Source organism: Nomascus leucogenys, chromosome 19 (genome assembly GCF_006542625.1).
Source record: "Nomascus leucogenys isolate Asia chromosome 19, Asia_NLE_v1, whole genome shotgun sequence".
Classification (NCBI taxonomy): Eukaryota; Metazoa; Chordata; class Mammalia; order Primates; family Hylobatidae; genus Nomascus; species Nomascus leucogenys.
In genome coordinates, this window is record NC_044399.1 from 25,558,845 (window position 1) to 25,680,740 (window position 121,896).

The 121,896-nt window shown below is 42.1% G+C and overlaps 2 protein-coding genes, 1 non-coding gene and 1 pseudogene across 3 annotated transcripts; 3 read left to right on the forward strand and 1 right to left on the reverse strand.

Annotated features, from left to right (window-relative positions):
• The first annotated feature begins 5,474 nt into the window (after positions 1 to 5,474).
• RAB10 (RAB10, member RAS oncogene family) lies at positions 5,475 to 101,753 on the forward strand. Its single transcript, XM_003270600.4, has 6 exons — positions 5,475 to 6,263; positions 62,089 to 62,149; positions 73,465 to 73,603; positions 91,182 to 91,271; positions 91,884 to 91,985; positions 99,259 to 101,753. The coding sequence occupies exons 1-6, from the start codon at positions 6,137 to 6,139 to the stop codon at positions 99,340 to 99,342; spliced, it is 603 nt and encodes a 200-aa protein (XP_003270648.1). The 5' UTR covers positions 5,475 to 6,136; the 3' UTR covers positions 99,343 to 101,753.
• On the forward strand, positions 13,932 to 14,038 carry LOC115831682. The gene has a single exon (XR_004027189.1). It is a non-coding gene; the product is annotated as a U6 spliceosomal RNA (small nuclear RNA).
• A 2,965-nt stretch (positions 101,754 to 104,718) lies between the features above and the next one.
• LOC100596332 (epithelial membrane protein 2-like) lies at positions 104,719 to 107,981 on the reverse strand. Its single transcript, XM_030799361.1, has 2 exons — positions 107,060 to 107,981; positions 104,719 to 105,111 (listed from the first exon to the last, which is right to left on the reverse strand). The coding sequence occupies exons 1-2, from the start codon at positions 107,249 to 107,251 to the stop codon at positions 104,731 to 104,733; spliced, it is 573 nt and encodes a 190-aa protein (XP_030655221.1). The 5' UTR covers positions 107,252 to 107,981; the 3' UTR covers positions 104,719 to 104,730.
• A 7,140-nt stretch (positions 107,982 to 115,121) lies between these two features.
• On the forward strand, positions 115,122 to 116,638 carry LOC100596664 (annotated as a pseudogene).
• Positions 116,639 to 121,896: the final 5,258 nt, after the last annotated feature.

A 121,896-nucleotide genomic window follows, 5' to 3' on the forward strand; every position in this document is an offset into this window, starting at 1 on the left:
CTACAACCTCCACTTCCCGGGTTCAAGCGATTCTCCTGCCTCAGCCTCCTGAGTAGCTGGGACTACAGACACACGCCACTACGCCCAGCTAATTTTTGTATTTTTAGTAGAGACAGGGTTTCACCATGTTGACAAGGATGGTCTCGATCTCTTGACCTTGTGATCCACCCACCTCAGCTTCCCAAAGTGCTGGGATTACAGGCGTGAGCCACTGTGCCCAGCCTATTTATTTTTTTGATAGTGTCTCACTCTGTTGCTCAGGCTGTAGTGCAGTGACAGGATCACGGCTCACTGCAACCTTGGGCTCCCAGGCTCAAGCAATCCTCCCACCTCAGACTTCTGAGCAGCTGGGATCACAGGAACTCACCACCATGTCAGGCTAATTTTTTCTTGCTTTTTTTAGAGATGGGGCTTCACCATGTTGCCTAGGCTGGTCTGGAACTCCTAGACTCAAGCTGTCTGCCTACCTTGGCCTCCTAAAGTGCTGGGATTACAAGCATGAGCCTCTGCACCTGGCCTGGACTACACTTTTTGATGTTGTTGTTGAGACGGAGTCTCGCTCTGTCACTCAGCCTGGAGTGCAGTGGTGCGATCTCGACTCACTGCAACCTCGGCCTCCCAGGCTCAAGCGAGTCTCCTGCCTCAGCCTCCCAAGTAGCTGGAATTATAGGTACCTGCCACCATGCTCGGCTAATTTTTGTATTTTTAGTAGAGACAGGGTTTCACCAAGTTGGCCAGGCTGGTCTCAAACTCCTAAATTCAAGTGATCCACCCGCCTGGGCCTCTCAAAGTGCTGGGATTACAGGCATGAGCCACTGCACCTGGCCTCTGGACTACATTCTTTATAGAGCAATTTTGAAAAAAGTGTAACCCCTAAACTAGCAGTAGATTGGCATTTTCTTTCACTGTTTCCACTTCTATGAAATATTTCTTCATAACTCTAGGTTTATCCTTTAGGCCTGTGTAGATCCCCATTTTACTCTTTTTTTCTAGAGTCAGAGATCTTCCATACCTTGATCACTTCTGCTTGCTTCACTGGCAGATACAGCTTGATGCTTAGGCCTCACTCCAGCAAAACCTTTAATTAACTTTAGAGAATCCAAATGCTAAGTACTGGCCGAGCCTCTCAATCCTCCCAATTCTCACCTTGAGGTAATATGATATCCTGTGGAGGTTTTCTTCTCTTTTTCCTTGCCCGGATAGTCCAGGCTGTGCACTAACAGTGTGACCTCTGGGAAGGCCCTAACTTCTCTGAATCTTAGACTCCTCATCTGTGAGTTACGTGCAGGGGTCGAATTATGATTTAAAAGATATGGTGGGGCATGTTGGCTCACACTTGTAATCCCAGCACTTTGGGAGGCCAAGGCTGGTGGATTGTTTGAGCCCAGGAGTTCAAGACCAGCCTGGGCAACATGGCAAAACCCCGTCTCCACAAAAAATATAAAAATTAGCTGGGCATAATGGTGCACATCCGTAGTCTCAAGTACTCAGGAGGCTGAAGTGGGAGGACTGCTTGAGCCCGAGAGGCTGAGGCTGCAGTGAGCCATGATCGTTCCACTGCACTGCAGCTTGGGAGACAGAGTGAGACCCTGCCTCAAAAAAAAAAAAAAAAAAAGAAAAGGTATGCTCCTGGCCGGGCACAGTGGCTCACGCCTGTAATTCCAGCACTTTGGGAGGCCGAGGCAGGCAGATCACTTGAGGTCAGGAGTTCAAGACTATCCTGGTCAGGCACGGTGGCTCACGCTCTAGTTTAGGGCTTATGCTTTTTCCAAAATTGCTCTATAAAGAATGTAGTCCAGGGGCTGGGCGCGGTGGCTCATTCCTGTAATCCCAGCACTTTGGGAGGCTGAGGAGGGCAGATCACTTGAGGTCAGGGGTCTAAGAGCAGCCTTGCCAACATGGTGAAACCCCGTCTCTACTAAAAATACAAAACTTAGCCAGGCGTGGTGGCGGCGCCTGTAATACCAGCTTCTTGGGAGGCTGAGGCAGGAGTTTCACTTGAACCCAGGAGGCAGAAGTTGCAGTGAACCGAGATTGTGCCATTGCACTCCAGTCTGGGTGAAAGAGTGAGATTCTATCTCAAAAAAAAAAAAGTGTATGATCCATAATTTGTTAATAAATCTAATAATTCCTAAAGTTTCAGAATATGAGTTCATGGGGAAGGGTTTCTATGTGATAAAGTTGTTGGTTACAGGATAAAAAATAAAGTGAAAAAATCTTTTTTACTGATATATATTTGTACATATTAATGGAAGCACATGTGATATTTTGATACATGCATACTGTGTGTAATGATCAAATCATTACAAACGAGGTTATCCATCACTTCAAACATTTATCATTTGTGTTGGGTTTTTCAAATTTTTCAACTGTCCATTATCCCCAAAATTTATGTAGTGCTATTACTCTCCAAATTAGGCATTTTTTTTTTTTTTTGAGATGGAGTCTTGCTCTGTCACCAGGCTGGAATGCAGTGGTGCAATCTTGGCTCACTGCAACCTCCGACTCCCTGGTTTAAGCGATTCTCCTGCCTCAGCCTCCCGAGTAGCTGGGACTACAGGTGTGTGCCACCATGCTCAGCTGATTTTTGTATTTTTAGTAGAGATGGGGTTTCACCATGTTGGCCAAGATGGTTTCGATCTCTTGACCTCAAATGATCCACCCACCTCGGTCTCCCAAAGTGCTGGGATTACAGGTGAGAGCCACTAGGCCCAGCCCAAATTAGGCCTTCTACAGGAAAAAATCTTGGCTGGGCCTGTTGGCTCATACCTGTAATCCCAGCACCTTAGGAAGCCAAGGTGGGAGGATCACTTGAGGCCAGGAGGTTGAGGTTGCAGTGAGGCCTCCACACTCCAGTCTGGGAAACAAGCAAGACCCTGTCTCAAAAACAAACAAAACCTCTAACACTTCATTTTTTCACAGATGGAGTCCCCTCTGTTGTCCAGATTGGTCTCAATCTCCTGGGGTCAAGCAATCCTCCTTCCTCAGCCTCCTAAATAGCTGGGACTACAGGTTCAGTCACTGTGCCCAGCTTAAAAACTTTCAAGACTTTTAAAATACTTTGTAACATTGGGGCTTGAGTTAATCTAATTTATTTTGAAAGGAATAATCAAGGTAACAAGATTTTCCTTCTGACTCTGAATTGATAACACACCTGTGCTGCACTGACCATCACTACTCACCTTGTGATTTGCATAGCAAGTCTATTTTAGAATTGTTATTATCATAAGGCATTCCCGACTAGAGTCGGAATGATTCATAGAGGATAAGAAGGTTTAAGTGAGGCCACGCGCAGTGGCTCTCACCTGTAATCCCAGCAGTTTGGGAGGCTGAGGCGGGTGGATCATCTGAGGTCAGGTGTTCGAGACCAGCCTGGCCAACATGGTGAAACCCCATCACTACTAAAAATATAAAAATTAGCCAGGCGTGGGCCAGGGGCGGTGGCTAACGCCTGTAATCCCTGCACTTTGGGAGGCCGAGGCGGGCGGATCACGAGGTCAGGAGATCCAGACCATCCTGGCTAACACGGTGAAACCGCGTCTCTACTAAAAATACAAAAAATTAGCCAGGCGAGGTGGCGGGCGCCTATAGTCCCAGCTACTCCGGAGGCTGAGGCAGGAGAATGGCGTGAACCCCCGGGGGCGGAGCCTGCAGTGAGCCGAAATCGCACCACTGCACTCCAGCCTGGGCGACAGCGAGATTCCGTCTCAAGGAAAAAAAAAAAAAATTAGCCAGGCGTGGTGGTGCGAGCCTGTAATCCCAGCTACCAAGGAGGCTGAGGCAGGAGAATCACTTCAACCCGGAAGGCGGACGTTGCAGTGAGCCGAGATTGTGCCACTGCACTCCAGCATGGGTGATAGAGTGAGACTCTGTCTCAAAAAAAAAAAAAAGTTTAAGTGACACGACTAGGAGCAATTGGAGAAAACAACTGAAGAGAAAGCTGTATTAGTGAAGACAAGTATCTTCGGTAAGGACGCTTTAGGGGTGGTTGGGAAGAAAGGAAAAATGTTAAGACTGAAACATAAGACGGAAATGTAAGACGGAATTGCCCGAAAGTCTAACTTTAATTACATATCAAATACACATTTTGGTGATTTGGCGATCGTGGGGTGGTGTGTGTGAAAATGTAGTTTTTACTTCTCTATCCCTGTTTCTTGCTTTCCACATACTTCAGCGTTTTCCACTTTATCAGGTTGAACCAGCTCACCAGGTTCAACTCCTGTGCCATCACACCTAGGTGTGCTTGAGGGATGGATGTCCCTGAGAATGGAAGGTCAGCAGCATGAATATTGCAACTACAGAAGAGTAGGAGAGAAAAAGGGTGGCGTAAACAGGACTGATGAGAGAGAACAGAAGGTAAAGCAAATGCAAAGAAGCCGGGCGCGGGGGCTAACGCCTGTAATCCCAGCAGTCTGGGAGGCCGGGTCAGGCGGGTCACTTGTCAGGAGTTCGACACCAGCCTGACCAACAGGGTGAAACCCCGTCTCTACTAAATACAAAAAATTAGCCAGGCGTGGTAGCATATGCCTGTAATCCCAGCTACTTGGGAGGCTGAGGCAGGAGAATCACTTGAACCCAGGAAGTGGAGGTTGCAGTGAGCCGAGATTGATTGTGCCATTGCACTCTAGCCTGGGCAACAAGAGCGAAACTCCATCTCAAAAAAAAAAAAAAAAAAAAAGAAAAAAGAAAAAGAAAATGCGAGGAAGCAGGCTGTGTCGGACTGGGAGTAGGCTTGACCACCTTTCAATTCTCAACCCAGTGGCACGACTGGCGGCAGGCAGAGGCCCCACCTCCTCTGCAGAGAGCTCTCGGCTTCTCCCGGATTCCTAAAGGACGGCAAAGGCCTGAAGCAGGTTCTCTGAGCACCGCACAGAACCTTCCATTTCGCGGGGAGGTTCTTCCTGCGCCCAGGTGTTCCTCAACCTTCCTCTCCTCGCCCAGGAAGAGGCTGTGAGGATTACATCATCCCAACCCGAGCAGCGTGGCCAGCTTTTCCATCTCAAACTCTTGCTCTTTAAGTCAATCCGGATGCAGCGATCATGTTTCCCCGTCAGGGCTGGCCCTGGAGAGGGGGCACGCCGGGAGGCGTCTCGTTCTAGCAAAGAGGCTATTAAATGACCTAGGGCGCGGCTTTTTCTCGCGTTTACGAGCTCCACCTACACGGGAACACATGGCCACCCAAGCCCGTCGCTGCGCCAAGACCTCCAGCTCAACACACCCGACAAGCGCTGTGCAGAGAAACCGCAGCGCAGTCCAGCGGGAGACCCCGGGAGGGGAAGGAGGTGCTGGACTCGGGAAGGGTGTCCCGGGGTGCGGTGGGCGGGGGGGGGGGGGCGTTGCGCCTGCGCAGTCGCCAGGCAGCTGCTCCCGCGGGGCGTGCTCGTAACGCCGCGCACCCTATCAGGCGGCCACAGGGAGCGCGCCCGCGGCCTCGCCCTTTCTCGCCCCTCCCTTCTCCCCTCTGGGTCCAGCCTCAGACTGAGGCTTGGAGACCCCAGCATTCCACTTGCCACTTCGGCGCGCCCCCATGCCCTCTTGTGCGCGTGCGCAGAGGCGGACCGCAAGGCTAGGGCGCGAGGGAAGGGCGGGCGTACGTCCTTGCGTGCGTCTCAGGCAGCGCGCACGCCGGCGTGAGAGGGCACGGGGGAAAGGTGGCTCTGGCCGGGGCGGCTCGGTTTCCTGGGGCTATGTAACTGAGCTCGTCGACTTGGGGGTCCTTCCTCGGTGCATTCGCCGCGTGCTAGCAGGGAGTTTCTGCTCGGGAGAGGGACTGTCCTTACGCCCGCCGCGCCTCCTCGACGGCAGAGCAGGCTTGCTCGCCCGTGGGAGCGTCCCGGCCGAGAAGCCCTGAGGGGGGAGGGGAGGCCATTTTGTCCCGACCGACTCCCCGGAACCGGGCGGAGCGGCTGGGAGAGGCTGCGGAGCCGCGGTCGCCGCCCTCGGAGGCACTGGACGCCGCCACTGTCGGGGCTTCCTCGAAGCTGTTTCGTAGGTCGCCCGCGCCCTCTCGAGCCTTCTTTTTTCCCACGCTTCCCCGGTCCTCCGGCCTGAGAACGCCCGAGTGAGGAGTTGGCCGTAGTGAGAGGGACCGATCCCTTGGGGCCGCCGGCGGCGAGAGCCCGAGCCGCTCCTCCCAATGGCGAAGAAGACGTACGACCTGCTTTTCAAGCTGCTCCTGATCGGGGATTCGGGAGTGGGGAAGACCTGCGTCCTTTTTCGTTTTTCGGATGATGCCTTCAATACTACCTTTATTTCCACCATAGGTAAGACCTGTGGGAGGACGGTGTACGGTCTCGGTAGCTGCATACCGTTTATTTTACTCCAGACATCTTGCTTCCCGTAATATACGCCTTTGTTTCAGTGATTCCGATTCCAAACGACAGATCCAAGTTTGAATCGGCAGCGAGCTTACTGGGGCGGGGTCTTCCCATGATTTCCATCCGGTCTTTGGCTTTCGAGTCTCCCACTATACTCAGTGCCTTCTGTTACAAAATATGCATCATTTAACCATGTTCCAGAACCTTATTTCTTCAGGCGTCTGGACTGGCTTTTTCCACATTTGCGTGGAATTAGTAGATGTGTGATATTTTTAAGGTGTTTATTTCAGTGGTTGCGATTGAAGCAGTACTAGCTATTTGGGAAAGGCCTGAATTTATACTTTGGGGCAAAGAGAAGATTCCATATGGTCATAACTTAGAGTAAACTTGAGGGTTTCTGAGAAGAATAATTAAGGTAAATTAGAAGGGAAAAGTGAGTTGCCCTCATTCACTAATCCACTGATGTGTCAAACAATCAGAGGCTCTTCACGCTTGGGGTGGGACTCTGGCATATTTGCCTCAGTGCTTTTCGAGACATCAACAGAAGCAGTAATCTGAGGGAGATGATCAGTTTCCGTCCTCAAACCCAACGGAGTGAAGTCAAGTTCTCTTTTCCATTTTATTTGACTCTAGTATTTACAGGAAACTATTTTGCCAGTCATAGCCCTATGGACTTATAATGCACTTTCACCATGTTTCAGAATTACTTAGTGTGGAAGTAAGAGCTAAAGAGTGACCTTTTTAATCGAATTTCCCGTTTAGGAAAGGAAAAGGGAAGGCTCTAGGAAAGTCCCTTTTGAATCTGGTGAGAAAATTTAAGTGGCATTGACGCTAATTGTGCTGTGTTAATTGTGAAACCCATCCGCTCCCCAATAAATTTCTTAAAAGACATATGGCTCTCAGCATTGTGGCGGTGCAGTTGAACCCATTTTTAAATGTAATTTTATATTGAGACGATTTTAAAAAGCAACTGCAGTCGTCTTTGAACTCTGGGAATTGTCAAAATTAAGCTGATTGGAAACAATTTATATAGCGTTACTGAAATATTTGGTTTGGGTTTTCTTTTGTGACAAATAGCTGCTTCATTCTCACAAAAGAAATTATACTGAAATTAAATTGGACGAGTGATTTTTAAATAGATTTTTATTTTGCTTACCTTTTTTGGGAGGCAAATTATCATAATCCTTATTTCCAGAATATATAGCTGTTTTCTTGGTCTGTCATAAATTTCATGAAACTTAGAGCTTGTTCTCTAACTTGTGGGTTAGAGAATACTAGCACTTAGCACTAGCACTTCCCTAGCACTGTTTGCTTTTAACACTCCACTTTTAGCTGTAGCTGGCTAGGGTTAGGTGATCAGATGGGTCAGCAAATATTTATTGAGCACCTAATGCTGGACACTGTTCTTAGGCACTGGGAATAAATGATGAACACAACAGACCCCTTGAGGAGCATTCCAGTGAGGTCAATCAATAGTGTGGAAGATGCTACAACAGTAAGCATAGGGAGGAAGAGTGGCTAGTCTAAATCGTGAGGAGTTTGAGTAGGCTTACATAGAGATGATACCTAAAATGAAGTCTGGGCCGGGCACGGTGGCTCATGCCTGTAATGCCAGCACTTTGGGAGGCCTTGGCGGGCGGATCACAAGGTTGGGAGTTCAAGACCAGCTTGGCCAATATGGTGAAACCCTGTTTTTACTAAAAATACAAGAATTAGGTGGGTGTAGTGGCAGGCGCCTGTAGTCCCAGCTACTCAGGAGGCTGAGGCAGGAGAATCGCTTGAACCTGGGAGGCGGAGGTTGCAGTGAGCTGAGATTGTGCCACTGCACTCCAGCCTGGGCAACAAAGCGAGACTCCATCTCAAAAAATAATAATAAATAAATGAAGTCTGAAGGACTAATAGGAATTGAGTCAGAGGGGTAGGATAGGGCCTTTCTGGAAAAGGGAGCGTAGAACAAATGTGTAGTAAGGTTGAGGATTTAATTCATGTGGTCAACTTTATTTATTTATTTTGAGACTGAGCCTCACTCTGTCGCTCAGGCTGGAGTGCAGTGGCGTGATCTCCGCACACTGCATCCTCTGCCTCAGGGGTTCAAGCAATTCTGCTTCAGCTTCCTGAGTAGCTGAGATTACAGGTGCCCACCACCACACCTGGCTAATTTCTGTATTTTTAGTAGAGACTGGGTTTCACCATGTTGGTCAGGCTGGTCTTGAACTCTTGACCTCAAGCAATCCACTGTCCCAGCCTCCCAAAGGGCTGGGATTACAGGCGTGAGCCACCATGCCCGGCTGTGTGGTCAACTTTAACCTATCTTTATGAACAGTGTGGAGAGTAGGAAGCAAAACATTAACTCTGTCTTCTCCAATCTTTTTGTAAAGGATGCATGCCCCCAAGTAAAATTCAATCCTGTAAGATAATGGTATAATCTTTTTGTAGTCCTTTTACTTGGGAAGATGTGATGATTTTGGATCAAGTCTGCTGGGTTGGAATCTTGTTTCCACAGGTTACTAGCTGTGCAACTTTGGCAGATTACTTAACCTCTGTTGGCTTCAGGCTCTTTAAAAGTGTTAAGGCTGGGCACGGTGGCTCACGCCTGTAATCCCAGCTCTTTGGGAGGCCGAGGCAGGCAGATCACCTGAGATCGGAAGTTCAAGACCAGCCTGATCAACATGGAGAAACTCCGTCTCTACTAAAAATACAAAAATTATCTGGGCGTGGTGGCGCATGCTTGTAATCCCAGTTACTCTGGAGGCTGAGGCAGGAGAATCGCTTGAACCTGGGAGACGGAGGTTGTGGTGAGCTGAGATCGCGCCATTGCACTCCAGCCTGGGCAACAAGAGTGAAACTCTGTCTCAAAAAAAAAGTGTCAATCATAGTATCTACCACATAGGGTAGTTGTGAGGATTTTAGGGGTTAGTGAGAGTAAAGCACTTCACATGGTGCCAGGGCCAGGCACTTTGTAGGAGCACAGTGCATATTAGCTATATATAGAATATGTGACTCTAATGCTGTGGAGGTGTGGCAGAACATGTTATTTTATGGATTGAACGTCCTGTACACCGTGGTACCCAAGTATTTGTTGGTGCTCCACTAAACAATTTTTTTTTTTTTTTTTTTTTTGAGACGAAGTTTCGTTCTTTTTGCCCAGGCTGGAGTGCAATGGGTTGATCTCGGCTCACTGCAACCTCAGCCTCCCAAGTAGCTGGGATTACAGACATATGCCACCACACCTGGCTAATTTTGTATTTTTAGTAGAGACAGGGTTTCACCATGTTGGCCAGGCTGATCTCGAACTCCTGACCTCAGGTAATCTGCCTGCCTCAGCCTCCCAAAGTGCTGGGATTACAGGCGGGAGCCACCACGCCCGCTCTCATTTTTTTTTTTTTTTGCGATGGAGTTTTGCTTTTGTTGCTCAGGCTAGAGTGTAGTGGCGCAGTCTCTGCTCACTGCAACCTCTGTCTCCCAGGTTCAAGCGATTCTCCTGCCTCAGCCTCCTGAGTAGCTGGGATTACAGGTGCACACCACCACGCCTGGCCAATTTAGTATTTTTAGTAGAGATGGTGTTTCATCATGTTGGTCAGGCTGCTCTTGAACTCCTGACCTCAGGTGATCCACCTGCCTCAGCCTCCCAAAGTGCTGGGATTACAGGCATGAGCCACCGCACCCAGCCTAGACTCTGACATTTTCATACTTTCAGATAAAAATGTTTTCAAATATAAGATGTTGAATAGTGTAAGTTGAGAAAATAAATGATTCTGAGTACAGCTTGAACACATTCATGTATTAGCTGTGTGCACAGGTTTAAAATACCATTGGGCCGGGCGTGGTGGCTCACGCCCATAATCCCAGCACTTTGGGAGGCTGAGGCAGGTGGATCACCTGAGGTCAGGAGTTCAAGAGCAGCCTGACCAACATGATGAAACACCATCTCTACTAAAAATACTAAATTGGCCAGGCGTGGTGGTGGGCGCCTGTAGTCCCAGCTGCTCGGGAGGCTGAGGCAGGGGAATGGCATGAACCCCGGAGGTGGCGGAGCTTGCAGTGAGCCGAGATCGTGCCACTGCACTTCAGCCTGGGCAACAGAGCGAGACTCCGTCTCAAAAAAAAAAAAAAGTCTGCCATTGCGTTTAGCCAGTGCCGTTCAAAAGAAATAATGTGAGTCACGTATTATTACTTTTAATAGCGACTTTTTTTTTTTTTTTTTTTTAAGATATGGAGTCTTGTTCTGTTGCCCAGACTGGAGTGCAGTCGTGCAGTCTTGGCTCACTGCAACCTCCGCCTCCTAGGTTCAAGCAATTCTACTGCCTCAGCCTCCTAAGTAGCTGGGATTATAGGCGTGTGCCACCATGCCCAACTAATTTTTGAATTTTTTAGTAGAGACAGGGTTTTACCATGTTGGCCAGGCTGGTCTTGAACTCCTGACCTCAGGTGATCCGCCCACCTTGGCCTTCCAAAATCCTGGGATTACAGGCATGAGCCACTGTACCTGGCCAAATAGTCACATTTTAAAAAGTAAAAAAAAATTTTTTTTTTGAGGTGGAGTATCACTCTGTTGCCCAGGCTGGAGTGTAGTGGCGCGATCTGGGCTCACTGCAGTCTCCGCCTCCCAGATTCAAGCAGTTCTTCCTGCCTCAGCCTCCCTAATAGCTGGGATTACAGGTACCCACTACCACGCCCAGCTACTTTTTTTTATATTTTTAGTAGAGATGCGGTTTTGCCGTGTTGGCCAGGCTGGCGAAGAACTCCTGACCGCAAGTGATCCACCCACCTCGGCCTCCCAAAGTTCTGGGATTACAGATGCGAGCCACCACACTTGACCTAAAAAGTAAATTTTAATAATATATTTTAACTCATATCTAGAATGTTATTTTATTGTGCAATCGAGATTTAAAAATTGTTGAGGGCAGGCTCAGTGGCTCACACCTGTAATCCCAGCAGTGTAAATGATAATGAAATTTTTGAGTAGTCACTTGATTGTTAAAACATCCTGAGGACTGGGCGTGGTGGCTCAAACCTGTAATCCCAGCAATTTGGGGGCTGAGTTGGGAAGTTCACTTGAGGTCAGGAGTTTGAGACCAGTCTGGGCAGCATAGACCCCCATCTCTGCAAAAACAAAAAATTAGCAGGACATGGTGGCATGTTCCTGTAGTTCTAGCTACAGGGGAGGCTGAGGTGGGAGGATCACTTGAGTCCAGGAGTTCAAGGGTGCAGTGAGCTTGGATCGCACCACTGCACTCCAGCCTGGGTGACGGAGTGAGACTGTGTGTGATGAAACAAAAACAGAAAACATCCAGAGGTTTGTATAGAAGTAGTTATCTTGCAGGTATTCAGAAGGACCTGACTGCCAAAATAAGGCAGGCCCTCATTATTTCAGGTGCAGTCATTTTAAGTTTCTTATTGGCTATTAGTTTTTTGAAGAAATAATTTTTATAGATTTATAGGATGGTATTCACAAAGACTACTGTATTTGAATGTTTCTATATATTTTCAGTTCTCATACATCCATATTAGAAATTATGTATTATATTTATGGTCAGATTTATTGGAGACTACTGCAAAAAACAAATTACTGGTATGTTACACTCAACCAATCTCAAAACAAATCCAAGGGCACCAGAATATAAGTTGCACAAGGGCAGAAATCTTAGTCTTTTTTTTTTTCCTCGTGTGCTAAACACCTGGAAGAGTACCTGCACTTAATGGGTGCACCATAAATAGTGAATGAAGGCAGGCAGGTAGGCAGACAGATGGTACAATCAGGATCCTCTTAATATGAATTGGGGGTAGTTTATTTAAAATTTTTCCTTTTTGGCCGGGCGCGGTGGCTCACGCCTGTAATCTCAGCACTTTGGGAGGCCGAGGCAGGCAGATCAGGAGGTCAGGAGATCAAGACCATCCTGGCTAACACAGTGAAACCCCGTCTCTACTAAAAATACAAAAAATTAGCCGGGCAAGGTGGTGGGCGCCTGTAGTCCCAGCTACTCGGGAGGCTGAGGCAGGAGAATGGCGTGAACCCCGGGGGGCGGAGCTTGCAGTGAACCGAGATCCTGCCACTGCACTCCAGCCTGGGCAACAGTGAGACTCCGTCTCAAAAAAAAAAAAAAAAAAAAAAAAAAAAATTTTTTTCCTTTTTACCTACTTTCTGATCATTATATGAAGGAGATTGGGATCGGACTTAACAAATATTAGCTGTGGCCGGGCGCAGTGGCTTATGCCTGTAATCCCAGCACTTTGGGAGGCCGATGCAGGTGGATCACCAGAGGTCAGGAGTTCGAGACCAGCCTGGCCAACATGGTGAAACCCCGCCTCTACTAAAAATACAAAAATTAGACAGGCATGGTGGTGTGTGCCTGTTGCCCCAGCTGCTTGGGAGGCTCTGAGGCAGGAGAATTGCATAAACCCGGGAGGTGGAGGTTGCAGTGAGCCGAGCTCTTGCCACTGCACTCCAGCCTGGGCGACGAGTGAGACTCTGACTCAAAAAAAAAAAAAAAAAAAAAAAAGAATGTTAGCTGGTTAGCTGTTTGGCTTAATAGGGCAAGACTGCTCTTAGAAATTGAAAGGTTGGGGCCGGGTACAGTGGCTCACACCTGTAATCCTAGCACTTTGGGAGGCCGAGGCGGGCAGATCACCTAAGGTCAGAGTTCGAGACCAGCCTGGCCAACATGGTGAAACCCTGTCTCTACCAAAAATACAAAATTAGCTGGGCGTGGTGGCGCATGCCTGTAATCTCAGCTACTCGAGAGGCTGAGGCAGGAGAATCGCTTGAACCAGGGAGGTGGAGGTTGCGGTGAGCCAAGATCGTGCCATTGTAATCCACCCTGGGCAACAAGAGCAAAACTGTCTCAAAAAAAAAGAAAAGAAAAAGAAATTGAAAGGTTGTTTGAAAAATTAGTCTTAAGAGAGTTACTACTTTTGGATGAGAAGATTTCAGTGGTTGATTTGACCATAACCATCTTGGTAGTATGAGCTCAGGAATGCATTACTTATTAGTGATGTGGGAATTACATGGACTTGTCCCCAAAGCACAAGCTTTTAGTGGGCTGCTTCTATACTGGCTGTGCTACCTTTTGGTGTCATTAATCTTTTCTCCACCACTAGGATTACTCCTTTTTTCACAGGGAATATTTTTCATTGGGAATTGGAGTCTCTGGGCTCCATGTAAGAAATCAAGTTGGTAAAGGCTCTTGTCCCTAAGAGAGGTATAATACATACATTTTGTTGTCAGGATGATTTTGCTAAGTTTTGGAAGAGTAGGTTGGTTCCACTAACCTGCATTTAAGAAATGATTGATTAGGCTGGGTGCTGTGGCTCACACCTGTATTTCCAATACTTTGGGAGGATGAGGCAGGAGGATAGCTTGATCTCAGGAGTTCGAGACCAGCCTGGGCAACTTAGCGAGACCCTGTCTCTACAAAAAAAAGCTTTTAAATAAAAAATTAGCTGGGTATGGTGGTGCACACCTGTAGTCCCAGCTACTCAAGAGGCTGAGATGGGAGGATCACTTGAGCCCAGGAGTTTGAAGCTGCAGTGAGCTATGATTGTACCATCTCACTCCAGCCTGGATGACAGAGTGAGATTCTATCTTAAACAAAAAAACCCAAAAGACCATCCAGAGTGCTTGTCTCGGTAGCATATATACTAAACTTGGAACGATACGGAGAAGATTAGTATGGTCCCTGCACAAGGATGACACGCAAATTTGTGAAATGTTTCATAATTACTATTTAAAAAAAAAACCTCTCTAGGTATGTCTCCAAAGAAGATAAACAGATGCCCAATAAACATATGGAAAGATGTTCAGCTATAGTGAGCTATAGTGAGCTATAGATCACTAATAATTAGGGAAATGCAAATCAAAACCACAGTGAGATGTTATTTTGCGACCATTTAGGATAGTTATAACAACAACAAAAGACAAAAACAAGTGATGAGGTTGTAGAGAAATTGGAACCTTGGTGCATTGCTGGTGGGAATGTGAAATGGTGCAGCCACGGTGAGAAACAATAGGGTGGTTTCTCAAAAAATTAGAAATGAAATTACCATATGATCTAGTGATCTCACTTGAAGTTATATCCAGGATAATTTAAATCAAAGATTCAAACAGGGCCAGGCAAGGTGGCTCATGCCTGTAAATCCCAGCACTTTAGGAGGCCAGATCACTTGGGCTCAGGAGTTCAAGACCAGCCTGGGCAACATGGTGAGATCCTGTCTCTACCAAGAAGCATCCCAAAATTAGTTGTACATGGTGGCGCATGCCTGTAGTACCAGCTGCTTGGGAGGCTGAGGTGAGAGGATCACTTGAACCCGGGAATCGGAGGTTGCAGTGAGCTGATAATCGTGCCACTGTACTCCAGCCTGGGTGACAGAGCAAGACCCTGTCTCAAAACAAAGAACAACAAAAAAGACTCAAACAGCTATTTGTGCACCAGCATTCATAGCAGCATTATTCACGATAGCTGAAAGGTGGAAACAACTCACATGTTCATCAGTGGATGAATGGATAAACAAAATGTGATATACACATAGAATGGAATATTATTCAGCCTTAAAAGGGAGGGAAATTCTAACATGCTACCACATGGACGCGCCTTGAAAATAGATTACTAAGTAAAATGAGTTGGACACAAAAGGACAAATAATGTGTGAGGTACCTATCGTAGACAAATTAGTGGAATAGTGGTTACTAGGGCCTGGGGGACAGAGTAATGGGGAGTTATTGCTTAATAATCACAGAGTTTTAGTTTGGGAGAATGAAAAGTTCCAGAGAGGAATAGTGATGACGGTTGTATAACAGTGTGAACTAATTTAATGCCACTGAATTGTACGCTTAAAAATGTTTGAAATGCATGAAAAGACAAATACTGTGTGATTTTATTTATATGAATATGAGGCTATCTAAAGTCAAATTCATAGAAACAGAAATAATGGTGATTACCAGGGGCTGGGGAAGAGGGAAATAGGAAGGTGTTTAATGAGTATAAAACAACGCATTACAGTTTTGCAAAATGAAAAGAAGGCTCTGGAGATCTGTTGCACAATGGTGTGATACAGTTAACACTGAACGGTACACATCAAAAATGGTTAAGATGGCAAATTTAATATTATGTTTTAGAAAATGGTTTAAATGGTAAATGTTTTAGATATATTTTTCCCACCGCTCAACAAAACCCAAAAAACTAACACTTGACCCAGCTCTCCAAAAGAGCATTTGATCACAGACAGCCCCTCCTGTTCCAGGTATTAGCTACTGTTAACCAGTGGTTGTGAATCAAGAGGATCCTTTATGGTACCTTCCCATGCTTTAATAGCACTGGTCTGTACTTTTCAGATGTTGAAGGCAGATTTGTCTTTTTGTTGTCTGTATTTACATAGACCTTCTTGGAATGTTAGAATCGTGGAATGTTAGTGCAGGAATGAACCCTTAAATGAATTTTCAAAGTGGGAAAACTGAGACCGGTGAGGTGAAGTAACTTCCAGAAGGCCAAAAGGCCACATGGCTAATTAGTTTTCTTTTTCTTTTTTCTTTTTTTTTTTTGAGACAGAGTTTCACTTTTGTTCCCGAGGCTGGAGTGCAGTTGCCTGATCTCGGCTCACTGCAGCCTCCACCTCCTGGGTTCAAATGATTCTCCTGCCTCAGCCTCCTGAGCAGCTGGGATTACAGGCCTGAGCCACCATGCCCGGCTAAATTTTGTATTTTTAGCAGAGACGGGGGTTTCGCCCTGTTGACCAGGCTGGTCTCAAACTCCTGACCTCAGGTGATCCACCCGCCTCGGCCTCCCAAAGTGCTGGGATTACAGGCGTGAGCCATTGCGCCCGGCCAGAAGTTTTTATTAGAATCCACAGCCAATCTTATTCATAGCCACATTGCTCATTCTGAGAATTTCATTGTTGTGTTTAAAAAAATCAATGATAGTTTTCCTGCTCATCAATTTCAATTCGAAAAGTAGAGTAGAGTTGCTGTGGTTTTGTTTTTGTTTTTTTTTGGAGGGGCAAGAATAGGTAAGTAACAAGTCTTAGAATAAAATATCAAGGATTTTGTTCGAGTTACTTGTTGTTTGCCAACTTAGAGCATAATAGAGAAGAGCCGATGATGTTAGGGATAATTATTTTCTTTTCAAGAATTGTGGCGTATAATGATGCACAAGCCCGGCAAATGAAATACTGGTATTCTTGTTTTGTTTGCAAAAGGGAGAGGCCAATAGGAGAAATACTGGCAATCTCTTTCAACTTTTCACAGTAGAAGGTTGCCCAGGCAGAGCTGTGGTAGCAGTTGTGAAGAACAGAGGAGTAGGAGCTTGCTGAGTGTTGATTTACAAGTAAGAGACCACTATTTAGCAAAAAATATAAATTGTATGATTAGCCGAAGAGATTTGCCTGGGAAAACTGTTTATTGAGATGGTTAAGTCATAAAGGAGGAGTTTCATTTTTATTTTATTTTATTTTTGTAGAGACAGGGTCTTGCTGTGTTGCCCAGGGCTCAAGCAGTAATCAAATTCCTGGACTCAAGATCAAATTCCTGGGCTCAAGCAGTCTTCCTGCCTCAGCCTCTAAAGCCACCAAGGCCAGCTTTTTAAAACTTTATTTTATATATAAAAAAAGAGTTTAAAGGAGTTACAAAGGATGTTGAGGTTAACAGGACATTATCTGAACCCAGAAGACTAAAAGTCTTGTAAAGGTCACAGAGATGGATCCTTCAAATAGATGAATAATTGAGGGTTTATGAAATTAGTTCATTAAATTTGGATTATAAGAAAAGGAATTTGAGGCCCGGTGCGGTGGCTCACGCCTGTAATCCCAGCACTTTGGGAGGTCAAGGCCGGCGGATCACCTGAGGTCAGGAGTTTGAGACCAGCCTGACCAACGTGGAGAAACCCCGTTTCTACTAAAAATACAAAAATTTGCCTGGTGGGCCTGGTGGCGCATGCATGTAGTCCCAGCTACTCGGGAGGCTGAGGCAGGAGAATCGCTTGAATCTAGGAGGCAGAGGTTGTGGTGAGCCGAGATCACGTCATTGCACTCCAGCCTAGGCAACAAGAGTGAAACTCCGTCTCAAAGAAAAAAAAGAAAAGGAATTTGAAAAATTGATTAGAATGAAATTTTAGTGAAGAAAACTCAGTCTTAAGGGAAATCCGAAATGAGAAAAACGTTTTTATTTGAAGACAGTGCAGTGTATTTTGGGTTGCAAGCATAAGTGATTGCTTGATGTTTATTCTTCTTTCCAGAGCTGAAAAATAGTATTTTTGAGGAAAACAGCAACTATTGATGGAATGCTACATTTCTTTTTTTTATTATTTATTATTTACTATTGATTAAAAAAAATTAATAGAGACGGGGTCTCGCCATGTTACCCAGGCTGGTTTCGAACTCCTGGGCTCAATCAGTACTCCTGCCTCAGCCTCCCAGAGTGCTGGGATTTATAGATGGGAGCCACCACGCCTGGCCTAGAATGCTGTGTTTCAAATATGACCCAGAAACAGAGCTTCCAAAGTTGTAAAACATTAGAAAATGGAAAAACCATTATTCTGGAGACCCAAAAAGTACATCATATCAAAATTAGAACGAAGGACAGTGTTGATTTGTTTCTTTCATATAATTAGCAATGCTTCTGTACAGACTTTTTTAAGTTGAAATTTTTATTAAGATAATTGTAATTTCTCATGCAGTTGTAAAAGATAATACAAAGGGATCTCTTGTATACTTTGCCCAGTTTCTCCCAATGGTAGCAGTTTTGGGAAACTTTTATAACATCACAACCATGATGTTGACATCTGGTGTAGTACACCAGCCTTATTAAAATTCCCCAGTTTTATTTTTATTCATTTGTGTGTATATTAAATTTGGTACAATTTTGTCACTCATGTAGGTCCATGTGTCCACCACCATAGTCAATATACAACAGTTCCAAGGAACAAGGACCCTTCATGTTCTTTTGTAATTATAGCCTCCTGATATTTCCACACTCCAAACCTTGGTAACTGAAACTGTCCTCCATTTCTAAAATTTTGTCATTTTACAAATGTTGTATAAATGGAATCATATAGAATGTAACCTTTTGGGATTGGCTCCCCCCCACCCCCCAACTCAGCATAATTCCCTGGAGATTAATCCAAGTTGTGTGTATCATTTTTTTGGTTGTTTTTTTTTTTTTTGAGACAGAGTCTTGCTCTGTCGCCTAGGCTGGAGTGCAATGGCACGATCTCGGCTCACTGCAACCTCTGCCTCTCAGGTTCAAGTGATTCTCCTTGCCTCAGCCTCCTGAGTAGCTGGGATTACAGGCGCCCACCACCATGCCCAGCTAATTTTTGTATTTTTAGTAGAGATGGTGTTTCACTACATTGGCCGGGCTGGTCTTGAACTCCTGACCTCAAGTGATCTGCCTCACCTGCCTCGGCCTCCCAAAGTGTTGGGATTACAGGCGTGAGCCACCATGCCTGGCCTGTTTTATTTATTTTTTTTGAGACAGAGTCTCACTTTGTTGCCCAGGCTGGAGTGCAGTGGCACAATCTTGGCTCACTGCAACTTCTGCCTCCTGCGTTCAAACGATTCTCCTGCCACAGCCTCCCAAGTAGCTGGGACTACAGGCGTGCACCACCACACCCAGCTAATTTTTTTGTATTTTTAGTGGAGGCGAGGTTTCACCGTGTTGACCAGACTGATCTTGAACTCCTGACCTCAGGTGATCTGCCGGCCTTGGCCTTGGCCTCCCAAAGTGTTGGGATTACAGGCGTGAGCCACCGTACCGGGCCCATTAGTTTTTTTTTTTTTCTTGTTGTGTTTTTTTTTTTTTTTTAATTGTTGAGTGGTATAGTTCATGGTATGTACCACAGTTTGTTTAATCTTCACCCATTGACCAACATCTGGGCTGATTCCAGTTTTTAGCTAATATGAATAAAGCTGCTAGGAATATTTTGTGTACAAGTTGTGTGATCATAAATTTGCTTTTCTTTGGAATAAACACCCAAAACTGCAATTGTTGGGTCACATAGTAATTGCATGTTTCGTTTAAAAGAAACTGCCAGACTGTTTCCAGAATGGCTATACCATTTTACACTCCCATCCTCAGCAGTGTATGAGTGCACTTTCTCTTCATCCTCACCAGCATTTGATAACGTTATCATACTATTTTGTACTTTAGTCATTCTGATAAGTGTGTAGTGATAATGTCATTGTGGTTTTTAATTTGCATTTTCCTGATTGCCAAAGGTGTTGAAAAGTCCTTTTATGTGCTTATTTGCCATCTTTGGAAAAATGTCTTCATGTGGTTGCCGATTTTCTAACTGGATTGTTTTTTAACTGTTGAGTTTTGAGAGTTCTTTGTACATTTAAAATTCTAGTTTGGACCAGGTGCAGTGGCTCATGCCTGTAATCCCAGCACTTTGGGAGGCTTAGATGGGTGAGTTGCTTGAGACTAGCTTGGGCAACATGGCAAAATCCTATCTCTACAAAAAAGAAAAAAGTTATCTGGATGTGGTGGTGTGCACCTGTAGTCCCATCTACCTGAGAGACTGAGATGGGAGGATCAGCTGAGGCCAGGGAGGTTGAGGCTGCAGTGAGCTGTGATCACTCCAGCCTGGGCGACAGTGAGACTCTATCTCAATAAAATAAAATAAAATTCTAGTCCTTTGTTGGATATGTGTGTGGTTTACAGATATTTTCTTCCAGTCTGTAGCTTGTCTTTTCATCCTCTTCACATGGGCTTTCACAGGGCAAACATTTGGAACTTTGATGCGGTCCAATTTATAAATCATGCTTTTGGACTTTGCTCACTTTTTGTGGATCATGCTTTTGGTATTTAGGAACTCTGTCCATCATAGATCCCAAATATTTTCTTTTGTGTTTTCCTAAAAGTTTTATAGTTTTATATTTTACATGTGACCCTATTTTGAGTTATTTTTGTATATGGTGGGGGTTTAGATTGAGGTCGACTTTTTTTTTTTTTTTTTTTTTTTTGCTTGTGGAAGGGATGTCTGATTGCTCCCGTACCATTTATTTAATATGAAGGCCTTTCCCCCTCACCTAATTTCATATAGTTAATCAGATGATGTAGATGTTCTCAAGATTTCAGAGATTCTGTATGACCTGACAGGAATGAAAATTGACTTAGTGGTTGACTCTTGCTGTAATTTACACTGCGCTTTCTGAAAGTTCTTTTTCCCTCTTTTTTTTTTTTTTTTTTTTTGAGATGGGTTTAGCTCTTGTTGCCCAGACTGGAGCGCAGTGGCACAATCTCTGCTCACTGCAACCTCCACCTTCTGGGTTCAAGCGATTCTCCTGCCTCAGCCTCCCAAGTAGCTGGGATTACAGGCACGCACCACCACGCCTGGCTAATTTTTATATTTTTAGTAGAGATGGGGTTTCACCATGTTGGCCAGGCTGGTTTCGAAATTCTGACCTCAGGTGATCCTCCTGCCTCAGCCTGGGATTACAGGCATAAGCCACTGTGCCTGGCCTAGATGAGAATTTTAACCTTTTATAATCTCATCCCACTCTCTGTTTCAGTTCTTTGTTAAATTGGTATGCAGTGGTTACATTACTATGCCTGTATAAATATTCCATTTAGTTAAGTAGCCTGTTATATTTCCTTTGTTCTGAAGTTAAAAATTCCTCTTTATTTGATTAATCTGCATCTTCCTATGTACTCCAGCAACCTCTCAAAATGAATTTCCACATAGCCAAACCACCAGATAATAATCTTTTGGTTTCTATTGTTTTCCTGGGCACCTCTCTACTAGATATTTTCTCTGTCCTGCTTCAATAATGGACTGGTTATTAATTATGCCTGGTTGCACAATTAATGCCTTGGGAATTTCCTAAGGGTCTCTCCAGTATGCGATACCCTGTTTTTTTGCAATACCTTTCTTTGTTGGTTTACTGCCTTTGAACATATCATCCTATCGTAGCTTTTTGCTAAAAGGGTACATGGTAAAGGAAATTTTTTGAGGCTTTCCATGTTTGACAAAGTCTGAATTCTTCCCTTTTCACTCAGTTGAGTGTTTGACAAGGCATAGAGTTCTAGGTTGAAAACAGTTTTCCCTTAGGACTTTGAAAACATTACTCCATTGTCTTCTAGTTGCTGACAGTTCTGATACCATTCTGATTCTTTATCCTTTATTTGTAGGATAATTATTTATAGTAGCCTAGTTTATCTCTGGAAGATTTCTGATTTTTTAAATTCTTAATAAAAAATTTCATAATTATGTACCTTGGTAGGTGGGTCTTTTTTATAAATCTGTTGTTGTGGGTACTTGGTGGGCCTTTCCAGGTCCTTCCAACTTTGTTAATTTGTTCTACTGCCTGGGAGATTTCTTTGACTTTATCTTTTTACCTTTATATTGAAGGTTTTCAGCTGTCGTATTTTTAATTTCTGGTAGTTTTTTCTTGTCTATTCCTTAAATTTTTTTTTTTTTTTTTTTGGAGACAGGGTTTCACTCTGTCACCCAGGTTTGTAAGGCCTGGCTGCCTTACTGCAGCCTCAACCTCCTGGGCCCAAGCAATCCTCCCACTTCAGCCTCCTGAGTGGTTGGGTCCACAGGTGCATACCACCACACCTGGCTAAGTTTTTCTCTTTTTTTTCTATACATGGGTCTCATTTTGTCTCCTGGGCTCAAGTGATTGTCCCACCTCAGCCTCCCAAAGTGCTGAGATTACAGGTGTGAGTCCTTGTGCCTGGTCCTTAAATTTTTTTGTTTGACTTTTCTTTTTAGAGACAGAGTCTTGCTCTGTCTCCCAGGCTAGAGTGTAGTGGCGTGATCAGGGCTCTCTGCAGCCTCAACCTCCCGGGCTCAAGTGATCTTCCTGGGTTCAAGTGATCTTCCCACCTCGGCCTCCTAAGTAGCTAGGACTACAGGCATGTGCCACTGCATCTGGTTAATTTTTAAATTTTTTGTGGAGACTGGGCCCCACTATGTTGTCCAGGCTGGTCTTACTTAACTCCTGGGCTCAATTGATCCTCCTACCTTGGCCTCCCAAAGTGCTGGGATTTTAAGTGTGAGCCACCATGCCTGGCATAAATTTGTTTTTTAAAATTCTTGTTTTTTGAATATACCATTTTCTCTTCTTGGAGGTTAGCTTATTTGATGTTTTCTTCTGTTTCTTACTTTCTCTTCCCTTCAAGTCCTCCCTTTTTGCCCCCTCCCCCTTGTTTTATTGTATATTTTATTTTGGAAGCCTTCCTCAAATGATTGTTTGTTTCAGGCTGCACATTCATAGTTAAGAATGAGTCATTAAAGGCCAGGTGCAGTGGCTCACGCCTGTAATCCCAGCACTTTGGGAGGCCAGGGTGGGCGGATCACGAGGTCAAGAGATCGAGACCATCCTGACCAACATGGTGAAACACCGTTTCCACTAAAAATACAAAAAAAAAAAAAAAAAAAAAAAATTAGCCGGATGTGGTGGTGAGCGCCTATAGTCCCAGCTACTCAGGAGGCTGAGGCAGGAGAGTCACTTGAAGCCAGGAGGCAGAGGTTGCAGTGAACCGAGATTGCACCACTGCACTCTAGCCTGAGTGACAAAGCGAGACTCTGTCTCAAAAAAAAAAAGAGTCATTAAGGCCAGGTGAGGTGGCTCACGCCTGTAATCCCAGCACTTTGGGAGGCTGAGGCAGGCAGATCAGGAGGTCAGGAGTTTGAGACCAGCCTGACCGACATGGTGAAACCCCGTCTCTACTAAAAATACAAAAATTAGCCGGGCATGGTGGCGTGCACCTGTAATCCCAGCTACTCAGGAGGCTGAGTCAGGAGAATCACTTGAACCCAGGAGGCGGAGGTTGCAGTGAGCCCAGATGGCACCACTGCACTCCAGTCTGGGCAACAGAGCGAGACACAGTCTCAAAAAAACAAAAAAAAGTCATTAAAAAGATGTTTGCAGCAGGACGTGGTGGATTATGCCTGTAATCCTAGCACTTTGGGAGGCTGAGACAGGAGGATTGTTTGAGCCCAGGAGTTTGAGACCAGCCTAGGCAACATAGGGAGACCCCCATCTTTACAAAAAATTAAAAAAAAAAAAAAAGTAGCTGATCATGGTGGTTCTTGCCCGTAGTCCCAGCTACTTGGGAGGCAGACGTAGGTAGATTGCTTGAGCCTGGGAGGTTGAGGCTGTAGAGACCTATGATCACGCCACTGTTCTCCAGCCTGGGCAACAGAGTGAGATGCATTCTCAAAGAAAAGATGTTTTCAAGGTCTGTAAACATGGGCAGGGCTTTTCACTGGTGGGCTCTGCTACAAGATGATGGAACCGTGAGCCTATTTTTTTTTTTTTTTTTTTTTCCACTGAGAGAGATTCCAAGCATTAATGTCTGTTGGTCTTGTTTCTAGAGAGAAAGACTCAGATCACCTGCCTCTAATGTAAGCTTGACTTCCTGCTTTCTTGAATCTGAGCAGCTAAAGGAACTTGGCTGGGCAGGTGTAGGGTTAACTTTAGTTTCATTGTACACATTTGTATTTAATCTTATTTTTTCAAATCTCCTATCTGTAGTCTCATTCCCATACTCCATTTAGCCTGGTGTTCCTGAGTGTATCTGTTGCAGATTTTCTAGAGAATGAGCCTTTAGACGCCTACTTGGTCTTGAGGGATGACAATATTGGTATGTGAGATGGAAGCTGTGTGTTGGGGTGTCCTTATATACAGCCCTCACCTTCTGCCTTGGTGTCTGATATCTGTTACTGCTAAACCCTCCCAAATGAATTGACTTGTTCCTCTTTGATGTCTTCAGTGGGCCTTGAAGTCATAAGCTTGTTTTCATCTACTGTGGTTACAGTTGCAATGTCTATTCATTGAAATGGAGGAAAAGTTTATATTTCTTGTTTTCTCTATGTTGGTGTGACTTTGGAGAGAAGGGGTTAGAAAGATCTCTCTGCTATCTCAACTGGAGGTTGAGGTAATTTTTGACTTCAAATGATTTTTGACTCCACTTTTTTAAAACTCGTAACGTGTAGTAGAGTTGGGGTGAATGATATTTTGCTATTGTTTTTGTAAATATCCAGTCCTCCTTCAAAATAATGAGATTTTTGTTATTTAGGATAGTGGAATGTATTGAATCCAAGTAGTTCCACCACTATCCAGATCAGTGACATTTAAGGGAGACAGCTTTAATTTAGATGTGTAATTCTTAGCTGATTTACTTGGGGGGAAATGGAGTATTTTTGCTTTTTGAACAAAGTAGAACTGTAGTCTTAAATTTCAATCTTATGCTCTTGATGGATACTATTTTATAGAATACTGAACAGCAAGTGATTCAGCAAATTCATAATCTATTAGAGGATTTCAGTGGGTCCTATATATCATAGCACTTGGCATTGAATAATAACTTATCATTCTTGATTTTTTGCTGGTTTGAAACCCGGTAAATATTTGTGCTTACAAAGTGGGAAGGAGTATTGTTCACCTACCTCTTTGTATATTCTTAGTCTTACATAAATGCTTTTGCTTTCCTTAAATTAGCTATTAATGGACAAGTGTATATTTCTTTTTTTTTTTATTTTTTTGAGACGGAGTCACTCTTTGTCACCCACGCTGGAGTACAATGGCACAGTCTCGGCTCACTGCAACCTCTGCCTCCCGGGTTCAAGCGATTCTCCTGCCTCAGCCTCCTGAGTAGCTGGGATTACGGGCGTGTGCCACTACGCCCAGCTAATTTTTGTATTTTTAGTAGAGACAGGGTTTCATCATGTTGGCCAGGCTGGTCTAGAACTCCTGACCTCGTGATCCGCCTGCCTCAGTCTCCCAACGTGCTGGGATTACAGGCGTGAGCCACCACACCCGGCTTCTTTTTCTTTTTCTTTTTTTTTTCTTCTTTTCTTTTTTTTTTTCCTGTTTTTTTTGAGCTGGAGTCTTGCTCTGTCGCCCAGGGTGAAGTGCAATGGCGTGATCTCGGCTCACTGCAACCTCTGCCTCCTGGGTTCAAGCAATTCTCCTTCCTCAGCCTCCCAAGTAGCTGGAATTACAGGCGCCCACCGCCACGCCCAGCTAATTTTTTTTGTATTTTTAGTAGAGACAGGGTTTCACCATGTTGACCAGGCTGGTCTCAAACTCCTGACCTCAGGTGATCCGCCCGTCTTGGCCTCCCAAAGTACTGGGATTACAGGCCTGAGCCACCACGCCCGGCCTAATGTTTGTATTTTTAGTAAAGATGGGGTTTCACCATGTTGGCCAGGCTGGTCTCAAACTCCTGACCTCAGGTGATCCACCTGCCTCAGCCTCCCAACGTGCTGGCATTATAGGCGTGAGCCACCACACCTGGCCAGATAGGTGTGTAATTCTAAAAAAATCTAGTAATTTCTTTTTGCATATTTTAGTGTGGGGATATATATTCCGCATAGTAAATAGGCAAGAGTGCTATGGAAGGTAAATATAATATCAGAATAGTTGTTCAAACATTAACTCTTTGTTTAACAGATTAAGCATTTTTAAAACTTTTTCATTATTTTGAAAAATTTCTAACCTACAGGAAAGTTTAGAACACTCATTATGGTGAATCCCCTTAGATCTTCCAGATTCACCAGTTGTCAGCATTTTGCTACATTTGTTTTTGTTTTTATATCTCTCAAGAGAGTTTATTTTGCTTGTGATGTAATGTCTGATTCAAGATAGATTAAATTAACCAAGTCTGATGGCACACACCTGTAGTCCCAGCTACTTGGGAGGCTGAGGTGGGAGGGTTGCTTGAGCTGAGATCACGTCACTGCACTGCAGCCTGGGTGACAGAGTGAGACCCTGCCTAAAAAAAAAAAAAAAAAAAAAAAGATTAAAGATCTGCATTTTGACATAAGCATAGTCTTTTTTTTTTTTTTTTTTTTTTTTTTTGAGACGGAGTCTCGCTCTGTCACCCAGGCTGGAGTGCAGTGGCGTGATCTCGGCTCACTGCAACCTCCACCTCCTGGGTTTTATGCCATTCTCCTGCCTCAGCCTCCTGAGTAGCTGGGACTACAGGCATGCACCACCTACGCCCGGCTAATTTTTTTTGTATTTTTAGTAGAGATGGGGTTTCACCGTGTTAGCCAGGATGGTCTCGAACTCCTGACCTTATGATCCGCCCGCCTCGGCCTCCCAAAGTGCTGGGATTACAGGCATGAGCCACCGCCCCTGGCGAGCATAGTCTTTTTTTACGAACTAGAAAATTAAGTTATAATCCCCTGTGTTTGCCAGTTATTGAAAAAAAAAAGTTGAGGCTTTTAATATGTTAGGCACCCTCTACTAAGCACTAGGGATGCAATGGTGAGTAGTATACAGTTGGTGGCTGCTCTTGTCTAGTTTCAATTCTAGTGGAGGATTCTTAGAAGTGCACTAAAATACCCCCCCCCCTTTTTTTTTTTTTTTTTTTTTTTTTTGAGACGGAGTCTTGCTCTGTCTCCCAGGCTGGAGTGTAGTGGCGCAATCTCGGCTCACTGCAAGCTCCGCCTCCCAGGTTCATGCCATTCTCCTGCCTCAGCCTCTCCGAGTAGCTGGGACTACAGGCGCCCGCCACCACGCCCGGCTAATTTTTTTTGTATTTTTAGTAGAGACGGGGTTTCAGCGTGGTCTCGATCTCCTGACCTCGTGATCCACCCGCCTCGGCCTCCCAAAGTGCTGGGATTACAAGCGTGAGCCACCGTGCCTGGCAATACCACTACTTTCTTATCATCTGAAGTTAGAATATGATTCTCAGTATCTTTGTTGCTCTTCTAAGACATTTTACATTGTGGGAAATACAGGCTTTATGCCTTTTAAGTCACTTTTTGTTTTTTGAGACAGTAGCTGGGATTACAGGCATGCGACACCATACTTGGCTAATTTTTATTTTTATTTTATTTTATTTTATTTTTTTGAGATTCTCACTCTTTCTCCCAGGCTGGAGAGCAGTGGTGTGATCTTGGCTCCCTGCAACCTCCGCCTCTCGGGTTCAAGCGATTCTCTTTCTTCAGCCTCCTGAGTAGCTGGGACTACAGGTGCGCACCACCGCGCCCAGCTAATTTTTTATATTTTTAGTAGAGATGGGGTTTCAACATGTTGTCCAGGCTGGTCTCGAACTCCTGACCTCAGGTGGTCCACCTGCCTCAGCCTTCCAAAGTCCTGGAATTACAGGTGTGAGCCACCCTGCCCGGCCTAATTTTTGTATTTGTAGTAGAGATGGGGTTTTGCAGTGTTGGCCAGGCTGGTCTCAAATTTCTGGCCTCAAGTGATCCACCTGCCTTGGTCTCCCAAATGCTGGGATTACAGGTGTGAGCCACCATGCACCTGGTCTGTGTTTTTCTGTTTTGTTTTCTTACCTTACATAGTTATTGTTGATGTACCTCCAGAAAGATGTAGAACTTTTTTTTTTTTTTTTTTTTTTTTGAGACAAGGTCTCACTCACCCAGGATGAGCACAGTGGCACAATCACAGCCCACTGCAGCCTCAAACTTCCAGGCTCAAGCAATCCTTCCATCTCAGCCTCCCAAGTAGCTGGGATGACAGGCACACACCACCACACCTGGATTAGTTTTTTTTAGTAGAGATGAGATCTCTCTATGTTGTCTAGGCTGGTCTCTAACACTTGAACTCAAGGGATCCTCCTGCCTCAGCCTCCCAAAGTGTTGGGATTACAGGCGTGAGCCACCATGTCTGGGCTTTCTTTTTCTCTTTTTTCCTTTTTTTGAGACGGAGTCTTGCTCTGTCGCCAGGCTAGAGTGCAGTGGCGTGATCTCGGCTCACTGCAGTCTGCGCCTCCCGGGTTCAGGCAATTCTCCTGCCTCAGCTTTCCCAGTAGCTAGAACTACAGGTGCGTGCCACCACACCCCTCTAATTTTTGTATTTTTAGTAGAGGCTGGGTTTCACCTTGTTGGCCAGTGTGGTCTCGATCTCCTGACCTCGTGATCCACCCACCTTGGCCTCCCAACGTGCTAGGATTACAGGTGTGAGTCACCGTGCCTGGCCCTTTGTTTTAAGATGTAGAATTTTAAACACTCAGTTTAGTAAGACTACATTTATCTAAAAATTAGTCTTCTATCAATCTCTGAGTACAATCCAGACTCAAACAAGATGTGTTTCCATGTATTCCCTAAATTATTTATTTTTCTTGAGACAGATCCTAGGTCTGTCACCCTGGCTGGAGTGCAGTGGTGTGATCATAACTCCCTGTAACCTTGAACTCTTGGGCTCAAGCAGTCTTACCCATTAGCCTCCTGAGTAGCTAGGACTACGGATGCATGCCACTACACCCAGCTAGATTTTTTTGTTTTTTGTAGAGGCAGAGTTTTGCAGTGTTGCCCAAGTTGGTCTCGAACTCCTGGCCTCAAGTGATCCTCTTGCCTCCTAAAGTGCTGGAATTACAGGTGTGAGCCACTGAGCCTGGCCCTAAAAACTGTGTGGTGCCAACTATGAAGGACTCTGTTTGATCTGACAATAAGCTTGTACTTTGCTGTATAGAGGCGTCGTGAATGGCAGCATTAGCTCTATGCTACGTATTTCTGGTACTGCCACTGGCTGGGCCGATTGGTGCCATTAACTTAGGGAATATGCAAGAAGGAGCAGATCTGAGAGGCATGATATTCCATGCTGTGACATGTGCTTGTAGGATATCTAAGTTAACGTGTCCAGTAGACATTTGTATGTTATGTCTGGGAGGTGAGGAGTGGAATCTAGTCTTGGAAATAAAACTACTTGAAGTCATAGTGGCTTCAATGAGCATGGAGTGAGAAGACCTCCAAAAGCTAAGGAAGCTGGGCATGGTGGTGGGTGCCTGTAGTCCCAGCTACTGGGAGACTGGAGGCAGGAGGATTACTTGTGCACAGGAATTCGAGATTGCATTGTGCACAATTGTGCCTATGAATAGCCATTGCACTCCAGCCTGGGCAACATAGACAGTCTCTAAAAAAAAAAAAATTAAAAAATAAAAACTGTAAGGAATACTAACATTTAAGGTATAGACAGGATAGGAATCCAGCCAAGAAATTAAGAAGCAGTGGCTAGAGTGGTTGGGGGGGATGGTGTAGAGAAAAAGAACATGGATTAGTTAAAATTTGTTTTGTCCCTTGTTTGACTAAAGGCAAGTTTCTTTCATTCATTCATTCATTCCTTCGAGTCGGGGTGTCACTCTTTCGCCCAGGCTGGAGTGCAATGGCGCGATCTCTGCTCACTGCAACCTCCACCTCCCGAGTTCAAGTGATTCTGTCACCTCTGCCTCCCCAGTAGCTGGGATTTACAGGCAGGCGCAAACACGCCCGGCTAATTTTTGTATTGTTAGTAGAGATGGGGTTTCACTATGTTGGTCAGTCTGGTTTCAAACTCCTGACCTCAAGGGATCCACCTGCCTTGGCCTCCCAAAGTGCTGGGATTACAGGCATGAGCCACCATGCCCGGCCTAAAGGCTAGTTTTAAAGTCTCTCCGAACTTCTCTTTTAGATAGGGGCTGATAACACCTACTTTGAAAAAATTGATTGAATTAAATGGAATGATGTGAAGTGTAGTACAGGGCCTCGACCATAGTAGATACTCAGATATTTGTTAAGAAGACTAAAAATCTTGGAGGTATCCTTGATGCCTCCTTCACTTCTATCTCACATTAGCAGATTCTTTTGGATTAACCTCCAGAATTTCCCTGCTTCTCATTATCTCCGCTGCTACCAGCCTGGTCCATGACACCATCATGTTGCCTGGATTATTGTAAGTTCTTAGCTGGTCTCCTTGCTTCCTTTCTTGTCCTCTACAACCCCTTCTTGACAAGGGCGCACCTATAATGATTCATTTAAAGTTGAATTCATATATGTCACTCTTCTACTCCTCTGCTTAGAACCTTTAGTGGCTTTCAATCTCAGAAAGAACATGTAAGGCTCAGTGTCCTTACATGATATCCTGATGCTTTTTTCTTTTCTTTTTTTTTAAATTGAGACAGGGTTTTGCTATGCTGCTCACTCTGGCCTGGAATTCCTGGGTGCAAGCAGTCCTCCCACCTCAGCCTCCTAAGTAGCTAGGATTACAGATGTACACCACTGTACTGTGCCCCGGCTAAATCTGATACCTTTTTGCTTTGAGTTTCAACTCCTAACTTAGATTGTTTGTTTTGTTTACCCTGCAACAATTCATCATCTTTGCTCTCTTTTGAACTTGCCAAGCACACTCCTGCCTCAGGACCTGTGCACTTGTTGTTCTCTGGCCGTAGCCACTCTGCCTAGGTACTTACTTGCATGGCATATTTTCTCATTTCTTCCAGGTTTCTGCTCAGATAGCATTTTATCAATGAAGTCCTCCCTTTCTATCCTATAATAAAATAGCAACAGCTTCCCTCTTCTAGTTCAGATCTACCATTCTGCTTACCTGACTTCTACACAGTAATTAATATGACTTCTGATTAAGTTTTACTTGTTAATTGGCCATCACCTTTAGAATCTGAACTGCTGAGGGCAGGGATGTCTGCTCACCTCTGTAGCTCCCTAGGACAATGCCTGTACATTCTCAAATATTTGAAAGACAAAAATGATTTAATATCTGTTTCTAGTGATCTCTAAATCATAGACCACATTTAACAGTTGTGTATCTTAAATACAGTTCCTTGTATATTGTAGGTGCTTTATAAAAGTTGATGTTGGAGTGTGAAGTATTATACTAATTGCTTGTTTGCTTTACCAGTTTGGAAATCTGTACTTGATCATTACAGTGGACTCTTTATTTAGGAGCCCCAACAAACTTAAAGTTGGAGATGCAGTATATTTTTGTTTTGCTAATGCATTCATTCATTCGAATGTTTGAATAGTCCAGTATGTGCTAGATATTGGGGATATGGCAGCAAAGTTCTTGCCTTATGAAATTTTATTCTAGTGGGAGAGACAGATGTATCAAATAATGTACTAGAATATAGCTTCTAACATTTAGTAGCATAAGCAAGCATACATTAGAGTAACCCTTAGTTTAGGGATTTTGTTTTTTTAACCAAAATGCAAAATTTGAGAAGCGCATGGTAAGTAAATATTTCAGAAATTTGTTGGAGTAAAAATTGTAAGTACTTTGGTATTAAAATTATAATTACTCAACAAATTAAAAATAGAATTACCATATAATCCAGCAATCCCACTTCCAGGTATATATCCCAAAGAACTGAAAGCAAGATTTTGAGATCTTTGCATACCCAGGTTTATAGCAGCACTATTCACAATAGCCAAGAGGTGGAGACAACTTAACTGTCCATTGGTGGTTATCAGGAGCTGGGGGAGGGAAGGGATGAAGGGGAGTTGTTTAACGGGTGTGGAGTTTCATTTCTGCAAGATGAAAAAGTTCTGGAGATACGTTTCACAACATTGAAAATTACTACTGAACTGTACACTTAAAAATTGTTAGTGGTAAATTTTAACAGCTTTGATGTGTTTTAAATTATGTGGTTTTTTTACCACAATACAAATATTAAAAGATTGTCATAACTAGGTTGGGATTGCATAGCATAGTTCAGGCCATACCATCATGGTCATGTTCTAAGAACACATAATAATAGCTAGAATTGGAGGTAGAGGCAGATTACTTATAATGCCAGTCTTTTAAAATCCTCCTTAATTGGCAAGAGTTTGAAGAAGCTTGTTTGGATTTAGAATTTGTGAATTCATGTGAATGCTGTGAATTCTGTAATATGGAGGGGGAAAGAGAAGGAAATTATTGAACAACTGCTGTGTGCCTGGCACTGTGTGAAGTGCTTTTATATATATTACTCTATTTCATTTTGTTCTCACAGTAGTTCTTTTTTGTTTGTTTTAAGACGGAGTCTCGCACTGTTGCCCAGGCTGGAGTGCAGTGTCATGATCTTGGCTCACTGCAAGCTCTGCCTCCTGGGTTCACGCCATTCTCCTGCCTCAGCCTCCCAAGTAGCTGGGACTACAGGCGCCCACCACCACGCCCGGCTAATTTTTTGTATTTTTAGTAGAGATGGGGTTTCACTGTGGTAGCCAGGTCTCGATCTCCTGACCTCGTGATCCGCCTGCCTCGGCCTCCCAAAGTGCTGGGATTATAGGCATGAGCCAACGTGCCCGGTCTGTTCTCACAGTAGTTCTCCGAGGAAAATCGTATATCCTTATTTCGCCAGTGAGAAAATTTTGGATTAGAAACATTAGGTAATTTATCAAAGGAGGTTATGTAGCTAATAGTAAGTGGTAGAACCAGAATTGCTAACCCAGGTCTGTCAGACTCCAGAAACTATTCTTTCCATCACATTATGCCAGAGAAGCTGGAAATAGATATTTTCCTTTAAAAAAGTAAAACTTATTAGTTACAAAAACACGACAATAAAAAATCTACTGGCCCGACTTAAATGTCTTGGAAGATGGCTACAGAGCTTCCATTTTGCTACTTGAAAAAAACTTCTTTGAAAAATAGCTTCTAAATGAGTGATTTCTTCAGCTACATATAATTTTGGGAGTGATTATAGACAGACTAGATGTAGTTTCTTTATATACAATAACTTGATTTGCTTCTTTAAAAATACACGTTGAAAGAGCTAATACTCAGTTGAAATTTTTTTTTTCCATTTATCTCTCTCTTTTTTTTTTGTTTTTTGTTTTTTGAGACAGGGTCTGGCTCTGTCACCTGGGCTGGATTGCAGTGGTGCCATCTCAGCTCACTGCAACCTCTGCCTCCCAGGCTCAAGCTATCCTCCCACCTCAGTGCCCCCAAGTAGCTTGGGCCACAGGTGCACACCACCAGGCCCGGCTAATTTTTTGTGATTTTTGTAGAGATGGGATTTTGCCATGTTGCCCAGGCTGGTGTTGAACTCCTGAGCTCAATTGATCTGCCCACCTGTGCCTCCCAAAGTGCTGGGATTACAGGTGTGAGCCACTGTGCCCAGCCCTGTTTTCTTTTGAGAGACAGGGTCTTGCCCTGTCACCCAGACTAGAGAACAGTGGTACAATAATAGGCCACCACAGCTGTGTTGGCTGCCCAAGTAGCTAATATTACAGGTGCATGCCACCATGCCTGGCTAATTAAAAACATTTTTTTTTTGGTAGAGACAGGGTCTTGTTAGGTTTCCCAGGCTGGTCTCGAACTCCTACCTTCCATTAATCCTCCTGCCTTGGCCTCCCAAAGGGCTGTGATTATAGGTGTGAGCCATTGTCCCCAGTCTTATTTTTCTTACTTAACGGTAATTTTAAGCAATCATCTCTCTTCACTTCGTATCTGCTCCCCCCCGCCCACCCCCCAGTGTTTTTGAGACAGAATGTCATGCTGTCACTCAGGCTGGAGTGCAGTGCTACGATTTCGGGTCACTGCAGCCTTGACCTCCTGGGCTCAAGTGCTCCTCCTGCCTCAGCCTCCCATGTAGCTGGCTAATTTTTTTTTATAGAGGCAGGGTCTCACTTTGTTGCCCAGGCTAAACATCATATGCTTTTAAAGGAAACTGCTGAAGCAGCAAAATCTCTTACCATGAACAGTTGATGGTTCTAGGAGCTTGCAGAAAAGGGGTGGAGTTGGAGTTTCTGTATGTGATGTCTTTTTTGGTTCAGAATAAATTTTTTTTGTGTGTGGTAAGTTATTATAGTAAGGATAATTTCCCATAATAGGCAATAATATATACATCTGCTTTTGTTGGAATTATATTTATTTAAAATTAAATTTTAAAAAGTACTGCCTGTTAGTTTAAAAACATAGTAATAGATTATATAGCATAGAAAGTATAAATACTATAATCCTTCATTGCAGTCCATCCTCTGCTCCATAGCCTTAGTGTAATTTTGGTAGCAATACTTTTTCCGACAGGTCTATGTATTATGATGCTTTTATTTGGAAGTGACAGCCCATCCCCTCCCCCCTAAACAAACAAAACTACAGAAGTGCTGCTGGCACGGTGGCTCATGCCTGTAATCCCAGCACTTTGGGAGACTGAGGCAGGCAGATTGTTTGAGGCCAGGAGTTTGAGACCAGCATGGTCAACCCGGCGAGACCCCAACTCTACTAAAAATACAAAAATAAGCTGGACATGGTGGTACATACTTGTAATCTCAGCTACTCGGGAGGCTGAGGCATGAGAATTGCTTGAACCACAGAGGCGGAGGTTGCAGTGAGCCGAGATCATGCCACTCCACTCCAGCCTGGGCAGTAGAGCAAGACTCTGTCTCAAAAAAAAAAAGAAAGAAAGAAAAAGGAAAAAAAAAAACCCTTCAAACTGGCTTAAACAACAGCAAAAAGTTTAAAGAACTTTAACCTTCGAAAGAATTGCCACTTCTAGGGTTAGTTTGTTGAGCAGCCTCAAGAATCTAAGTTATCTTGGCCAGGTGTGGTGGCTCATGCCTGTAATCTCAGCACTTTGGGAGGTTGCGGCGGGTGGATTATCCTATAATCCTGGCTACTCGGGAGGCTGAGGCAGGAGAATGGCTTGAATGCAGGAGGCAGGGGTTGCAGTGAGCCGACATCGCACCATTGCACTCCAGCCTGGGCAACAAGAGTGAAACTCCATCTCAAAAAAAAAAAACAAACCAAGAATCTAGTTCTCTTTAAAATCTAATGGTCAATCTATTAGACTGTCTTCCTCAGGCTAGCTTTCTTGTGTGTAGGTAGCCTTGGCAGTTGTAGACTCCAGTCATATTGGACAGATCATCTGGGAGAAGAGGGACCATCTCTTCCTTATGTCTCTTTTCCCTTTCAGCTTTTTGTTTTGAAAAGTTTCATACTTACTGATACTCTGGGAAAATTGTGCAATTGAACATATACCCTTCATGTAGATTTTCTCATTATTACCATTTTATTACATTTGCTCACTCACATTCTTTGTGTGATTTTTTTTTTTTTGCTAGACCATTTGAAAATTTGAAAAGTAAGCTACAGATGTTTTGACACTTCATCTCTAAATACTTTAGCATGTACCTCTTCAAAACAAGAACATCGTCTTACATAAGCACAATATCATTACATGCAAGAAGTTTAATATTAGTAAATAATATATACTTTATAATATTTATTCAAGCTTCCTCAGCTTTTTTGCATTTTGGGAAGTGGTGGTTCTGGTAAGATGTCTAGAGTTCAGTTCAGGATCATGCATTGAATTTAATTGCCTTGTCTCTTTATATTCCTTAATCTAGAACAGATCCAGTCATTACATTGACATTTTTGGATGAGTCTTAATAGAATGTTTCACAGTTTGTTTTCTCACCATTTTTTTGGAGAGACGAGTCTCACTCTGTCGCCCAGGCTGGAGTGCAGTGGCACGACCTCAGCTCGCTGCAACCTCTGCCTTCCAGGTTCAAATGAGTCTCCTGCTTCAGCTGCCCAAGTAGCTGGGACTACAGGTGTGTGCCACTATACCTAGCTAATTTTTCTAATTTTTATTAGATAATGGGATTTCAGTATGTGTTGGCTAGGTTGGTCTCGAACTCCTGACCTCAGCTGATCTGCCCGCCTTGGCGGTAATGTCTTTCTCAATTCATTGCAGTAGGAGCTGCTTAATGTCATTTTGTTCTATTTTTGGAGATATTAAATTTGAGCTTTTTGGTAGGATATAGCCTGCCATATTTCTTCATTGAAAGTGCTCTTCCCTTTTGTAATTAATAAATAATAATGAGGGTCAAATCTTGTGATAAAGCCAAAGATGTATAAGCATGGAAGCTTTTGCTTTGTGATTACAGACATTTATTTTTGCTTTAATGAATACAACTGTTTTTGAAAATAGTTTTTGTAGAGTGTTTGTTTTTGTATTTTGAGATGGGGTCTCACTCTGCCATCCAGGCTGGGATGCATCTCGGCTCACTGCAACCTCTACTTCTGGGCTCAAGCAATCCTCCCACCTCAGCCTCCTGAGTAGCTGGGACTGCAGGGGTGTGCCACCACGCCCGGCTAATTTTTTGGGGAAAAAATTTTTTTTTTTTTTCATTTTTTGTGGAGATGGCGTGCACACCATGTTGCCCAGGGTGGTCTCAAACTCCTGAGCTCAAGTGAACCGCTTGCTTTGGCCTCCCAAAGTGCTGGGGTTACAGTGCTGGGAGCCACTGTGCCCAGCCTGAAAATAGTTTTTAAATAGGTAAAAATGAACAAATTATTCAACAAATGAACAAATATTTCAACAAATTGTGTAATCATTTTAATACCCTCTTTCTCTTTCAAGAATGTTTCACTTTGGGCTGGGTGTGGTGGCTCATGCCTGTAATCCCAGCACTTTGGGAAGCTGAAGTGGGAGGATCTCTTGAAGCCAGGAGTCAGAGACCAGTGTAGTCAACCTAGCAAGACCCCTGTCTCCACACGTGTGCACACACTCACTGTCTTAGCTGGGTATGGTGGTGTGTACCTGTAGTCCCAGCCACTCAGGAGGCTGAGGCAGGAGGATCACTTTAGCCCAGGAGTTCGAGGCTGCAGTGAGCTCTGATCGCGCCACTGCAGGCTCTGTAGCCTGGGCGACAGAGCAAGACGCTGGCTCTTTAAAAGAGTGTTTCAGTTTGGATAATAAGTCACATGGTCATTCCAGCCATTAGGCATACTCAGTTTTTCATTGTGCCCACAGTGAGTATTCAATATGTTTATTGACTGACCGAACAGCAGTGCTTGTTAAAAACATGACCCTAAGAAGAAGGAAAAAAAAAAAAAAAAAAAAGTGACCCAGGTAGAATCATTCTTTGTGCATATTCATGTGCCTTTATTAGCTGTATCTCTATGTTCCTTGTGTTTTTCTGCATTGTTTTCTCCAGTATGGCTATATATATTTAATATAATTTTTTATAGCCCTCTAAGTTGTATTTTATGGTTGATAAGTTGGAAATCATCAACACTTTCATTTGTCACTTCCCTGTTTGCAAGCTTTTGTTTTCAACAACTACAATTTGCCAAAGACTTCAAAACCTGAAGGTTTTTTTTGTGTGTGTGGCACTTCAGTTTATTGACTACTTTGAGTATTTCCAGCTGATTAGAAAACATTTAATGATTTTAAAAAACATTCAACAAAAAATCAGAAGACTCATTTATAAAACTTGATACCATTGTAGGACACTTAAGTTGATTTATGAAGTAGTTCTTCAAAGGCTCAAACATTTCCAAAAATATCATTGATGACATGTAACAGAAATCACATGCTGTCATTTATATGTATTTAATATGTAAATCGTCATCTTGATCACAGATTTTATAGTTCAGTTACTATGTATATTTGTACATTTCCACATCTACAGCATATCTTTCAGTTGGTGAAATATTATAGTCTTTTTGCATATAGTTATGAGTAATGTATACTCCATAATCATTTCAAGTATATTTTTTGTTTTATCCTTTTTTTGTTTTAGCTTAGTGGGAATATTGTTTTTACCATGACAGTCTACTTAACCAATATTTGTATTCTCATCACTAAAACAAAAATTTTATCTTCAGTGTTACATGTTTTTAAACAATTCACAACATACACGGTAATATGAGATGTTTTACTTTGAACAGAGTTAACTTTCAAAAGTTTTATTTTGATTCCATGAATTGGATGAAAGAAATCAAGCAGTTAATGTGACGAGGGTTTTTCTATTGAAGAGGGCTTGTGATAGTGATAAACTTGCATCAGCTGTCTCTGGGAATTTCTGCTAGTGAAGCCAACATGAACAATTACTGATTTTTTTTTTCCAGTGGACAAGAAAACTTGGAATTGAAAAAAGAAAGATTAATTTAGAAGAATAGTCATTGGATCTAATTACGAGTTATGTTTCACAGAGTGTTTTGTAAAGGCATCTTTTACAGCTGCATATATTGTCATTTTCAGACACAATTTTACAATAACTGCTTATTGGCTTTGAATTAAATGTTGATTGTATTAGTCTGTTCTCATGCTGCTATGAAGAAATACCAGAGACTGGGTAATTTATAAAGAAAAGAGGTTTAATTGACTCACAGTTCCACATGGCTGGAGAGGCCTCAGGAAACTTACAGTCATGGTGGAAGGCAGGGCGGCAGGAGAGAGAATGAGAGACGAGCGAAGCCCCTTAAAAAACCATCAGATCTAGTGAGAACTTGCTATCATGAGAACTGCATAGAGGTAACCACCCCTGTGCTTCAATTACCTCCCACCGGGTCCTTCCCATGACACTTAGGGATTATGGGAACTACAGTTCAAGATGACATTTGGGTGGGGACACAGCAAAACCATACCATCAATTTTTTTTGTTGTTTTTTTTTTTTTTTTTTTTGGAGACAGAGTCTTGCTCTGTCACCCAAGCTGAAGTGCAGTGGCACGATCTCGGCTCACTGCAGCCTCCACCTCCCAGGTTCAAGTGATTCTTCTACCTCAGCCTCTTGATTAGCTGGGACTACAGGCACACGCCACCATGCCAGGCTAATTTTTGTATTTTAGTAGAGGTAGGGTTTCTCCATGTTGGCCAGGCTGGTCTCGAACTCCTGACCTCAAGTGATCCACCTGCCTCAGCCTCCCAAAGTGCTGGGATTATAGGTGTGAGCCACCATGCCGGTCTAATTTTTGTATTTTTTGTAGAGACGGGGTCCCCTATGTTGCCCAAGCAGGTCTCAAACTCCTGGGCTCAAGTGATCCTCCTGCCGTGACCTTCCGAAGTGCTGGGTTTACAAGTGTGGACCACCTCACCTAGCCAAATGTTGATGCTTCTTCAGATTTGCTGCTTGAAGTCACTGTTATCACTTTAAATATATACTTGAGTGCATTGCTATCTAAAGGGCTTATTTCAAAATACATAGATTAGTTGTAGATATACACTGTATAACAATGAAAAGGTCATTGTAGCAAAAGTTTTATACTGTATCTGCATACTCTATGAAAGGACCACTCATACACATTTCCCATGTATATATTTTTTCCATGTTTCCTACTGATCTCACTGACAGTATTTTGATGGCTTCTTGTTGGCTGAGGAACTGGCCATGGCACAGATGATGGGTGGGGGCAGCAGCCTCGAATATTCTCTTCCCAGCAACTGTCAAGACCTGAGGGAGGGAGTTAGCTGCCTGTTACCATACTTGATATTGACTTGGTGTCCTAAAAAGGAAAATGTCAGTTGTTTCGAATTTGTAAAGGGTTAAGAAAAGAGGCCGACTACCACTAGTCATCTTGTTAGATTTAATCATGTGTTAAAATGTGATAGCTGTTTAGAATGCACATCTCACATGACTACTGTGTAAGACCTTGTCAGAAGTTAGAAACACCAATTCAATGTCTGTGAAACCATCAATACTTATTTTAATGCAACTTTGTTAAAAATGTAAAGTCTAAGACACTAGATTTGTACACGATGTTTGGAAACACCAATCATAAATGAAGACTTAAAGTCAGACTTACGGTCACCATACTTGCAGCAGAGTTTGCTGGGGGGGTGATATATGTTCATCAGGTAAACAGAAAACGTCAAACCAGAGTAGTTCTCTAGTTAGTGAAATGAGAATAAACAGGTTATTAATTAATCTATTTCAGGGGATGGTCAGGTGGCCTAGAGAATGCTGTCCTGGGGAAATGACATTTATACTGCTATATGAGATATGATTAGAAGTTAGGTAGAAGTACATAATTCCAGGCAGAGGACGTGGGCACGAAAAGGTCCTTAGTAAAGGAGCTTTTTGAGTTCAAAGAACTGAAAGATGATCTGTGTTGCAAATGTGACTTGTGAGCCTAGCAGAAGCAATAGATGTTGAAGAGGTAGGTGTGAGCCAGATCGTGCAGAGCCTGGTAGTCCATGCTAAGGATTCCAATTCCATGGAAGGTTTGAGCAGGAATGTGACATGGTTAGATTCAATTTTTAAAAGATGGTTGGCCCAGAAAATGTGGGAAATGGATTGGAGTTGGAATTTTCTAATTAAAGGCTTATCAAAGATGTATTTAAACTCTTACTGTATATTATTTAATCTTTGAGAATTATGAGTGATTATATGTAAAATACCCATCAGTGACTGTGACAATGAGCCTTTAATTTTTTTTTTTTTTTGAGGTGATCTTTTTAGTGCCAAATACATCAGACAGAATCCTGAGCCAGGAGACAGAGTTCTAATCATAGTTAATTTGGTTTGTGAGCTTGAGCAAGTCATTTAAACTCTGAGCCTCTTTCTTTATCTGTAAATTGGGCATGTTTGAGAAACGTGTGCTTAACTTTAATTGTGTTAATCGCTTAACTCTGGTTAACATATGGGCTGAGTCTTGCTGAGTCATTTTCTCAGACGTTGTGGGCGAGGCTTAAAACCAGCTAAGCAAACTTAGTGACGACACATCTTGCCTCTTCTATAAAAGTCAGACGAAAGAGATGTTTCAAAAATGTTTCATTGTTTTCATGAAGATTATCTCTTCGTGGGGGAGAGAATACAGTACACGATAGCTCAGGAACTACTGATGCACTGCTTTCCATTTTAGTGGCAGTTTGAATTTAAGAATTTCTAGTTTGTCTTAAGCTTTTCTGTAATCTCTCACACATATGTATTCTTAATTTCAACTTATAATTTCTTTCTTAATGTCTAATATAGCCTCTTTGCCCTCTGAACAGCATTGAGATGCTTTGAAATTTTAATGCCCAAAAAGTTGGCTTTAGTAAGGTGGTTTTCATTTCTGCAGTAGAACCATGGTTGAGGCTAATGGTCCCATCAGCATTAGCAGGCCTTTGGCTAGTTGCACAGTAAACTGCATGTTTCCCACTAGTAAAAGAGATAACCCCAACAGTTTTAGGATTAGTGCTGAGTCGTAGTGTTCTTTGGGATTTACAGATTTTTGTTTTTCTATAATTTAAACTTTTTGAGACATATCTTGAGGATAATAGGGCATTTAAAAAAACTTCAACTGGCTGGGCTTGGTGGCTCACACCTGTAATCCCAGCACTTTGGGAGGATCACAAGGTCAGGAGTTTGAGACCAGCCTGGCCAATATGGTGAAACCCTGTCTCTACTAAAAATACAAAAATTAGCTGGGCATGGTGGTGGGCACCTGTAATCCCAGCAACTTGGGAGGCTGAGGCAGGAGAATCACTTGAACCCAGGAGGCAGAGGTTGCAGTGAGCCCAGATGGCACCACTGCACTCCAGTCTGGGTGACAGAGCGAGACTCTGCCCCCCGCCACCCCCCCCAAAAAAAAGAAAAAAGGAAAAAAAAGCAAATACTCAGATACTTTTTTGTTTTGAGATGGGGTCTCACTCTGTTGTCCCCGTTGGAGAGCAGTGGCATGATCTCATCTCACTGCAACCTCCACCTCTCAGGTTTAAGTGATTCTTCTGCCTCAGCCTCCCAAGTGGCTGGGACTACAGGCACGCGCCACCATGCCCCACTAATTTTTGTATTTTTAGTAGAGATGAGGTTTTGCCATGGTTGGCCAGGCTGCTCTCGAGCTCCTGACCTCAAGTGATCTGCCCTCCTCGGCTTCCCAAAGTGCTGGGATTACAGGCGTGAGCCATTGCGCCTGGCCTCAGATACTTTTGACAATAATCTTGGTTTGGGGGAGCTGTGTGTGTGTCAGTCTTAGATTTATATTCACTCTGCATTGTATTGAGCTACAATGGATGTGCAGCTACATGAATTCTTCTAGAGATCCTTGGACTTGAAGTTATGCGTCCTTGGCTTTATCACAGGATGTGGCCTTCTTGGCCTCAGTTTTTCAGAGTAGAGAATTTGCTTTTGGCTCTTCTAGGACGTGTGCAAATGAGAACTTGCTACAGGCAGATAGACTTGAGAGCTCAAAAGGAAATGGTGGGAAAAGACTAGATTAAACCAAGTAGTTGTGTGATTTGAGTGAAGTAGTATTAAATCTGGTTTTATCTGTTTTTCACCTGTTTTAAAACAGATAGGTACATTTTCACAGTCACTTAAAGTGACTATCTTTTTGAACCTCAAGGATTTTTTTATTCTTGGAATTGAGTTTTGTTTGTTTCATCATACTTAAAATAGTTTAAGAAAAATTTTGGAGTACTTCTGTTTTCTTTCCTGTGAATCTTGTACAATACTATGAAGAGAGCAAGCTACATAGGTAACTATTATCATTTTACAGGTAAGGAAGCAGAGTTTAATGACCTGCCCTTGATGATATGACAAATATATCAGAGCCAAGTCTTAAACATAGGGATGGAAAGCTTTGTAATTAGAAACATTTGGATTTGTCTTTTGGCTCCACCTAAATTTTCTTATCTGTTTAAAAAATGTCTTTTAAGATTATTGCAAGGAGCAAATGAATACATAATAGAAGCGTTCCATTGTATGGCATGTAAATTCTCACCAAATGTGGTTGTTTCTCAGTGGTTTTCAACATGTGGATCCCCACTGACCACCACCTAGGGAGTTTTTTTGACCAGAAGGTCAAAACTTTTCATAATAATTCTAAGACATTTGCCTTTTTCACCATGTTGATGCTTGTACTGATGATGCAGAAGCAATGGTATGTAAAATTGCTGACCTTAGCATGAATCAAGACAATGGAACCAAGCTGGACTAGTATAGTAGTCATTGTGTTTACCACCATGTACTCACAAGAGAAAACTAAAGTAATTTTCCTCAAGAATATCCTTGATGAAGTAGAATTAATTTTTATTACATCTTGACCTTTGAGCATATGTCTTTTTGGTGTATGATGAAATGGGAAGTAAATATAAAGCACTTCTACCTCATTTTGAGACATGATGGTTGTCTCAAGCAAAGGCACTTGTGAAATTGTTTGGATTGGCCACCATTTTTATAGAACATCATTTATCCTTGAAAGAACAACTGGCAAACTATGGTTATTCAGACTTGGGTCCTTGGCGGATACTGTCTTGAATGAATGAAGTGACAGTATTTGTTGCCACTGATAAAATTTATGCTTTTAAGATTGGAATTTTGGCCAGGCACGGTGGCCCACGCCTGTAATCCCAACACTTTGGGAGGCCAAGGCGGGCGGATCGCCTGAGGTCAGGAGTTCAAGACCAGCGTGGCCAACATGGTGAAACCCCATCTCTACTAAAAATACAAAAATTAGCCAGGCATGGTGGTGGGCACCTGTAATTCCAGCTACTTGGGAGGCTGAGACAGGAGAATTGCTTGAACCCAGGAGGTGGAGGTTGCGGTGAGCCGAGATGGCACCACTGCACTCCAGCCTGGGTGATAGAGCGAGACTTCATCTCAAAAAAAAAAAAAAAAAAAAGTTTGGAATTTTGAGCCAGTCAAGGTCACTCTTGCCTGTAATTCCAGCTACTCAGAGGCTGAAGCGGGAGGATTGTTTGAGCCTGGGAGTTTGAGCCTGAAGTGAGCTGTGATTACACTACTGCATTCCAGCCTGGGTGACAGAGCAAGACTCAGTCTCTTAAAAAAATAAATAAATAAAATAAATTTGGAAAACTTGTGTCTGCCGCTGTGAGTGTGACAGCTTTTCTGTACATACTCTCTTGATGACGTCCATGGTGATAATATTATTTTTTTCATATTGTATAATGAAATATGCCAACATTTGGAAGAACTGTGTTAATGAACTGTTAATTTCCAAATGACCAATACATGCTGTTATAAAATTGTGCACAGAGAAAAAGACCCATTCAGAGTGCAAAGTAACTGATGGATTTTAATATAATAGAACATGGCTGGGTGCAGTGGCTCACGCCTGTAATCCCAGCACTTTGGGAGGCTGAGGCGGGCGGATCACGAGGTCCAGAGATTGAGACCATCCTGGCCAACATGGTGAAACTGGTCTCTACTAAAAATACAAAAATTAGCTGGGCATGGTGGCACCCACCTGTATTCTCAGCTACTCGGGAGGCTGAGGCAGGAGAATCACTTGAACCCGGGAGGCGGGGGTTGCAGTGAGCTGAGATCAAATCACTGCACTCCAGCCTGGCGACAGAGTGAGACTCCATCTAAAAAATACATATATAATAATAATAATAATAATAATAAAAATAATAATAGAACATGAAAACACCATTGACAGGGTTTCAGATTCTACCTTGCAACTAATGTTTAAGAAATTACTACTTGTTCCTTGTGACTCATGCGAAAAAAGAAGAAAAAAAGAAATTGCTGAGCTTTGTAGTGTTGAAGAATAATATTTAGGATTATCTGAATAGGTTCTTAAAATACTCCTCCCTTTTCTAGCAACATATCTGTATGTAGCTAGATTTTCTTCATATACTTCATATTCTTTATATGCTTCATCAGCCAAAACAGCATATTACAACAAATTGAATGCAGAAGCAAGTATAATCCAGGTGTTATCTATTAAGCTAAACATTGAAGTTGCAGTTTTGTTTTGGAAAATATAGTAATTTTTAACAAAATGTCATATATGTTAACATGGATGGGGTTTATTTTAAATTGCATTAAATACTTAAATTTTTTTCTTAGTTTTAATTTCTAATATGGTAAATATGAATTTGTAGAACCTACACAAACGTTTGTTGAGATCCTCAGGAATTTGAGGAGTGTAAAGGAGTTCACAGAACGAAAAATTTGAGAAGCGGTGGTGTACTTCTTTCATTGCTTCTATGTAATAGATTTGATCCAAGTTTCAGTGATGAGATTTATCTCAAGCTTATCTCTAAGCTTGAGAGAGTAAGAGATTTGGTGTGTATTGGTAGTTAGTGTGCCATCAGAAAAACAGGAACCACTTCAGGTTTGATTTGGGAATAGTGTTTTTGATTTTAAAAGTAGAGAAGGATTTAATGCAGGAATTGTTTCAAAAGTGATGGAAGGGCTAGAGGAACAAATGGGAGAAGGGGTTATTAACCAGAGATCAGCAAACTGCTGTTTTATCTGGACTGGATCTCCCTGAACCTGTACTTGTTGCTGAGCTGCTAGAGGTATCCCTTTGCTGATTAAGCAACAACTGTTCTCCTTGCTACTACTGGTAAACTATTGGGCTATTGCCATTGTGCTGGGCTCCCCACCATTGTGTTGCCTATGAGCTCAAGCCACAGCCATTGACTATGTTGTAGCTGTTACCAGGATCAGATGGATTTTCCTTTTGTCCTACTTTTTAATTTTCTGCCAGTTCCTTTCATTGGCAGAACCTACCCAGAACTCAGCTTGTAAGGGAATCTGGGAAATGTAGTTTGTAGGCTTTCAGAGCTTGGCAGTATAGGTAAGAAAACAGAAGAGTAAGTACAGTGCTAAGAGCGTCAGATAGTTACAGTCGTCTATGAACACTGCATAAATAAGAAAGGACTTCACAGTTACCTTCCAATTCCTAATCTGGTTGCCATATTACACTGTAGTAAAGGGAGGAAAAAGTACAGAAGGGAATGATTCAAGCTCAAGTGTTATGAAGAAAACTAAAAATGGATGTAGATAAGATTTGATTGAATAGAAAGAATCAGAGGGTTTCTAGGCAGTTGATCAATATGAATAAAGGGAGATTACAGTGGGTACATTGATTACAGTTTAGAGGATGTTATATATTTTAGAGCAATGAGAAATCAGGTTCAATATGTAGACCAGAGGCAGTTTATGTGGAGTGCTGTGAAAAACTGGCAACGGAATTTGGACTTTGTCTAGTAGAAACGTCAGCAAGATTGACATGATGAAAGGCATCTTATATTAAGATCATCAGAATGATGAGAAAATGCAGGATGATACAGAAGAGGAGACAGTATCAGGAAGATTGCCTTGGAGGTCATTGGTAATCTGAGTTTGAGATGATGGTATGGTAGTGGAGAAAAGACCCTTACAAAGAGTATTTTGAATGAAACAAGATTTGAGAACTGTCTAGATTATAAATGGTGAAATGAGGGCAAATTAGAGATGACTTAAAATATTTTCAACTGCTTATCTCTAATCAAATTGTATAGTTGGGATTGGAAGCAAGTGATTGTGGAATTGAGGGCCTAGAAATGGTGAGAAATACACTTTTAAAGTATTTTATTTTTTTAATTTTAATTTTTTATTTTTTTGAAATGGAGTTTCACTCTTGTCGCTCAGGCTGGAGTGCAATGGCATGATCTTGGCTCACTGCAACCTCTGCCTCCTGTGTTCAAGCAATTCTCCTGCCTCAGCCTCCTGAGTAGCTGGGATTACAGGCATCTGCCACCACGCCCAGCTAACTTTTGTATTTTTAGTAGAGATGGGGTTTCACCATGTTAGCCAGGCTAGTCTCAAACTCCTGACCTCAGGTGATCCACCCGCCTTGGTCTCCCAAAGTGCTGGGATTACAGGCGTGAGCCACTGCGCCCGGCCTTTAAATGTTAAAAAAAGTGAGAAGGAGCGTTCATAGTTAAGAGCATGGGATCTGGAGTCGAACTCATGTCACTTATTAGCCTCGTGTGCCTGAATAAGTTACTTAACTTCTGCCTTCGTTTTTCTCATCTGTAACACTCTAAGAGCTGTTACGAGGATCGAATAAGTAAATGCTTGTAAAATGCTTGGAACATGTCTGGCATGTAGTAAGTACTATAAATGTTAATAAAACAAAAACAGTAATAAAAGCCAAGGACTTTTGGGAGGGATGAAAACTTGGGAAAGGTTGAAGTTCTTCTCTCACATTTCTTGGGAGTAGAGAATGAGATTAATTGGTAGCTCTTGGAGAGACTGGACAGGCTTCCTGGAGAGCAAAATACAAAAGATGCCAAGGTGAGATAAGTCGAAGGTAAAATATTGGTAAGGAATTGGAGAACATTGTGTTCAATTTTTCCTGATACCTTTCTGTCTCTTTTTTTCCCAGTCATACTTTCTTAGCAAATCATTGTACCCTAAATTCTTTAGTACCAAAAGTAGAGCTATTATTTCTTTCTCCAATAGGGAGAACAGTTCTTATCTCCTTCATTAAGTCATGTATTGCCTGATACTATTTGAAGATACTTTCCACCCACCTCCTCCCTCTTCTTTGTTGGAATGAACTGTTTTTGTGCTTTAACTGGAGGGGTCTTGAATGGATAAGCATAGGTTTAACTTGTTTAAGCAGGTGTTTTGTCTTTCTGATAAAAAAAAAAAAAGCTCAAGAACAGTTTGCTTGAAAGGTTTTACAAAATTTTTTAAAAGGAAAACATAAACCCTGAACTGAAAGCTAGAAGGGGAGAAGGAAGGAGGTAAACAAATCAGCAGGAATTTAAAATGGTTATGTTTTTTCTAATACAGAATAATCATGACCAAGGGACAAGTTGTCATGACATTATGTGGGGGGTAAGCATTATGCACTAATAAATGTGAACCAGTTAATCAACAAGTCTTGGATTCTGAGGATTGGATGGCCTTCAAGGATAATATCTGAATTCATTTTTTTTTTTTTTTTTTTTTTTGAGACGGAGTCTTGCTCTGTCGCCCAGGCCAGAGTGCAGTGGTGCTATCTCGGCTCACTGCAAGCCCCGCCTCCCGCGTTCACGCCATTCTCCTGCCTCAGCCTCCTGAGTAGCTGGGACTACAGGCGCCCACCACCATGCCTGGCTAATTTTTTGTATTTTTAGTAGAGACGGGGTTTCACTGTGTTCACCAGGATGGTCTCGATCTCCTGACCTCGTGATCCGCCCGCCTCGGCCTCCCAGGGTGCTGGGATTACAGGCCTGAGCCACCGCGCCCGGCCCTTATCTCTCAGTGAGTCATTCCTTGACCACCTCATATAAGATAGCTCTTCCTCCTGTTCTTGTTCATAGGATTTATTATTACTAACATCAGAGATTTGAAATTGGGGGGAATGGGTAATCTCCTTTCATAAGTTCCCCCAACAGAAGGACTTTGCCTTATTCATTGCCAAGTGTGTAGTAAGTGTGGTTTACCCTACTGAAACTCATGTTACTGTAATGTGAATTAGCTTGTTGCCAATTGTTAAAAAGTGAATGATATCGCAATAATGAGAAAATCATGTTGGGTCATATGTGCTTTTCCCTAGTGTATTATGTTTTTGGTACATGGTACATGTTTTTGGTACATGGTACACCAAGTACATTATTACAGTTGATTGCAGCAGTATGTCCCAGAGGAATACAAAAGTGTGCACATGGAATTCATCCCTCAGCCTTCTGTGTAATTTTTCTACATTTTACCCCTTCTTTCATAGTTCTGCAATTTCAGTCCTTATATCCCTTTTCATCAAGTTACCTTCATCTTTTTTAAGGGCAAAATTTGATACTCATTATGGTTGCTTCTTTATTAAGAATTCGTGTATTTTTAATAGTGCTAGTATTTTTAGTTTTCTGGACAAAGTTGCTTATGAGTAACTACCTCAAACCTAACTCTTCTTATAAGCCTGATTATTTTTAATTTGTGATTTGCAGAACTAAAGGGTTATTTAGGAATGTGTATATTGCATTGTGCTAGAAATGCTTGTATTATCCCCAGTTACAACTAGTCTCTTGGTTGTAGTTGGCAAAAGTTCAATTTAGCTTTGATTCTGTAACCCAGAATTTTTCAGTATCAAGGAACTTCTTCCATCTCAACCCATTTCAGAAATCAAAATGAGTGGAGCTACGGCATGTGGCAAAAGGAGTAATGGATAAAATAATTGGACTTCATCAAGATGAACTCTTGTGCATCAAACGGCATATTAAAGTGAAACAACAGGCTGGGCGCGGTGACTCACGCCTGTAATCCCAGCACTTTGGGAGACTGAGACGAGTGGATCACCTGAGGTCAAGAGTTCGAGACCAGCCTGACCAACATGGAGAAACCCTGTCTCTACTAAAAATACAAAAAAATTAGCCGGGCATGGTGGCGCATGTCTAATCCCAGCTACTTGGGAGGCTGAGACAGGAGAATCGCTTGAACCCAGGAGGCAGAGGTTTTGGTGAGCTGAGATCACGCCATTGCACTCCAGCCTGGGCAACAAGAGCGAAACTGTCTCCAAAAAAAAAAAAAAAAGTGGGCAAACGGGCCCGATGTGGTAGCTCATGCCTGTAATCCCAGCACTTTGGGAGGCTGAGGAGGGTGGATGACCTGAGGCCAGGAGTTCAAGACTAGCCTGTCCAACATGACGAAACCCCATCTCTACTAAAAATACAAAAAAAATTAACCGAGTCTGGTGGCAGTTGCCTTTAATCCGAGCTACTTGGGAGGCTGAGGCTGCGGTGAGCCGAGCTTACACCATTGTACTCCAGCCTGGGCAACAAGAGCGAAACTCCTTCTCATAAAAAATGGGCAAAGGACTTGAGTGGATTTCAAAGACATACAAGTGATCAACAAACAGATGGAAAGTTCTCAACATCATTAGTCATTAAAGAAATGCACATAAAAAACCACAGTTAGGTATCATTTCCTACCCACTAGGATGGCTATTTAAAAACACAAAAGGAAAGTAACAAGTATGATTGAGGACGTGGAGAAATTGGAGCCCTTATACGTTGCTCATGTTAATATAAAATGGCACAGCCACCATGGCAATTCCTTAAAAAGTTAAACTTAGATTTCCCATATGACTCAGCAGTTCCACCTGTTGTATATGCCCAAAAGAATTGAAAACAGATACTCAAATACATGTATATGCATATTCATAACAGCTCTATTCATAAAAGCCAAAAGGTGGAAACAATTTAGATTTCCATCAGGAGATGATTGGATACACAAATTACGGTGTACGCATACAGTGGAGTATTATTCAGTCATAAAAACGGTATACTAATACATACTGCATAATACGGACGGACCTTAAACATGCTAAGTGAAAGAAGCCAGACACAAAAGCTTACATGTTGTTTGCTTCTATTTCATGAAGTATCCAAAATAGGTAAATCCATTGAGACAGAATATAGATTAGTGGTTTCCAGGGACTGGAGGGGAGAATGGGAAGCTGCTGAATGGGTATGGGATCATTTTGAGGTGATGAAAACATTTTCCAACTAGATAGAGGTGGTGGTTACACAACATTATGAATTGTTCTCTTTATTTTTTTCTTCTTTTTTTTTGTTCACTTTAAAATGATCAGTTTACTGTGAATTTTACCTCAAAAAATAAAAATGAACAGAACTTAGTGTAGATTAAAAGCATGCATGGTATGAATCAGACATGGTACTGAATCCTGGTTCTGCCACCTGTTAATCCTGCAACTTTTAAGTAAATTGCCTTGAACTCCCTGTTTTATAAAATAGGCATATTGGTACTATCTCAGGATTTTTATGAATAGTGAGACAGTATATGTGAAATGTTTAGCACTGTTAGTAATTACCTAGTAAATATTAGTATTACTGCTGTTATTGCTGCTGCTGTTGTTGTTGTTGTTACTATTACTATTATTATTATGATGGACTTTCGCTCTTGTTGCCCAGGCTGGAGTGCAATGGCGCAATCTTGGCTCACCGCAACCTCTGCCTTCCGGGTTCAGGTGATTCTCCTGCCTCAGCCTCCCTGGTAGCTGGGATTACAGGCGCCTGCCACCATGCCCAGTTAATTTTTGTATTTTTAGTAGAGACGGGGTTTCACCAGTTGACCAGGTTGGTCTCGAACTCCTGACCTCAGGTGATCTGCCCGCCTCGGTCTTCCAAAGTGCTGGGATTACAGGTGTGAGCCACCGCTCCCAGCCTTGCTGCTGTTACTTTTTATTTTATTCTTCATTTGCAGAAAGGAAATAATACTATGAACTAGGATTATCCTGAGGTTTTAATGAGTTAATCCATGCAAATATCTTCTAACAGTGCCAGGCACATTGTAAAATGTTAACTATGCTGTTATTATTATTACACAAAAGGATCTTTAGAGGAAACTTTCACATTCTACATTTTCACATCTGCATACAGATAAAGAAACAAATACCCATATTGGAAAATGACCTTTTCAAAATGTATACTGTTAGTAACAAAGCTAAGACTAGAACCTGGTCTTGAAATCCAACACGTAAGTGGCATTCAAACGATATAGGTGTATGATTATTTCCTTTCCAGGTAGGTGGAAAACACTTGATTTTCACTTGTTAAAAACCCCAGAACTTGATCGTTTAGCTGTAAATGATGGTTTGGTTATTTGGTTGGTTATTTCTGCCTGCATTAATTACTGTGTATTGATAAGTCATCAGAAGCCAAGCTCTGGAAAACTGATGAGTGGCTAGAGGTTGCAGTTACTCCTGTTGCCACTGGATGGTGCTTCTGCAACATCATTAAGGCAAATATGGTGGCTGATACTGTTTTTCTCTTGAGCAGCTAAAAATTGAAATACTCTTGAGCTGGGCCCTAGGAATCTGTAAAAAGTGAGAATTTCCTTTAGTGTGTTTTTACATAAGCAAAACCAAAAAAGGAATCACTGTTTGGATCAAACCCTGTGATTTTTGTGCTAATTTAGCAAATGATAATGTTGCAGGAGAGTCTGATTATTTCTTCTGACAGAATTTCAGAGGGTGGTAGGTTTTTCTAGCATCTCTTTTTAGCTGAGCTATTGACTTTCCTCTCATCTCTGAATTTTATAAGCTTTTCCACTCTGTTTATCTTTAGTTTAACCTGCCCCCCCCCCCCCCCCCCCAAGATGGAGTCTTGCGAGTCTTGCTCTGTCGCCCAGGCTGGAGTGCAGTGGTGCGATCTCGGCTCACTGCAACCTCCACCTCCCGGGTTCAAGTGATTCTCAAGTGATTATCCTGTCTCAGCCTCCTGAGTGGCTGGGATTACAGGCACCCGCCATCATACCAAGCTAATTTTTGTATTTTTAGTAGACATGGGATTTCACCTTGTTGGCAAGACTGGTCTCAAACTCCTGACCATGTGATCCGCCCACCTGGGCCTCCCAAAGTGCTGGGATTACAGGCATGAACCACCACGCCCGGCTTATTTTCCGTTTTTCTTAGGTGTTTGCATGTGGGTATATATGGTGGGGGGGGAGTGGAAAGTACACACTAATGAAACCATGATATTTACTTGAAAAAAGTTTAGCGCTATGAAAGTTGTGTTTGAATGTGACTACAGGAGAAAGACTGGAGGGAATAAGACTGGAGAGGTGGCTTGGGGCCATGCTCAGAAATATATTTATTCGTAGAGAGTGATGATTGAGGCCGGGCATGATGGCTTATGCCTGTAATCCTGGCACTTTGGGAGGCCAATGTGGGTGGATCACTTGAGGTCAGGAGTTCAAGACCTGCCTGGCCAAAATGGTGAAACCCTGTCTTTACTAGAAACAAAAATTAGCTGGGCATGGTGGTGGGTGCCTGTAATCCCAGCTACTCAGGAGGCTGAGGCAGGAGAATCGCTTGAACCCAGGAGGCGGAGGTTGGAGTGAGCGGAGATTGCGCCACTGCACTCCAGCCTGGGCGACAGAGTGAGACTCTGTCTCAAAAAAAAAAAAAAAAAAAAAGAGAGTGAGTGATGGATTGAATTGAAGTGGTTAAGCAGTGGAGAGAATGTATTTGTAAACCTACCTCCTTCTCTGTTAGCCTAATTTTTATTTCTATTAATAGGTACAGATTTTTAGAAGTCATATTACTTCAGGGCTGTGACAGTGAAGCAGCAACTACAACAACAAATCCTTGCCCCATATGCACCTATGCCTTACCTTTCCCAAACATTTTTAGGCTTTTTCTTCTGTTATTCAACTTCATATTCTCTAGTCATATGTTTCTAAACTTTAAAAAAACCTAGTCTTAGAAACACTCTTCTTGTTATGGAAGATGAGAATTTAAAACTCTTACACCCCCAGATATTCCTGGCACCTCTTCCTTAATCATTTCAATTAGTAATAACAAATATTTTGGTTAACTGCTAAGCCAAATAGTGTATTATAATTGCATTTTCTTTTTCGAACAACTTTTTGTTTTTATTGTAGTTTACAGTTCGTTGTTACATTTGCCTAGATTTCAAGGCACTGTCTCTTCTTTATCTCATTTAGAATTGTCAGATCCTTTTGTTTTTCATATAAATTCTAATACTGTTTCCTCCTTCCCACTCCCAGAAACATCCCCCCTGGAACTTTTCTGTTCTGAACTGGTTGCTCTCTAGGCAATTTTGTCTACCCTTTACTTCACACTGTTGAATGGATTTCATGTCTTCCTCTTTGTTGGTTTGGTAAAGCAATTTCTTAGTGCTGTCTTAGAAAGGATGCATGGGAGCTAAATATTTTGAGATCTTCCATGTCTGGGAATGCCTTTCATTTGGTTTTGGCTGGATATAGGTTGAGAATATTTTTAAAAGATACTGTCCTTTTGTCTTCTGGATTTTAGTGTTACTGAGAAGTGGAGAGTTGATCTTTTAATGTGGCTTAGTTTGTTTCTGTGCATGCTTTTATAAACTATTTCTGGTATTTTGAAATTTCATTGCGATGTACTTTGGTGTAAGTTTTATGCTCATTGTTCATTATGCTAGGTTCTTGGTGAGTTTTTCAGTTTAGAAGTAGATTCTTTTTTTTTTGAGACTGAGTCTCGCTCTGTCACCCAGGCTGGAGTGCAGTGTTGCGATCTCAGCTCGCCGCAAGCTCCACCTCCCGGGCTCACGCCATTCTCCTGCCTCAGCCTCCGGAGTAGCTGGGACTACAGGTGCCCGCCACCACGCCTGGAGAATTTTTTGTATTTTTAGTAGAGATGGGGTTTCACCGTGTTAGCCAGGATGGTCTCGATCTCCTGACCTCGTGATCCACCCGCCTTGGCCTCCCAAAGTGCTGGGATTACAGGCATGAGCCACCGCGTCCGGCCTAGAAGTAGATTCTTTAGTTCTGTTTTCTTGCCTCATTTTTTTTGATTATTTTCTATATGTCACTTTCTCTTTTTTCAAACTTCTGTTAGATGTCAGACCTCTTGGCTTGCTTTTCTAATTTATTATGTCTCACATTGCCTCTGTTAACTTTTTTTTTTTCCTTAATTGTTTTGATATCTGGCCAGACGCAGTGGCTCATGTTTGTAATCCCAGCACTTTGGGACGCCAAGGAGGGCGGATCACATAATGCCAGGAGTTCAAGACCAGCCTCCCCAACATGGTGAAACCCCCTCTCTACTAAAAATACAAAAGTTAACTGGGTGTGGTGGCACACGCCTGTAGTCCCAGCTGCTCCGGGCGCTGTAACAGGAGAATGGCTTGAACCTGAGAGGTGGAGGTTGCAGTGAGCCGACATCATGCCACTGCACCCAAGCCTGGTCTTCCCCCCAAAAAAAGAAGTTGTGATATCTCATTGGAACCTTTGGCCTGAGGCGCTAAAAAGTTGATTGAAAGCAGAGTAGAAAAGGGTGGGGCTTGTCAAGTGATGTTTCAACTTAAGGGTGAAACATTTTTCTCAGGGACTCTTTAATTTCTCCAGAAAACATCATTTATCTGTTTATTCGACAGATATTTCTTGGATTGCCTGCTAAACGTCAGGTATTGTTCTAGGTCTGGGAAATTTAACTCAAAACAGATAAAAATCTCTACTACCCTTTTGGGTCTCACATTTTGGCAATGAGAGACCGATAATAACAGAAATAAGGACATGTTAAAGTTTAAAAGTCAAGAAGAAGGTTAGACGTGTATTAATAGACAATGGGTGGGGGACATAGAGAAATATTGCAACTTAGGGTAGCTAGGGGAAAGAGCCACGATGGACGAGAAAGGTAGTCAGAGGTTAGGGGAATAGTACCTTAATGGAAAGGTAGTGAGAGGCGAACCTGGCTGTCTTGTGCATAGAGCAACAAAAAGGAAGTCAATACAGTTAGCTAGATCAGAGTGAGATGATGTAGAAAATGTTGAGGGCAGGGTAGAAAGGGGAAGGTGGGAGAATATGTAGGGCCTTATTTATGGATTTAAAGAGTTTTCCTTTTAGTCTTTGTGAGAGATGGGATATGGAGATAACTAATAAGCAGTTGGGTATCTTGGGTTTGGAGTTCAGGGGAGAGTTGAGGTGAGAGATCATCAGTGTGTATGTGGAATTTAAAACCATGAAACTAGGGAATGTGTCAAGATAGAAAAGAGAAGTCCACTTCAATTTTTAGGGGTCAGAGAGATGAGGAGAAACCAGCAATGAAGATTGATGAGTGGGTAGAAAGGTAGGAAAGTCAGGCGTTTTCATGCAGAAAAGAGGGAAGAATTCCTTCATCTACAGCTAGTAAAATCAGATGAGGACTGGGCGTGGCGGCTCATGCCTGTAATCCCAGAACTTTGGGAGGCCAAGGTGAGCGGATTGCCTGAGGTCAGGAGTTCGAGACCAGCCTGGCCAACATGGTGAAACCCTGACTTTACTAAAAATACAGAAGTTAGCCATGTGTAGTGGTGCGTGCCTGTAGTCCCAGCTTCTCGGGAGGCTGAGGCAGGACAATTGCTTGAACTTGGAAGGCAGAGGTTGCAGTGAGCTGAGATGGTGCCACTCCACTCCAGCCTGGATGAAAGAGTGAGACTGTGTCTTGGAAAAAAAAAAAGAAAAAGATCAGATGAGGACTTAGGAATGATCATTGGATTTGGGAACATGGAGATAATTGATCATAGTGAGAGCTGTGCGTGTGTGTGTGTGTGTGTGTATGTGTGTGTGTGTGTGTGTGTGTGTGTGTGTGTGTGTTGGGGTGGTTAATAATAACAACAAAGCCTGTTTGGAAAGGATTCAAGAGGTGAGAGGAGAAAAAACTAGAGACAGCACATATAGGTAACTTTCAAGAAGTTTGATAAAAACAAAAAGTGAAATGGAGAGGAAACTCAGTGAGGAAGGATCCTTAATCTCCAAATTTAAAAGGTTTAGTAATAGAACCTAGTAGTTGTGATTATTGACTAGAAGAAATGTGAGGGAAACTCAAGGAGTCCAAAATGAGGCTTCTATCTTGACCAGTTAGGTTAAGTAGGTACCTGAAAACAGCCCAAATTCTTAGACACTTTCCAGTGATGCCTAGTTTCCATCCCAAGGGGTTTAGAGCTTTCAGATTGTATCCTTATTTCATCTTTCTTCAGGCAAGTTTCCTGAAATAGTATCAGTTGTCACACTTGTCATTAAGATTAATTAATAAATTGTATACCTAGCTGAAGTTGTTGGTCATGTTCAGACTTAGTCTAGACGGCTGGGTCATTTTAGGATGATTTTCTGAGAAATTCTTAAGGAAAAACATAATATGGGCTGTAGAAATACGGTTAGATTAAATGGTGGGTAAATGGCCCTTTTTTCTTTTGATTGTGTATGAGAAACTTAATGGGGCAAGCTGAAAGATTTTGACTGATTAAAAAGCAGACTGGCTCAAATTAAGAGGGGAGCAATAAGGTAAACCCAAGAGTTTGAAGGGATGGGGCATTATTGTAGATTCTGGGGATAACAGGTTTTGTTGAAGGTTGTTGTTAAACCATTTCTTGGTGAGAGGTTAGTTATGAAAAATGAGATGCAGAGTAGAGCTAAGGTATGGGCATGAAACTCACTGAATGATACTGTTTCTTTTATATGGTGAGCATTTCCCTACCCCAGGACCTCTTTGCAGAAGTTTATGGGCAAGGACTTTGTTTTCTTTTTTCTTCCCTGGATCCCCAGAATATTTGGACCAAAAATAATTCTTTCCCTGGAAAAATTTGTGAAGTCTTTATTTGAAGTTTTAATTATTGGTATATACTATCATCCATCTGCCATGGAAAGATGATGTCAGCAATACGGATCAAACCAATATTCTTTAGAAACACATAACAGGTTTTAATTATCTCATGTATATATATATTTAAGATTGCAGCACATATTTTTTTCTGAAGTTTGATTTACCTTTAGGTCTGTTTATGTGTTTTAGACAGATTGCTTCATTAAATGTTCACTGTCAGTTGAGGCTTGCATAGATACCTCTCTTGTGTTTGTTCCACAGGAGCAAAACTGAATCTTGAAAGATAAATGAAGTTTACCAGGAAAAGAAAACTGGGGTGAGGAGAAGATTTAGGAAGTAGCATATGCTAAACGAGAGACATGAGAAAACATGATGATCAGGGATGTCATGTAGACTGAAGACTTTGATACTAAGAGGCATTTTCACAATTTTATCCTGAAATCATAGAGAAAACAAATCAACTTGTCATTTTCAAAAACTTACTCTGGCTGTAATCTCAATGAAAGGACAGCTTTTAAAGTCAAGCTTTATGAAAAATTTACTACCTTGTTTTTGTTTTTCTCATGTTTATTATTTATTTTGAGTGGGGTGTTACTGTGTTGCTCAGGCTGGAGTGCAGTGGCATGATCACAGCTCACTGCAACCTCAATATCCTGGACTCAGATGATCCTCCCACCACAGCCTCCCAAGTAGCTGGGACTACAGGTGTGCATCACCATGCCTGGCTAATTTTTTTTGTAGAGATGAGGTTTTGCCATGTTGCTCAGGCTGGTCTTGAACTCCTGGACTCAAGCGATCCTCTTACCTTGGCCTGTCAAAGTGCTAGGATTATAGGCATGAGCCACCACACTCAGCCTTTTTCCTTACTTAAAAAAAAAAAAAAAAGCCCCCTTATTTTATCGATTTCATTTCATCTCATTTTTTCACTTCATTTTATGTGTTTGAGACAGAGTTTCATTCTTGTCACCCAGGCTGGAGTGCAGTGGCACGGTCTTGACTCACTGCAACCTCCACCTCCCGGGTTCAAGCAATTCCTCTGTCTCAGCCTCCCAAGTAGCTGGGATTACAGGCGCCCACCACCACGCCTGGCTAATTTTTATATTTTTAATAGAGATGGAGTTTCACCATGTTGGCTAGGCTGGTCTCAAACTCCTGACCTCAAGTGACCCTCCCGCCTCAGCCTCTGAACATGCTGGGATTACAGGCGTGAGCCACCGCGCCTGGCCGTATTTATTTATTATGTATTTTTTTGAGACATAGCTTTGCACTGTTGCCCAGGCTGGAGTGCAGTGGTGCGATCTCGGCTCACTGCAGCCTGTGCCTCCCGGGTTCAAGCGATTCTCGTGCCTCAGCCTCCTGAGTAGCTGGGATTACAGGCACGTGCCACCATGCCTGGCTAATTTTTGTATTTTTAGTAGAGACGGAGTTTCACCACATTGGCCAGGCTAGTCTTGAACTCTTGACTTCAAGTAATACCCCTGCCTCAGCCACCCAAGGTGCTGGGATAACGGGCGTGAGCCACTGTGCCTGGCCCCCCTTAGTAATTTTAATCATGTTAAGTAATTATTGTATCTGAAAATTTGGGGGTTCAATTGTCTTTGTTAACTTACTCAAAATGGGTAAGTTTTATGTAGTGTTTAATGTTTCTTAATTTTGTATTGTAAGCTAGTATTAAATAGAGTTTTGGGCCGGGCGCGGTGGCTCACGCTTGTAATCCCAGCACTTTGGGAGGCCGAGGCGGGCGGATCACGAGGTCAGGAGATCGAGACCACGGTGAAACCCCGTCTCTACTAAAAATACAAAAAAAATTAGCCAGGCGTGGTGGCGGGCGCCTGTAGTCCCAGCTACTCGGAGAGGCTGAGGCAGGAGAATGGCGTGAACCCGAGAGGCGGAGCTTGCAGTGAGCCGAGATTGCGCCACTGCACTCCAGCCTGGGCGACAGAGCGAGACTCCGTCTCAAAAAAAAAAAAAGAAAAAAAAAAATAGAGTTTTATTTGTGGGAATCCTGTAGGGTCTGAAGAAAGGATTTGTACCTTCAGACAGTTTTTACATTTGCTGTTAATAGCCAAAGATCATTTTTTATGTATTTGGATCGTCAGATCTGAACCATGAGGCCTGGTATCAGAAGCTTCCTTATGATCGCCCTTTGCCAGTGAATAGTTGTGTTTTGTTTTTTCCCTAGACAGCTCTCACTAAGATTGTAGTCCTTTCTAGGTTTCAGGCAAAGAAGGTATTGGTTGCAATTACTTAAAGCTTTCAGACCTAGACCTTTCATCGTGTTCTCAGTATGGCTGTTAAAAATGCAAGCTCAGGCCGGGCACGGTGGATCACGCCTCTAATCCTAGCACTTCAGGAGGCCGAGGTGGGTGGATCACGAGGTCAGGAGATCGAGACCATCCTGGCTATCACGGTGAAACCCCCGTCTCTACTAAAAATACAAAAAATTAGCCAGGCGTGATGGTGGATGCCTGTAGTCCCAGATAGTCGGGAGGCTGAGGCAGGAGAATGGCATGAACCTGGGAGGCAGAGCTTGCAGTGAGCCGCGATAGCGCAACTGCACTCCAGCCTGGGCGACAGAGCGAGACTCTGTCTCAAAAAAAAAAAGCAAGCTCAGGTTGGACGCAGTGGCTCACGCCCGTAATCCTGGCATCTTGGAAGGCTGTGGCAAGAGGATCACTTGAGCCCAGGAGTTGGAGCACCAGCCTGGGCAACATAGTGGGACGTCGTTTCTACAAAAAATACAAGAATTAGCTGGGCAGGGTGGCACATACCTGTAGTCCCAGCTACTCAGGAGGCTGAGGTGGGAGGATGACCTGAGCCCAGGAGGTTGAGGCTGCATGAGCCATGACTGACACTGCACTCCATCCTGGGCAACAGAGCAACAGCCTGTCTCCAAAAAACAAAACAAAAAGCAAGCTCTTTGGTTTTGTTCTCCACAGCCCTGCCACTGCCAAAGTGCAAGTAACGCCTATTTATCTGCTCTGGTTTTCAGTTACATCTTTATTTCTGGTGTATAGCAATTTCTCTTGGAGAAATTTATGGCCAGTGTGCTTGATATATGAAACATTTCTGGATGTTTTGTAGTGAAGTAAGTTTCAGTTTATTGGGACTGCCCTATTGCTGGGATTGGATAACTCAAATTCGTCTGCAAATTTACTTAATATTCCTTTTATAAACAGATGTTAGCCTTGTCTTTCACTTTGCTTTTTACTATCTTTTTACTCCACTTATTGCCTTCAAGTCAAATGGACTATTGCTGTCATTCATAACGTGATACAGTCACAGAGCAGCTTCAGAATTCTCATGTAGAAAGTGTAAGGATGTATGCCAGAGTATTTTTGTGGCATCCTTGCCATAATGGGTGGGTGGGTGGATGGATGGATGGATGGATGGATGGATGGATGGATGGATGGATGGATCTTCTAGTAATGTTTAGTTTGCAGCTTATGCCTTTTTCTGGATTGACTTTGTTTTGAAGGTACCTTTTTCTTTCTCTAGTAACTTCTTTTCTACTCTGTCAAGTAAGCCCTGTAGGGGACTACTTTTGAAAACTTGGCTTTTTTGATCTTTGGAACATACTTTAAGAATTACTGACTTAACCTATTTTGGTATTTGACCCCTTCTGAAACAATGCTTGAATTTTGTTACAGTTTTATTTCCTAATGTGAACTATGAATACTAATATAATACTATGAACTTCTCCCTGAAACACTGCTTTAGCTGTATCCTACAAATTTTGATACTGTGTTCTCATTTTAATTCATTTCAGAAATTTTCTAATTTTCACTATAATTTCTTTTTTGACCCTGAATTTCCAAATATTTGGGAGTTTTCCCAGATGTGTTTCTGTTATTGATTTCCAGTTCAGTTTTGTTGCAGGTAGAAAACATACTTTGGGCTGGGTGCGGTGGCTCACGCCTGTAATCCTAGCACCTTGGGAGGCCAAGGCTGGTGGGTCAGTTTGAGCATTCAAGACCAGCCTGGGCAACATGGCAAGACTCCATCCTACAAAAAGATACAAAACTTAGCTAGACATGGTGGCTTGTGCCTGTGGTCTTAGCTACTTGGAAGGCTGAGGTAAGAGGATCCCTTAAGCCGGAAAGTGGAGGTTACAGTGAGCTAAGATCATGCCACTGCACTCTAGCCTGGGTGACAGAGCAAGACCTTGTCTCACACACAAAAAAAACAAAACAGAAAACGAAAACATACTTTGTATGACCTCAATACTCTTTTCTTTGTTTTTGAGATGGAGTCTCGCTCTGTCGCCCAGGCTGGACTGCAGTGGCGCGATCTCAGCTCACTGCATCCTCCGCCTCCCGGATTCAAGTGATTCTTCTGCGTCAGCCTCCCGAGTAGCTGGGATTGCAAGCATGCCCTACCACACCCGGGCATGGTATTTTTGTATTTTTAGTAGAGATGGGGTTTCACCACATTAGCCAGACTGGTCTCTATTCCTGACCTCAGGTGATCCACCTGCCTTGGCCTCTCAAAGTGCTGGGATTACAGGCGTGAGCACCGTGCCTGGCAACTTCAATACTGTTAAATGTGTTGAAACTTCTTTTACGACCCTTATGTTTTCTCTTGATACATACTCAGTCTGTACTTGAAAATGGTATGTATTCTGTTGCTGTTAGATGGAGATTTCTGTATATGTCAGTTATGTCAAATTGGTTAATATAGTGTGGTTTAAGTCTTCTGTATCATTATTGATTTTTCTGTCTACTTAAAAAAATCTGGTTTTGAGGGAAGGGATGTTGAAGTCTCCAACTATAATTGTAGGTTTATGTATTTCTCTTTGCAGTTCTATTAATTTTTGCTTCATGCTAAACATTTGTATTTTTATCCCTTCCTAAAGAATAGACTGCTTTATCATTATGAAATGACCCTCTATCCTTGGTAGTTTTCCTTTATTCTGCAACTTAGCAAAGGCAGTATTTTTCCCCCACGAGGAACCTTTTTATTCGTATGTGTTAGAATATTAGATATTTTAAATTTTTCTTTCTTATATCCTAATTTGTAAAAACTCAGTCTTTCTTCTTTTTCTTTTCTTTTTTTTTTTTTGAGACGTGGTCTTGTTCTGTTGCCCAGGCTCAAGTGCAGTGGTGCAATTAAAGGCTCACTGCAACCTCTGCCTCTTGGGTTCAAGGGATTCTTCCACCTCAGCCTCCTGAACAGCTGGGACTACAGTCGTGTGCCACTATGCCCAGCTAATTTTTTATGTTTTTATTATTTTTGTATTTTTAGTAGAAACAGGGTTTCACCATGTGCCCAGGCTGGTCTTGAACTCCTGGGCTTATGCCATCTGTCTGCCTCAGCCTCTCAAAAGTGCTGGGATTAGAGGCGTGAGCCACCATGCCCAGCCCAAAATTTGATCTTTCTGTATCTATTTTTCCTCCTGTCCTGGATCTTGTATTACTCAGGTTTAAAATTGGATACATTTGCTCAGTGTTGCATACTTGGTGAATATCTGGAATCAAACAAAGACAAGTTTAAAAGGTGTGAGCGTTTTTACTGTGATTAATTTTAGTATAGCCAAATGTAAAGCCACAGTTACAGTTTACCTTTTTTTCTGCATTGTAGGAATAGACTTCAAGATCAAAACAGTTGAATTACAAGGAAAGAAGATCAAGCTACAGATATGGTAAGTGATGCTAATTTACTTTATGTAGTAGCAGAATGCCAGGTTCCTTAAGGTTTCACAGTGAAATTCTTTTTTGTCACAGGTTTAAATTCTTTGAGACTTTCCTTTTTAAAGCAGGCAGTCAGGTGACCTTTTTGTGCAGTAAAAACCATTGCATGGACTTAAGTCCATGAGCTCTAATAATCTTTTCTACTTACTGTATGAACTGAGGCAAGTTATATACTCATTATTAGGCTTTTTATCTTCATATGTAAAGGGGGATAGTAACACCCATCTCAATGGATCGTTATAAGGATTACATGAAATAATATATGCAAAGTTTTTAGTGAAATGCATTGTGAAAATATTTGTTTTCTTTAATATGTTTTTAACTTTTTATGGGCACTATTTTTATTAGTTTGTGTTAGGTTTGCCTGAAGAAGTACAAACAATTCTTTGAATTTGTATTTGTCTGAATCATAGAATTTAGAATTATAATGGCAATATTTTCCAGCAAATATTATGCTTTATGTGTATTCTGTATATTAACCCATTAATTACTAACAAGGACCCTGTGAAATCTGTTACTCCTTTTGAGAAAACAGCTTTATTGAGGTATAATTGATATAGAATAAGTGCACAAAGTGTACAATTTGATAAGTTTTGACATATGTATAAACCTGTAAAACAATCACCACAGTCAAGATAATGAACATATTTGTCACCTCAAAAGTTTCCTCTTTGTGATCTTTTGTAATCCTTCTTCCTCGATACCCCTGGTCCCCAGGCAGCCACTGTGCTTTCTGTCACTGTATTTCTGTTTTTTGTTTCTTTTTTTTTTGAGATGGAGTCTCGCTCTGTCGCCCAGGCTGGAGTGCAGTGACACTATCTCGGCTCACTGCAAGCTCCACCTCCCAGGTTCACACCATTCTCCTGCCTCAGCCTCCCGAGTAGCTAGTTCTATAGGCACCCACCACCACACCTGGCTAATTTTTTTTTTGTATTTTTAGTAGAGATGGGATTTCACTGTGTTAGCCAGGATGGTCTCGATTTCCTGACCTCGTGATCTGTCCGCCTCGGCCTCCCAAAGTGCTGGGATTACAGGCGTGAGCCACTGCGCCTGGTCAGTTTTTTTTTTAACATTCTAGATCCCATTTTCATTTATGTATTTCAAACTTTTATACTTTTCAACATGACCGTATCTACCCCACAGAATGACCTAGCTCCTTGATTTTAAATTATCCTTTTCCTGGGTCCTGTCCTGGGTCCTGCCCGGACTCTGGTTATACCAGCCCCTACCAGTTGTTAAGGCAATCAGTAGTTTATTTCAAACCAGGGAACAGGGTCCTTGCCTCACTATTTCTAGGCTTACTGATGATCTGTTGCCCAGGCCTAAAAATAACCACAGCTGCTTGTTTATTGGTGACATTATTTTTAGTTTTGTATACACACGTATGCCCAAGTCTAATCCAGTCCAGCAGGTCAAATCCAATAAGCAAAAGGAGGTGTTAAATATCTGAAGGGACAATTAAACATTGTACAAATGTTCACAGTATCTTTTTATGTCACCATAATACAGGTTTCTAAGCCTGCTTTCAAAACTACTCTCTTATCCTCTGCTATTAAAGAATTATTCCTTGACAGTCTACTAAGACCAAGTTTCTGAAATTACAGGACAATGGCAATAGAATTTTCCTTACTTAAAGTAATAAATAGACAGCCAATAATTGCTGTGAAATCCTACTTTTCCCACTGACATTATAAAAAAGAAGTGATATGTTTCTAGGAATTAAAAAGGTATATTTCCTTAATTGTTAGTACCACACTTGGGGTTGGGGAAGCTGTGTACTCTGGCTGTTATTGTGACAGTTATTTTTGGTCTGGGCACTGACAAAACCAGAACAGGCCAGAGGCATATCAATCTGCTCTGCAAAGCAGAGACCCCAAATTTCATAACTCTGTGTTTTTTGGTAACATAATGAAGTTATTACTTACCTTATAAATTAGGATGTCAAATTTCTCATGTTGCATTTTATTTTAAGAAGACCTGGATTTCTTCAGCGATACACAATTTGTCTATACCCAAAATACCATGAACTTAAATTATGTTTCTCTTCATTCAATAATTTTTTTTTTTTTCAAAAGTAGACAACCTGACACCTGCCCTGTCAGAGCTCACACCCATAGGGACAGGAACAAACAAGTAAATAAATAAATCACAAATTGTGATAAATGTTAGCAAGGTGAATAGGGTAAAGCGATGGAGAATGGGGTAAGGATGAGGGAAGAAGTGATCTAGATAGAATGATCAGGGAGGTCCTCTCTACAGAGGTGATGTTTAAGATGAGAAGTGAAATACGAACAGTAAGCAACCAAAGTCATTTAGTCAATAAATGTTTGTTGAGTACCTATTTGCCAGGTGTTGGTGGTAGGAATATAAGCATAAAAGGGACAGATAGGAGCCCTGCCTGCAAAAGCTTATATTTTAGTGGGGTAAGTCTAGATCTTACTATACTTTTTACCATGTTGCTCAGGCTGGACCCTCTCCCTTTTCAGAGTCCTAATTAATTCACTATATTTTTCTTGTATAAAGGCACTACATAGCAGCCACAGCTGGAGCCTGGGTCTTCTTCATGGAGACTCCAGTGTGGGTCTTACAAGATGGTCAGTGAATTCCTGATAGGGAGACTCATTGAACATGTTGTCTTTCTTGAGGTGTTGGGGATGAGATAGCTGTAGGTCTTGAAGATAGTATTAAAGGTGACCTTGGCAAAGGTGCCTAGGGTAGCAGTGTAGCTCCTGGTGGAGGTGTAGCAGTCATTGATAGGGGCCATCAGCAGCAGCTTTTGGGCACAGGGACGGACACTGCTTCTAGGGACTGGGATGAGGCCGCCAGCACAGAGCTGCAGTGGTTACCTTGCAAGGGACTGTGGGTCTTACTGATCTTGTTCCCCAGGTAGCTTCACTGCACATGGGAAATGGAGAGGTTGGCCAGTGTATGGTGGCCCTGCAGATGGCAGGGACTACTTCCTTGGAACACCTAACACACAGACTGATGTGACTCTTGTCCCTGACTGTGACAAATCCCTTGAACCTGGTCCACTGGCCAGCACAGGTCTCTTTTTGCATGGGCATAATCTTCAAAACCTCATCTTTGAGGACATCCTTAGGAAAAAGTGAACAATCTCAGACTCTTTGATGGGCGGGGAGAAGAGAGAGATTTCCTCCAGGAACTTGATTGTCATGTCTTTGAACAGGTGACCCACCTTGGTGACAGAGAGCTATTCCTTGTCCTTGTCCTTGTCTCCTTGAGCTCCTAGGCCTCAGTGGCAACCCTGGCCCAGTCACCACTCCAGAAGCCTCCCAGTGCAGGGCCCCTGATGCCTTCAGGCCCTCCCATAGTAGTGGCAGGATCTGCCATTTGGTATTTTCTCTGAGAAGGCTTAATCTCTTTTCTTGCTCTGCTTTTTGTTTCCTTAACACTTACAATCCTCTGACATTCCATAATGTTTTATGTGTTGTCCATCTTCAATAGAATATAAACTTTGTTAAGGCAGGAATTTTTATTTCATTTACAGCTTTATCTGTTGTGCCTGGAATAATGTCTAGTGTGTAGTACTTAATAATACTGGTAGAATGAAAGAATGGGATATTATCTTATTTTCAAGGGCAGATCTGTATACTTTGAGATGAAATGAGCAAGTGACAGGACTGTGATTTTTTTTTTCTTTTTCTTTTTCTTTTTTTGAGACAGAGTCTCGCTCTGTCACCCAGGCTGGAGTGCAGTGGCGCTATCTCGGCTCACTGCAAGCTCTGCCTCTCGAGTTCATGCCATTCTCCTGCCTCAGCCTCCCGAGTAGCTGGGACTACAGGTGTCTGTCACCACACCCGGCTAATTTTTTGTATTTTTAGTAGAGACGGGGGTTTCACCGTGTTAGCCAGGATGGTCTCGATCTCCTGACCTCGTGATCTGCCCGCCTTGACCTCACCAAAGTGCTGGGATTACAGGCGTGAGCCACCATGCCTGGCCAGGCTGTGATTTTCTGAAGATTAAAAAGTCCAAGTCTTTCACTTAGCTAAAAACCATTTTATTTTACTTACATAAAAATAGGCTACAGGCAAAGCCAGGGTTTTCCTTGTGAAGCAGCTTTGAGTACTGCGTAAGCACAGATAAATATTATCTTGAGAGCTCTTAATACCATAGAGCATCTATCTGCAAAGATGGTCTTGACGTAGAGCATTGTTAGGACATCTTAAAAACATAGAATGAAATTTTGAGTCTCATGGTGACATTATTGCAGCTTTGCATATTTTTATGGAAAATATTTCTTATTGTTCGTTATCCCTCCTCATTGTTTATAAGTGAAAACAACAACAACTACTACAAAGGTCCAAGGAAGTTAAGTACATTCAAGGTCACTAAGCTGGGAAGGGTAGAACCTGAGGATAAACTTAAGCCTGACCCCAAACCCATGTTCTGTGTATATTCTTGCATAATGCCCAACCTATAGTAGACATTCAGTTAATATTTGGATTGATGGATAAATGAATAGATGGCAGATATGTGAACATGCTAAGTGCATTTAAGATATGAAAAGATTGAGAATCCAGTCATATGCAGGTAGTGGGAACAGATCTTGCAGAAGCTCTTAGTAGGAACAAACTTAACGAATTTAAAAATGGTTTCTAGTGATTAGGGAAAAGAGTACCTCAAAATGAGAGGGGCTGGAGAAAGGTTTAAACTACTGTGAGGCTTTGTAATCCCCAGAATAAAGAATTTGGAATTGATTCTGGTTATAATGAGTTTTTATTGGAAGTTTTCTGTTTTTACTTTTATTTTTTTGGAAAGCCTAGTCATATTTTTGGTTTGTTTTGTAATGACTTTTTTAATACATAATTCACATACCATACAATATACCCATTTAAAACAATTTAATAGTTTTTAGTATAGGCACAAATTTGTAAAACCATCATTACCATTTTAGAACATTTTTATCTCCCCTACAAGGAAACCCCATACCTGTCACTCTTCATCCTCCCAATCCCCTCACCAGGGAAACCACTGATCAACTTTGTCTGTATAAAATTTCTTTATGTGGACTTTTCAAACAGATGGAATCATATAATATATGGTCTTTTGTGACTAGTTTCTTTCACTTAGCATGAGGTTATCAGGGTCTGTCTGTGTTGTACGTGAATCATTCTTTTTTGATGGCTGAATAATACTCCATTGTATGGATATACCACATTTTATTTATCCGCTCATTAGTAATGGACCTTTCAGTTGTTTCTACTTTTTGGCTATTATGAATAATGTTGCTGTGAACATTCGCGTCTACGTTTTTGTGTGGACATGCAAGTTTTCATTTCTTTTGGTTATATACCTAGAATTGTTGGATCATATGGTAGCTCCATGTTGAACATTTTGAGGAACTGCCTGACTGTTTTCTAACATGGCTGCATCATTTTACATTGTCACCAACAGGGTATGAGGGTCCCAATTTCTCTACATCCTCACTAACGTATATTGTTGTCGTTTGGGTTATAGCCATCCTGTGGTGGTGGGGAGCTAGGTTGGTATCTCATTGTGGTTTTTATTTGCATTTCACTAATGACTAAGGATGTTGAGCATCTTAATTGTTTATTGGCCATTTGTGTATCTTCCTTGGATAAATGCCTGTTTAGATCTTTTGCTGATTTTTAAGTTTGGTCATTTGTCCTTTTATTGTTGAGTTGTAAGTTCTTTGTGTATTCTGCATAGACAAGTCCCCATATCAGATACACAAGTTCGCAAATAGTTTCTTCCATTCTGTGGGTTGTCTTTTCACCTTGTATTGTTCACTGAAATACAAGTTTTTAATTTACTTGTCCCATTTACCTGTTTTTTCTTTTGTTGTTTGTGCTTTGGTGACATGTTTAAGAAACAGTTGTCAAATCCAAGATTTGAAGATGAACCCTATAGTTTCTTCTAAGAGTTTTTATAGTTCAGCTCTTGGATTTAGGTCTTGATCTGTTTTGAGGAAATTTTTTTTTTTTTGAGATGGAGTCTTGCTCTGTCGCCCAGGCTGAAGTGCAGTGGCGCTATCTCGGCTCACTGCAAGCTCCGCCTCCCAGGTTCATGCCATTCTCCTGCCTCAGCCTCCTGAGTAGCTGGGACTACAGGTGCCCGCCACCATGCCTGGCTAATTTTTTGTATTTTTAGTAGAGATGGGGTTTCACTGTATTAGCCAGGATGATCTCAATCTCCTGACCTCATGATCCACCCGCCTCAGCCTCCCAAAGTCCTGGGATTGCAGGCATGAGCCACCGTGCCCTGCTGTTTTGAGGTAATTTTTATATATGGTATGGGGTAGAGGTCCAACTTCCTTCTTTTGCATGGATATATTCAGTTGTTCCAGCACCATTTGTTGGAAAGCCTGTTTTTTTCCCCCAATGACAATATTAGAAATTTTAAGCAGAATAATATGATCAAACATACGTTTAAAGAAGATCACTCTGGCTGATGTGTGGAGAACGGCAGTCCATCATCTCTGAATCTTAGAATGCCAACAAAAGGTATTGTGAACAAGCAGCCAGTGACTTAGAATGAAGACCAGAAACTTATCCAAGGAGTCATGAGAATGAAGTGTTACAAGAAGAGAATGCAGTCCGCTGGGTGCAATGGCTCACACCTGTAATCTCAGCACTTTGGGAGGCCGAGGCAGGCGGATCACCTGAGGTCAGGAGTTTGAGACCAGCCTGGCCAACACAATGAAGCCCCATCTCTACTAAAAATATTAAAATTAGCTGAGCGTGGTGGCACACACCTGTAATCCCAGCTAGTTGGGAGGCTGAGGCAGGTGAATCACTTGAACCCGGGAGGTGGAGGATGCAGTATGCCGAGATTGTGCTACTGCACTCTGTGAGACTCTGTCTCAGAAAAAAAAAAAAAAGAAAAAAGAGAATGCAGTCAACTGTGTAGAATCCTACTTAGTGATTAAGATGCAGTCATGCAGTGCATAATGATATTTTAGTCACTGACTGCATACACAATGGTTGTCCTATCAATATTGTAATACATTTTTACTGTACCTTTTCTATGTTTAGACATATTTAGATACACAAATACTTATTGTGTTACAGTTGTCTACTGTATTCAGTATAGTCACATACTCTACAGGTTTGTAGCCTGGGAGCAATATGCTATACCACATAGTGCAGGTGTGTTGTAGGCTCTAATCATTTAGGTTTGTATAAGTACACTCTATGATGTGTGCACAATGATGACATAGTCTAATGATGCATTTCTCAGAACATATCCCTGTCGGCCGGGCGCGGTGGCTCACGCTTGTAATCCCAGCACTTTGGGAGGCCGAGGCGGGTGGATCACGAGGTCAGGAGATCGAGACCACGGTGAAACCCCGTCTCTACTAAAAATACAAAAAATTAGCCGGGCGTGGTGGCGGGCGCCTGTAGTCCCAGCTACTCGGAGAGGCTGAGGCAGGAGAATGGCGTGAATCCGGGAGGCGGAGCTTGCAGTGAGCCGAGATCGCGCCACTGCACTCCAGCCTGGGTGACAGAGCGAGACTCCGTCTCAAAAAAAAAAAAAAAAAAAACAAAAAAAACCATATCCCTGTCATTAAGAGGTGGATGATATATGAAAAGGAAATAGCTATTGGATTTGGCATCCAGGTTATTTGAGACCTTCTGAAAAGGAGTTTTGGTAGAGTAATCAGTAATAGCAATCCTATTAGAATCAGTTAAGTACTGAAAGTGGGAAAACAGCAACTAGAGAAAACTCTATTTAAAGAAATTTGCTGGGAAAATTTTTATGTAAATATAGACAAGCTTATCCTAGTATTTATATGGGAAGGCTAGGGTAGCTAAAACAATTTTGACAAAGTAAAATAAGTGGGAAGAATCAGTCTACCTGGTTGTAAAACTTTTTATTTAGCCACAGTAATCCAATGGTAATGGAGGAGGCGTAGACACATAGGAGATTGCAACAGAATAAAGAACCCAGACACAGATTGAACTGTGGTGTGGCCTGCAGATTTTTGACAAAGGTACAAAAGCAATTCAATGGAGGAAGGTTATTACTTCGACATTTCCAGCAAATGGTGCTTGAGCAATAGGACATTCATAGAAATGTCCTATTTGAAATTAACTCAAAATGTACCATCAGTTTAATAAAACCATAAGGTGGCCAGGCACAGTGGCTCACGCCTACAACCCCAGCACTTTCGGAGGCTGAGGCAGGTGGATCATCTGAGGTCAGGAGTTTGAGATCAGCCTGGCCAACATGGCGAAACCCCGTCTCTACTAGAAATACAAAAATTGTCCAGTGTGGTGGTGCATGCCTATAGTCCCAGCTCTTCGGGAGGCTGAGGCCGGAGAATCTCTTGAACCCGCAAGGCAGAGGTTGCAATGAGCCGAGATCACACCACTGCACTCCAGCCTGGGCGACAGAGCAAGACTGTCTCAAAAAAAGAAAAAAATCCATAAGGCTTTTAGAAGAAAATACAGGAGAAAATCTTTGGAACGTAAGACTACGTGAAGAGGCCGGGTGCGGTGGCTCACGCCCATAACCCCAGCACTTTGGGAGGCTGAAGCGGGCAGATCATCTGAGGCCAGGAGTTCAAGACCAGCCTGGCCAACATGGTGAAACCCCATCTCTACTAAAAATATAAAAATTAGCTGGACGTGGTGGCACGTGCCTGTAATCTGAGCTATTCCAGAGGCTGAGGCAGGAGAATCTCTTGAACCTGGGAGGTGGAGGTTGCAGTGAGCCGAGATCATGCCACTACACTCCAGCCTGGGAGACAGAGCGACACCCTGTTTCCAAAAAAAAAAAAAAAAAAGACTAGGTGAAGAATTCTTAGACATAACACTAAACACATGATCTGTAAAAGAAAAAACAATCAGTAACTTAATTAGACTTTCACAAAATTAAAAGCTTCCTCTCTACAAAATACCCTGTCAAGGGAATGAAAAGACTAGCTACAGACTTGGAGAAAATATTTACAAGCCAGTGTATCTGACAAAGGACTTCTGTATAAAAAGAACTTTCAAAAGTCAACAGTAAAAAGACAAAAAACTGACAATCCAGGCCAGCCGCAGTGGCTCACGCCTGTAATCCCAGCACTTTGGGAGGCCAAGGCGGGCTGATCACCTGAGGTCAGGAGTTCGAGACGAGCCTGGCCAACATGGTGAAACCCCATCTCTACTAAAAATACAACAGTTGGCTGGGCGTGGTGGTGGGCGCCTGTAATCCCAGCTACTTGGGAGGCTGAGGCAGGAGAATCACTTGAACCCAGGAGGCAGAGGTTGCAGTGAGCCGAGACTGTGCCATTGCACTCCAGCCTGGGCAGCAAGATCGAAACTCCATCTCAAAAAAAAAAAAAAAAAAAACCCAAAAACAAAAAACTAACAATCCAATTAGAAAATGGACAAAAAAAAAAAAAAAAAAAAAATAGACATTTCACCAAAGAGGATGTGTGGATGGCAAATAAACACATGAAAAAATGTTCACCATCTTAGCCACAGAGAAATACAGATTAATGTGATGATGAAATATTGTTATATGCCCTCTTAGAACTACAGAAATAAAAAATAGTGACAGCATCAAATGCTGGTGAGGATGCAGAGAAACTGGATCTTTTATATGTTGCTAGTGCAAATGTCAAGTGATAGAGCCACTCTGGAAAAAGGTTGCCAGTTTCTTATCGTTATACACTTACTATATTATCCATAAATAACATTCCTGGGCATTTATTTCAAAGAAATGAAAAGATATGTCCACATAGAAATCTGTAAATGAATATTCTTCAAACTTTGTTATAGCCAAAAACTGGAAACAACCCTGAATGTCCTTCCATGGGTGAATGATTAAACAAATTGTGATACAGACATACCATAGAATGCTACTCAGCAATGAAATGGGACAGACCAGGATTACGTACAAAAACTTGGAGAGGACTTCAAGAGCGTTATGGTGAAAGAAGTGTTAAATGCCAATTTCAAAAGGTAGCATACTACATGATTCCAATTGCATAACATTCTGGAAATGAAAAAAATATAAACATAGAAAACAGATTATTGATCAGAGTTTAGGGACTATGGGGAGTAAAGAGGTGATGTAATAGTTCTTTATCTTGTGGTAGTTACACAAATCTGTACATGTAATAAATTGTAGAGAACTATATATACACACATACACAAATAAGTGCATGTAAAAAAAAAAAAAACCCTGAAATCTTAATAAGGTCTGTAGATTGTATCCAATGTCCATTTTCTGGTTTTGCTATTATGCTGCAGTAATATAAGATATTATCATTAGGAAAAGCTGGGTGAAAGGTACCCAGGACCTCTCTGCACAGTTTTGTAACTTCCTGTAAGGGCTGTAATTATTTCAAAATAAAAGTTTTAAAAATATTAACTCGAAAGAGGAGCAGGGATAGTTGGAGAGATGTAGGGTTGAGATTGGGGTTTTTTGCTTTATTTTTATTTATTTATTTTGAGACGGAGTCTCACTCTGTCACCCAAGCTGGAGTGCAGTGGCACCATCTCGGCTCACTGCAACCCGTGCCTCCCAGGTTCAAGCAGTTCTCTTACCTCAGCCTCCCGAGCAGGTGGGATTACAGGCACGTGCCATCACGCGTGGCTAATTTTTGTATTTTTAGTAGAGATGTGGTTTCACCATGTTGGCCAGGTGTCTTGAACTCCTGACCTTAAGTGATCTACACGCCTCAGCCTCCCAAAGTGCTGGGATTACAGGTGTGAGCCACTGCACCCGACCTTATTTTTGCTTTTTTAAAAAAGATACTAAAACATGTTTGTAAGCTGATGAGATGATCCATAAAAGAGCAAAATGATGATACAAATGAGAGGGCATAGTTACAGGAGCAAAATACATCTCACACCTTTGGCTTTAAGCATTAAATAATGGAAAATACTACTATTTCCATTTCTGTCTTATTATTTATAAGTGAGGTTGTCTTTACAACTTTTGGTTAATGATTCTAAATGTAAATGTGACTGTACTGTGGTATAGTTCTCTAATGTTCTAAAAAATCCTACCTGCTTTTGTGTTACATTATGGAACTAAATTATTAAATAAAATGAAATGTTAAGAGTTTTTATGGTGTTTGCTAGTGCTTATTCAATAACCTTGAGTTTTATGTGTCACTTCCTACTGTTTTCCCTTTCAGATTTTCTTCCAGTATGGGTAGGTTATTAATTTCCTTCAACTAAAAAGTTTTTATATATACTTAGGAAAAACTATTCTTGTTTTGTCCTTTATGTGAAATGTAGTAATATCAAAATGCTTAATAGAAATTATTGGCTGTTTATTTCAGGGATACAGCAGGCCAGGAGCGATTTCACACCATCACAACCTCCTACTACAGAGGCGCAATGGGTATCATGCTAGTATATGACATCACCAATGGTAAAAGTTTTGAAAACATCAGCAAATGGCTTAGAAACATAGATGAGGTAAGACCTAGAACTTGTATAAACCCTTCATGAACACACATTTGTGTGCTTGGTTAGGAAGAATAAATATTCCAAGTGATCTTCAAGATATAATGTACTGTTGAAGTCATTATTATTGAAGTATTTCTATTTTCTAAAAGTTAATGTTGGCTGGGCATGGTGGCTCATGCCTGTAATCCCAGCACTTTGGGAGGCTGAGGCGGGAGGATCACCTGAGGTCAGGAGCTCAAGACCAGTGTGGCCAACATGGTGAAACCCCGTCACTACTAAAAATTACAAATTAGCTGGGCATGGTGACGTGCACCTGTCGTCCCAGCTACTCGAGAGTCCAAGGCAGGAGAATCTCTTGAACCTGGGAGGTAGAGGTTGCAATGAGCCAAGATTGTGCCACTGCACTCCAGCCTGGGCAACAGAGCAAGACTCCGTCTCAAAAAAAAAAAAAAAAAAAAAAAAAAGTTAATGTTGTTATTTGCTAACTTTTTCTTAAGTTTTTGGACAGTCTATCTAGAGCCCCATTCAAGACAATTAGTAAATTACTCCAAAACTCTGTGTAGCCATCTTACGGGTGACCCCAAATAGAAGCTATCAGTGGTTTTACAGTGACTTTCTGGAAATGAATTTTTTCTTAATAAATTTTTATTGAATGAATGAATGAAATGTCCAGTAGTAATTTTTTAAAACTTTATTTTTCATGTTATAGAAATATAATATTGCTTCTACGCATTTTGAAATATATGGAATACTAATATAGTAAAAACCTAACTAAGAAAATAGTTGCATTGCATGTGAAAATGTTGGGTTTTTTCTGTATTTTGGGTTTTTTTGAGATAGAGTCTCACTTCATCACCCAGGCTGGAGTGCAGTGGCACGATCTTGGCTCACTGCAATCTCTGCTTTCTGGGTTCAAGGGATTCTAGTGTCTCAGTGTCTTGAGTAGCTGGAATTACAGGTGTGCACCACCACACCCTGCTAATTTTTGTATCTGTAGTAGAGACGGGGTCTCACCATGTTGGCCAGGCTGGTCTTGAACTTCTGGCCTCAAGTGATCTTGCCCACCTTGGCCTCCTGAAGTGCTAGGATTGCAGGCGTGAGCCACCACATCCAGCCTGATGTTACTTTTTATAAGTTAAAATTATGTATCAAAGCATGTCTGTTTCTTTGCTACAGCATAGGTGGCTTCTTGTTAAGAGTTGTTTTTCATGCCTTATTGCTACCTTCTAGGCTTTGAGTTTCGTTAAGAGTAACTCTTTGAAGCAAATTTTGGCCAGATACACAAAGACCAAGTCTTAAACCAGTATTAGACCCAAGATAATACCCCTAATGGTAGCAATCCTAAGGGCTCATTACCACTTTTTTGTTGCTACAATAAATCTTTGGGAGAAGCTTATTATTTTTTAATAATTATTTAAAGTTACACAGATCTTGGCTGGGTGCGGTGGCTCACGCCCGTAATCCCAGCACTCTGGGAGGCCGAGGCGGGCGGATCACCTGAGGTCAGGAGTTCGAGACCAGCCTGAGCAACATGGAGAAACCCCGTCTCTACTAAAAATACAAACTTAGCTGGGTGTGGTGGCACATGCCTGTAATCCCAGCTACTTGGGAGGCTGAGGCAGGAGAATCGCTTGAACCCAGGAGGTGGAGGTTGCAGTGAGCTGAGATCACGCACCATTGTACTCCAGCCTGGGCAACGAGGGCGAAACTCCGTCTCAAAAAAAAAAAAAAAAAACCACAAATCTTAAAAAAGCTTTATTTTGATTTCCTTATTATTTATTTTATTTTTCAGGTAAGTAGTCTGTAGTAAGAGCAGTTTAGAGATTTTGCAGTGTGTTTCCAGCAACCACCAATTCTCTGATTCTACCACATGAACTGGTGTCCTGCTATTCAATCCTATTCTGACACTGACTACCCTGAATTAGTATCAGACTCCACAAGATTAAGGACTCATTCCTACAAAATTGCCCTCACTTGAGACGCCATTTGCAAGTCCTGGGTCCCCAGGCTTACCCACATTTCTGTCTTCTGTCCAAGCTGGCTATAGATTTTGGGGATGCCAGCAATGCCACTCCATGTGATCATTTGCTAGAGTGAGTCATAGAACTTAGGAAAATGCTATACTTAGGATTACAGTTTTATTATAAAGTATACAATTCAGGAACAGCCAAATGGAAGAGAGGCATATGCGGGGAGTGGGGGCAGGGCTCCAGAGCTTCCATACCCTCTCCGGATATGCCACCTCTCCCAGCACCTCGATGTGTTCACCAAATTGGAATATTCCTTACCCTCAGTTTTTCAGATTTTTGAATTGAAGTTCCATCACTTAGGCATAATTGATTAAATCATTGACTTCTGGTGATTGAGTGTAATGTCTGTCTCCCTTCCCCTCCTAGGAGGTCAGGAAGTGGGACTGAAAGTTCCAATCCTCTTATCACTTGGTTGGTTCCTCTGGAGACCAGCCTCCATTCTGAAGCTAGATAGGAGCCTTGTCATCAGTCACCTCATTAGCATAAACTCATTATAGTCAAAAGAATCTTGTTATGAATAACAAAAGGCAACCCTGTCACTCAGGAAATTGGGAGGTCAGTGACAGGAACTGGGAACAAAGACCTAATATATGTTTTTATTACACCACAGACTTAAACATCTGACATGGTAGACTGGATGGTTTGTTTCCCAAGATAAACTGAGAAACATAAAACCTAGGTATAAAAAAGGAAAATTGTGGGTGTAGTGGTGCACACCTGTGGTCCCAGTTACTTGGGAGGCTGAGGCAGAAAGATTGCTTGAGCCCAAGAATTCAAGGCTGCAGTGAGCTATTATCATACCACTGTGCTTCAGTCTGGGTGACAGAGTGAGACTCTGTCTCTGAAAAAGAAAAGAAGTAAAGTTATTTAAAAAGAAAATCTTGGCCAGGCGTAGTGGCTCATGCCTGTAATCCCAGCACTTTGGGAGGCAGAGGCAGGCAGATCACCTGAAGTCAGGAGTTCCAAACCAGTCTGGTCGACATGGTGAATCCCTGTCTCTATGAAAAACACAAAAAATTAGCCGGGTGTGATGGTGGGCGCCTGTAGTCTCAGCTACTCAGGAGGCCGAGGCAGGAGAATCACTTGAACCCAGGAGGTGGAGGAGGCTGCGGTGAGCCAAGATTGCACCACTGTACTCCATCCTGGGCAGCAGAGTGCAACTCCGTCTCAAAAAGAAAGAAAAAGAAAATCTTGTGTCTCTGATGTATTAAAGGATTATATAACATGATCAAGAGGAACTTACCCAGGAATGCAAGGGTCAGAACCTGTCAATGTAATATACCATATTAATAAAGGACAAAACCATACAGTTATCTCAGTTCACACAGAAAAAACATTTGACAAAATCCAACATTCTTTTATGATTAAAACAGTCGGCCGGGTGCAGTGGCTCACACCGGTAAATCCCAGCACTTTGGGAGGCTGAGGTGAGTGGATCACCTGAGGTCAGGAGTTCGAGACCAGCCTGGCCAACATGGTGAAACCTCATCTCTACTAAAAATACAAAAATCAGCCAGGTGTGATGGCAAACACCTGTAACCCCAGCTACTCGGGAGGCTGAGGCAGGAGAATCGCTTGAACCCAGGAGGTGGAGGTTGCAGTAAGTGGAGATCATGCCATTGCGCTCCAGCCTGGGTGACAGAGCAAGACTCTGTCTCAAAAAAAAAAGTCAACAAACTAGGAATAGCAAAGAACTTCCTTAATCCTGTAAGTGACATCTATAAAAATACCACAGCTATTATCATACCTGTCCCCTAACATCAAGAATCAAGAACATGGCAAGAATATCTGCTCTGGCCACTTCTGTTCAACATTATGCTGAGATTCCAGCCAGAGCTAAAAAAAAAAAAAAAAAAAAAAAAGCCATCCAGAGTGAAACAACTATTTATAAATGGTAGAATATTTTATATAGAAAATCCTTAAGAACCCACAAACATATATCCAGAAATCTCTTAGAACTAATAAACAAGTTCAGCAAGGTTACAAGAAATGAGATCAACATACAAAAATCAGCTTTATTTCTGTACACTAGCAATAACCTAAAAATTACATTGAGAATAAAATTCCATTTGTAATAATATCAAAAGGGAAAAAATACGTAGGAGTAAATTTAACCAAAAGAGTGTAAGACTTGTACACAGAAAACCACAAAATGTTGTTGAAAGAAATTAAAGATCTAAATAATTAGCCAGTATTTGTGAATTGGAAGACAATATTAAGATGGCATTACTACCCAAAGTGATCTACAGATATAGTGTAATCCCTATCAAAATCCCAATTGCTTTTTAAAAAATTCCCCCCGTGGAAATTGACAGATTGACCCTAAAACTAATATAGACAGGCAAGGGACCCAGAGTAGCCAAAATAATCTTGAAAAGGAAGTACAAAGTTGTAAGACTTACGCTTTCTGGTTTTAAAACTTAACCGCAAAGCCACAATAATCAAAACATTGTGATACTGACATAAGGATAGTCATAAAGATTAATTGAATAGTATTGAGAGTCTAAAAATAAACTCTTACGTATATGGTCAGTTGAGTTTTAACAAGATGGCTAGACAATTCAGTGGGCAAAAGAATAGTCTTTCCAACAAATGGTGCTGGGAAAACTGGCTATCCTTGTGTGGAAGAATGAAAGTTAGACACCTACTTCATACCATACAGAAAAGTTAACTCAAAATGGATCATGAAGGTTGGGTATGGTGGCCCCTACCTGTAATCCCGACACTTTGGGAGGCCAAGGTGGGTAGGTCGCTGGAGCCCAGGAGTTTGAGACCAGCCTGGGCAACATGGTGAAACCCCATCTCTACAAAAATATAAAAAAAAAAAAAATTAGTTAAAGATGGTGGCATGCACCTGTAGTTCCAGCTATCTGGGAGGCTGAGGTGGGATCACTTGAGCCCAGGAGGTCGAGGCTGCAGTGAACGATGATTGCATTACTACACTCCAGCCTGGGCAACAGAGTGAGACTCTGTCTCAAAAAAAGAAAAAAAAAAAAAAATGGATAATGGACCTACACATAAGATCTAAAGCCATGAAGCGGCAAAAGAAAAGAAATGGATAAATTGGGCTACATCAAATTTAAAACCTTTGTGCTTTGAAGGTTCTACCATTTAGAAAGTAAAAAGCCAACCCACAGAATGGAAGAAAAGAGGACAGACTCTAACAAGTGTTCACAAAGATGTAGAGAAATTATAACCCTCATATATTGCTGGTAGAATTGTAGAATGATGCAGCTGGTTTGGAAGATATTTTGGCAGTTCTCAAAGTGGTTAAACATACAGTTACCTTATGACCAACAGTTCTACTCCTAGGTATTTACCCAAGAGAATTAACAATACATATCCACAAAAGGTGTACACAAGTATTTATAGCAGCATTATTCACAATAGCCAAAAAAATAGAAACAACCCAAACATCCATCAACTGATGAATGGATAAATAAAATGTGTATATTCATATAATGGAGTATCACTCTGCCATTAAAAGGCATGAAGTACTGATACGTGGTACAGTGTGGGTGAACCTTGAAAACCTTATGCAAGAAGCCAGAGATAAAAGGCCTTACATGATTCCCTTTAAATAAAATGCCCCAAATTGACAAAAACATAGAGAAAGAAAGTAGATTCATGATTGCCAGGTGCTGGGGGTTATGTTTGGAGAGAAAAGAGTGATTGCTATGATTACAGGTTTATAGGGGAGTGATAAAAATATTCTAAAGTTAGTAGTGGTGATAGTTGAACTGTCTCATAAATAACTGAAAAACACTGAATTGTATATTTTTACAGGGTGAATTTTATGATATGTAAATTATAAACTCAAAACTGTTACTTTTTAAAAACTGAATTGAGCTTTAATACCTTTCCTTGCAATTACAGTTGACCCTTGAACAATGTGGGTTTGAACGACACAGGTAGAGTTGTTATTACCATTTTTTTTTTGAGACGGAGTTTTGCTCTGTCGCCCAGGCTGGAGTGCAGTGGCGCCATCTTGGCTCACTGCAATCTCCACCTCCCTGGTTTAAGTGATTCTTCTGCCTCAGCCTCCTGAGTAGCTGGGACTACAGGTGCCTGCCGCCACGCCCGGCTAATTTTTTTTGTATTTTTTAGTAGAGACGGGGTTTCACCATCTTGGTCAGGCTGGTCTGGTCTTGAACTCCTGACCTCGTGATCTACCTGTCTTGGCCTCCCAAAGTGCTAGGATTACAGGCATGAGCCACTGCGCCCTTCCAGTTGTTAATATTTTTTAATTAAAAAATATTTTTGAGATAGGTGTCTCACCATGTTGCCCAGGCTGATCTTAAAACCCTGAGCTCTGCCGGGCGGGCGCGGTGGCTCACGCCTGTAATCCCAGCACTTTGGGAGGCCGAGGCGGGCGGATCACGAGGTCAGGAGATCGAGACCATCCTGGCTAACACGGTGAAACCCCGTCTCTACTAAAAATACAAAAAATTAGCCAGGCGAGGTGGCGGGCGCCTGTAGTCCCAGCTATGCGGGAGGCTGAGGCAGGAGAATGGCGTGAACCCTGGGGGGTGGAGCTTGCAGTGAGCCGAGATCGCACCACTGCACTCCAGCCTGGGTGAAAGAGCGAGACTCCTTCTCAAAAAAAAAACAAACAGACAAACAAAAAAACAAACAAACCTTGAGCTCCAGTAATTCTCCCATCTCAGCCTTCCTGGTAGCTAGGACTACAGGCATGTGCCACCATGCCTGACTCGCAGGTCCACTTAATACACATTTTTTTCAACTAAAGGCAGATTGAAAATACAAATTTTGACACTCACATATAATATAGGGTGGTGTGGGGCCTTCTTTGTGTGTGTCTGTTTCACAGGGCTGGCTGCAGGACTTGAGTATGCGTGGATTTTGATAAAGGAAGTAGGGTCCTGGAACCAATCAGCCATTCCCCATGGAAACTGTATTTCTTTTCTTTCTTTCTGTCTTTTTTTTTTTTTTTTTTGAGATGCAGTCTTGCTCTTTCATCCAGGCCGGAGTGTAGTGGCGCTATCTCAGCTCACTGCAAGCTCTGCCTCCTGGGTTCATGCCATTCTCCTGCCTCAGCCTCCCGAGTAGCTGGGACTACAGGCGTCTGCCACTGCACCCGGCTAATTTTTTGTATTTTTAGTAGAGACGGGGTTTCACCATGTTAGCCCGGATGGTCTTGATCCCGACCTCATGATCCGCCCGCCTCGGCCTCCCAAAGTGCTGGGATTACAGGCGTGAGCCACCGCACCCGGCCTTTTTTTTTTTTTTTTAAGAGAGAGGGTCTTGCTATGTTGCCCAGGAGGCTTGTCTCAAATTCCTGGCCTCAAGCAGTCTTTCCGTCTAAGCCACCTGAGTTAGCTGGACTTCAGGCGTGTGCCACTGTGCCACTCTTTGTATTTCTTTAGCAAAAGGAGACAAATACAAGTTTTCTCTTCCTTGGAATAGAGATAAGAAGAATTTATATACTCTTAAATCTGTGTTTTCTGAAGCATGTTCTACTTTTTAGTAGTATTACTTGGCATACGACATTCTGTGGACAAATACATTAAATAGGTATTTTTATTATTCAATTTTTATATGCTTTAGTGTGTTGCGAATGTCCAAGAGGGGGAGTTATAATACGAAGGTTTTGAAACTTGTTGAGGTGAAACTTTACATCAAGGGACAACTCTTGGGATCAGTGTTTTTGAACTAGGCTGCGGATGCAGTGTGAACAACATAAATGATCCCCTACTTAGTGTTAAGAGTTGGGAAGGGCCGGGCGCGGGGGCTCGTGCTTGTAAACCCAGCACTTTGGGAGGCCGAGGCTGGCAGATCATGAGGTCAGGAGATTGAGACCATCCTGGCTAACACAGTGAAACCCCATCTCTATTAAAATAAGAAAAAAGATTAGCCAGGCGTGGTGGCGGGTGCCTGTAGTCCCAGCTACTCTGGAGGCTGAGGCAGGAGAATGGTGTGAACCCAGGAGGTGGAGCTTGCAGTGAGCCGAGATCGTGCCACTGCACTCCAAAACAAAACAAAACAAAAAAACAAAAAAAAACCAAAAGAGTTACGAAGTACAAAGTTGTTAACATATAAATAAAACAAGTACCTAACATAGCCTGGGAGGTGAGAGGAGCGACTTATAAACTGAGACCTGAGGAGATGAGAAGTTACCCAGATAAGGATGGGACTGATACAAAAAGTGCAATGGATTCCAATTTAAGACAGATCATATATGTTAATTTACTTTGGGTAGCTGGGGAACATAACTACATTGGCTATAGGGATATTTAGAGAAAGGTACTTTGGACCAAATAACTTAGCTTAGGAAGGACAAATCCTTAGGAAACCCAAGTCTCAGATTATTTCTCTAATAGATATAAAAAGATGTTCTTTTTTTTTGTTTTTTTTTTTTTGAGACAGAGTCTCACTCTGTTGCCCAGGCTGGAATGCAGTGTCGCAAATCTCAGCTCATTGCAAACTCCACCTCCCGGATTCAAGTGGTTCTCCTGCCTCAGCCTCCTGAGTAGCTGGGATTACAGGCGTGTGCCACCACGTCTGGCTAATTTTTGTAATTTTAGTGGAGATGGGGTTTCACAATGTTGGTCAGGCCAGTCTGGAACTCCTGACCTCATGGTCCATCGTCCTCAGCCACCCAAAGTGCTGGGATTACAGGCATGAGCTACCACGCCCGGCCAAAAAGATGTTCTTTTAGCTCCAATTTTTACAAAGTAATGTCCCCTCCTCCCCCTTTTTTTTGAGACCAGGTTTCACTGTTTCCCATGCTGGAATGCAGTGGTGTGAACACAGCCCACTGTAGCCCAGACCTCCTGAGCAAATAAGTGCTTTAAAAAAAAAAAAGGGCAGGATGGGGGGGAAATTAACAGGTTCTCATGTACCTAGTCAAATATCAGAACAACTATGAGGCTTATATTTGTGAAACATATATTGGTTTCTGAATGGTTTCATTATTATTAAACTTCAACATCCTTTTAAAGTATTTGTTGTTTCTATTTAATGATAGACAGTGATCTCTAAATCTGTGATTCTCAGTCAAGGACAGTTTTACATTTGTCAATATGTGGAGATATTTTTGGTTATCACAGCTTGGGTACAAGAAGAATGCTGACCCAAAATGTCTGTATGGCCGAAGTTGAGAAACCTTGGTCTAAATGCACCTCTCTGTATTAGTACCTTGGGAAAGTTAACCATATTTTAAGCTAGTTACAGTCTGCATGTGTAATTCATATAGATAGAGATATGTGTCCGCCTGCATAAACATGTCTCTTTATGGATATGTCTGTGTGGTGCAACTACCAGTCTTTCTTTGGGTGTTTTTGCCTTAAGTGGTTGTAAACACAATGCGTATCTAACTGAAAAAAGATTAATGTGCATGTTGGCATAAGAAAATGTATGAGAGAAGTTCTATGTATTCTGAATGCTGTTTTAGTGGTCCCCTGGCTCAGCAGTGAAGTCTTTAACCTCATCACGCTTGGCTTCTTATTGTTAGTAAGATCATCCAAGTAAGGATGATCTTAGCTGTGAAGATATGTATAGGGCCATGCATGGTGGCTCACACCTGTAATCCCAGCACTTCGGGAATGCAAGGTGGGAGGATTGCTTGAGCTTAGGAGTTCGAGACCAGCCTGAGCAACATAGCAAGACCTCATCTCTACTAAAAAAGTTTATTTTTTAAAGTCGGGTATGGCGGTGAGTACCTGTAGTCCCAGCTATTTGGTAGGCTGAGGTGGGAGGATCACCTGAGCCCAGGAGATCAAGGCTGCAGTGAGCTATGATTATAGCAGTGCATTCCAGCCTGGGTGACACAGCAAGACCCTGTCTCAAAAAACTAAAATAAATAAATTTTAAAAAGACTTGTATAATACTATTTTGACCTTTTTCTTAGTTTTTGTGTTTTGTTATTCAGAGAAGCGTATCCCAGGTCTTTTCAGGTCTTAGCTTTGCTGTTTTTTTTTTGTTTTTTTTTTTTAAAGACAGGGTCTCACTCTGTCAGGTTAGAGTGCAGTGGCACAATCACAGCTTACTGCAGCCTGTACCTCCTGAGCTCAAGCTATCCTCCCACCCTAGCCTCCCAGGTACCTAGGACCACAAGCGTGCTCTATCATGTCTGACTAATTTTTATTTTTGTAGTGATAGGGTCTCACTATGTTGCCCTGGCTGGCCTCAAATTCTTGAGCTCAAGCAATCTTCCTGCCTTGGCTTCCCAGAATGTTGGGATTATACACGTGAGCCACTGTGCCCAGCAGGCTTACTTTCAAATATGTTTTTGAGCTAGAATTATATTTATGCTCTGAAATGGCACACATGTATAAAGAATTATGCCTATTTCCTCACTAGCCCCAGAATACTGATGTGAGTTGGTGTGGAGGTGTAGTAGGTTGTAAATTGGTGGTCAGATTGCTAAAGCTTTTTTAAAAAACAGGCTGAAAATATCTTAACACTTACAAATTTGTATATAAGGTAATTTTCCATTTTTTATACTTCATTGATCATTTATTTATTGGCTTCGGCTTCCTTCCATCAGCCTGCTTGCACCTAACTTACAGTTGTTCTTAGTAGAAGAGTGACTTCTAAAGCTACAGATAATTTGTCTTCTCTTTGAGTGGAGGTTCATGTTAGTGTCTCTGGTAACTTGCAGTGTCTGGTAGTGATTAGGGTGTGGGTAGATTATTACAGGTCACTGTGATAATTTGGCCATTTAGCAGCTGGGAGCCTTTTAAAACCATGCTTCTGTACTTCTTTGGGATCATGGACCCCTTTGAGAAATTAGAATCTTACCAGAACGATGTACTTATACAACTTGCAAAGTTTTATGTGTGCTCCTTGGAATTATTGATGTCCCCGAAGTCCATCCTTAGATTCTGAGATCAAAATGCGTCTTACTGACTCTTAGCACATGGCAGGATTTTTAGGAGCACCTGGTATATTGCTGCTTATTACTGAATATTTGCCAAGTTGCCTTTGTTTTAGCAGTAACATAAATTAAAAGGCACTAAATTCAGATAAGACCATGGAATCCCTAAATAGGGAGTTTCTTTTTTTTTTCTTGAGACGGAGTCTCGCTCTGTTGCCCAGGCTGGAGTGCAGTGGTGCTATCTCGGCTCACTGCAAGTTCTACCTCCCGGGTTCACGCCATTCTCCTGCCTCAGCCTCTGGAGTAGCTGGGACTACAGGGTGTCCACGACCACACCCAGCTAATTTTTTGTATTTTTATTAGAGACAAGGTTTCACCATGTTAGCCAAGATGATCTCAATCTCCTGACCTCGTGATCCTCCTGCCTTGGCCTCCCAAAGTGCTGGGATTACAGGCATGAGCCACCGCGCCCGGCCAGCGAGTTTCTTTATAGTATAATTTTTTTTTTTTTTTTTTTTTGAGACAGAGTCTTGCTCTGTCACCCAGGCTGGAGTGCAGTGGTGTGATCTCAGCTCACTGTAACCTCTACCTCCTGGGTTCAAGTGATTGTCCTGCCTCAGCCTCCCAAGTAGTTGAGATTACAGACGTGCACTACCACACCCGGCTAATTTTAGTAATTTTAGTAGAGACAGGGTTTTGCCATATTGGCCAGGCTGGTCTCTAACTGCTGACCTCATGTGATCCACCCGCCTCAGCCTTCCAAAGTGCTGGCATTACAGGTGTGAGCCACCACACGTGGCATAATTTTTCTTTGTTAAGCTTGTGATTCTACTAAGGGTATCTTCCCTGCAGCAAAAGAGTTGTTTCCTCCCTAATCCCATCTTTGTCTACCGCCTTTTAAACTGTCATTGACCCTTGAACTGCAGGTTCACTTACTCATGGATATGTTTGTTTAAAGAGATGGGGACTCACAGTGTTGCCCAGGCTGGTCTCAAACTCCAGGGGGTCAAGTGATTCTTCCTTCTCAGCCTCCCAAGAAGCTGGAATTACAGGTGTGTGCCACCACACCCAGCTCTATAAACAGGTTTTTAAAAACAAATCTTTTGGAAAAAATGTTAGAAGCTTGCAACAATTTGAAAAACTCACAGACAAGCCACATAACCTAGAAATATTGGGGGGCGGAGGGGAGATTAAGAAAAAGTTAAGTATATTACGAATGTCTAAAGTATATGTAGATACTAGTCTATTTTATTACTACCATAAAATATACACAGATCTATTATTAAAAGTTTAAATTTATTAACACTCAAACACACAAACAGAGCCCATACGTGGCACCTTTTGCATCTGGAGGAATGTAACAGAGATGCAGTATTAAATCATAATTGCATTAAAATAACTGTAATACATACTGTACTACTGTGATAATTTTGTAGCCACCTCCTGTTGCTATTTTGGTGAGCTCGTATGTTTCCAAGTGTCTGTTTAAAACACCATGTGATGCGGATCATCTCCCCATGAACAGTTTGTGTCTCCAGTAAATCCCATATTGCAATCAAAAGAGATCTTTTGTGGTTCTTGCGTGTTTTCATCGTGTCTAGTGCAATACCATAAACCTTGAATAACACCATCAGACCTATACAGAGTGCCACTAGTGATGCCAGAAGCAATCCTGAGAAACAGAAAAGTCATGACATTACAAGAAAAAATTGAATTGCTTAATATGTACTGTAGAATGAGGTCTGCAGCTGTGGTTGCCCGTTATTTCAAGATAAATTAATCCAGCATAAGGACCATTTTAAATAAAAGCAAATTTGTGAAGCCATCACTGTAGCCACAGCAGGAGGTGTGAAACCTTGCACTTTTTACAGAATACCTTTTTATCTCATGTTGAAAATGCAGCTTTTATGTGGGTACAGGATTGCTGTAAGAAAGGCATTCTTGTAGGCTGGGCGTGGTGGCTCATGCCTGTAATCCCAGCACTTTGGGAGGCCAAGGCAGGCGAATCATGAGGTCAGGAGATCAAGACCATCCTGGCTAACACGGTGAAACACCGTCTCTACTAAAAATACAAAAAATTAGCCAGGCGTGGTGGTGGGCACCTGTAGTCCCAGCTATTTGGGAGGCTGAGGCAGGAGAATGGTGTGAACCCGGGAGGCGGAGCTTGCAGTGAGCTGAGATCACACCACTGCACTCCAGCCTGGGCAACAGAGCGACTCCGTCTCAAAAAAAAAAAAAAAAAAAGGGCATACTTGTAGACTATGATATTCAAGAAAAAGTGAAGTTATTATATGACAACTTAAAGCAAAACGGAAGAGAAGCTAGAGGAGTTAATGCCGGCAAAGGATGGTTTGATAATTTTAGAAAGAGGCTTGGCCTAAAAATGGCAGGCTAGCAGGAGAAGCAGCTTCTGCTGACTAAGACATAGCAGACAAGTTCCTGGGCACCACTGAACAAGTCTTTAATGCAGTTAAAAGTGTCCTATTCTCGGGGTGGCGGAGATGGGGGCAGGCCACAAAGGACATGAATGTTAGGAAAAGAAGAAAGCACGGGGAATTAAGGCAGGAAGGGATAGGCTAACTACTGTTGTGTGCAAATGCAGTGGGTTTATGATCAGGACTGACTGCCCTTATGTATAAAGTTGCTAACCCCCAAGACTTGAAGGGAAAAGTCTTTTGAAGCTGCCAGTTTTTTGATCATTCAACAAGAAGACCTGAACACTGAGAATCCTTTTTCTGGATTGGTTCCATCAATACTTTGTCCCTGAAATCAGGAAATACCTTGCCATTATGGGACTGCCCTTTAAAGTTCTTTTGATGTTGGACAGTGCCCCTGGCCCCCAGAACCCCATGAGTTCAACACCGAAAGCGTCGAAGTGGTCTACTTGCCCCCGAACACAGTCTCTAATTCAGCATCTAGATGAGGGGGTCATGAGGACCTTTAAGGTTAATAACGGTACTCTAACCTCATAGAACATCATGAAAATCTGGAGGAATTACACCGCTGAAGATGCCATCGTTACAGAAAAAGCTGTGAAAGCCATCAAGCACAAAATAGTAACTTCCTCCTGGAGAAAACTGTGTACCGATGTTGAGCATGATTTCACAGGATTTGTAGCAGAGCCAGTCAAGGAATTTATGAAGGAGACTATGGATAAGACAAGAGCTAATAGACACCAACCAGAGGAATCAACAGAAGATGATTTAATGAAGATGCCGTGCTTCCAAACCAGCGCGAGACGATAAAGAATAAGGCAAAGAAGTAGTGCCAGAAAACAAATAGACTGTAGACAATCTGGCAGAAGGGTTCTGATTATTCAAGACTGCTTTATTTAGACTTACTGTACAACATGGACCATTATGTGATACAGGCACTGAAACTGAAGCAAGTGATGAAAGAAGGATTGGTTTTGTATAGAAATATTTTTAAAGAAATGAAAAAGCAGAAAAGAAATTACAGTGTTTTTCCATAAAGTTAAACTGAGTGTGCCTGCCTCCCCTTCCACCTTCTCTACCTCTTCTGCCTCTGCCTTCCCTGAGACAGCAAGACCAACCCCCTCCTCTTTCTCCTCCTCAGCCTACTCAATTTGAAGACATTGAGGATGAAGACCTTTATGATGATCCACTTCCACTTAATGAATAGTAAATATATTTTTCTTCCTTATGATTTTCTTAATAACATTTTCTTTTCTCTAACTTTATGGTAAGAATACAGTATAGAATACATATATAAAATATATGTTAATCGACTGTTAACAGATAATGCTTCTGGTTAGCAGCAGGCTGTTATTAGTTAAGTGTTTGGGGAGTAAAAGTTATACATGGTATCCCCTTACCCCCATTGTTCAAGGGTCAACTGTATGTTGTTTTAAATCAGCATATTTTATAACTTTCCTAGTTTTTTTTTTTTCTTATAGCTACAGGGAATGAAGTAACCACAGCCACTTGGCAGTTTTGTTGTTGTTGTTTTTGTTGTTGTTGCTTTTTTTTTTTTTTTTTTTGAGACAGGGTCTTGCTTTGTTGCCCTGGCTGGAGTGCAGTGGCAGTGATAATAGTTCACTCCAGCCTTGAGCTCTTGGGCTCAAGTGCTCCTCCTGCCTCAGCCTCTTAAAGTGCTGGGATTACAGGCATGAGCCCCCGTGCTCAGCCTGTTGTTGTTTTTGAATACTTTTTAAAATTGTGGTAAAATACATACAACATGAAATTTTCATTTTAACTATTATTTTGGTGTATAGTTCAGTGGTGTTAAGTACATTCTACTGTTGTGCAACCATCACCACCATCCATTTCCAGAACTTTCTCATCTTTCTGAACTGGAGCTTTGCATCCGTTAAACAATAATTTCTGTCTCCCCCTTTCCCCAGCTCCTGGCAACTGTCACCATTCTATTTTCTATGAATTTGACTGTTATAGGTACCTCATATAAGTGGAATCATATAGTATTTGTTCAATTTGTAAGTAATTTACTTCATTTAACATAAAGTTTTCAAGGTTCATCTACATTGTAGCATGTGTCAGAACTTGTTTATTTTTTAAGGCTGAATAATATTCCATTGTTTTTATATGCCATGTTCTGTTTATTCATTCACCCATTGTTGGATATGTGGGTTGTTTTCACCCTTTTACTATTGTGAATAATGTTGCTGTGAACACTGGTGTACAAATATCTGAGTCCCTGCTTTAAATTCTTTTGCGTGTGTACCCATAAGTGGAATTGCTGGACCATATGATAATCCTATGTGTAACCTTTTGAGGAATCACCAGACTTTTCCACAGTGATTGCACCATTTTACATTCCTATCAGCAGTACACAAAGGTTTCGGTTTCTCCACATCCTCGCCAATATGTGTTTTCTGTTTTTTTAATAGCAGCCATAGTAATGGGTTATGTAGTGGTATCTCATTGTGGTTTTGATTTGCATTTCCTAATGTTAGTGATATTGAGCATTTTTTCATGTACATATTGTTTGTTTGTATATCTTCTTTGGAGAAATGTCTATTCAAATCCTTTGCTTGCTTTTTTTTTTTTCTTTTTTCCAGACAGGGTCTTGCTCTGTTCCCCAGGCTGGAGTACAGAGGCATGATGATCATGGCTCACTGCAGCCTCAACTTCCCAGGCTAAAGTGATTCTCCTACCACAGCCTCCTAAGTAGCTGAGACTACAGGCACACACCACCATGCCTGGCTAATTTTTAAATTTTTTGTAGAGGTGAGGTCTTACAGTGTTACTCAGGCTAGTCTCGAACTCCTGAGCTCAGGCAGTTTTCCCGACAGCCTCCCAAAGTGCTGTCTTTTTTTGTTGTTCTTAGGAGTTTTAGGTGTTTTTTATATATTCTAGGTATTATTCCCTTTCAAATACATCATTTACAAATATTTTCTCCTTTTCGTGGGTTGTCTTTTCATTCTCTTCTTGATAGCGTCCTTTGTTGCACAGTAGTTTTTAACTTTGATGAAGTACAGTTTATCTACTTTTTCTTTTATTGCCTGTGCTTTTGATAATCATATCAAAGAAACCATTGCCAAATCCAGTGTCCTGAGCTTTTCCCTATGTTTTCTTCTAAGAGTTTTATAGTTTGAGGTCCTTGATCTATTTCAAGTTAATTTTTTTATATGGTTTAAAATAAGGATCCAGCTTCATTGCTTTGCATGTGGATATCTGGTTTTCCTAGTGCTGTTTATTGAAAAGACTGTCCTTTCCCTATTGACTGATTTTGGCATCCTTATCGAGGATCATTTGACTAAGTATGTGAGGATTTATTTCTGGGCTGTCTGTTCCATTCCATTAGTCTGTGTATCTGTCTTTATGCCAGTTCCACACTTTCTGATTTGCAGTAAGTTCTGAAATTTGACTCCCCCAGCTAATATTATTTTGGCTGGGCTCAGTGGCTCATGCCTGTAATCATAGCTCTTTGGGAGGCCAATGGGGGTGGATCACTTGAGGCCAGGAGTTCACGATCAGCCTGGCCAACATGGCAAAACCCCCTGTCTCTATTAAAAAACTACAAAAATTAGCTGGCATGGTAGTACAGACAGCTGTAGTCCCAGCTACTCACAGCTACTCAGGAGGCTAAGGCAGGAGAATCGCTTAAACTCGGGAGGCGAAAGTTGCAGGAAGCCGAGGTCACGCCACTGCACTCCAGCCTGGGCAACAGAGCAAGGCTCTGTCTCAAAAAGAGAGATTCTTTTAATGTTAGATTCCATATGAATTTTTGGATAGATCTTTCTATTTCTGCAAAAATTGTCATTGGGATCTTAAGGGGACAACCACTTGTTTTTAACTGATTTTTCTGCATGGACCTCCTTGTGCCATAGCAGCACAGCTATTTGAGACTTTAAGGGCTCTATAAAATTTTTAATTAAGGCTTCTATAGGGTAGTATGCATTATAAAATCTGAAATGATCCAGCCTGGATTTAGATTATGTAAGTTTCTTTGCTTGTATCTTCTCTTTTGGTAAGAAAGAACATACCTAGAAAGCAGACAGCCTCCTTTAGGGAGGAAATAGTATTTGACATGGCTATGTCTTGGGAATTGTGTTTCTTTTGCTAGGTAATCTAAGAATTTGTGTAGGCTTTTAGCATGGGGTAGTTTTAGGGTGACTGCTTTAAAACTTTAAAGCTGTAGAAATGACCCTCTAAATTGAGAGAATAAAGTCACTTTTAAAGACTGTTAAGCCATAATTCATGGTAGTATGTAAAAGTAAAATTTTATTTCATTTTAGCATGCCAATGAAGATGTGGAAAGAATGTTACTAGGAAACAAGTGTGATATGGACGACAAAAGAGTTGTACCTAAAGGAAAAGGAGAACAGGTAAGAATCTGAATGAAACTGATACTCTGCTCTTTCTTTGTAAAGATAATGCTACTTTTGATTATTTTTATAGTAATACTGATCGAATGCACTAAGCTAATTACATAGTTTTTAAAATGCTTGTTGGAAATAATATTTTATCATTTGAGTGAATTTTTTTTCAGTGCATATTTAACATGTATGGGAGAATCAAATGTGCCCATAGTATTTTTAGCCTTAAACTACAAAGAGAGAAAAATATAAGTCAATAATCCTCAGTGTTTAAACTTAGGACTTTAAGGAAATATATCAATTAGTATGGTTCTAAAATGTGACAATCAGGAGCCTATGGTGAGCAGAAATTAGACCCTGAGAAGTCAGGTTGAACTTCTCGTAAGTTTGCCCCCAGTGTGAAGTATCTGACTTAGAATATCTGAAATAAACTTTTGGGGTAAGGAGATTACTTTTCTTTTATTTGTTTTATGAAAGAGCTTGACTCGCTGAAATATTCTGTGTTATATATTCTAGTTGGGACCACTGCCTTCAGAATAAGATTAATATTTAAGATGTTGAAGTCAGCAGCTGGCAACCCATGCTTGATAATTTTATGATGATATTTTGTTTCTGTTTTAGATTGCAAGGGAGCATGGTATTAGGTTTTTTGAGACTAGTGCAAAAGCAAATATAAACATCGAAAAGGCGTTCCTCACGTTAGCTGAAGATATCCTTCGAAAGGTAAGTTCCTGTTTTTACATCCTGCCAGGTACCTGAGTATCTCTGTTGAGTATTTTGTCTATTCTGAAGTATTGGATTTACATACAGAATTTGCGTTTGGGTGGTATTGTTTCTGTAGGGCAGCAGTCCCCAGCCTTTTTGGCACCAAGGACTGGTTTCATGGAAGACAATTGTTCCATGGACCGTACTGGGGGATAGTTTCACCCAGAAACTACCCCACCTCAGATCATCAGGCGTTAGATCCTCCTAAGGAGCACGCAACCTAGATCCCTTGCATGTGCAGTTCACAGTGGGGTTTGCACTCCTATGAGAATCTAACGCTACCGCTGATCTGATGGGAGGCAGAGCTCAGGTAATAATGCTCACTCACTTGCTGCTCACCTCCTGCTGGGTGGCCCCGTTCTTAACAGGCCACTGACCGGTTAGAGTCCACAGCCCCGGGGTTAGGGACTTCTGCTGTAAGGAACTGGGGAAACAGCCATCTAGAAATCTGAAGGATCTAATCAGTGGTAACCATTAATATTCTGAGCTCCACAGTCACTGTCTAGTCCCTAGTTCAATTATTTTTTCCAGCTTTTTGTCTTTTCTAGCCTTTTTACTCTTGGACTTATTTCTCTTAATGAGTACTTTGCATTCTCAAAGATAATTTAGGAAATTTTAAGATAAGAAATGAATCTATTAAGTAGTTATTGCCACAGAATTGCTATTCTGCCATATTAGTCACTTCTCAGGCAAATAAAGGGCGTGTACATATTCTGTACATACTGAATAAAACCTATTATGTAAGAAAATAAATAATGCTGAAAATGTGATCTTGGGGAATTCATATTTTACCTCAGGTTTGTTTCTGGGTTTAAGATTTGTGACTCTCAATATTTGCTAGTGTAAGAAACATGTAGCCAAATTAGGAAATGGGATTTTCATGTTTTCCCTCAAGTGACTAGGTATAATGCATGGATTTGGTTATGAGTCCTGAATTCTCTGTTCAATCTGTTGAAATTTTAAATGCAAATAAATACAGATAAAATCTGACATGCATTGGCCAGGCATGGTGGCTCATGTCTATAATCCCAGCACTTTGGGAGGCTGAGGCAAGTGGATCATGAGGTCAGGAGATGAGACCATCCTGGCCAACACGGTGAAACCCCATCTGTACTAAAAATACAAAAATTAGCTGGGTGTGGTGGCACGTGCCTGTAATTCCAGCTTCTTGGGAGGCTGAGGCAGAAGAATCCCTTGAACCAGGGAGTCGGAGGTTGCAGTGAGCCAAGATCACGCCACTGCACGCCAGCCTGGGGACAGACCAAGACTCCATCTCAAAACAAACAAAAAAAAAAAAAAAATCTGACACACATCCTAAAAGAGAAGCAGACGTTGTATAGGAGAAAATGTAATTACATTTGGTAACCTATCTTTATATTTGAAATATTAATATTTTTTTCTAAAACCAACCTATACATAAAAGGTAGATGTTTGTTTTTAAATTTTCTTAACCAACCAGTTTTTTTTCTTTCTCCACTTTGGAAGGACAGAGACATTAGCTGTAATAGAGGTGATATGTCACATATAAATCTAGTGAAATTTCTGAGCAATTATAAGAGATTGAGTTGAGATATTTACATTGAAGTAAATTCTTTATATAGAGGCATTAAAACTAAGGGACCTAATTTTTAGAGTGAAATGTAGGTATCTGTTTACTACAATTGAATATTCAAACTGGAAAAACCAGTCATCAGTTATTGCTCTTCAGTGGGACTAGAAAATTGGTGCCCTTTTGAGTCTGCCAGCTTCCTTGCATATCATATTTTGGGATTTCCTGCTTTAGGCGATGTTTTTCTATGAGAATCCAGTCAGATCAAAAATTGAATTTTATTTCAGAGAATGAGAGAGGCTGACAGCAATTAAAATAAGTATAAAAGATCTCCATAGTGTATTGAGTGATAAAAAGCAAATTAGGATATAATATATGAAGTGATCTCATTTTTCAAGAGTATATGATACCAAACATGCATATGTACACGCAGATACATTTTGTTATTTTTAGCAAATAGAGAACTGGAAGGGTAGATACCAAAGTCTAAATAGCACTCCAAGAGAGTGATGGTGGTAGGGGGGAGGGATCATAGGGCAGATTCATTTACCGACTACAGGCAGTTTACTTTTGAAATTTCAACAGGTTTCTTTTTTGAATTATAAAAACAATTTTAAGATTTTTTTAAAAGAATAGTCTTTCACAATTGAGTTAAGGTGAAACCCATTAGAATTTCTTAAGAAAATAAATCTATATTATTTATTGTTCTTTTGAAGAACAAAAGAATAGAAGAATACAACTAGGAAAAAATGCGTTTCTTTCTTTCCTTTTTTTTTTTCTTTTTGAGACAGGGTCTCACTGTGTTTCCCAGGCTGAAGTGTAGTGGCTGTTGGCAAGTGTGATCATGCTGGCTGTAGCCTCGAACTCCTGGCCTCCAGTGATACACTAGTAGCTGGGACCACAGGGGTATGCCATCAAGCCTGGCTCGGTCTTTCTCTCTCTCTCTCTCTTTTTTTTTTAATTGATGGGGTCTGACTATGTTGCCCAGGCTAGATTTGAACTCCTGGGCTCAAGCCATCCTCCTGCTTCAGCTTTCTGAGTAGCTAGGACCATGAGGACACATCACCATCCGTCACTAATTTTCAGGTTTTTTTGTGGAGATGGGGGGTCTCACTGTTTTGTCCAGGCAGGTCTTGAGCTCATGGCCTCAAGCGATCCTCTCACCTTGGCCTCCCAAAGTGTTGGAATTACAGGTGTGAGCCACGTGCCAAAAATTGTATTTTTAGTTAAATGAAGGGAATAAAAGAAACAGAAAAATGCTTGTTTTGAACTTGGTGGAAGGTACTTTGTATTTCAGACATTAGTGGGTCAGGATGAAACATTATCCAGTATTCACAATAGAGTTAAAGACCAGGATAAGACTGGCAGGAGTTACCACAAGACCTAGTGAAACACTCTTGTCTCTGTATCCTTTAACTTTCTGGGCTTTTTGGTCTTCATGGTTTCTGCTTACTTTCTGTCTATAACTATGTCCTTTGATCTTCTCATCAGTCTTGGCTTTTTTTTTTTTTGAATAGTGCTATATAGCCATTATATATATAATTTTGTGCCCCGGTGAGATAGAGCTTTCCTTATTATCATTACTAAAGGTTAAAGTATGAGTATACTATTAAATAAAGATCTCAGTCTAGACTTGCAGGGGTGTCCAATCTTTTGGCTTCCCTGGGCCACAGTGGAGAAGAATAATTGTCTTGGACCACACATAAAATACACTAATACTAACCATAGCTTGTATGCTAAAGAAAAAAATCACACACAACAAATCTCATCATGTTTTAACAAAGTTTATGAATTTGTTGTATTGGGCTGCGTGCAGGCTGCAGGCTCTTGGACAAGCTTGGTCTAGAGTTTTCCCCAAGTAAGCAGGCCCAAATACTAGGTAGCAGTTTTTTTTCATACACATCCATACACTTAGATGTGGTGAAGTTATGAGTTAAAACAGCAAATGTAAACTTCCTTCACCTTAGAATTAACTTAAAATGAAAGCAATTTAAAACATCTTTTAATTTAATTATTTGGCTACATGATTCATTCTCTTGCTTCAAACATTTAAAAGGAGAATAAAAAAGGATACAGACATTTCCCACCTTGTTCCCTTTAGTTCCCTCAATGTTACCAATTCCTCATTTCCCCCTTACTCCCCAGGTAACTGATGTAATTAATTTATCAGTTGTTACTCTGAGTAAATATGAATATATATTTTTGTCCCACCCCACCCCCACAACCTTTTCTTTTTAACAGATGAGGTAACATACTCCACTGATTGTCCCTTTGCTTATTTCACTTAGTATAAGCAAAATAATTTTACTTTTTAAATAATTACATGTTATTCCTTTGATTGTTTATATCATAATTGAACAAGTCTCCCAGTGAGGGACATTTAGATTATTTTCAAACTTATGTGCACATAAACTGTGTGTGTAGTACATAGTCTTACATTTAAATTATTTTCCACACACACATACATTTGAAGGACAGATTCTGAGAATTGGCCAAAGAGCGTACATGTATGTACATTTGCAATTTTGATAAATACTGCCAAAGTCTGTCCTGAGGGTTATACCCATTTACACACCCACTTGCAGTATATGAGAATATGTGTTATTCACACCCTGGCCAGCACAATGGATTTACAAGACTCAGATCTTTTCCAGTCTAACAGGTTAAAAAATGTAGATTTAATTTCCAGGTAATTTCTGAGTAAGGCTGAGCATTTTAAAACATTTGTTTGTTTTGAGACGTAATTTTGCCCTTGTTGCTCAGATTGGAGTGCAATGGCACGATCTCGGCTCACTGCAGCCTCAGCCTCCCAAGTAGCTGGGATTACAGGAGCCCGCCACCACGCCTGGTGAATTTTTGTATTTTTAGTAGATACAGGGTTTCAACATGTTGGCCAGGCTGGTCTCGAACTCCTGACCTCAGGTGATCGGCCTACCTTGGTCTCCCAAAGTGCTGGGATTACAGGTGTGAGCCACCACGCCCGACCTAAAAACATATGTTTAAGAATCACTTTTACATTTCTTTTCTGTAATTTTTGTTTGTTTGTTTATTCCTTTGCCCAATTTTTCTATTTGGTTATTGGCCTTTTCTTATTCTTAGCTGGGAGCCAGCCTAAAACTTTTAATAAACTTAATTAAAACTCAACTTCAACTTAATAAATATTTTGGCTGTAAAAGATTTTGCTCCACAAGAGATACCCCCCCTTTTTTTAAAATCTGTTTCAAGGATCTAAGTTAAATTATAAAAAGATAAGAAAATCAGTGTAGGAGCCTCCCTGGTTGTCTTTAACCTGACCCATACCTGGAAGTTCCCAGGGAGAGTATTTTCAGTGCAACTGTACTTTTTTTTTCTTGCTGGATGCTGGTTTGCCCCTTTTTCTTCTTTACATGTTTCTCAAAGATCTGTATTAAGAGCAAAGTCAGCCGGGCGTGGTGGCTCAAGCCTGTAATCCCAGCACTTTGGGAGGCCGAGGCGGGCGGATCACGAGGTCAGGAGATCGAGACCATCCTGGCTAACACGGTGAAACCCCGTCTCTACTAAAAACACAAAAAATTAGCCGGGCGTGTTGGCGGGCACCTGTATTCCCAGCTACTCGGGAGGCTGAGGCAGGAGAATGGCATGAACCCAGGAGGTGGAGGTTGCGGTGAGCCGAGATCACGCCACTGCACTCCAGCCTGGGGGACAGAGAAAGACTCCGTCTCAAAAAAAAAAAAAAAAAAAAGCAAAGTCACTTGTACTGGAAACCCCACAGAGGTCTTTTTAATGCATAATTTGCTGCTTTAACATACATGGAGGATTAGAATCCCATTAGGCAGTGGGAGTAAGTAGGTGAGCTCTAAGGGCAAGTAGCAGTGTCACCTCAGTGTGAGTTAACTAGGCTTCTCTTAGGCTACTTCACGTTTTAAAATGTTTTTAAAATATTTTAATTTTTTTCCCCCTTGGGCTGCACAAGCCCTTAACTTTATATTGTTTCCATGAGAGAATAAGTTCTCAGGTACATCCTAGCTTTCAAAATGTTGTGATGAACTACTGTTTTATACAATAGCATCGATAAATCTCAAAAGACTGATACTGAGTGAAAGAAGTCACACGGAGAAGAATATATTCAACTATGGTTCCATGTATATGAAGGTTAGGAGTAGAAAAAAAACTAATCTTAGATGATAGAAATCAGAATATTGGGTAACTTGAAGAGAGCAGTACTGGCAGGAAAGGGGCACAAGGGAGCCTTCTTGGGAATATTATGTTCTATATCCTGATCTGGTAGTTTGACATTATATACTAAAAATACATCAGGCTTACACTTAAGCTTTATGTACTTTTCTGTATGTAAGGTATCACTTTAAAAATATTTTTTATATATAAAGAATGGGCCTACCCTTTTAAATACTGTATTCTTCTGATTTTTCTTTTTCTTTTTTTTTTTTTTTTGAGACAGAGTCTCACTCCGTCACCCAGGCTGGAGTGCAGTGGTGGGATCTTGACTCACTGCAACCTCTGCCTCCCAAGTTCCAGTGATTCTCCTGCCTCAGCCTCCCGAATAGCTGGGATTACAGACGTGCAACACCACACCCAGCTAATTTTAGTAATTTTAGTAGAGACCGGGTTTTGGCATGTTAGCCAGGCTGGTCTCGAACTCCTGACCTCAGGTGATCCACCTGCCTCGGCCTCCCAAAGTGCTGGGATTACAGGCCTCAGCCATGGCACCTGGCTCTTCTGATTTTCAAAGTAATATTTAGTGTTGGGAAAAAACAGAATTATACTAAGAATAAAATTAAATCAACCATAATTTTACCACCTAAGGGTTGCTACTGTTAGTATTTTGTTATATCTCCTTTGGGGTTTTTCTATATTTTTAGGGGAGTTGGGAGGAGTCTTACTCTCTTGCTCTGTTGCACAGGCTGGAGTGCAGTGGAGTGATCATAGCTCACTGCAGCCTTGAACTCCTGGGCTCAAGTGATCCTCTTGCCTCAGCCTCCTGAGTAGCTGGGACTACAGGCTTGAGCCACTGTGTCCAGCTAATATTTTAAATTTTTTATACAGATGGGGGTCTCGCTATGTTGCCCAAGGTGGTTTTAGCTCCTGGCCTCAAGTGATCCTCCCACCTTGGCCTCCGAAAGTGCTGGGATTACAGGCGTGAGGCACTGTGCTCAGCCATCTATATCCATTTTTAACATGAATTAGATAACTACATTTTGCTCCACTCCTTTTCACTTAATCAGTCGAGATTGCCTTTTTAAAACTATGATACAGTAATAAAATTAGTCTAGAAAGGCAGATAACTAAACAGAAAAGGGCAGTTTTATTTCTGTGACGTTACATATACCTAACATTGGTTTCATACAACTTGCTCCACAATGCCTTGTAAGTACTAAACATATTCAGAGGTCAGGGCTAGAAGATAACAAAATCTATTTAAGAGTTAGAGCAGAGAAGATTTCAGAAGCTTTATAAAGACATGCCAGGAAATGTCTACAATATTTCACAGCTTGGAGGAAGCAGGCAAAAAGAAGATCAAAACAAAGCTTCCAAGTCTTTACCTTGCACGGAGGGGAAACCTATCTCCTGTGATTGTAGTTGTATTTTGTTATATAAATTGACATGAGAATATTCCTGTTGGATCTTGATTTTATCCATGGCAGTGTTTTTTCATGAGTTATTTTCCTTGTGTGTTTGTTGCAGACCCCTGTAAAAGAGCCCAACAGTGAAAATGTAGATATCAGCAGTGGAGGAGGCGTGACAGGCTGGAAGAGCAAATGCTGCTGAGCATTCTCCTGTTCCATCAGTTGCCATCCACTACCCCGTTTTCTCTTCTTGCTGCAAAATAAACCACTCTGTCCATTTTTAACTCTAAACAGATATTTTTGTTTCTCATCTTAACTATCCAAGCCACCTATTTTATTTGTTCTTTCATCTGTGACTGCTTGCTGACTTTATCATAATTTTCTTCAAACAAAAGAAGTATAGAAAAATCATGTCTGTGACTTCATTTTTAAATGTACTTGCTCAGCTCAACTGCATTTCAGTTGTATTATAGTCCAGTTCTTATCGACATTAAAACCTATAGCAATCATTTCAAATCTATTCTGCAAATTGTATAAGAATAAAGTTAGAATTAACAATTTTATTTTGTACAACAGTGGAATTTTCTGTCATGGATAATGTGCTTGAGTCCCTATAATCTATAGACATGTGATAGCAAAAGAAACAAACAAAAGCCAGGAAAACACTCATTTTCGCCTTGAATATGTAAATGGGATTAATTTTGTCCTGTGCCTTATGTGGAAAGGAACTTCTTTGGTTTTCCTTTTTTGTTCTGGTGGAAGCATGTGCAGGAGACATATCATCCAAACATAAACCATTAAAATGTCTGTGGTTTGCTTGGCTGTAATTTTCAAAGTAGTTAATTGAGGACAAAGGGTAATGCAGAAGTGATAGCTTTGGTTTGCTGAGTCTTGTTTTAAGTGGCCTTGATATTTAAAACTATTCCTGCCATCATTTCTTCTCCTTGGCCACTTTTTCCTTGCGTCTCCCTGCATGCTGCTTTATTTGCTTCTCCCTCCCCCACCACCTCATGGTATATTTAAGAGTGAAAGGGACAAACTAGTATAGGTTTGTCAAGTTTAATATAAAGCACTGATGTAACTTGCTAGGTAAACGGAAAGATAAGTTCTAACTGCCTACTATCCAATGTCAGTTAATTGGTGTCTTCCCCCTCATTTGCTCTCTGCCCTAAAATGTGTCCCAGATGCCTTCATTCGCTGTTTTACTTCTATGTTCTGCTTTTCCTCCTCTCTGTTCCCTTCCTGTCTATCCATTGAGTTTATGAAATGGAAGAGTTAACTGCATGCACTAGTGTTTGGAGGGTGTTGTGGTTTGTCTTTCTAATTAGGTGTATAGCCTATTCACTTTCCTAGAATAAATCTCTTTAACCTAAATTTGAGTAGTCCCCATTTTGGCAACTCCTCTAGCAGCTTGGTAGCCTAGTACAGGTTGTTTTCTTGAAAAAGCAGGAAGGAGGAGTGAATTTTATTAACATGTTTGCCAAATGTATTGAGATTTGGCCTCTGAAGAACACTTTCAGTGTTGTCTTTACCTTAAGATTCAGAAATACTTTATTATTTTAAGTCCTGTCTTTACATCCTTTTGGAAAACTTGTATTGCCATGGATTTGGAAAAAGGACAACGAAAGGCTTTTCATGTAAAGATAAGATTTTTAGCTATCTCTAACCCTGTCCTTTTTTCACTGCATTTTTTCTAGTTTTGCTTCATTGCTTATCATTAGGATAGGGTAAGTGAAGTTTGCTATGCTGCTAGCATCCTAAGATGATACCTTTGTTGAAAGAATTGTGAATAGCATGATTCATTTCTAGCAGAGGCTGAGTTTAGGACAGCAGCTTCCATTGAGAAGTCTTTCTGTGTCGTGAATAGCATTTTAATGACCTCTTGGCTCACATAAGCAAACAACATAGGGACGTATCTGCTATGAAAATCCACAAATTTTTCAGATAGTGCCCTAAAAGCAATTTTATATGCCTCACTGGTTGTTGTTATTAGGTTGTTCCCACACTTGACTTTATCATTGTTTACTACTAGTAAAAAGCAGCATTGCCAAATAATCCCTAATTTTCCACTAAAAATATAATGAAATGATGTTAAGCTTTTTGAAAAGTTTAGGTTAAACCTACTGTTGTTAGATTAATGTATTTGTTGCTTCCCTTTATCTGGAATGTGGCATTAGCTTTTTTATTTTAACCCTCTTTAATTCTTATTCAATTCCATGACTTAAGGTTTGAGAGCTAAACACTGGGATTTTTGGATAACAGACTGACAGTTTTGCATAATTATAATCGGCATTGTACATAGAAAGGATATGGCTACCTTTTGTTAAATCTGCACTTTCTAAATATCAAAAAAGGGAAATGAAGTATAAATCAATTTTTGTATAATCTGTTTGAAACATGAGTTTTATTTGCTTAATATTAGGGCTTTGCCCCTTTTCTGTAAGTCTCTTGGGATCCTGTGTAGAAGCTGTTCTCATTAAACACCAAACAGTTAAGTCCATTCTCTGGTACTAGCTACAAATTCGGTTTCATATTCTACTTAACAATTTAAATAAACTGAAATATTTCTAGATGGTCTACTTCTGTTCATATAAAAACAAAACTTGATTTCCAGCTGTGTGGTTTGGTTTTCATTTATTTATGGAATTAGAAGGGAAGATTACTTGTGAAAAAAATGTAGAATAGCAAACTAAATATTAAAGAGTTGACGGCCGGGCGCGGTGGCTCACGCTTGTAATCCCAGCACTTTGGGAGGCCGAGGCGGGCGGATCACGAGGTCAGGAGATCGAGACCACGGTGAAACCCCGTCTCTACTAAAAATACAAAAAAATTAGACGGGCGTGGTGGTGGGCGCATGTAGTCCCAGCTACTCGGAGAGGCTGAGGCAGGAGAATGGCGTGAACCCGGGAGGCGGAGCTTGCAGAGAGCCGAGATTGCGCCACTGCACTCCAGCCTGGGCGACAGAGCGAGACTCCGTCTCAAAAAAAAAAAAGAGTTGACAAAAATGGGAAATCACTGTCAACCTATGAAAAACTGGAAAAGCAATTTCAAGAACTGTATTTGCTGAGAAACTGCATTAAAAAATAGAATTATCTCTGGGATCCTAAAGCGGAATTATCCTTGTGCCAAAATAGGAGATCCCACGATCCTAATCACACCTGGCTTACACTAGTTGGATGTGCCAAAGGCCACTAGAGCTGAGGTCACCTGATTCCTCAGGGGGACCAAGCGGGGCTCCTCATACTGGAGGGTAAATCCTTGTTTTAGCAGCAGCTGGCCTCTTACTAAGAAACAAAGTATTGGCCGGGTGCTGTGGCTCACGCCTGTAATCCCAGCACTTTGGGAGGCCAAGGCGGACGGATCACGAGGTCAGGAGATGGAGACCATCCTGGCTAACATGGCGAAACCCCATCTCTAGTAAAAATACAAAAAAATTAGCTGGGCGTGGTGGCGGGTGCCTGTAGTCCCAGCTACTTGGGAGGCTGAGGCAGGAGAATGGCGTGAACCCGAGAGGAGGAGGAGGCTGCAGTGAGCCGAGATCACGCCACTGCACTCCACCCTGGGCGACAGAGCGAAACTCCATCTCAAAAAAATAAAAGTATTGGCTGGGCGTGGTGGCTCACGCCTGTAATCCCAGCACTTTGGGAGGCGGAGGCAGGTGGATCACCTGAGGTCAGGAGTTCAGGATCAGCCTGGCCAACATGGTGAAACCCTGTCTCTACTAAAAATACTAAAAGCTGGGCGTGGTGGCACACACCTGTAATCCCGGCTACTCGGGAGGCTGAGGTGGGAGAATCGCTTGAACCCAGGAGGCAGAGGTTGCAGTGAGCCAAGATCGCACCACAGCACTCCAGCCTGGGTGATAGAGCAAGACTCCATCTCAAAAAAAAAAAAAAAGTATTTCCTGCTTTTGTTATACATAGCAACAGCCTTGTCTTTATGTGTAGGGAAAAGAAATGTTTGATCCTATATTCAGGCTTTATTAGTCAATAATAAATATTTATTGACAAGATTGTCTCTGCTGAAAGTATATGTAGAGTATTTCTCAGATGCAGTGATTTTAAGAATCACATAGAGTGTTTTTAATGTTCTATTCCTTCCCCCCAACATACTTGTTTTGTTGGGACCTACAATTCTGCCTTTGCCGGGCGCGGTGGCTCACGCCTATAATCCCAGCACTTTGGAAGGCCAAAGTGGGTGGATCACCTGAGGTCAGGACTTCGAGACCAGCCTGGCCAACATGGTGAAACCCTGTCTCTACTAAAAACCCAAAAATTAGCCGGGCATGGTGGCGCACGCCTGTAATCCCAGCTACTCGGGAGGCTGAGGCAGTAGAATCGCTTGAACCCGGGAGGCAGAGGTTGCAGTAAGCCGAAATCATGCCACTGCACTCCAGCCTGGGTGACAGAACAAGATTGTTTCAAAAAAAAAAAAAAAAAAAAAAAAAAACCAAGATTGGTGTAGGGAAATAGGATATGGTCTCCCCCCTTAAATCGATGGTCTAGTTTAGAAAACAAAAGTAATTCATCAAGTTAAGCATATATAAGAGCCAAATAATTGTAATCTGGATTTTAATTGCTGTATTAATATATCAAATTCAGTTGGTGAGAATAGTTGGGATTGCTTTTTGAGGGAGGAGGGACATTAATTGGTTCTTAGAAATGTCGATTCACTGGCTAGGGCAGATGGGGATGTCACTGTAAGAAGAGACCACAGAGGCTAGACAATGACAGACCCTGGGGAATCATGGTAAACTCTTGAGAGTGGTGAGAGCAGTGTGTTTGTGGAAAGCAAGTTTAGATGGATTTGAATAGGAGAAACAAGGGTTTTAGAGGTCACATGGGAAGTCGTGTTAATCGAGGTTTCAATAAGACCTGGCTAAAATGGCAGAGGGAAATGCAGCGTTGAAGGCAAACGTAGTGTGTGAAGGGGGAGAGTATTTCTGGTGAGCCTGCTAGGTGCTTTTTTGGCACTGCTGTAGGTACTTTGGGTTAGGTCTTCAACGTCCTTGTGAATTAGTACCCAAGAAGAAACAGCCTCAGATTAGGTCATTTGCTTAAGGTTGCACAGCCAGTTGGTGCTGGAGTTGGATTTTGAAACCAGGCCAACAACACTGTCCCTCCTGTGTTCACTTCACCTTATTACAGTTCTCAAGAGGGCCTGGGGTAATGAACAGGTGCCAGAGACAGCAGAAAGAGTCTGGAGTGGTTGTGTGACCATTTAGCCCAACCTTGGCACCTTCTAACAAAGAGTAATACCCTCGAAGTATACTTCATTTACTACTGTTTTTGCTTTATATTACCCCTCACCATCTCATGCAGAAGAAAGCAAAGGGAAGCAATGGGGCATCTGATTGGTCTGGGAGCTCCAGATAGCCAGCAGGTACTTGAAGGCTGCAAGCCAGCTTGAGAGCAGTGGCTGGAACTGGAAGGGGTGTGCACACTACCAATAGCAAGTGAGCAAGAGAGACCTACAATAAACTGAAAGTTATTACAGTACTACAGTAGGCTCTAAGAAATTCCCTTCTCCCACTCTAAGAAACAGGGCTTTTTTTTTTTTTTTTTTTTTTACTTTTAAAGGAAACCATTTGCTAGAAAAACCTAAAAAAAATGATTATATACAAATTCGTTATCTGAATGTGGATTCTGTACTGCAGCAAAAGCAACCCAGCTCTGGAACTCTGTTTGGCTTCTTCAGTTATCAGGTACATCATGCCGCTGATGAAGGTGAAGGCAAAGGCCACCCACGCCAGGACGTAGGAGTAGCCATAGCTGCCTTCTTTGGTCAGGTAATAGAAATCTGTGGTTTTATCGCGCCTGTCTGTATAAGTGGAGGCTGCAATCATGAGGCACAGGTATGACATTAGCTGGATGATGAAGGTTAGGACAAACCTCTCTCCCTGCTTTAGGTGGAAGATGAAGAAGGCGATGCAGCAGAGAATGGTGGAGAGGACCATGGTGGCCTGGATCACCTGTAGCATTGTAGCATGGTGTATTTTTTTTTTTTTTTTTTTTTTTTTTTTGAGACGAGTTTCGCTCTTGTTGCCCAGGCTGGAGTGCAGTGGGCGATCTCGGCTCACTGCAACCTCCGCCTCTCGGGTTCAAGCGATTCTCCTGCCGCAGCCTTCCGAGTAGCTGGGACTACAGGCGCATGCCACTGTGTCCGGAATTGGTGGGTTCTTGGTCTCACTGACTTCAAGAATGAAGCTGCGGACCCTCGCGGTGAGTGTTACAGCTCTTAAGGTGGCACATCTGGAGTTTGTTCCTTCTGATGTTCGGATGTGTTCGGAGTTTCTTCCTTCTGGTGGGTTCCTGGTCTCGCTGGCTCAGGAGTGAAGCTGCAGACCTTCATGGTGAGTGTTACAGCTCTTAAGGTGGCGCATCTGGAGTTGTTCGTTCCTCCCGGTGGGCTTGTGGTCTCGCTGGCCTCAGGAGTGAAGCTGCAGTCCTTCGCGGTGAGTGTTACAGCTCATAAAGGCAGTGTGGACCCAAAGAGTGAGCAGTAGCAAGATTTATTGCAAAGAGTGAAAGAACAAACCTTACACAGGGTGGAAGGGGACCCGAGCGGGTTGCCGCTGCTGGCCGGGGCAGCCTGCTTTTACTCTCTTATCTGGCTCCACCCACATCCTGCTGATTGGTAGAGCCCAGTGGTCTGTTTTGACAGGGCGCTGATTGGTGCATTCACAAACCCTGAGCTAGACACAGGGTGCTGATTGGTGTGTTTACAAACCTTGAGCTAGATACAGAGTGCCCATTGGTGTATTTACAATCCCTGAGCTAGACAAGGGTTCTCCGCGTTCCCACCAGACTCAGGAGCCCAGCTGGCTTCACCCAGTAGATCCTACACCGGGGCTGCAGGTGGAGCTGCCTGCCAGTCCCGCGCCGTGCGCCTGCACTCCTCAGCCCTTGGGTGGTCCATGGGACTGGGCGCCATGGAGCAGGGGGCGGCGCTCATCAGGGAGGCTCGGGCCGCACAGGAGCCCACGGAGGGGGTGGGAGGCTCAGGCATGGTGGGCTGCAGGTCCCGAGCCCTGCCCCGTGGGAAGGCAGCTAAGGCTCGGCGAGAAATCGAGCACAGTGCCGGTGGGCTGGCACTGCTGGGCGACCCAGTACACCCTCCGCAGCTGCTGGCCCGGGTGCTAAGCCCCTCATTGCCCGGGGCCGGCAGGGCCGGCCGGCTGCTCCGAGTGCAGGGCCCGCCAAGCCCACGCCCACCTGGAACTCCAGCTGGCCCGCAAGCACCAAGCGCAACCCAGGTTCCCGCTCGCGCCTCTCCCTCCACACCTCCCTGCAAGCTGAGGGAGCAGTCTCCGGCCTCGGCCAGCCCAGAAAGGGGCTCCCATAGTGCAGCGGTGGGCTGAAGGGCTCCTCAAGTGCCACCAAAGTGGGAGCCCAGGCAGAGGAGGTGCCGAGAGCAAGCGAGGGCTGTGAGGACTGCCAGCACGCTGTCACCTCTCACCACCACGCCGGACTAATTTTGTATTTTTAGTAGAGATGGAGTTTCTCCATGTTGGTGAGGCTGGTCTCAAACTCCCAACCTCAGGTGAACTGCCCACCTCAGCCTCCCAAAGTGCTGGGATTACAAGGTGTGAGCCACCGAGCCCAGCCGTGGAATGGGGTATTCTTTTTTTTTTTTTTTCTTTTTTAGAGACGAAGTCTCGCTGTGTCGCCAGGCTGTAGTGCTGTGGTGCAATCTTGGCTCAGCGCAACCTCCAAATCCCTGGTTCAAGCGATTCTCCTGCCTCAGCCTCCTGAGTAGCTGGGATTACAGGCACGCACCACCACACCCGGCTAATTTTTGTATTTTTAGTAGAGATCGAGTTTCACCATGTTGGCTAGGCTGGTCTTGATCTCCCAACCTCGTAATCCGCCTGCCTTGGCCTCCCAAAGTGCTGGGATTACAGGGGCGAGCCACCGCACCCGGCCCATGGAATACTCTGTAAAGCTGTCATTGATTACTGTACAATTCGTGTTTTTGGTACATATTCTCCAGACATCTGCAAAAAACTCATCTCCTACCCACCAGGCATTGTCGATGGTGGCGATGAACAGCAAGGCTGCAGAGGTGATGTGGAAGGCGACGGTGAAAGCAAGAAGCACCAAAATTTTCATAGGGCAGGGCGAGGCGAGGGGTCACGTTTAAAGCCCAGAGCGGGATGTGCCGGCGCTGGCCGCTGCTCAGGCTGCTGGACCGACGGACCGGCTGGGGTGCGAGGCGAGGCTGCCGGGCTGTTTTGAAGCTCTGGGCTAAGACTGTGCACCCTCCCTCCTCTGAAACCAGGGCTTCTTGAAATGGCAGATTCCAAGTTTCTGTCAGGAAAGGTGTAAAATGAGCCTCAAATAGCTGATTACATCAGATCTCAAACTCAAAATCTAGGGATGTTATCAAGATGGCTTGCAAGTTAACTTGAAGATGCTCACTCTGGCTAAAGATGGGACAGTCTGAACCCGTTGAATATGTGTAAATCCATGAGTTCATGATGATACCAAACACACATGCACACACCCCTAATTGGTCACTATTGGAGAATGCCAGGGAAATAGCTCTCCCCTCCCCCTACAACTCTTCTCTGGTGGTAAGTAAAAGAATCAATAATTAATCTTGCCTTCCTTATATGAACTATACCACTGGGTAACTGAATAGTCAACAAGATGAAGTTTCTCTGTACAGAAGTATTCCAACAACAACCAAAAAGAAAAAATAATAGAATCTTATCTCACAACCTCCGATGAATTCATGGATCTAGGCAACAGTCAATGGCTACTAACATCACAAAAAGATCCAACAAAACAGATATTTATGTTCCTTCTGACCAAGAGCACCATGCTTATGAGGAGGCCATGCCTGATCAAAAGATCAGATCTGTAGTCTAGAGCCAACTGCCAATTTATAGGAAAAATGAGGACAGAACATGTTAAACTAAATCAATCAACAAAATCCAGACTGTAAACTTTACAGGACAATTACTTCAGCCTCTTCAAAATTCAATTTCAATAGGTAGAGAGAGAAAAGCAGGCAAGGCTAAACTATAGTGTGTTTAGGAAAGTACAGCATAATATACTAAAGTAAATTAAGAAGATCATTATCCTGGAAGTCAGGATAGGGATATTATTATTATTACTATTTGAGACAGTCTCGCTCTGTCACCCAGGCTGGAGTGCAGTGGCATGATCTCGGCTCACTGCAACTTCTGCCTCCCAGGTTCAAGTGATTCTCGTGCCTCAGCCTCCCCAGTAGCTGGGATTACAGGCACCCACCACCACACCTGGCTAATTTTTGTATTTTTAGCAGAGATGGGATTTCACCATGTTGCCCAGACTGGTCTCAAACTCCTGACCTCAGGTAATCCGCGCCCCACTCAGCCTCCCAAAGTGCTGGGATTACAGGCGGGAGCCACTGTGCCCGGCCAGGATAGGGATATTCTTAGCAGAGGGTTCCTAGGATAACAAAATCTTATCTTTTCACATGGATATTGGTTGCAAGGGGGTTTGCCTTATAACAATTCAGTAATCTACCCATTTGTTTTATGTAAGTTTTAAATTTGTATTATAAGGGCTGGGCATGGTGGCTCATGCCTGTAATCCCAGCACTTTGGGAGGCTGAGGCGGGAGGATTGCCTGAGCTCGGTAGTTCGAGACCAGCCTGGGCAACATGACGAAAATCTCTCTCTACAAAAAATAACAAAAATTAGCCAGGCATGCTGGTGTGCATCTGTAGTCTCAGCTACCTGGGAAACTGAGGTGGGAGGATCAGTTGAGCCCTGGAGTTTGAGGCTATAGTTAGCCAAGATTACACCACTACACTCCACTCCACACTCCAGCCTGGTTGACAAAGTGAGACCCCCATCTCGAAAACAAAAAAAAAATGTATGATAAGTTTAACCCTAAAGGGCTGTGAATGTGTGTGTCTACGGTTATATTGGGTAGCTCCTAGTCTCTAAGACCATAGAACCAGTCTTAAAGGCTGTGCACCAAGATCCGGGTGTGCCCTCCAAAACAACAACAAAAAAGATTGTGCATCAAGACCAGTGCTCAAGATTAGACTTAAAAGAATTGGTCTGCTAAGGCCCTGTAGTCACTGCTGATCAACACAGACATCATGCCCCAAGAATTGTCCCTGCTGCCTCTGAAAACTGGCTGCCGCCAGTTCCAAAACTCCTGCAAAGGTGGATGGATATTGTATGGATTCTGCTGTTTCAGTGGCTTCTTGTTCAGAGTCTGGTTGGTTATTGGTTGGTGAAGCCCAAAATACATGCCCCTGCCCCAGGTGCCAGGGAAGTGGGGAAAAGGGAGAATCTCTTGTTTTCAGCTTCAATAGTGGGAGGTGGCCTCTGACTCTAAGATGGGGGATTTAGGTAACTGGATGGACAAAAAGAGTGACAAATATCTACTATGCCAGTGGTGTGTAAACTTTACTGCACATAAGGGGAGTGCTTTTAAAAATACGAGCACTGACTCTGTGCAGTGGTTCATGCCTGGAGTCCCAGCACTTTGGGAAGCCGAAATGGGAGGACTGCTTTAGGCCAGGGGTTCAAGACCAGCCTGAGGGTATAGTGAGACCCTTTCTTTACACAATAAACAAACTAATGCCAAGGTTGCACCCCAGAATTCCTGGGACGATAGTGGCTTTTTGTTCGTTTTTAACTTCCTATGTGATTCCCATGTGCAGCCAAGTTCATGAACCAGTTCCCACACCCTTGCTACTCAAAGTGTGTTCTTCAGATCACCTGCATGGGAATCACCTGGGAGCTTCTGAGAACTGCAGCTGCTCTGCACAATTCGCATCTATGATTACACAAAAGCCCCAGAGGAGTCTCACACAAATTACAGTTTGAGAAAGGTGGCCCTATGCTATTTTCCCAAGGCCAGCCCGAATCCCACCAGGAGGTATATTCCCCACTTCTAAGCAGAGAAGTTGCCTCTCCCTTCTAAATCCCGAGAAGAACACATTTGGCCTGCTTTTCCACTGGGCATTTATTGCCTACTTCCTTGTTTGTGGTTAACTGGCTTATCTCTTTAATGGATTGTGAGCGAGTGGTGGGCAGGGACTCTAGTCCTTTTTGTGTTTTCACAGATCTTACTGCATTGCTGTCCACGCAGCAGGTGCTCAGAACATGCAGTGAGTGAAATGGTGATGTTCCTTCAGCTTCCCTCTCCTACCACATTCAAGCAGGGGATGCACCGGCCTCCTTTTCCCCACCCCCACTTCCATACATTCACAGTTCCATCTTGATTTAAAGGCAACTTCAATTATAACTTTTAGGCTGGGCACGGTGGCCTACGCCTGTAATCCCAGCACTTGGGAGGCCGAGGCTGGCAGATCACTTGAGGTCAGGAGTTTGAGACCAGCCTGGCCAACATGGCGAAACCCTGCGTCTACTAAAAATATAAAAATTAGGCTGGCATGGTGGCGCATGCCTGTAATCCCAGCTACTTGGGAGGCTGAGGCAGGAGAATTGCTTGAACCCGAGATAGGTTTTAGTGAGCCGAGATCATGCCACTGCACTCCAGCCTGGGCAGCAGAGCAAGACTGTCTCGAAAAAAAAGAAAAGAAAAAGAAAAAGGAAAAAGGCGGGGCCTGGTGGCTCATGCCTGTAATCTCAGCACTTTGGAAAGCTGAGGTGGGAGGATCACGATATCAGGAGTTCGAGACCAGCCTGACCAACATAGTGAAACCCCGTCTCTACTAAAAATACAAAAATTAGCCAGGCATGGGAACACACGCCTGTAATCCCAGCTACTCAGGAGGCTGAGGCAGGAGAATCACCTGATCCTGGGAGGCGGAGGTTGCAGTGAGCCATCCCACCACTGCACTCCAGCCTAGGCAACAGAGACTCTGCCTCAAAAAAAAAAAAAAAAAAAAAAAATTTAAACAACTTTAAAGTTCAAATCTATTCTTACTACTTCCGGGTATTGGATACATTAGTTGACTCCTGTGAATTATTTCCTTGTCTCTAAAGGAGATAGACTAGAAAGCTCTCCGATACTCAGTTCAATGGAAATATTCTACAATTCTGTAGTCCGCCTTGCTGGATTAGCCAGGACTCCAATATGCCAGCTCTTGTGGGGTTGGCAGTGGGGCTTGCATGGAGAAACTATAAATTAAACGTAGGGTCGCTACGCCACCGTGTGACCAATCCTGGAAACTGCATTTCTTCAGTGTGCCATGAGAGATTTCTCAAAAGCCCATCAAGATTTTAGGGTAATATAGCCACACAAAATTAAATGATCTCTCCCTACCCCCACCGCATGGCAGACACGGAATTTTAAAAGTATAAACCTACAAGGATAAAAATTAGGGAGCAAGAGACATCAGCAAGTGAGAATTAAAATTTTTATCTATGCAAATATTAGTCTTTAAAAAATGGAAGATGGAAGACAGAGCTAACTGACATGGAGCATAAGTTACAACCTCAGTGTTTTCAAAGGGGGATGCCAATAAGAAGTGGGCATATTTTCTCTGATGGGATCCCAAGAGTTCCAGGATGTATAGGTACCAGGTACCACGGACAACTCAGGCATATGGCAATGGGCTAAAAATGGAGCAAGGAAATAACAGATCCCAAGTGTCCCTTCCCACCCCTCACAGCCAGGAGTTGCTGTCACCCCTCTTCAAGGCTTATTATTTGCAGAAATGAAACTATAGAGGCTTCAGACTTGAGGCCACCAGGCCCAGAGAGAGGTGGAGGTGAATCATAGTATCAAAAACAAGGAATGAAGTGGATGCCTGTCTTGAACGATGGGCTCCTAAGCTTCTTTCCTTCATTCTTCCTTCCCTTTCCCAGAATTTTAGCAGCCAAATACATGTACCCAGGCAGAAGATTAGGAAGTCCTTCTGTCACATGGACGTTCACCAACAAAAAGGCCCCTCATTGCAGATTCCTCCAGTTCTGAGGACATATAAACACATACAAAGTTTCCAATCTACCAAAACTGTATAAATGAAATCAGTCAACATAAAGAAAAGTATAGGAAAATTAATAACAATCTACAGAAAAAAATAGCCGGGCATGATTGCACACACCTATAATCCCAGCCACTCAGGAAACTGAGGTAGGAGAATTGCTTGAACCCAGGAGGTGGAGGTTGCAGTGAGCTGAGATTGTGTCACTGCACTCCAGCCTGGGCGACAGAGAGCAACAATGTCTCAAAAAAATAATAATAAAAATAAATACATTAAATAAATAAAAATAACAATCCACATACCTGACACCCAGATTCAGTCAGATACTCAGTTCTTCATGTTGACATAAAAGAGAGAGTAAAACAACTAACAAACAGAAAAAGGAAACTTCAGGGGAAAAAAGGTAAGGAAAAACAAAGAAAAACCCCAAACTCACTTTAAGCAATATTTTTGAATGACATGGAATCCATAAATTAAGAATAGGATGCTATAAAAAAGAACAAATAATGAGAAAATGATCTCTAAAATAAAAACTATCCACTGAAATAAAATGGTTCAAGAGACTAGGCCAGGCGCAGTGGCTCCTGCCTATAATCCCAGCACTTTGGGAGGCCCAGGCAGGCAGATCACTTGAGGACAGGAGTTTGAGACCAGCCTGGCCAACATAGTGAAACCCCGTCTCTACTAAAAATACAAAAATTATCTGGATGTCATAGCACATACTTATAGTCCCAGCGAATCGGGAGGCTAAGGCAGAAGAATCACTTGAATCCAGGAGGCAGAGGTTGCAGTGAGCTGAGATCGTGCCACTGCACTCCAGCCTGGGCAACAGAGCAAGACTCCGTCTCATTAAAAAAAAAAAGTGGGGGAAATAAATTTCTGTTCTTTATAAATTAGCCAGTCTGTGGTATTCTGTTATAACAGCACAAAACAGACTAGGACATAAAGTAATTATCAGAGAGAAAATACAAAAGGAACTTACTTGTCAAATGTAAAGGCAAAATAAATGACATATTCAGATATGCAAACAGGTAAATGTTTTTCTTCCCTTGCTCTCCTTCTCAGGAATCTACGCCAGCAAAAGGAAAGAGTACACCAAGGAAAAGAAAGGCTGGAGACTCAGAAAACAGGGACTCAAGTGTGGGCCAGTCCTGGAGGGGCTATGTAGTTGGACTTGGAAGCAACCTATCCAGAGGGGAGCAGGAAGACACAGTCTCCAGGAAAACCAGTGGAAGAAATAATATTGATAGGTGGGTGATATAGCTGAGGGACAGTGCAAAATCATAAGAAACAAAACCTTTCTATCTGCTGGGAGCAGCTCTCTGAGAGCTAGGATAAAATCTGTCCTGTCTCGCACTGGATCCTCAGTGCCTGACTATTCCTGGCACATAGTAGGTGCCCAAGAAATATTGTTAAATGAGGCCAGGCATGGTGGCTCACACCTGTAATCCCAGCCCTTTTGGAGGCCAAAGCAGAAGGATCTCTTGAGCCCCTGAGTTTGAGACCAGCCTAGGCAGCATAGGGAGATTCCATCTCTACAAAAAATAAAAAATTAGCTGGGTGTGGTGCTATGTGCCTGTGGTCCCAACTACTTGAGGTGCTGAGGTGGGAGGATCACTTGAGTCTGGAGGTCGAGACTGCAGTGAGCCATGATCGCACCACTGCCCTCCAGCCTGAGCAACAGAGTGCAGACCCTATCTCAAAATATATGTATGTGTGTTTGTATGTGTGTGTGTGTATATATATATATATATGCATAGTTAGATGAGTGAATGAATGAATGAATGCATGAAGGAGAGAAGATTAAGCTTCCCATTTGTGCTTTAAGCTGGGTGTTAAAGCAGAACAGCTAACCTGAGCACCTGAGTGCCCCTCCTCCACTACAGATACCTTAGAAATACAACATCAATATAATTTTGAATGCATAATCAAGTCCTCAAGAAAGCAAAGATAATCTGAAGGAGAAACAGGTCACTTACAAATCATTTTTGTTTTGTTTTTATTGTTGACATAAAAAACCATACATATATGTACACATCTTTATGTATACAGACCCTAATAGATCTGCCTTGCCCACAGGCTTTTTTTTTTTTTTTTGAGACGGAGTTTCACTCTGACGCCTCAGCTGGAATGCAGTGGCGTGATCTCAGCTCACTGCAACCTCTGCCTCCCAGGTTCAAGGGATTCTTCTGCCTCAGCCTCCTGAGTAGCTGGGATTACAGGCACATACCACCATGTCTGGCTAATTTTTGTATTTTTTGGTAGAGATGGGGTTTCACCATGTTGGCCAGGCTGGTCTCAAACTCCTGAGCTCAGGTGATCCACCTGCTTTGGCCTCCCGAAGTGCTGGGATTACAGGCACCTTTTTGTGGTCTCTGCTCAAATGTCCCGTTGTCATTGAGACTTTCCCTGGCCACACTGCATAGGAACAACACCTCCCCCAGTCCTGAATTCGCTATCCTTGGCTTTCTTTTTTCCTCCACAGCTCTTTCCACCACCTGACATATTAACATTTACTGTTCATTTGTTTATTGCCTGTCTCTGCTAGGATAGAAGCTCCAAGTGGGCAGGGGCTGTTTCTGTCTTATTCATGGCTCTGTCTTCAGCACCTAGAACAGCACCCACCGCATGGAGGATGCTATTTGTTGAATGAATAAACCTGATCTCTTGTGCCCCTACTTCCTAATGGGAAATCTACAGTGAAGAGGAGAATAAAACCAACATTTCTGCAGCATTTTCTTAAGGTCCTGGAGGGATTTCTAGTGTCCCAAAGGTGCTTGTCTGAGTCCTGAAAATGAAAGGGTTATTTGTAGTAAAAAAACAAACAAACAAACAAAAAACCCACTTTAGGACATAATATAGGAAGTGGGCTGGGCTCAGTGGCTGGCGCCTGTTATCCAGCACTTTGGGAGGCTGAAGTGGGAGGATCACTTGAGTCCAGGAGTTCGAGACCAGCTGAGGCAACAGTGAAGTCCCATCTCTACAAAAAATTAAAAAATTGGAGGGGTGGGGCATGCATAGGATAAAGGGAAGCGAAGCCGGGGTTTTGGGCACTTTTTCTGCCCATGAAGTCTCAGATTCATTCTTAAGGAACTGAGAACTTAATCTTCCGAAATGTCAAAAAGACCATCTTATGCCCCAACTCCCACCCCAGCTCCTGCAACACAGATGCCCAGTACACCAGGGTCTGTGGGATACAATCCATACAGTCATCTCACCTACAACAACTACGGGCTGGGAGGCAACCCGGGCACCAACAGCTGGGTCATGGCGTCCTTTGGTATTATGATTCCAAAACCCCCAAAGCCACCAGATAAGCCGCTGATGCACCACATGAGGTACAGCAGAAAGGTCTGGGACCAAGTAAAGTCTTCCAACCCTGACCTAAATTTGTGGGAGATTGGCAAGATTATTGATGGCATGTGGGGAGATCTCACTGATGAAGAGAAACAAGAATAAACAAATACAAAGCAGAAAAGTAGAGTACAATGAATCTATGAAGACCTCTAATTCCACACGAACCTTGCTTACATAAATGCAAAAAGTCATGCAGAAGCTGCTTTAGAGGAAGAAAGTGGACAGAGGCAGTCTCGCATGGAGAGAGGAGAACCTGACGTGAGCATTCAGCTTGCTGAAGATCCAGATAACTATGAGATAGCTTTTCTTTTTGTTTTTCTTTTGAGACAGAGTCTTGCTCTGTCGCCCAGGCTGGAGTGCAGTGGCGCCATCTCAGCTCGCTGCAACCTCCGCCTCCTGGGTTCAAGTGATTCTACTGCCTCAGCCTCCCCAGTAGCTGGGATTACAGGCACGCACCACCATGCCTGGCTGATTTTTTTGTATCTTTAGTACAGATGGGGTTTCACGATGTTGGCCAGGCTGGTCCTGACCTTGTGATCCGCCTGCCTCGGCCTCCCTGAGTGCTGGGATTATGGGCATGAGCCACCGTGCCGGGCCGACAATGGCTTTTCAGTGGAGCATACGGACACTGCCCATTTCCAGAGAAACCATGGCCTCATCAGTGAAATCCTTAGTGACCGTGTGGTGCCAGACGTTCCGTCCACTGTCACAACAGCTAGAATGCAGGTCCTCAAGCGACAGGTCCAGTCCTTAATGGTTCATCAGTGAAAACTAGAAGCTGAACTTCTTCAAATAGAAGAACGACATCAGGAGAAGAAGAGGAAATTCCTGGAAAGCACGGCTTCATTTAACAGTGAACTTAAAAGGTTGTGCGGTCTGAAGGTAGAACTGGATATGGAGAAAACTAGCTGAGATTGCACAGGCAGAGGAACAGGGCCACAAAAGGCAGGAGGAAAGGGAGGAGGCGGCAGTGCAAGCTTAGCACAGTCAGAGCAGCATCGCTCCTGAGGAAGAGCAAGCGGGCAACGAAGTTGAGGAAAAGAAAGACGACACGAACCTTCCAATGGAGACAGAGGAGACACACTCTGAAGAAGAGCCAACAGAACAGTGAAGAAGGCACATCTACTCCTGAGGACAAGGAGAGTGTGTAGGAGGGGTTGACCATATGGCAGAGAAGGAACCAGTGATAGTAACACTGGCTCAGAGAGTAACAGCCAACAGTGGAGGAGCCACCAACAGCTCCCATCCCATACCAAGAGACGAGAAAAAAGAATAAATGTTGCCTTGTTTTGTGTGTTCTAAATACCTTTTTTTTTTTTTGGAGACAGAGTCTTGCTCTGTCGCCCAGGCTGGAGTGCAATGGCCCGATCTCGGCTCACTGCAACCTTCACCTCCCAGGTTGAAGCTATTCTCCTGGCTCAGCCTCCGGAGTAGCTGGAATTACAGGTGCTAGCCACCACGCCCGGCTAATTTCTGTATTTTTAGTAGAGATGGTGTTTCACCATGTTGGCCAGGCTGGTCTTGAACTCCTGACCTCAAGTGATGCTCACCGACCTTGGCCTCCCAAAGTGCTAGAATTACAGGCATGAGCTACTACGCCTGGCCTTAAATACTTTTCTATTTTTATTTTTATGTTATTATCTTATTTTGTTATTTTATTTTTATTTTTGAGATAGAGTCTCACTCTGTCACCCAGGCTGGAGTGCAGTAGCCAGATCTTGGCTCACTGCAACCTCCACCTCCTGGGTTCAAGTGAATAAATACTTTTTTTTAATGAAAAAATGTTTTTGGTCCGGGCACGGTGGCTCATGCTTGTAATCCCAGCACTTTGGGAGGCCGAGGCGGGCGGATCATGAGGTCAGGAGATCGAGACCACGGTGAAACCCTGTCTCTACTAAAAATACAAAAAATTAGCTGGGCGTAGTGGCGGGCGCCTGTAGTCCCAGCTACTCAGAGAGGCTGAGGCAGGAGAATGGCGTGAACCTGGGAGGCAGAGCTTGCAGTGAGCTAAGATTGCACCACTGCACTCCAGCCTGGGTGACAGAGCAAGACTCTGTCTCAGAAAAATTGTTTTTTGGTTTAAAAAAAAAAACAAAACAAAAAAACTGGCCAGGTGCGGTGGTTCACGCCTGTAATTCCAGCACTTTGGGAGGCCGAGGCAGGTAGATTACTTGAGGGCAGGAGTTTGAGACCAGCATGGCCAACATGGTGAAACCCCATCTCCACTAAAAATACAACCATTAGCAGGGCATGGTGGTGCACACTTGTAATCCCAGCTACTCGGGAGGGTGAGGCAGGAGAATCACTTGAACCTGGGAGTCAGAGGTTACAATGAACCGAGATTGCACCGCTGCAGTCCAGCCTGGGTGACAGAGTAAGACTCTACCTCAAAAAAAAAAAAAAAATTAAAGAATTAGCCAGGCATGGTGATACTTGCCTGTAGTCCCAGCTACTTGGGAGGTTGAAGTGGAAGGATCACTTGATTCCAGGAGTTTGAAGCCGCAGTGACCTATGATCACACCACTGCACTCCAGCCTGGGTGACAGAGTGAGACCTTGTTTCAAAAAAAAAAAAAAAAAAAAAAAAGTCCATATAGTATATCATCACTGGATATGGAGCTTTACCCTGAACCATACAAAAGTATATTATATACAACTGATTAGAGTTTATAATTTCTTTTTTCAGAACTAAATGTTTTATTAACGTTTAATTTCCCATAATATTATAACATTAAATGTTCACATAAAGAAAAACCAGAAGAGACTATGGACATTTATAAAATAGGATTATACTAAACAGGTCCCAATAAGTTTAAAAAGATTGAAATCATAAAAAGTATCTTCTCTGACCACAATAGAAAGTAGAAATCAATAACAGAAAGAAAACTGGAAAATTTACAAGTATGTGGAAATTACATAACATATGTGGAAATAACTAATAAGTCAAAGAAGAAATCACAGGTGAAATTAGAAAATTCCTTGAGATAAATAAAAACTAAAATGCAACATACTAAAACTTATGGGATACAGCAAAAGCAGTGCAAACAGGGAAATTTATAGTTGTAAATGCCTGTATTTAAAAAAAAGATCTCAAATCAGCAATTTAATTTTACACCTCAATGAACTAGTAAAAGAACAAATTAAACCCAAAGTTAACAGAAGGAGAGAAATGGTAAAGATTAGAGTGGAAATAAACAAAATAGAGTATATAGAGAGACAATAGAAAAAAATCGACAAAACTAAGAGCTGGTTTTTTTAAAATAACAGCAAAAGACAAACCCTTAGCTAGATTAAGAAAAAAAAAGAAGACTGAAATAATAACTAAAATTAGAAATGAAAAGAGACTTCATAAATGATGCCACAGAAATGAAAAGGATTAAAGAGACTATGATGAATAATTATGTGTCAACAAACTGGAAAACTTAGAAGAAATGGATACATTCCTAGAAACATATAAGCAGCATGACTAAATAATGAAAAAGTAGAAATCCGAACAGACCTCTAAGTAGTAAGGACATTGAATCAGTAATCAAAAACCTCCCAAAAAACAAAAGCCTTGGACTGGATGGCCTCACTGGAGAATTCTACAAAACATTTAAAGTAGAATTAACAATTCTCAAACTCTGCCAAAAAAAAATTAAAGAAAAAGGAACATTTTCAGTCTCGTTTTATTAGGCCAGCATTATCCTGATACCAAAGGCAGACAAGAATCCTACAGGAAAACTACAGACCAATATCCTCAATGAATATTGATACAAAAATCTTCAACAAAATCTTAGCAAACTGAATTCAACAGCACAGAAACAGTTCATACATCATGACCAAGTGAGATTTAACCCTAGGATGCAAGGATGGTTCAACACACAAAAATCAATAAAACAGATTGTTGTCCTGACAGAACAAAGGACAACAATCACATGATCATCTTAATTGTTGCAGAAAAAACACTTGACAAAATTCAACACCCTTTCATGATAAAAAACACTCTACAAACTAGGATCATAAAGAAATTACTGGCCGGGTGCGGTGGCTCATGCCTGTAATCCCAGCACTTTGGAAGGCTGAGGCGGGTGGATCACCTGAGGTCAGGAGTTCGAGACCAGCCTGACCAACATGGTGAAACTCCATCTCTACTAAATACAAAAAATTAGCCGGGCATGGTGGTACATGCCTGTAATCCCAGCTACTCAGGAGGCTGAGGCAGGAGAATCACTTGAACCTGGGAGGTGGAGGTTGCACTGAGCCGAGATTGTGCCATTGCACTCCAGCCTGGGCAACAGAGTAAGACTCCGTATCAAAAAAAAAAAAAAAAAACAGTTTTCTTAACACATTAAAGGTCATATACGAAAAGCCCACAGCTAACAGCATACTCAAAGGTAAAAAAAATGAAAATGGAAAAGCTTTCCTTTTCTTAAAGGAAAATTTAAGATCAGGAATAAGGAAAAGATGCCCACTTTGGCTTCTTCTAGTCAGCATAGTACTGGAAGTCCTAGCCAGAGCAATTAGACAAGAAAAGAAATAAAAGGCATCCAAATTAGAAAGGAAGAAGTAAAATTATCTTTATTGACAGATGACACGCTCTTAAATGTGGAAAACCCTAAAGATTCCACAAAAGATTCTAACAAAATAACTGTTAGAGCTAATATACAAATTCAGTAAAGTTGCAGGATACAAAATAAACACTCAAAAGTCATTATTTCTATATACTAACAATGAATAATCTGAATAGGAAATTAAGAAAACAAAACAATTTACAATAGCATCAAAAATAATAAAATACTTAGGAATAAACTTAACTAAGGAGGTGAAAGACTTGTAACTGAATACTACAAAGCATTGCTGAAAGAAATTTAAAAAGACAAATAAATGGAAAGACATCCCATATTCATGGGTTAGAAGACTTAATATTGTTAAACTGTCCATACTACTCAAAGCACTCTACAAATTCAATGCAACCCCTCTCAAAAATCCCCATGGCATTTTTTTTTTTGATAAATAGAAAAAAATTAAAATTCATGAGCAATATCAAAGGACCCAGAACAGCCAAAAGTATTACAAAGTTGGAGGATTTACACCTGCTTCCTGATTTTAAAACTTACTACAAAGCTACAGGAATCAAAATAGTATGGTATTGGCATAAAGACAGACATATAGACCAATGGAACAGAGAGCCCAGAAATAAAGCCTCATGTTATATGGTCAAAGAATCTTTGACAAGGGTGCCAAAGCTACACAATGAGGAAAGATTAGTCTCTTCAATAAATGATGCTGGGAAAATTGGATATCCACATGCAAAAGAATGATGAACCCTTATCTTATACTTTATACAAAAATTAATCCAGAATAAAGGCCTAAAATAGACCTGAAATTATAAAACTCCTAGAAGAAAACAGCAGAAAAATCTTCGTGACATTGGACTTGGCAATGATTTCTTGGATATGACACCAAAAGCACAGATAACAAAAGCAAAAACAGGACAAATTGAACTACATCAAACTTAAAAACTTTCACACAGCAAAGGAAACAATCAAAAGAGTGAAAAAGCAACCTACAGAATGGGAGGAAAATATTTGTAAACCATATATCAGATAAGGGAATAATATCTAGAATATATAAAGAGCTCCTATAACTCAATTAAGAAAAAACTAAATAACCTTATTTTAAATTGGGCAACAGACTTGAATAGACATTTCTCCACAGAAAACATACAGATGGTCAACAAACACAAGAAACGATGCTCAACATCACTAATCATCAGGGAAATGCAAATCAGAACCACAATGAGATACCATCTCATCCATTAAGAGGCTCACTATAAAAAAGGAAAAAAAAACCAGAAAATAATAAGTGTTGGAGAGCATGTGGAGAAATAGGAATCCTTGCACATTGTTTGTGGGATTCTAAATGGTGCATTTGCTATGGAAAACAGTACAGTGGTTTCTCAAAAAAACTAAAAATAGAATTACCATATGATCCAGCAATCCAAATTCTGGATATATAGCCAAAAGAATTGTAAACAGCAGGTATTTGCACATCTATGTTCACTGCAACATTATTCACAATAGCTGATATGTGGAAACAACTTAAATGTCTATCAAGGAAGAAATGGATTTAAAAAATGTGTTATATACATTACAATGGAATATTATTCAGCCTCAAAATAGAAAGAAATCCTGTCACATGCTACAACATGGATGAACCTTGAGGACATTATGCTAGATGAAATAAGCCAATCACAAAAAGACAAATAGCCAGGTGTGGTGGCTCACACCTGTAATCCCTGCACTTTGGGAGGCTGAGGTGGGCAGATCACCTGAGGTCAGGAGTTCGAGACTAGCCTGGCCAACATGGTGAAACCCCGTCTCTACTAAAAATACAAAATTGGCTGGGTGTGGTGGCACATGCCTGTAATCCCAGTTACTCGGGAGGCTGAGACAGGAGAATCGCTTGAACCCGGGAGGAGGAGGTTTCGGTGAGCCAAGATCGCACCATTGCAC

Coding starts and splice junctions, on each gene's coding strand:
- RAB10 (XM_003270600.4), top strand. CDS start 6,137: ATGGCGAAGAAGACGTACGACCTGCTTTTCAAGCTGCTCCTGATCGGG. Junction 62,150..73,464: donor AAGATCAAGCTACAGATATG/GTAAGTGATGCT, acceptor TGTTTATTTCAG/GGATACAGCAGGCCAGGAGC. Junction 91,986..99,258: donor CTGAAGATATCCTTCGAAAG/GTAAGTTCCTGT, acceptor TGTTTGTTGCAG/ACCCCTGTAAAAGAGCCCAA.
- LOC100596332 (XM_030799361.1), bottom strand. CDS start 107,251: ATGAAAATTTTGGTGCTTCTTGCTTTCACCGTCGCCTTCCACATCACC. Junction 105,112..107,059: donor CAGAGTATTCCATGGGCCGG/GTGCGGTGGCTC, acceptor ACAATGCTACAG/GTGATCCAGGCCACCATGGT.